The sequence below is a fragment of the Neovison vison genome, chromosome 11, assembly GCF_020171115.1.
Source record: "Neovison vison isolate M4711 chromosome 11, ASM_NN_V1, whole genome shotgun sequence".
Lineage (NCBI taxonomy): Eukaryota > Metazoa > Chordata > Mammalia > Carnivora > Mustelidae > Neogale > Neogale vison.
In genome coordinates, this window is record NC_058101.1 from 91,243,889 (window position 1) to 91,356,531 (window position 112,643).

The 112,643-nt window shown below is 38.2% G+C and overlaps 1 protein-coding gene across 3 annotated transcripts; it reads left to right on the forward strand.

Annotated features, from left to right (window-relative positions):
* Nucleotides 1-4,249: 4,249 nt before the first annotated feature.
* SEC24D (SEC24 homolog D, COPII coat complex component) lies at nucleotides 4,250-106,481 on the forward strand. Of its 3 annotated transcripts, none has more exons than XM_044224117.1 (23): nucleotides 4,250-4,468; nucleotides 6,653-6,811; nucleotides 15,193-15,322; nucleotides 21,146-21,294; nucleotides 22,727-23,002; nucleotides 23,441-23,571; nucleotides 32,226-32,337; nucleotides 37,857-37,984; nucleotides 61,403-61,541; nucleotides 64,832-64,947; nucleotides 72,145-72,269; nucleotides 77,018-77,209; nucleotides 77,992-78,085; nucleotides 85,528-85,644; nucleotides 86,438-86,608; nucleotides 87,617-87,713; nucleotides 87,818-87,963; nucleotides 89,436-89,574; nucleotides 90,389-90,507; nucleotides 95,399-95,578; nucleotides 97,871-98,062; nucleotides 100,378-100,467; nucleotides 105,651-106,481. In XM_044224117.1, the coding sequence occupies exons 2-23, from the start codon at nucleotides 6,694-6,696 to the stop codon at nucleotides 105,789-105,791; spliced, it is 3,102 nt and encodes a 1,033-aa protein (XP_044080052.1). In that variant the 5' UTR covers nucleotides 4,250-4,468; nucleotides 6,653-6,693; the 3' UTR covers nucleotides 105,792-106,481. The 3 variants fall into 3 exon arrangements, with proteins under 3 accessions (XP_044080052.1, XP_044080053.1, XP_044080054.1); XM_044224118.1 differs by having other exon boundaries at nucleotides 23,444-23,571; XM_044224119.1 differs by having other exon boundaries at nucleotides 21,146-21,288.
* Nucleotides 106,482-112,643: the final 6,162 nt, after the last annotated feature.

Genomic DNA, 112,643 nt, shown 5'->3' on the forward strand with positions numbered 1-112,643 from the left:
CACTGTCACCAGAGATTTCAGTTTTAGTTAGTTTGTTGTCATCTTTTGGGGGGGTAACATTGCCCATTTTATTTTAAAAATAAAATCTCATACAGAGTGGCAACATTGCCTAATTGCTAAGAGCACAGTCTTTGTAACCACACTGTTGTTTTTTTTTTTTTTTGACATCACATTGCTTATTTGAAATTCCCAAGAAAAATAAAAACATATATCTAAACAAGAATTTGAACATGAATGTTCATGGCAACATTGTTCATAACAGCCCAAAAGGGGAAGCAACCTAACTGCCCATCAAATGATGAATGGATAATGAAATGTGCTATATCCCCCCAAAATAATTCTTATTTGGCAATAAGAAGTACTGATACATACTGCATCATGGGTGAACCTTGAAAATATTATGTTACGTGAAAGGATAATCACAAAGGATTACATATTGTAGGATTCCATTTAAATGAAGTATCCAGAATAGGAAACCTGTACAGATAAAGAGTAGACCTAGGTCTACTAGGTTGCCTAGGGCTGTAGAATGGGAGAGTAGGGGAGAAAGGGGAGTGACTACTAATGGGCAGGATCTATCCCGGGAGGGATGAAAATATTCTAAAATTGATTGTGGTGATGGCTATACAGCTCTGCAAACATACTAAAAATCAGTGGATCATATACTTTAAATGTATGAATTTATCAATCATGTCTCAATAAAGATGTTATTTTAAAAAAAGAGAGAGAAAAAAGTAATTCCAGAAACACCTTGTGTAAGGCCTTGTACACCTTGGTGTAGAGGCTTGTTGAACACTTGAACTGTATTATTACTGTTATTGTTTTTTTCTCAACTTAGTCTACCACATACCCTTTTCCCCACCAACATTTAACTTGGCCTTATTTGCTGTGCTTTCAGATATTTAACATAGTCCAAGTCTTGGTTATTTCTATTTTTTGAAAAGATTTTATTCATTTATTTGACAGACAGAGATCACAGGTAGGCAGAGAGGCAGGCAGAGAAAGGAAGGGAAGCAGGCTCCCCGCTGAGCAGAGATTCCCGACGTGGGGCTTGATCTCAGGACCCTGGGATCATGACCTGAGCCGAAGGCAGAAGCTTTAACCCACTGAGCCACCCAGGCGCCCTGGTTATTTCAATTTTTTAAAATATAAACCCTCTTGGGGCACCTGAGTGGCTCAGTGGGTTAAAGCCTCTGCTTTCAGTTCAGATCATGATCTCATGGTCCTGGGATCAAGCCCTGCGTTGGGCTCTCTGCTCAGTGAGGAGCCTGCTTCCCTCTCTCTCTCTGCCTGCCTCTCTGCCTACCTGTGATCTCTGTCTGTCAAATAAATAAATAAAATCTTTAAAAAAAAATAAACCCTCTTCAAAATGTAGCTTTTGAACCAAACATAAATTACATAAATAATCAGAGAGAAGAATGCCGGGTGGCTCAGTTTGTTGGGTGTCCAACTCCTGGTTTTGGCTCAGGTCTTGATCTCAGGGTTGATGGAACTAGCCCAGCATTGGGATCCACACTCATTGGGAGTCTATGAGATTCTTTCTCTCCCCCTTCCTCTGTCACCCCCACCACTCTGCTCTCTCTCTCTCTCAAATATACAAATTATTTTAAAAATTGAAAAATAAATGCTTAGAGCATCATAGTTCTTTTCTTCCAAAACATACATATCAGAAAGAGCCCTGAGTATTGTCTGGAAATTCATTTTCTTTATATATAGTCTTGTGCAGTTGTTCTCTTCTTTCATTTCCTTTCAAAGTTAGAACAGAGCGGGGCCTGGCTGGCTCAGTCAGTGGAGTATGTGACACTTAATCTCAGGGCTGTGAGTTCAAGCTCCACATTGGCCACAGAGATTACTTAAAACATAAAATAAATATAAAGTTGGAACAGAAAGACCATAAAGAGCACAGAACCCCAGCACATAGACATTCCCTGTGACTTCACCTTTCAATTAGTATATGGTTACCAAGGTGACCACATAGTGTTAATTATACATGGAACATCAGAGGCTGGCATCATGTGGCAGTGGGATAGGTCGGACCAAGGAAGGTTGGGAATCCAGGCTAACCTTCCTGTCTGCTAATACTCAGCAACCCTACCGCAAGAATAAAGTCAGAAATTAGTCACTAAAGGGTTTGTTACTTAAGGTCACAAGAAGGGAAGCAGGACTGAAACTAGAAGTCTATTTTATAAGACAAAGAAATTTGTGATTACTAACTCTAATTACTGGTGGAGCTGTATGGTCTATTAATATTGTATTTATTTGAAAGCTTAAATATAAGGCAGATATAGGAGAGAAAGGCAAAATAATTTACTAGAGTTAATCAGAGTCATATTAAGAGGAAGAAAAATGAGGTAAAAATGCTTCGAAATTAAAATCAGAAGGCATTACTTCCAACTAAAAGACTAGTAAGTTATTTTCATTATTTTGAAATTCATCTTTTTAATCTATAAAGTTGAATTCCATCCTCACTGAATATTGAGTTATCTATAGATCTAATCCCTTCCAACTTTAAATATTTAGGAATTCAACACTGTCTTAGAACTGAGATTACAAATTATTTGTCCTGGTGACCCTGAACAAGAGGTAAGAAAGAATTTACAAACTCAAACTCTGTGGCTTTATAGAGACAACAAGCTAACTAGCTAATTGCATAGTGTTCCTATCTCCAAGTGACTACTCTCTCCTAAATTGTGACATAACTGTGCTATAACAACTTTTTTTTTTTTGCTCTTACAAGCTGTGCTGCTTTAACACAGACCAGAGCTTCTTAAACTCCATCAAACATTTTCATTATACTGAGAAAGAAGAAACAAATTTAAAACAATTTTTTCACTGTGGATTCTCAAATCTCACCAGTGTTGAAGCTGGATGTAGGCCAGGCACCACACCTTAAAACTGTAAAAAAGGAGAAGGGGGAAAGGTGACCATTAGGTCTTCACCATGCTGGAATAACTTAAAATACCTGCAAAACTACTGTAGCATTTCAGCCATAGTATCATCCCAATGCAATTTTTGCCCAGGGATTTTGTCAGTAAAGGGATTTGTCAAGTATTTTTTTAATCTTCTTGTGTCCCAGAAGAAAGTATATGTGTATGTGTGTGTATATATATATATATTTTTTTTTAAATATTTTATTTGACACAGAGAGAGAGAGAGGGAGCGAGCACAAACGGGGAGAAGCAGGCCGAGGGAGAGGGGAAAGCAGACTCTGCGCTGAGTAAGGAGACTGACTGATGTGAAACTTGATCCCAGCACCCTAGGATCATGACTGAGCCGAAGGCAGACACTTAACTGACTGAGCCACCCAGGAGTTCCAGAAGAAAGTGCATTTTGGAAACAAAACACTGACCTGGTTTTGCTTTTGTAAGTTGGAGCAAAGTGGTAGCTATGCCAAACCTAGAGTTGGTTGAAGGTCTATCTATCCAGGAGTGGGGCATTGTGAGAAACCAGCCAGATGGTCCTAGTTTTTAAGGCTAGATAGAGAAAAGTAGTAAAGTTCCAGCTGTCATACATGCTGCCTTTCTCAGTGGTTCCTCACAATACAGTGAGCTAAACACTGGGTCTCTATACACATATTGACCCCTGTTTGGGATGGGTTCAGTCATCCTCCTTCACAATCAATCTGTAGGCATTCCTATAAGGAATATACAGACGTCTAGCAATTTCAGATTCAGTGAAGACATTCCTTCCCATACTTTTCAGTTGGGACATCTTTTCCTTCCTATTTTACACGTTGCTAGGCTGCCTTGGGCGTTCCTTCCTCTGTAGAGCATTGTACAAATACGTCATCAAATTGTTCGTGTACACGTGCCAGATTCGCCTTTAAGTTCCAGATTCGCCTTTAAATGCTAATCCCCTCGGGGTCTTGAATCATGTACCTTCCCGTATCCTCAAGCAACACCTGGAATATCACAGTTATGTAATATGTAATGAATGAATAGCTGAAGCCGCAACCTGTTGAATGAAAGAATGAATGAACCCTCATGAAGCACTCCCGCCTTCCTGCGGGGATCCACTGTGAAAACTGCTCTGATTTAACAACAGCGTTAAAAATTTTTGACCTGTTGTAGGAAAACAAACAGAACAGACGGGAAGAAGCGAATAGAGGCGGGGGAAAGGGAAGGATGGGCCGCCAATACGCTCGCCGCGCTCCGGGCCCGGCCCCGCCCCCGGTCCGGCCCCGCCCCGCCCCGCCCCTCCCGGTCGGGTCTGTGCGCGTGCGCCGGCGGGAGCGCGGCAGCTGGTCTGAGCCCCGGCGCTGGGGGCGCGCAGCCGGGAGAGTGTTTGACGTGGCAGTTCCCAGCCCGGCTGCAACTCTGTGAGCGAGACCAGACTGTGGGGACACCGGGCCGGGGGAAAGGAGCGGTGGGACGAGCGGCCGCAGCGGGAGCTGGGTCAGCGGGGGCACCCGGCGCTAGGAGCTGAGCGCAGGCTTTCGGAAGTCCAGCGGCGTGCGGGAGCCGACCAGGTAATGCCTCACCCTGCCGGGCTCTGGCGGGACAGCCCCTCCCCAGCCACAGCTAGAGTGGGGTGCAGTGCCCGGCCTAGGATGGGCGTTGGCGAGAGGCTGGATGCTCACCTGTGGCAGGTCGGCGGAGGAGACCTCATACTTTGCTCATTTAGCCTTTTCGTGGAGTTTAATAATGGGGGTGGGGTGGGTGGGCGTGGGCATTCTTTTACCCGCCCCCGCCCCCATCTTTTTGTCTTGGGATGCTGGAACTGCGTGGTTAGGGTCCTCAGCAGCCACAATATTCCAGTGGCACGGCCAGCGGTTTTCTTGTCTCTGTATCAACTTAATTTCCTCTTCGGAGGTAGGCAATATTGGAAATAGAGTAGAAATGGCAACTGTATCTTCAAGCTTCGGGACATCCTATCGGATAGCGAAACCAATTTGTCCGGATCCGAACTTGGTCCAGGGTGAGAAGCACACCTTGGCTCTCCTTGTCCAGTGACAGTGGCCTGGGGCTTGTTCTGTGATGGAAGCTCCCCAGATTTTGATCCTAGGCCTGCTCTTGCCAAGTGGCTTTGTGCCATGTCGCCGCTTGAAGCTGAGTCAGGTTTCTGTAACTTGGTGCTGTGTGAGGAAGTTTGACGTGGCAAACTGGGTTGCATGAGGAAGCAAATTCCTGTCAGGACCAGTTAAGAGGGACCCGACTGCTTGCTTCCTGCTGCTTGGAGTGAACATCCCTGCCTTTCCTCTCCGTCACTCAGCAACAGGCGGCTACGTAGGTGTGTGCTCCTGCTGACTTCCTAAATGTGCCTGCCTGGTTGGATGAGCTTGACCAAAGCTCGGGCTGCCACGTCTCTCTCTGCTGAAGTGGGAGGAGGGTAAAATTGTTGTCAGGAACAAAGTGGACCGGCAGGCTTTTGCCTATCTCTCCTCTCTTTAGTTCTCTCCTTCCAAGAAGAAGATAACCTTATAACATTTCCTTTTAATTTTGGAAACTTCAGCGTTTAATAGGAAAATGAAACCAAATGAAGAATGAGATTTCCTGAATATAGATCTGTTTCAGGTCTTAGCAGGTATCCCCCAACTTTTACCTTAAAAGGTAGCATCCTAAAACAACAAAAGGAAGATATTCCTATGCCGGATGAAGCAACTGGAGAGAAACTGTAGGATCAGTGTTTTATGTCTGCAAAGCCTTTAGAAGCTTCATTTTGTAAGAGGGAACTGAGGCCCAAAGAGGTTCTTCACCTTATTCCATGTCATGCAGCTAGGTGTTGGTAGATTTGTAGTGAAAAACCACTTCCTTTACCAGGATTCAGAGCTTTTTTTTTTTTTTGTCTTCATTATAAAAATTCTTTGAGCATAGTTTTATGAAATGTGTCTTATTTTGTGAAACCTGGAGAAATGGTAAATTTAAAACAAATCAATGTCTAGCTTCTGAGTAGAATCAAGATGGGTATGTTGTACTGTGAGGTGTGTGCGCATGCCTGAACATATATGAAATTGCTTTTTTCCCCTTCTTTCCTTAAATATACGTGTATATGTTCTTAGAGGTGTGATATTTAAATTAGAAAGAGAGTCTGTCATCTTTGAATGAGAAACCACTGATAATTCTCAAATGTTTGCAGGCTGCAACCTGGCTTAGACATTTTGTGACTCATAAAATAAGTCCATTACCAACCTCTTTATCTTCTGCTGTATTTTTTGGACTTTTGATTTTCTCTTTATCCTAGCTGCCTGACTAAAATTACTAATTAGGATAGCACTGAATGACCCAAGTCCTGAAACATCTGATTGCAGACTACTGGCAGCTTTGCTGGTCAGTCAGTTGAATGACTTGTGATTATTGCTATTGGCATGCTTGTTCTGAAACGGGGCCATGGAAACCAAAGGCACAAAAATAGTGGATACATTATGAGAGACTATCTGGGAAATAGTTCATTCTTTCAGTGGAAAAGTGATTGGCAGTTGTTATTTAGATTTTGTGCCTGAGAACTTGCCTATAGAAGTGAGTTACTGAGTTCCATAGAGTTATGTTTAGAGCCTTTTTAGAAGATAATATGGTATGTTGTATGATAGGAAGATGTCTCTCACACCTGATATTTTTCTCAAACCATTATAAATGTTTATTAGCAGTGTTCATATTTTGAATAGCATTAAGTAACTCAAACTCTCTTGTTGACTTTTTTTTTCCTTCTGTTGCAGAGTTCTTTTGTAAAGCTATCCCTTGGAATGATATTTTCATAATGAGTCAACAAGGATATGTGGCTACACCCCCCTATTCTCAGTCCCAGCCTGGAATAGGCCTTTCTCCACCCCATTACGGACACTATGGGGACCCATCTCATGCAGGTTCTCCACCAGGTAAAGTGCATTATTTTGACTTGCATGTGATTATTGATTCTCAGGCTCAGAGACATATTCTGAAAGAGCAGCTTTAGAAGTGTTGAATGGTCATTATGTGATGCTGTGGTTTGAGTGTATAGGCTTATTGGAGAAGTCTCTTATGGAAGAAGCCTACATCATCAGTTTGGCTATTGCTTGGAATATGACTAGTTTGGTTTTTAAATATAGATTAAAAAAAAGAAGCTTCCTGAGTATTTTGTTTTCACCATTAGACTTGTTCTTGCTACTAGACAGTGGTGCAAGGTTATTTGAAAATGTAATAAAAAACCAAATTAAATGTATATAAATATATAAACTATACATTATATGTATATACATATATATGTGTGTATTTTATATGTTTTGGCAATAAGATTAAAAAATCATGTTTGAAATTGGAAAAATACGATTCGATTCATGTACCAAAGATTCCTCCATGATAATAACAAGAAAAACATGGTCTTACCTTGAAATCATTATTGAACGATATTGTAGGACTACCACTCCATTGCTGTTGGCACCATAAGACCACATTTATCAAGGGGCTGCTCGGAGGGACCGCATTTCAAGGTTGGAGGGAAGCAAATAAGAGCTTGTTTCAGGTCTAATGGTCCCAAATTTCCTAAAAATATTTGTGTAAGATAGTTCTTGGGAATTCTGAGAGAATGCTGAGGAATTCAACTCAAATCATTGGTGGAAATTGGCTGTATATAAATTAGTATTTTGGGGGGCTTATGAAGACTGACTCAGATATGTAGGATCTGGGCTCTGCCGGATAGCATGTATGGAGTGCGGAGCCACTGAGGGGCAAGGAAAGCCCTGTGGTGAGGCTGGTTGTAGCAACCACACACACAGTTTGTTGCAGAAGATGCTCTAAGACTGGGACTAATTTCCTTTAGTCCTAAGACTAAATCAGCCTTGTGATTTAGTAGGCTGCTAATTTAAAAAACCTTCAGATGAAGCATCCTTCTTTTGTCCAAAACCAGTCTTCCCCACAATACTTAAAGATCTGGATCCTGTAAGAACAATGTTTTTCCAGTTTCTATCTGGTGGCACATTCCTCCTCTGCATTTGTATATGGTGAAAATTATAAATTTTTCTTTTTGAGTGCTTCTCATGTATCAAAAACTGGTCCTGAAATCTGTACATGCATTATCTTCTTTAATCTTCACATAATGCTGTGCAATAGATTATTAGCTCTATTTTGCAGCTAAGAAAACTGACTAGTGTACTGTGACTTATTCGCGGTCCCAGGGTTCATACCAAAGTCCCTCAAGAAAGTAAACAACAAACTCTAATACACACCTAAGTAGAATATTCAGTATTCTTTGCTCTTCCTTCCTCTCTTCACAGCTGTCTTCTTAAGCAAGTACTCACTTCCTTCAGTGACCCTCCATCCTTGCCTCTCAGTCCCTCCATGGCTTAGTATAGTCTCTGCTCCATAGCTTGGTCCCCTTCCACCCTTCTCACACCAAGGTCACCAGTGGCCCTATTACCAGATGCAGTAGACATTGTCCTGTTCTCTTTTGAATTTGACACTGTTTACGGCTCTTGTTTGTACAAAATTCTCCTCTCCTTTGATTCCACACTATCTTGTTTTATTTTTCTTAAGGGCTTTCTGGACATTTTTTTCTAAGGAGCCCCCTACCCATTCTCAATGATCCTAGGCATTGCTATTTCTTCTTCATTGTTCTATCATCGCCCCTCTTTTCCTCTCTATAGATTTTTTCCCCTAGGCTGTAACATTCCGTATGACATCTAGTCTCTCAGATCTATTTCTCTAGCCCATATGTCTCTCCTAAGCTCCAGACCCATATTTTCAATTGCCCACCTGTTTACATGGGCACATTAAACTCATCATGTCCAAAATAATTCAGAATTTTTTTCATGAAACCTATTTTTTTGGCATTCCATATCTCACCCAATGTTATTATCATTCACTCAGCTATTCAAATTAGAAACTTACACTATTAAAAACAATCTCTTCCTTTTACCTTCTTCAATGCAGTTGTCCTCCCAAATTCTTTCGGGGTGATTGTAAACCTCTTTCCTACCTGCTTCCTCCCCTCTATCCTCTTGTCACTCTTCTTGTTCAAGCCATTAATCTTTCACTTGGATTACTAAAGTGATCTCTTACCCATTCTCTCTCTCTCTCCAGTACTGCCATTCTCCAAACATCCAGTTCTGTGCTGGAGGGATTTTTGTGGCATGCAAATCTAATTTTTTTACTTCTTTTGCTTAAAATCCTTTATGGCTTCCCACAGCCATCGATTATATTTTAAGCTCATTAGACCTTCATTGAGTCACTCATTTTCTTTTTTCAGCTTGTCTGCCATGTTAACATGCCTGTTCCAACAGTGGCACTAAGCCATTAGTCACTGGGAGGCTGGTTTGTGCTCTGATTTGTGCCCCGCACTTCTAGAAGGCCTATCCATGCCTTCACATTGTCATCCTGGTAGAGTTTACATCCACATTTTTTCAGATTTAGTTCAACTGTTGTGCCTGCAGGCCTTTCTGACCACTGTTCTCTCTCAAGCCTATCTATAAATACTTTCTTCTTTTTGTGTTCTCCTAACACCTGTGAAGGCCTCTCTACTATTTACTACACTGTATTTTAATGGATGGGCCTAAAGCAGAGAAATTACTCCATAAATTAGTGTGTGAATGACAAGCTGCTTCATTCATCAGCAACACTCTGGTATTTACTGATATTAAAACAACAACAAGGAAAATGTTGTACTAAATCCTTCACACTTTAATTTAAACCTCTTTCTCCTTATTTAATTCTTAGATGGATACCAGGCTATTAGACTCTGCAAATATACCTTTCTGTAAAATATGGTGTTTTGTTTAATTATTTAAGGCTGTCACTACATTACCCTAGCCTTTATTTTTCTGTGCTGAGTGAACCTAGGTTTCCTAATCTTCTCTGCCTTCTTTTCTAGTCTTTTGACGATCCTTTTGTTGTTTTTGTGATGGGCACAGGCAGTCTGGCTGTGATTCCTTGAAGTATCTATTCTTACATAGATCTACATAGGCAGTGCTAACTCTTGTTTTGCGTTTCTCACATACCATACCTCCATTTGTGCCTATCATGTGGTACTAGTGCTATGTAGTAACAAATTTTACAGATTTATTGAGTGAGCAAAGTACTTGTGCCAATTAACAATGAATGAAATAAATCTAATCTCAGCCCTTCTGTATTGTCACTGTCAAGTTATTGTCACTGTCAAGTTAATTGACACAGAATGAATTTGTCAAGTTAATTGACAGTGACAATACGGGGGTAGTACCAAGATAAAGGAGGTAGAGGGTGCCATGGTAGCACATGGCAGGGCACATAACGAAGACTTATGGATCAAGGGAATCTTCCTGGAAGAGATGACCTGGAAGATGAGTAAAAGTTGGCCACATAGAGAGGCAGCTTGCTGGGGTGGGGAATGGGGTGTCACTTTGGAGCCACCTGCAAGAGGTTCACCTGGCTAACACAGAGTGCCAACACTGAGAGGTATGCCTGGAATGGAAAGTGGAATCATCTTAAGACTTTATTTAGGCTTCAAGGGCAGTAGGGTACCACTGAAGCATTTTAAACTGGGAAGGGTCATGATCCCATGTATATTTTAGAAAGAGTTACACTCCACATTAGAAAGTATAGAAAAGGCATCAGACCTGGACACACTGGTTTCTGGAATAGGGTTTCTCATCCTCAGCACTGGTGACATTTGGGGCCAGTTAATCCTTTTTGTGGGAGGCTGTGCTGTGTGGTATAGGGTGTTTAATAGCATTCTTTGCCCCTACACAGTAGAGTACAAACCATACTATACCTACCTGGCCCATGCCCACCATCCCCAGGCTGTGGCAACTAGAAACCTTAGACATTGCCAAATGTCCCTTCAGGGGCAAGATAAACCCTGATTGAGGACCACTGGTATGGGAAGCTAAGAGGCAAGAACTGTTGATGTTCTTGAACTAGGGTAGGGCTGTGGGAGAGGTGAGGCTCATAATAAATAGCAGCTTATATAGGTACACCACCAGGCACAGTGCCTTAGGAACAGTGGTCATTATGATTGTGTCCATATGATAGGGAACTTGTCTTTATTTTATTTTATTTATGGAGTCATGATAAGTGCATTTATTATCTCCATCACATATTTCACCCGTCCTCCTACCCACCCCCCCCTCTGGTAATCATCGGTTTGTTTTCCATAGTTAAGAGTGTGTTTCTTGGTTTGCCTCTCTCTCCCCACCTCCCTTTGCTCATTTGTTTTCTTTCTTAAATTCGATATGAAAAGATCATATGGCATTTGTCTTTCCCTGACTGAGTTGTTTTGCTAGACTTAATGCCTTCTTAAACTATACCAAAAAAATATAAGAGGAAGGAAAACTTCCAAATTCATTCTGTGAGGCCAGCATCACACTGATACCAAAGCCAAAAAAGATAGCACAAAAAGAACTGTAGGCCAATATTTCTCATGAATATAGATGCAAAATCCTTAGCAACATATTAGGAAACTGAATTCAACAGTACATTAAAAAAAAATCATACATCCACGATCAAGTAGGATTTATTCTTGGGACAAAAATGTGGTGCAGTGTTCTCAGAACAATCAGTATAATACATCTCATCAACAGGAGAAAGGATAAAAACCGTACGATCATTTCAATAGATGCAGAGAAACATTTGACAAAGTATAACATCCACTCATAATAAAAAACAAAAAAAAACTCTCTGCAAAGGAGGTCTAGAGAGAATATACCTCAACCTAATGAAGGCCTTATATGAAAAACCCGCAGCTAATATCATACTCAATGGTGAAAAACTGAGAGCTTTTCCCCTAAGGTGAGGAATAAGACAAAGATGTCCATTCTCACCACTTTTATTCAATGTAGTATGGGAAGTCCTAGCCACAATAATTAGACAAGTTAAAGCAGTAAAAGGCAACTTTATTCATTTTAGATAAACTTCATTTTTCCACAAATGATTTTTAATTCTAGTTTTAGTTTGTCAGATCCAGGGCCAAATCCAAGATAATGCTTTTCTGTGATGTTGTTTTCAGCAGGGTGTTTTTGTAGATCACAGAAACCACTGTATCAGAAAGCGATTTGTTAGAGGGTATCAAGTAGCCAAGAGAGTGCTAGAGAAAGCTAGAACCAAGCTTGGGACTCCATGGTCCATGGAAATGCAGACCCCACACAGGACTATTCCTTCAGTAGCCAGTGCCTTTCTACCCCAGAACTACCATCTCTGCCCCCTATGAATTTAGAGAACGTGGCAATTTGTAAGAGAATTTAGGCAGTGGAGATCCATCTTTCCAGCTCAGAACCACAGAAAGGTAAGTCAGAAGGGAAGTGGAATTAGTATTGAATAAGCTAGTCTATAATATCTGCCACTGTGTTGAAGACCAGTTTGTGATTTTAGAGATTGTTGTTGTTGTTGTTATAAGTATAGTTAGTTCTTTCTCATGCTATGGTTTTCCTTTCCTATTAAAATCTCATACTATAAAGAACCCAATTTCTTTTTATCTCTGATCACTTTTGAAAATACGTGTAATGAGGAGAAGACTATGACTTTGTAGATAACAGTGATATCGATTTCTCTTTGCCCTGAGGATAGAGTCCAAATGGCACACAGGACTTTGCAGCCTGACCTGACCAACCATGATAACTTCTGTTCCAGCCCCTTTTCCCCATAACCTCTCTGCCCTGCACCTTCTACCAGTCTCTCATCATGTTATGCCCTCTTCTTATATCTTTGTATAGGTTTTCCCTTCTGCCTGAAGTCCTCTATCCTGTTTCTACACTAAGAATCCTGCTTGTCTGGCACGATTCAGCTCAAGCAGTCCTTCCTCTTTGAACGTTTTCTTGATTCCTCAAGGGAGAGAGAGCTTGTCCCTCTGCATATTGCAGTACTGATCACAGGCACTGTCATTGTTTGTTTACATGGTTGTGACTTCTGTAAGAGCTCTCAGTGTCGCAAAGGCACAGTGAATGTACCTTGAACAAGAATGAGATTGAAATGTTGCCATAGAGTTGATTTTCAAAAATAAAAGGTAAAGAACATTTTAGTGAAATTGGTGTATAACAGTTCTGCTTGAGTATATATAAACTGGGTTTTTTTTTTCATTTTGTTTTTGAAAATAGGGACACTTATAAACTTGCATCCCATGGATACACATGGGAATACCCAGACAAGAGTAATTCTAGAAACTGTTTTTTGATTTGAGGGTTATAGATGAAATTGGCATTTACTTATCTAAGAAATTAAAACATCTTTGGTTTCTTATAGTATGTGTAATTATTATTTTAGCACTCATATTGTGGATTTTCTATTCTTGTCCAAAATAATGTTTCAAAAATGAAAATACAAGTTTGCATATAATTATCATGTATACGTACTGTTAGAATATAAATCCTTGAAAAAAGGAGGGCAGGAGATATGGTCGAGAGGAAACCAAGATTTGTTGATTGATTGCTTTATATATCATACATTTCGGTATGCTCTCATATCTATTGCCTTAATTCTCAGAACTGTTCTCAGAGATAGGGAACATTACTTCTATGACACAGTGTTAAAAGTCAAGTTTTCAGAAGATAGAAGTATCCTTGTCAGAGTCATAGTTGTCAAATGGTGGAGAAAGAATTCAAACCCAAGTCTGTGTGACTACAAGTCTCAGGTTTTTCTAACTTGCTGGCTTTGGAGTTTAGAACATCATATAAAAATGTAGTGTTGTAAGAAAAATATTTGTTTTTTTTTTCTTATTATATGAGAAATTGCTAAATAAGACTGTGACTGTAAAGTTAATATAAAATTTTTCTTAAGTTTGAGGCATCCCATTTTAAGAAAAAAAAAAAAACCTTTGTGATTAGTTTCAGTATTATTCATGAATACAGCCATTTCCCTGGTTTTATTACATTCTATATTACCCAGGCATCTGAAAGCATGCTCTTGGCCGTATGATGATGATGATAATATAAGAAACTTTTGTTTGGCAACTGCAAGGTCATCCAGTCAATCTCTTGTTACCTGAGAGAATAAACTCTCTAGAGGAAGACATAAGAAGAAAACAGATGTTGGGTGTGAAATATCACTATGAGGTCAAGTGGAGGAGTGCACACAAGGCACTAGGAGGTCATTGATGATGGTGCCAGAGAGGAGGGTGGGGTCAAAAGTAAGTTGAATGAGCTGGAACAAAATAAGCAGATTGGAAGTGGAGAGAGAGCAAATACAAGACCTTTTTTTTTTTTCTTTTAAAAGACTAGAAGGGGTGTCACAAGTGATCTAGTCCAAGTTTTTCCTTTTGCAACAAGGTGAAGGAAACTGAGGTATTTGAATATAAACTTCTCACCTAACGCCATACCTCTCTCTGCTAGTAAATGGCCAGGTGGGGCCTTGAACTCCTTTGACCCATGTTCAGTGACTTTTCTTCTATACCACAGTTTCCCCAGAAGAGAAAGATGTCTGCAAACAGTTCTAAAGAGAGACCTTGAAATATCTTTTGAGAAGGAACTCTTGTAAAGGAAAACAGTTATTGCCAGGAGCATCTCCTAATCACATGATTCCACATTTTTTAAAAAAGATTTTATTTATTTGACAGACAGAGATCACAAGTAGGCAAAGAGCCAGGCAGAGAGAGAGGGGGGAAGCAGGCTCCCCATTGAGCAGAGAGCTGGATGCGGGGCTCGATCCTAGGACCCTGAGATCATGGCCTGAGCCAAAAGCAGAGGCTTAACCCACTGAGCCACCCAGGCACCCCATGATTCCACATTTTATATGAGTGAATATGATGAGTATAGGAGTCCCTCGATTGTTTATCACTCAATTATTTGGAATCCTGGAAGAATTATTAACTCTGAAACTTGCTTTGCATTTGTTGGAAAAACAGATGCTACTTTCCACTTGTTTCCTTATGCTGTAATCAAAGACATTTTCAGAGGGTTTTTTTTTTTTTCCTCTCCATAGTTACAGTTAGGATCTTGATGATGGTTCCTACTGTTTTTTCCCAGTTATTTTCTGATATCCAGAATGGCATTTTCCACTGTGTATTCTAGCTTTCTTTGTGTGATAGTATGTTCTATCAGGTGCTTTTACCAAACACAAGGTTGTTTCTTCTGTTTTTATTCTGTTTGATATTGAAATGGTTCTTTCCTTTCCTGTTCTCCTATCAATATGATGGTCAAATAACTGTGCTGGAGCCTGGCATTGATAGGTCTGTGGTGGTTAATGCAAGTTTAAAGGAGAATTTGTCTTAACCCTTTTTTTACCCTCCCACTCCTGCTAGTTTTCATTTTCAATCTAATGGCATCGCATCCTCTCTCTTTGCACATTCATACTCTTCTAAATTCATGCCCTTCTGTTGCAGGTATGATGAAGCCAGCAGGGCCTTTGGGGGCTGCTGCCCCTGGGGGCATGTTGCCTCACGGTCCTTCACCTCCTGGACCCCAACAGTTTGGCCAGAATGGAGCTCATGCCCAAGGGCATCCTCCCCAAAGGTGAGCTAGGTAGATTCCAAACCGCATTTGTATATTCTACTAAAATTGTCTCACAAGTGCCTTCTAAACTAGCATGTTTATTGATTTGACCTCTTGATACTGCCCATACCCTTGTAAAAGGACTTGCTAGATTGTCCTAGGAAACAAACATTTAGAAAAGTTAGGAGGGAAAAAAAACAAGACCAGTACATATTTAAAAATATATAAAAAACTACTTGTGTCAATACCATACATTTTAATTTTAGATTATATACATCTCATTTTAGAGTTCCGTTATGAATCTCTGATTTCTTCAGATGTCTATGCTCTGTATGCCCTAGTACAATTTAAATCATCTATCACGTTGAATCCTTCGCAGGACTGAGCTCAGTGCCAGTAGGTGCTCAATAAGTATTTTAAAAATTAAATCAGGTTGTGGCTAATGGTAAAAACTGGATTTGATGTGAAAGGTACACAGATGCCACTGAGGGATTTTTGAAAGGTTGGTCGATAGTAAAAACAACACAGGAAATAAATCCTCTGTTTGTGTTTATAACAAATTAAGAAAGGGAAAAGTTGGAGGCAGGCCTGCAGAAGCCAGTGTATGAGCTGTATGAGATGTGTAGAGCTCTGTGTCCCACTGGGGACTATCCCCTGGGAAGGGAGTCAACATCACACCTGCCCTGCTGGAAGTCCCATTATTGTTTTTCCGGTGAGCTACTGCCATTGAGAATCCCAGTGCCAAAACTGTTTATAGTGTTTACTTTGGAATTTCTCCAAGGAATACCTGGAGGCTTCATTTCCTAGGTTCCTTTTCCAGGCTGTTAGGCTGTAGGGTTGGTGAGGGGAGGATTTACCCCTTAGTGTGAAATCTGGACCTGCTGTTGCTGAAGCCATTCAGCTATCCTTTCAAGGGACCTGTGAGTAGTCCCTGTTAGTGGGAAAACTCTCTGAACTTTTAAATGTCATCGAGTTAATGCTCCTATAGGACATTTGTGAAGTTGACACTTCCTGGCTCTTGTTTGTCAGGGTAACATTTACCATTGACATGGTTGCTGTGAGAGACAGAGTGAAGGAAACAGAGGATGAGTGAGTCTAAGTAATCTGGTTTGCATGTGGTTGTGGTTTGAACAAGGGGCACAAAGTCAAAGAAAGGGCCTGACTGGGGACCTGACCTGATGACCCCTCCCTAGTGTCATTAGCCTGGCGGTGGGGTACAAGGATTAGAGTAGAAAGACTGAAAACCAAGATGCCTCTTCTGGCTCAAAAATTAACTATGTGGTGCTGGTGGAGTTCCTGGGCCTCTAGGCCTCCTCATTTTGCTCACTTGTAAAATGAGGAAATAGAACTTTCTGTCCAGAGCACAGGGGAGAAAATCTGGAAAAGTTCATTGTTGTGAACTGCCAAGCATTTTAGATTTTTTTTTTTTTTAAGAAGAAATGCTAAAATTAAACAGGGTTTGAAGTTAAGGAAGCTTTTGGTCACTGGTGTTAGTCTAGATTGTATTGATTTTTGCTTCTTTCCACTTCTTTCCCTTCACTTAGGTTCCTTAGAAATAAGTAAACCATGGACTTTATCATCAGATAGACTCTGGCTGTGTGGTTGTGAGTGAGCTCAGCACAAAGTCTGAAGATTGTAGACCGTAGAGTCATGTTTACTACTCTTGGCTCAGGCAGCTGTTACTTCACTTCTGTGTTCCTTAGTTCCCTCATCACAATTTTAACCATAGTGATGTAGTTGTGAGGATTTTGATGGCTACTGCATGCCGAGAATTTTGCATACTGCATAATGCCCATGAAAGAAAGAATGCCCATGAAATATGTGTTAGCAGATGTCGGTACCATTTTGAGGGCGTGTAGAGTCTACTGTCTGTAGCTTGTCTTCCCTAATGATTCAGTCTAGCTACTCACAACAGGTCAACCTAGAAATCTGCTTTCATTCTAATTCCTGGGGAAACCCTGACAGATTCTGCCCCTACTATTGACTTTCTTCAACTTGAACTGTGAATTAAAGGTTGGAAATGGATTTAAAAATTAAAACATCAAGGAGAAATCTAGTATTCATGCTAAGTGTCCATGGTTACCACACTACTTTGCTGTCATGGGACATATTTCTGTGTATATAGTTCAGTGCCAGGGCAAAGGGCACAGTGATTGTGCAGGTGAATCACACAGTCTGATGACAGATTGTCAGAGAGCATAGGTGGCTCATGAAATTTCTTTGATGATTATAGCACTTCATTGGTGCTGTTTATACTTAGAGAACCCATCAAAAAATCTCTTAACTTTTACAATATATCTAAACTGTTGAATGAAAACAAGATATAATTCAGAGTCATTATGTTGATTGAAATTTTAAAATTTATCATTTTTATTTTTAAAATATTGCTCCTTCCCAGGCACCGTTTCATAAAATTTAAAAATCATACCTAGCTATTAGTCTCTTTGATCTTGGCTGCAGTGGAATGTCTTAAACTTGTAGATGGTTCTGAAGTTACCTACAAAGTGTTATTGCTGGATGGGATTAATTTAGTAAATAAAAGCTGTAACTTAGAGTTATATAAATTATCTGTTTTAATCAAGAAATGATGAATTGGAGGGAAAGAGAGTGGAAAGAGGAGATTCATCTTTCCAAATTGAAGTTGATGGGGTGAAATCTGCTAAGAACTTAGTAACAAAGAAAAAGAGGAAATAAAAAAAAATAAGAGGTATTTTTAAAAAGAAAGAAAGAAAAGAAAAGAAAAGAAAAATAAGAGAAATAGTTGGAATAGTTGTTTTCTCTTAATTTTTTTGTTTTCATTATTTATTTATTTATTTATTTTTGTGGAGAGCAATGATATTGGGTAGAGGTTTTGTTTTCTCTACTCCATGGACTGAGTATTTAAATCCAGATTTTACTTCAGTCCGATCTTGACTAATTTGGTACCATATTTCCACATTCCAGCAAACTTCAGCATACAGCTCACTACTTGACCAATTTGTTATAAACTTAGAAATAAGAAATATTTGAGGTTGAGCAGGCCATAGACGATTGAGTCAACTCTCCAGAGGTTTAGGACTAAACTGAAGCTAAATTTTCATGTTTTATTAATCATCTGGTATTAATTCTTTATTGACTGTTGTGTTTTATAGCAGATCTGCCCTTTTCTGACATTCAGTGAAACAATAAATTAAAATATAAAATTGAATCTTTTCTCTGCCCAGAAACTTGTTAAGTGAAGGAATCAACAGGGAAATATTTAAATCATTTGATTCTTTATTTTAACCACTGTATAAATAGCACAGAAAGGGATCATTCCAATTCTGTCTGCTCACTTTTTCATTTGAAAGCTGAGAACTATGGAGATTAAGTGGTTTGCCCATAGTCACACACCAGGGTATCCAGGCTGGGAGCCTTTAGACCCGGATTCATATCTAAACTCTGATACCTGCATGCTGTGTAACCTCGGATTAACTAATTTAGTAGCGTAATGAAGCTGAAAAATTTTAAGTCACTTTCCAAGTTTAGAATGTTCTGTTAATCTCTTTTATCTAAATGAAAGTTTTTGTTAGCTCTTTACTACTACTTTATTCTTAATAAAATTGCTTTTAAAATTCAAATCTGTTTAAGATCTGCAACATTTACGTTGGTTAGGGAAAAAAATTGTGACTTTCTAAAGCCTAATTTCTAGGACATATATTAAGCAATGAAGGATAAGTTAGCATTTATGGGTCAAAAAGTAATGGCCTAATGGTTGTATATTTTCATATTCTGTATTTTAAATAATTAACCTTTTGTTAAGTTTAAAAAAATACTGGAGGCATCTTATGTCATAACTTCCATTTGAAATGTATTTTATCCTATTTGTGGTATGTAATAAATTATTCATACAATTTTATATTTTAAAAATATTATTAACATTTGTGAAATATCTGTATGTTTTAGAGAATTTTTTTCTTAAACAATTGAATAATCTCTCCTTCCCCCAATTTAACTGCTGGTTCCCAGTTCCTGCTTATTAGATCCAAACCCTATAACAATACCATATGCTACACCCACTAATGTATTCTTATAGAGCATGTACCTTCTGCCTGTGTGCAATTATTACATGTATCTATCTCTCGTGACTTTTTAAAAAGGCAAAAGCAGGGCGCCTGGGTGGCTCAGTTGGTTGGGGGACTGCTTTCAGCTCAGGTCATGGTCCTGGAGTCCTGGGATTGAGTCCCGCATCGGGCTTCCTGCTCAGTGGGGAGTCTGCTTTCTGGAAACCACTGACCTCTCCCCTCTCATGCTCATTCTTTCTTTCTCTCTCTCTCTCTCAAATAAATAAATAAAATCTTTTTTTAAGAAAAGGCAAAAGCATCATTTCTTGAAAAAAGAAATGATGTTTTTATGAAACAATGAATTGACAAAACATATCATTTACATAATTCTTGAACTCATTTCTAAGTGAGCAACAATATTTTAAACTTGTCAATTAAGGCTAGAGTTATATTTTGCCTTGCCTTTCTTTTTCCTAGTATCATTAATAAATTAGAGATATAAACAAAACTTCTGTGAAAGTTAACTTTTATATTTTCTCTTTTTATTCAGTTTTGTTCCAAAAATTATTCCAAAAATTATTTAAATCGAAAGATGTTTAGTGTAATTGTGTTGGTCTTGTTTCAGTTTTTGACAGGAGAGGAAATCAACAGCTTTGCTAAGCAGTATTCTTTGGGTTAAAATGTTATTCATTCTAACTTTATAACCCTTTATAACCAAATATCTACTATAGGATAGCTTGTTATTTTACAAAGAAAAAGCATTTGATCATTCATCCATTTAACTTAAAGTGTGGGATATCATCATTCTGAAATATGCTTAAATACCATACTATAGCATAACAGTCTGAAGGTTAATTTTAAGGTTTTTTTTTTGTTTTGCAGTAATCATTCAATTTAAGATACATGGAGAAAAATGACAAGAGAAAATGTTTTAGAAAGTGTGCTCAGTTAAGACTTGGGAAGAGGATAGTCCTGGTTTTGTCACACATAAGTTGTGGGACTTCAAGCCAGCCACTGGCCTTTCTCAGGCTCTGCTCCTAATCTCTCAAGTGGCAGTGAAAGATGGAAGGCAAGAGTGTGCGCCACTAGGGACAGTTTCCAGTTCATGGAGAAATTGAATTCAGAGTATACCATCTTGGAAAATTTCATTTTTTATTAGTAAGAAGTCATAATGTAACTAGAAGGCAAAGCTTTAACTTCATTCTGCAGATTAATTACAATAGGAACACTGTTTCTATTCTGTTCTATGGTGGCCACTGTTTCATTCAAAATAAAGAAAAAGAAATATACAATAAGTTCAAGATAAATTAAAGGTAAAGCATGATGAAATTTTTAGATTAAAATGAATGAACGATTTCAAAACTTTTTGCTGAATTGTTTACTTTCAAATACCATTTGCAGGGCTCTGAAATTATAGTGCAGGCGATGTTTTATTTTAAAAGCTGGGTAAGAAAAGAGAGAATGATCATAAAGATAGAGCCACAAAGCATTTTATTTTTCTTGGTTCTGTTCTATTAATCATTCATCCTGGTATAGATAAGGCTGTGGTGGACTCTGCTTTTCAAACTTGATTTCCAAAGCTGGTTCTGTGCTTACATTAGGAATTTTTTACTAAGTATCTTGACATGTTGAGCTTGTGAGCATAGTTATGTGATGATGCTACATGGTTCATTTTGAGCTCACATTAATAATAAAGACAAGATAAAATATCATTTTCCTGGTGCCCACTAGATGGGATTAATTTAGCAGGTTATTAACATTTGTTGTTTATCATTTGTACATGAAACTATGATACTGTTTAACATCCCTTTTTCCCTTTTAGATTTCCAGGTCCTCCACCTGTCAACAGTGCAGCACCCTCCTACGCACCATATTCACCATCTACACAATCATCTTATCTGAGTCCTGCATCCACTGCATCCGTCACCCAACTGGCCAGTCAGCTCAATGCTATGCACATTAACAGTTATGGTAACAGTTTCATTATTAGTGTTCACTGACCACGTGTTTCAGGAGTATTTTTAATAAAGGTGGTTTTTTTCCATTTTTAAAATAGACATAGGGGTGCTTGGGTGGCTTAGTGGGTTAAAGCCTCTGCCTTCGGCTCAGGTCATGATCCCAGGTTCCTGGGATCAAGCCCCGCATCAGGCTCTCTGCTCGGCAGGGAGCCTGCTTCCCTCTCTCTCTGCCTGCCTCTCTGTCTATCTCTGTCTGTGAAATAAATAAAATAAAATAGATATAACTCAAAAAAATAGGCATAATTCTGGCACACCATATTGAACCATATTGATTTTTAGACATTTTTATATAAATCATCTGTATTATGTATGGCTATAATTAATTTTTTTCCTGGTTATACTGCCATTTATTTCAGAATAATTGAAAGACCCTCAGTGTAGCTAACATTTAATATTAGAATGATAAAAAAAACAAAAACAAAAACAAAAAAATGCTGACTTCACAAATAAGCATTAGAACAGTGAGATTATTTTGAGATATGTGGAGGGTAGTTTTAACTTTGTGTTGTTTAAAATGGAACCCTAAAATAAAAAATATAGTACTCATTGTTTCACAGTGTGCTTTGATTCTGTATTTACATCATGAAAAGAATGGAAGCTTAGATGTTTGAGGCAGAAAAGAGAATAATAGGAGAGAAAACAGTTACAGTACTGAGATTTGTATCAATGCTGTATATTCTAAGGGTCAAAGGAACCTTCACTGTAATAACAGCATAGTCAGTCATTTATCTTGATGAAGAATGTTTCCATTACTTTAAGTGGTTTTTTTTAGATACATCTCTAAAAAAAACCAACCCTCTATTTTCTGTCTTTTACTGATTTCAAGATGGGTAAGTCTCCAGGAAACAAATAAATTTCACATAATCAGAGTTAGAATAATCTGGCTTTATAACTATTTTCCATATGATTAGAAAGCACGTTAGTGACCCTTGTTATTTCTACCCAACTCTGAGATCTAGTTGGTCAAGTCAAGCACAGGACACAAAATACTTATTTATTGAATGTGTAAGTTATGTGAATAATGCTTGTTACAGAACATTTTCCTCTATATGATTTTCTAGATTTTGTATCACATACAATTTCTTAACTAGTGACATGTATCATGTAAAGTTAATGCAACTGAGTTAAAATTTATCCTATTAATTTTCTCACCAAAATTATAAATTTTGCTTTTACCCTTTAAAAATTCTCTAGTTTTATAAAATGCCCCAAATAGCATTTGGGTAACTTTCTGAATGAAGATTCATCTTGTGGGAAAAAAAATTGATTTGCAGGGACGCCTTCTTGTTTTATGTCAGGAGAAAAAGTGTCCCTGTGTGTACTTCATAGAATTTAGAGAGTTGAGAAGTGCAACATTTATTGGTCTGGTCTTCTTTCTTGCACAGGTTCAGGCATGGCTCCCCCTGGCCAGGGGCCCCCTGGCCCTCCATCAGCGCCTTTGTTCCAGGGTCTTCCCCGACCTCCGCAGCCATCCATTATGCAGCCTGGATCTCAGGTTCTCCCACCACCACCCACTGCACTAAATGGCCCTGGTGCCTCGCCCTTGCCTCCATCAACACACAGGCAGGACGGGCTCCCTGGGCCTGCTCCTCTGAATGCCCAGTACCAGCCCCCACCTGTTCCAGGACAGACGCTGGGCACGGGATATTCGCCACAGCAGGGTAAGGCAGGCCGGGCTCGGGGAAGGTCTTGGGTTACCTAGGAAATCAGCTTTGTTCTATGTTACAAGGCATCTATCACTTACTCTTAAGGAAAGCTAGTTTTAGAATAGCATCCAAGTGCAAAGAAAAGGGGAATCATAGATATTCACACTTAACTCTCTGCCTTACATAAATAAGAAGAAATATTGTCAGTGAGCTCTAAATCTAAGACCTTGGGTCCTAGTCATTTCTTTTTTTTTTTTTAATTAAATTAAAATTTTTTCAATGTTCCAGGATTCATTGTTTATGCACCACACCCAGTGCTCCACGCAATACGTGCCCTCCTTAATACCCACCACCAGACTCATCCAATCCCCCATCCCCCTCCCCTCCAAAACCCTGTTTGTTTCTCAGAGTCCATAGTCTCTCATAGTTTTCTTTTTAAATTTTTTTCCCAAGCAGCCAGCTATGGTCCCCAGATGGCAGGTGGGCAGCTCTCCTACCCGGGAGGCTTCCCTGGAGGTCCTGCACAGTTGGCTGGTCCACCACAACTCCAGAAGAAGCTGGATCCTGACTCGATCCCCAGCCCAGTAAGTGTTCTTTCTCACTCCCATCGTCCCCCTCACAAAGGACCATTCTTCATTCACTGTCTCAGAAACTTCAGTTTGTAAGCGTTTTCCTGTCCTTTATTGTTGGAGCACTATACCCATCACATAGAGGCTTTCTTCTTTCTGTATCTGGGGAAGGAAGGCTACGTTATGACCCCCTACATGGGGGTCTCCATGACAGAAAGCCTATGGAGATTTTTTTTAGTACATAAACTTGACAATACTATTGATATTTATATTAGCCTATATTAGCAGTATTTATTGATTGTTCAATGAGTAAGTAGTAGTCAGAGCATACAAACATACTAGTTTAGATAAATAAAGGACGCTTTTCAATAAGAATAAGATACCCACTGAAAGTGAAAACAAGTATTTTACATTTTGCCAATAAAAGAAACTGTTTCATATAAATTAGAGCTATAACTTAATTCTCCATTCAAGTTATTTTCTTTGGAAGATTACTCTTTAGTAACTCTGTCAGTCAGCTTTCTATTAGGTTATTCTGCATAATGCACAATCCCCGATTTGCTTACAACCATGAAGATTTATCAATCCCTTAGATTACAGGAAGGCTATAGCAGCTGCCACTTGTCTTTAGGTGCTACTGTGTGTGCCCTTATCATTCCAGAAGCCAGCATGAAGGGGCAGCCTGTACTTGGGACATGTTGTTATCATGAGAAAGGGAGAAAAGAGAGCTGACCAAAAGGTGCGATAGCTCTTATGGTTTTCACTCAGATGTGATACATCTGAGTGGTTGTGGTCACAACAACTCACATGCCCTCCGCCAAAGCAAGTCATGATAAAGCCCTGGGTCATTTGGGCAGGAATATATAGCCCTGCTTCAGGAGAAGCTGCAAGTCTTTAGCAATGAGCAGAGATCTATAGTCCTTTTGGAATAATAATGAAATCGATAACCTAGGTCTTTGAAGTGGTTCTATGAACATGAGTACAAAGAGTTAGAGAGAGCCTAAAGAGCTACTGTTTTTGCTAACTTTGCTGTGTAACAAACCACCACCAAACTTAGTAATTTATAGCTGCTATTAATTAATCCTCATTAGTCAGCAGGTTCTCTGCGCAGTTCTGCTAATCTGCGCCAGGCTCGATGGATTTGGTTTGGGTTTGCTTGTACATCTGGGGTCAGCTGGAGGTTTGCCTGGAGCCTGAATGGTCTAGGATGTTATATTAATTCTCTGTGGCTACTGTGCCTAATCTACCACAAACTGGATGACTTATAACAATAGGAGTTTATTCTCTTATGGTTCTGGGAGCCAAAAGTCTGAAGCTGTGCTCCCTTGAAAGGCTCTCTAGTGGAATCCATTCCTTGTCTCTTCCAGCTTCTGGTGGCTACAGGCACTCTCTGGCTTGTGGCTGTATGACTAATCTCTGCCTGTGTCATCACATTGCCTCTTCCGCTTCTCTGTATCTTCTTCTCTGGGCATCCATCTCAAAACTCCTTCTGTCTTTATATTATGAAATTATACATGATTCCATTCAGGGCCCACTCAGATAATCCAGGCTGAGGGCCTTCTTTCAAGACATTTAATTTAATTAGTTTTCTTACTACGTAAGGTAATAGTCACAGATTGCAAGGATTAGAACGTGGATATACCTTTGGTTGGGTAGGGGTGGGGTACCAAGCTGAGTACAGATGGTATAATTCATGACTGCTATTTGGTTACCCATCTGTTAGCTGGGACTGATTGGGCCATGTCACTGAGCAGGCTAGCCTGGGTTCGTTCACTCGGCTGTGGCAGAGATCTAAGACAGAAAGTAGGAATCTGCAAGGCCTCTTGAGCCATGGCTTGGAACTAAAACGTTGCCGATTCTGTGACATTCTCTGAGCCAAGGCAAGTTATAAGATCTCCCCAGAGTCCAGGAGTAGAAAGATAAGACTCTTGCTCTGGATGGGAGGAGCTGTAAAGTCCTTGAAAAAAGCACAGAGAGCATAGAGGATTTTAGTTATTTTTGTGATCTACCCACTTATTCTATATTTATTTGAATATAAACTTGAAGGTTTCTCATAGAGCTTCCTATAACATGTTAGAAAAAAGTTTGATTAACTCTTAGTGCCTTTATTGATAATTATATTACCAGCCTTTAGTTTATAGCTTAATATTATGTCATTATTCTAGTTAAAGGAATATAATATTTTTACATTGAATCCATCATTTTCATTTGTTTCTTTCCTCTCTGTAACATCTACAGACCCTCTGGGTCATTCCACTTCATTCTCTGAAATTTTTAACTCTAGGTTCACCATTAATTTCTCCAGTACTATTTTTGTACTATTTTAGAAGCTTTCATTTCCCTGCTTTTTCAGTTCTTGATCTTTTTGTCCTCAGTGTTCTTTTTATCCAACCCACCTCAGTTATCTGTAGTCTTACCATAGATCCTGAGATTACCAATTATTGAACACTTCAGAATCTCAGTTGAAAGCATCTCATTTTCCAACCACTGCCTCCTATCTTTTTAGCTCATTCCTTTTAGGACTCAAAGATGAATATGATTCACCCACCAGGACTTATAACTTAACTACTTTATCTCTTATATTGCCTTCATCTCTCACTTCTCTTATGCAGCTTTGATTATTTGATCCATGATAATAAATCTATCCCTTACAACCTCTATTCTCAATTCCTTTGCCCCACTCTCTTCACTGAATTCACTTAGAAAAATCCCATTTGGGGGGTGCCTGGGTGGCTCAGTGGGTTAAGCCTCTGCCTTCAACTCAGATCATGATTTCAGGAGCCTGGGATGGAACTCCACATCAGGCACTCTGCTCAGCCGGGAGCCTGTTTCCCCCGCCCCCTCTGCCTGCCTCTCTGCCTACTTGTGATCTCTCTCTCTCTCAGTCAAATAAATAAAAAAAATCTTTAAAAAAAAAAAGAAAAGAAAAATCCCATTTGTTGTTAAACCAGTTCTCTAGCTGCTCCATGTCTATACCCCAGATGCCACCTGTGACTTGAGAACAATCACACCATGCGTACTGTCTCACTTTTAATTCATGACACTAAACTAAGGTGAACCTATAGTTGTGTGATTCTAAAACCCGTCTGCACAAAAGAATCACCGCTGAAGCTATACAGATATTGGTGCCTGCTCCCACCAGCCATTTTGATTTAATTAGGCTGGGATATGGACTGGACATTGGGATTTTTCAAAACTTCCCTGCTAAGTCTAATGTGTAGCAAGTGTGAAGGCCATCACCCAGCTCCAGTCTCTCCCATTTTCCTGGTGACTATTATTTCTTCTCTCTTCAAACTCCTCACACTGCCTTCCCCTTTCTGACTCTCTAATGATAATTATGCTTCTTATTTCATGGAGAGAATAGAAGCAATCCAAAGAGAACCTCTGCATGCTGTACCATCACATCTCCCTGCATTTATGCCCATTCATCCCCCTTCCCTTCTGTTAACTCTGGATGAACTGCTCCATACTCCCAACCAAGGCCATCACCTCGTAGATCCCTTATGGCCTCTCAAGGGCAACCCTTCAGCAAATATCCCCTGTATTAAAGTATTCAAGTTTTGCAAAAAACAAAAACAGAACCAACAGGATATATGTGTATATATCTCTATCATCTATCTTTCTTTTTTAAAAAAATATTTTTATTAACATATAATGTATCATTTGCCCCAGGGGTACAGGTCTGTGAATCATCAGGCTTCCACATTTCACAGCACTCAACATAGCACATACCCTCCCCAATGTCCATTACCCAACAACCCTATCCCGACCCCCCCTTCCCCCAAGAAACCCTGTTTGTTTGGTGAGATTAAGAGTCTCTTATGGTTTGTCTCCCTCCCAATCCCATCTTGTTTCATTTTTTCCTTCCCTACCCTCAATCTGTCTTTCTATCAAAAGAGTTATCTTACGGTGCCCAGATGGCTCAGTGAGTTAAGCCTCTGCCTTCGGCTCAGGTCAGATCTCAGGGTCCTGGGATCAAGCCCTCCATGGGGCTCCCTGCTCAGCAGGGTGCCTGCTTCCCTCTCCCTCTGCTGCTCCCCCTGCTAGTGCGCTCTCACGCTCTCTGTCAAAAAAATAAAATCTTAAAAAAAAAATTTAAAAAAAGAATTCACTCACTCTGTTGTGATGGTTGGCAAATCTGAAATCTGCAGGGCAGGCCAGCAAGCTGGAGACATAGAGAAGAGTTGATTTTGCAGCCCAAGTCTGAAGGCATCCGGACACAAATTTCCCTCTTCCTCGGGATCCCTCAGTCTTTTTCTCTGAAGGACTTCAAACAATTGGATGAGTTCCATTCACATTATGGAGGGTCTACTTTACTCAGAGTCTACTGATTAAATGTCAGACAGTTAAGAGAATACTTTCCCAGCAACATCGAGACTGGTGTTTGACCAACAACCGAGGACCACAGCCTAGCCACGTTGACATATTTTAATTGGCCATCATATCGCCTCTCTCCTGCATCATCTATACTTGCTTGAAGATAACCTTCACTTTTTCACTGTCTAGATCATTTTTAGCAGACTAGAAACATCCTGTAATAACTTTCCTCATGAATTTAAAAGAGGTCTCCTCTGGCCCTTCCCAAATCCTCTGTCCAGTTTCCTCTGATTTATTCGCTCTTTTATAGCAAAAAAAAAAAAAAAAAAAAAATCTCCAGCAGCGTTCCTTGTACTCGATGTCTTCAGTTTATCCCCCCCACTCCCCTGCTTTAAGTATCCCAGTTTAGATCTCATCAGCACAATCCCACCAACACTATGTTTGTCGAGGTGACCAGTGACCTGTCTTTACCAAATCTAATGGTCAGTTCTTATATCTCATGTAGCTCAACAGATCAGCAGCAATTTGATACATCTGCTCCTTCCATCCTCCTTGAAACACTTTTTCATTTGGCTTCTGGGATGCCACCACTTATTTACATCTCTGCTTATCTCTTATTAACTTTGGTGGTTTCACCTCGTCTCTCTGACCTCCAGGTGTTAGAAGCATCCCAAAGTGTAAGTCTTTGGATCTGTCCCTTTCTCTGTTGACATTTACTCTGTAGATCAACACTCCACAAAGTGCGCTGCTCCCAGGATGATACCATCAGCATCAGTTGGGAGCTCCCTAGCAATTCAAAAGTGTTTGCAGGCTCCACCCAGACGTACAGACTCAGAATCTTTAGGGGAGGGGCCGTGGAATCTGTGTTTTAACAAGCTCTCCAGATGATTCATAGGCACACTAAGAGACGCTACTATAGGTGATCCCATCCATTCTCATGGCTTTAAATGAAGATGCAGATATTCCTATTTAAGATGTTTCCCTGAAATCTAGATTCCAACCCCATCCTTCCAGTTCCTCAGGCCCCAAATCCTGGAGTCATCCTTATTTCTTTCTTGCACAGTGTCCTTTAGCTAATTCTTTTGGTTCTGGTCCTGCCTTCTGTGCTCATCCTGGTCCAAGCCACAGCCATCTGTCCACCTTGATTATTGTAAGAGTCTCCTGTCTCCCTCATCTTCCAGCCTGCACCCAGCAGCCATTCAAATTAGAAGTTAGCTCATGCTACAACTCAGAACAAAACCCTCCAGTATTCCTCTAGTTAAACACCAGTTCTTACAGTGGCCTGTTAGAGCCTACATTATTTGTCACCCCGGCTCTGCCATGCCTCTCATCATTCACACACACACACACACACACACACACACAAGCTGTCTGACTTGTTCTTCATCACTTTGCTTCAGCCACACCAGCCTCCTTATTATTCCTTAAACATGATAAGTGTACTCTTGCCTCAAGACCTTTCCACTTGATATTTCCTCTGCCTAATATATGCAGGGCATGGCTCATGTCCTCATTTCCTTCCTGTCCTCATTCATCCCAGTCTCCCTGGTACCCTTATACATATCACTCTGTATCCACAGTACTTAGTATTACTTGACAGAGATGTATCTTATTTATACATTTATTGATTGCCTGTCTTTCATACTATAATGTCAGCTTCTTGAGGTCAAGAATTTGGTTTTGTTCACTACTGTGTCTCCAAAAGCTACAACACAGCCTGGTACATAGTATACATTCATATATTTGTTGAATGAATGAATGAGTGAGGGTTAACAACAAAACCAACAAGCAGTATTGCTGTGATTCATCCAAGACCCTTAAAATGCATATATACAGATTCAGTCCAGTGTTATTTTTATAATAAAAGTAATTAAATAACCATGCCAGATGGAGCCTGTTTATGTTCTATCAAAGTGACATGCTTTAACTGACTAAATAATTTCTTCCTTCTGGAAAGAAAGCTGTAAAATCATGTTTATTGAATTCCTGTTACATGACAGTCCTGAGTTAAGTGCTCACTCCAACCCTTTCAGGTGGTGGTATTATCCATATTGTAAGAATGATAAAACTGGTATCACCATTGAAACTCTTCCTCACTTTCTTTTTTCTTTTTTCTTTTTTGAAGATTTTATTTATGTGACAGACAGAAATCACAAGTAGGCAGAGAGAGAGAGGAGGAAGCAGGCTTCCTGCTGAGCAGAGAGCCCAATGTGGGGCTCGATCCCAGGACCCTGGGATCATGACCTGAGCTGAAGACAGAGGCTTTAACCCACTGAGCCACCCAGGTGCCTCCGTCATTGTCTTTCTGTATCTGCAGGAGGACCATTCAGAAAGGGAGCTCTTCCTGTCCCCCCAGTCTCACCACCCTGAAGCTCAGATAATTCTGCTTTAAGCAACCTGTCTTAAAGCAGATGTGTGCACCCTTCTCCTGACCTTGCTCCTCCCTTACTTTTCTTGTCCTTTATCTCAAGAGAATCTTTTTTTCTTTCCTGATTTTATTTTATGATTCCATAATACTCTTCATAGCAGACAAGTACAAAAGTAACTCTAGTTGCATGTCTTCTGAAGGAAAAATAATCTATATGTTCTGAGATAGCTTTGGCATTATCAAGAGTCACTGCCATCAAATCGAAATCCCGTATGTACTGAGTCATTGTAAAAATCTCTCTTGAAATTTCTGTGTAATGTTAAATCTCCAAGCCTGTTTTTGAGAACATCCATTTGAGATAAATTTTAAAAACTTAATAACCTATATTTTAAAAAAATTACTGGAAGTGTTTTAATATTTCTTACTCCCTTTATAGTATTACAGCCAAGATGTGAATTAGTTTAGAAATATAATTACCACATACAACATTGTTTCTTTGGAGGCTGTGCTTTTAAGTTGGAAACAACTAATTTAAAAATAAATTTTTAGGAAATATAGTATATTTGAAGTCTGGAAACTATGTTCAATATGCAGATTATTATGGCTTTTAATTTGGTTTCATATTTGACACTTCATTGGTTGAGATGATTACCCTAAATGTTGATTTTATAAAAAGTTCTCCAATTTTGAAGGAACCAGATAAAGCTTAGGATAAAAATATAGGATATAATAGTAGTGTTTTGATTTTTCTGTTTGTCTCTTGTCTGTGTCCATGGTAGCTTTTGGTCTCATCTGCATCTTATAGTTACGGTTGGAGCATATTCTGTATATTTTAATTTAATAAATTCAAATCCTATGAAATTAGAAATAACAGAAATGTGTGAATATAAAGGCATGTTAAATCTACCTCTGATATGCCAAAAAACCAATGATATCAGTGCCAGTTAGGCCTGGATTGGATGAGATGGGAGGGCAAAATGAAGAAGGTAACATTTCAGAGTTTGGGGGAAGACAATTTTCATATTACTAGTTTCTTTAGTCATATAGAAAAACGACATATCCTCCAAAGCTGGGTAGTGTATTATGGGCACTTGCTCATTTATCTCTCTTTCTTTTTTCTCTTTTTACTTTCTTCTTCTTCTTTTTTTTTTTAACCCCCTTGCCTCTGATCTTTTCTTTTTGGTGACAGAGAAGTGAGAGCAAGGAGGAGATAAAGGGAAAGAGGAAGATAATTATTAGGATGCCTTCTTATTTTCTTCTTAACTCCATGCTACTAGATTTTATTATTTTCATCCCTAGGCAACTACAACAAAAGACAAATTTTTATCTTTTTTTTAAGACAAATTGTTATCTTTACATTATTTACCAATACATATTTTAGTAGAGACATATGAAGTGTTTCCAAATTAGATGACAAAACCCTTAGGGACTTTTTTCTTCTGATATCTATACAATAGGCAACTTCCCTGTGGGAACACTGCATTGTTTGTTTTTTTACTGTCTCATGGAGCAGGGGTGAGGTGGAAGAACTTGAAAGGCAAATTGAGGGTCAAGAGGAATTTAAAGAAAAAAGTTAAGGTATTTTAGGCTGTATAGTAAATCATTTCTTCTGAATTTAATGATTTTTAGCTTTGTATATTTTCCTTTAACTATAAAAGGTATTTTCTTTAAAAGCTATTTTTAATTTCTTTTTCTACCAGAATCTTTTTTTTAAATGCTTATCTATGGTTCCAATAAAAAAAATGAATAAAAATGAAGTTCTCTGAAGGGTCAGAACTCAGAGTATTACAGAAGAGAATTTAGCAGCTGCTGCTCTAAAATTGTATGTTTCAGAAGTATTCTCAGTGAGAATTTGGTCTGAAATGAACTAAAAGGATTTAGAAAATGCCTATTTGTGTGTATGTGAATAATGAAAGAGAGGGAGAGAGGGGATGTTTGGAAGAGTCTTAACTTATTTTAACTTGTTCTTGATATCTTGTATCAGATACAGGTGATTGAGAATGACAGAGCCACCAGAGGAGGACAAGTCTATGCCACCAATTCCAGAGGCCAGGTCCCTCCCCTGGTCACTACAGATTGTGTGATACAAGACCAAGGTATTTATTGTCAATAGTATTTTTCATTGAGGTTTTGAAAGTCTTCACCATTTTTTAAAAGTAAATACACTGACACCCTTCCGTAATGCTATCCTTGATGGGGAACCTCTCTAAAAGTGATAATGGGAATCAATTTGCCATCTATCACTCAAGAACTGAGAATGTATTCTATTTTCTGCTTGCAGCAGTCTAGAGAGTTTCTGGTGAGGTAGAGCTCAATATACCAGTTTAAGAAAATTATTTTAGTTTATGGGGTTAAATTAGTACATACCCTACTTTGGTTTACCTTATTTACTACATTCGAAACCTAGCCAAGATAGCATGAGTAGAGCAGTAGTGGATTGAACACTTGAGAAATTGGCATACCTGGTTCTAACCCCAGTGATTTTTTTTTTCAGCAGATTCTTTAACATGTGGGTTCTGTTTTTCCAGTTTTGAACTGGGATGAGGAAAGACTGAGCTTTATTTCTACTAGCTATCCTCTGTGTGCTGCCGGTTTAATATATCTGTTCTTGTGCAGGTTTGTTCTTTCCAGGAATATATAATTATTCCATTCTTTATGGCAAGCTAAATCATACATGATGAAATCATTATTACTTATTTCCTGAACTTTTTATCATCCTATACTGAAACTCTGTGCCCACTAAACAATAACTCCCTCTTCCTTCACTCCCCACAGCCCCTGTATCCTCTATTCTATTTTCTGTCTCTGAAGTTGCCTATTCTAGGTCATGTAAGTGGAATCATACAATATTCATCTTTTTGTGTTGGCTTATTTCACCTGCCATAATATTTTCAAGGTTCATCTATAGTATAGAATGTATCAGAATTTCATTCTTCTTTTAGGCTGAATAGTATTCACTTTTACGTATATAGACATTGTGTTTATCCATTCATCTGTTGAAGGATATTTTGCTACTTTGAGTAGCCATAGCAGCCATGTGGCTGCTGTGAACACTGGTGTACATGCATCTGTTTGAGTCCCTGCTTTCAGTTCTTTTGGGTATATCCCTAGAAGTGGAATTACTGGATCATTGGGCAGATGTAAAGAAAGAGCATGGAAGGCTCAGGAAGAGAAAGGAAGGATCAGTGAAGTGGCGAGGTCCAGATCATCATCATTTCTCCCGCAGTTCAACCCTTGGCAAGGAGAGAGAGCTGCCTGCCATGGAGCCCTGAAATTGGCCCTGTGCTGTGAAGCCCCTTTGTCTGGCCTGGCTAATCAGTTGATACTTACTAGTGAAATTTCCGGATGTAGCCCAAATCTCATACATGTGCAGATATTCACAGACATAAGTAGAACACAGAGGCAGAAGGTACCTTGGCCTTCATTGGTTTATCTCTCCCACTTTAAAGATGTGAGGGCCCTAAGGCCCAAGGAGCTTAAGTGACTTGCCCAAAACTACACAGCTAGTTAGGAGTGACTTCAATAAAGAAAAACACCTACTTAAAAAATAATTTTTTTGTTGCCTACAAAAATTATATATATATATTATTTCTTTGGCTATAGGATCTAATTTGAGACTCAGTTCGTCCCTTGATTCTGTACTTCTACCTATCCTGCAAGACCCTGTTCAAGTACCATATATTTTGTGTAGTCACCTCTGATTCACGTGGCTGACTCATTGCCTCCCTGGGCTACTTAGTGAATTTGCTCCTCTGTGATACTTACCATGCCATTTTCTAGTTATCTGCTTTTATTATCACTTTCTCCTACCAGATTTTGAAGCCTGAGGCTTCACTTGCCTCTGTCCCTAAGCCTCTAGCAGGGGCTTAGCTTCCTAGATATTTGCTGGATGATTAATTCATTGAATGTTTTCCAGTCAGATTTCCCATAAAGCTCTTTATTAAAACTCTTTATTGCAATGAGTTTTGATTCTTAATTACTGAGATTGCTAAGTTATCTACTGTAGCCATATCTTTCATGTCCCGCTTTTGCATTCCTGTTTATAAAAACAAATTCTCAGTGCCTTTTTTAAAAAAAGATTTTATGTATGTATGCATTTATTTATTTGAGACAGAGGGAGAGAGAGAGCATGAGTGGGGGAAGGAAGAGGGACAAGTAGACTCCACACTGAGTGTGGAACCCAACTCGGGGCTTGATCCCAGGACCCTGAGATCATGATCTGAGCTGAAATCAAAAGTCAGACACTTAACTGATTGAGCCAGTCGGGTGTCCCAAACAAATTCTCAATGGCTTTTAAAATACTTATCTTTGTGTGTATTATCTTCTTGAAACCGAAGTTTGTTTTGTCCCTTATGAGCTCATCCATATGCATATTTCACTGTCAAGAGCTAAAAACCCTTTAAAGAACAAACACTCAGTTTCAATATATTGTCAGTAATTTTGGCTAGTAAAAATTGAGTACAAAGAAAAATTAAAATACACTTTAAAATATTCAAAAATTCTTATTTCACAGTCTGTGTAAAATTCTTATTTTATAGTCTTGTGTGATTTAATGAGGAAGATCTTGTCTAAGTTTTTTTTTCCTCTAAGTTATGTGAAATGTTTAACAATAACAGGGGTTCAAGCATATTTACATTTATTGCCTAATATTTGTTTTTCTTTTATTTCTGCTGCCAAGACTCTTGTTTTACCCCATGTTAATATTTACCTGGACTCTAACTGTAAGGACCAGTCTACCTATCTCTAATGTTTTCCTGCCCCCAGATGCTGTCAGTGTCTGGTAGTTAAGTTTTTTCAAGTGTTTATGTGATTATATTGCCCTTGCTTAAAAAAAAAAAAAAGTCCCTTCATTACCCATGGGCAGAAGGATTGATCTTAATTCCTCATCCTTCAGAACCTGGACCCAACTTATCTGGGATATAGCAAAGAATTATAATAGGTTCTAATACCACTTTTGTCATTTACTCTAAACCCCTTAAGCTTTGGCATGTCACTTAACCTCCTGATGTCTCAGTTTTCTCCTCTGTAAAATGTAGTCTTAAGGGTATCAGTCTCATAGGGCAATTGTGAGACTAAAGTGAGTTCACGTGTAACCTCTTAAAATGATGCCTAATATGCTGGCAATTAGTGTCATAATTATGAATCCAGTTTTGGGCTCTGCTGCAGAGGCTCCGAGAGACAACGGCAGAAACATGGTACCAACAACAACTGGATTCAGCCTGTATTCATGTCAATTTGTCGTGCACAGTATTTTGTTTTGTTTCTATTTGAAGTAGTTGCCATTATATAAAATTGGAATATCTTATGTAAAAATGCAGATTTCTAGCTGGTCTTAAAAAGTAGAATCTGGCAGTAATAGGTTAAAGCTGAACAGAAGAAACTGAGCTTTTTGAGGTACAGCTTTCCTCTCATTCTAGGCCCACCCATGCGGCAAAACCTGGCCAGAGGAAGGCTCCTAGCCCGGCCTGCTGCCCACCCCATAAACTCAGGACCACGTGCTTCCCAGCACACTGTACTTCCCCGAGTCCTTTCACTTTTCCTCTCTCCTTAGTAACTGTTTCACATTCCTTCCTGAAACCTGCAACCTCTCCCAACCTTTCTTTTAACTGCTCTTATATCCTCCTTTCTAAGAAAATTGTGCAGTCAGAAGAGAGCTTCCACAGATTCTCACCATTCTATCAGCCCCTGCCCTAATGTGCACCTGTGCTCTGTCTTTCTGCTTTTGGCCATAAAGGAATGATCTGTGCTCCAGTCAGAAGCCAGCCTCTCCTGCTGTGCCCTGCTCTAGTATGTTGCTACAATAAGCCTTCCCTCTTTCTCTTATGTCATCATTATCTCTCTTTTTATACTCTCCTATCTTATATAATTAAAAAAAACTTTTGACCTGTTTTCCTTACAGCTAGCCTTCTTTTCTTTGCTCCCCAATGCAACACAACTTGAAAGGCTTATTGCCAATTCTTTTTCTCTCAAACTCACTGTAGGCAGGCTTCCCACCCCAGGCCCTATTCCACCAAAACTCTGTCTTCTGGGTCTCTAGCAACCTCCATATTGTTAAATCCAATGGTGGCTTTTTTTTTTTTTACATTTTTATTTAAAGCCCAGTTAGTTAACATACAGTTTAATATTAGTTTCAGGTGTACAATATCGTGATTCAACACTTCCATTCAACACCCGGTGCTCATCATGACAAGGGCCCTCCTTAATCGCCATCACCTATTTCACCCGCTGTGCCCCCAACCTCTCCTCTGCCAACCATCAGGTCATTCTCTATAGTTAAAAGTCTGTCTTGGTTTGCCCCTCTCTCTTTTTTCCCTTTGCTCATTAATTTTGTTTCTTAACTCCCACATTTGACTGAAATCATTGTTTGTCTTTGGTTGATTTATTTTGCTTAGCGTAATGCTCTCTAGCTCCATCTTTGTCAGTGTAAATGGCACGTACATCCTGTGGTCTTGCTGATCTAGCAGTACAGCACAGAGGACATGCTTTTCCTTGTGTACCTTCTTCACCTCCCGGACACCAGATGCTCCTTGTTTTAACCTTCTCAGTCCTTTAACTGGTTTCTTCTTTTCCTCTGACTTCTTTATGTTAGAGGACCCAGGGCTTAGTTCTTGGCCATCCTCTCTGGTCACAGTTACTTCATTGGTGGTTTCAAGGTAGTTTCATGGCTTTAGTTTGCTCTTTATAGAAAATTCCCAAATGTGTATCTTCAGCCCAGTGCCTAGACTCACGTATCTAGTTGTTTACAGAGTTCCCAAGGTGGACATGTCCAAAGCCAGATTCCTGATCTCTGTCCACAATCCCATTAACACACCCCTTCCCTTCTTGCAGCTTTTCTCTTGTCAATTAGTGGCAACGTCATGCTTCTGGTATCTCGGGCCAAAAACTTTGGAGCCATTCTTGATCTTCTCTTTCTTTCCCACCTCCCATGTTCACACCCCATACATCACCCCCATCAACAATCAGTGTACTTCCGAAATATGTCCAGGATATGGCCACTTGTCAGTAACTCTGGTTATTGGTCCCTGGTCCCTGCCACCACCATTTCTCCTCTGGTTACTGCATAATGTTTGTTACTTCTCTGAACTCTTCACTGGCTGCTTTACCCAGCATGTGCTCCATTCTAGCCACACAGGCCTCTCGTGACTCCTCCACCAGGTTGGACATGCCCGGCCCCCAGCCACCTGCCTGAGTAAATATGCCTTGCTTCCTGGGAGTCTACTCAAATGTTACCTTTTAAATAAGGCCCACTCTCTGTTTAAAGTTGCAGTCAGCCTCCTCCTACCCCTTAACCAGTTATGTTTTTTTCATAGCACTTTCATCTTGTAATGACCTGTGCAATTTACTCATTTATTGGGTTTAATAGTTATTGTCTGTATCTTCTGTAAGAACATAAGCTCTACAAGGAAGCAATTAGGACAGTGTCTAAAACTTAGTAGACATTTAATTAATATAAATATAAACATAGATTGTAGCATTGCATAATACTATTTTTAGAAATCATGAAGAAAGTTATACAAATAAGGCAATGTGTTATCTAGAATTATAAATATTTAAATACTATAGGGCAGATTTTCTTTCTCAGCAAATTTTAAGTGTGTTCCTTTACACATTTCAGGCAATGCTAGTCCTCGATACATTCGTTGCACAACATACTGTTTCCCATGCACGTCAGATATGGCCAAACAAGCTCAGATTCCTTTAGCTGCTGTCATCAAACCGTTTGCCACAATTCCTTCAAATGAGGTAAGAATGATAAAAACAGCAATTCAAGGGGCACCTGGCTGGCTCAGTTGGTGGAACATGTGACATGATCTCGGGGTTATGAGTTTGAGTCCCACGTTGGGTGTAAAGATTACTGAAAATCTTAAAGGAAATAGCAACTCAGTAATTTAGCGGTTCTAAAATTCTTCTTTCATTATTGTTTTCTCTTATACATTATTATTATAAACAGAAAACTGGAGACTATTTATATAATGCAGAAACATCTAATCATTCAATTTACTAGGAAAACCCAAATCTGACAAGCTGTATTTTTTGACAACCCATATAACACACACTGAAGAAAAGGGTCACTTTGGGGTCTGTTGTAACAATCTGTAGATTCAGGAAATATGGAATGTCACATAGTGACAAATACTAAGACTTATCATGTGACCTTTATACCTAGTTTCAGGCTTCAACATTCAGCATCCAGATGTTCTGGTGAAGGAAGCTAATAGAGCCTGAGGTCTGTGGTCTTACTAAGCTGCTTTAATAGGGACAAAGGGTTAGGGTTAACCCTAACCTTAAGTCTGTTTGATTAGAAAGCATTTGTTTTGACTTAGAAGGAGGTACTCAATATATGATTCATTGGGAAAAAAGATAAGAAGTGATGTTTATTTAAAATTTGTGATATTAGGATGGTGTTAATGGATGTTGTAATTGAGACATCCCCCCAACACAGCTGTCCTTCCTTCACTTCATGTCCTGAATGGTGGATACCCACATACACGCAGAGACAGAAGGTACTAGTCAAATAGGTGAAGAAAAGCTTGAATTCTAGCTGGAACTTTGAGCATAATCCCATTGCAGTATTCCAGTAAACTGTACTGAACCCTGGATTCCTTTTGCTCCACCCAGATTCTCCTCCCAACTTCCCAACTTCTTAAGAACATCAGCTTGACTGTAATGACCCTTTGAGGTTGACTGACCTAATGAATACCTAACAGCACCTGAACTGAAGGCAGAGCATCTGCACCAGAGAGCAGATTTGTCCCCTTTCATGGGCTGGCCATCAGCCAATACGAGCGGTACAATGGCCTGGGGGAGGGGACAAAGGGGTCTGCTTTACATCACCTCAGGGAAGGAGGAAACATAAGAGAGACAGTGTGCATATGGGCAATCGTTTTCATACCCTTTGAGATGTCCACTCATTCTCCTTATAGTGTGGCAGAATGCTGCCTTCTCTTTGGGGGTAGAGTGGGGCAGAGAAGAGGCTGTTCCTAGAAGCCAGTCTTATATGCAGTATAGTGTCATATTTGTAAGTCAAGAAGTGTGCTCAGTATTGACTTATTTTAAGTATGGTCTCTTATAGGATGGTCCCAGAAATTTAATATTAATGTCCATAAAATCCTCTTTAAAATCTCTGGGCTTAATAAAGATAGGGTAAACTGATGTGTAATGACAGAGATCCATGCTAAATATAATGTGTATGTGTGTTTTCAATAATAGCTAGAAGTAATTTTTAACTATTTTTCAACAATTTTATTATGAAAATTTTCAAGCATACAGAAAATTTAAAAGAATTTTATAGTGAACACCTAGATTCTATCATTAACATTTAACTATACTTGTTTTTATCACCTTTTATTTCATCTGTTCATCAATCCATCTTTTTCTTTATGCATTTCAAAGTAAATTGTGGGCAGTAATTAGTAATACTGCCCACTAAATATTCCAGCGTGCATATCATTAATGAGAGTTCACTATTTTCTTACAGATTATTTTTCCTTTTGAGGCAAAATTGATTTACAATAAAGTGCATATATCTTAAGCAGCCACTCACTGAATTTTGACAAATGGATACACCTGGGCAACCCTAATCTCTCTCAAGATGAAAAACATTACTGTCAGCCTTAGAAGTATTTCATCCCTTTCTATCAGCCTCCCACCTCTTCTAACATCCTTCTTTCCCTGGCAACCATTGTTCTGGTTTTTTTTTCCACCCTAGATTTGTTTTGCTTGTTGTAGGTCCTCATAAAATTGATTTCCAGAGTATGCACTCTTCTGTGTAAGGTTTCTATCATCAACATCATGTTTTAGAGTGCCATCAACATGGAATTGCATGTATTAGTAGTTTCCTCCCTACTATTTATTGCTCCTACTATTTCTCCCTATTATTGCTAAATGGTATTTGATTATATGGACTTACTAGTTTGTTTATCTGTTCTTTTACTGATGGACATCTGGGCTCTTTCCAGTTTTTGGCTCTTATGAATAAAGCTTCCATAAATATTCTTGTACAGGTCTTTCTGTGGACATATATTCATTTCTCTTAGGTTAATAACTGTGATTAATTTTCTGACTCATGAAATACATGTTTCTTTTTAGTTTTATAAGAAACTGCCAGACCATTTTCTTAAATGGTTATACAGCTTCATAGTCCTTCTAACATTGTATTTAGAGAGCCAGTCGCTCGTTATCTCCTCTGTTTGGTATTGTTGTTTTTTATAATTTTAGGAGTTTTTTTTTTAAGATTTTATTTATTTATTTGAGATAGAGTGCATGCATTAGTGGGGAGCCTAGGACTCCTGGGACTCTGGGATCATCACCTGAGCTGAAGGATAATGCTAGCTAAGTAAACCACCCAGGCACCCCTAATTTTAGTAGTTCTGATGGCTCTGGAGTAGTATCCATGAGATGTGTTTTTATTTCAATTTTTATACTTTGAACAAAATTGAAAGAAGTACCAGTGAATAATATCACACTCACATACCTACCACCCATCACTAACAAATGTTAACATACTGTCATATTTGCTTAAAAATTTTTATGAGAATTAAAACTTCAGAGCTACATATGATATCTCCTTTATCAGGCCATTCCTCTCCCTCCCTCCCTCTTAGGGGCAGACACTGTAACGAATTTGGTATGCATCCTCCCTATATGTGACTTTATATATTGACTTCATGCTCATGAAAAAAAAAAATGCTCATGAATGCATAGTAATAAGTAGTATCATTTTGCTTTTTGATGACTCAATTAATTTTAAACAAGTGAAATACAAACTTAGATGAAAGCGGTATACAATGAAAAGAAAGATCCCTTCCTACCCTTCTACCCTCTCCCTTATAGACAAATTTTACCTATTCTTTGTGATTCTTTCTAGAAATGGAAAATGCATATACTAGCATATAAGTGTACATCTTTTAAAAATGAATATATAAATGGTAGTATAGCATATGCTCTCTCCTTTCCATTAACTTGTCTGGCACTCCTACCATGTCACTACCTACAGGGCTGCCTTATTCTTTCCAACAGCTGTGTGGCATGATGTATTAGTAAGACAAACACTATTGTAACTGTGTGTATCCCCTTTAAGATGTGTAAGATTCCAGAGATGTGAAAATTTAAAATATGAATCCTAAAATTGAAGGAAATATAATAACATGAGTGTGCCTGAGAGAAGGTTATAGCAAACCCTTGACACATCTCGGAGGGGATGGGATTGCTGCAGATGTACACTCTCTACCTTACTCATTCCTATGCTATCTGAATCATTTTACAGTAATCTGTTACTTTTATAAGCAGAAAGTAACACTTCTACCTTGAAAGAAAGCCAGGTAGCAACTTTACTCTGTATCAATATGGGATACATGGGATTTCTGCCCCTAGGCAGTGTTAGCTTGAGTGTACCTTGTTCACCTCAATGAATTTGCACAGTTTTCAACTGCACACTAGCAGAAACCTCTCCTCCCTGCTCCTCCCCATGAGACAGCTGCCTGGGGGACCAACCACCAATGAACAGAACAAAATTCAGCAGTTATTCACACCCCAAACAAGAATCTATAAAGGCAGCATTCTGCCACACTATAAGGAGAATGAGTGGACATCTCAAAGGCTATGAAAACCAACTTCTTGTTATCACCATTTACTATTAACAGTGAAATTTTTCGGTAACGTGTTCCTGAAAATAAAAATATTGAGAAAAGCTTTCAGATGTTAGTTCAAGCCCACCCCCACCCCCCTCTATGCATATATACATTTCATACACAGACTAAATGTGTATGTTTTCTATTTAACAAAGTTGTTTAATCTAACCAAACACCATCTCCCAACCAGCATGAAGTTTTTCCCCCTTTGGTGAAAACTTAGGCTGCATTTTAGTCTTTGTGCTTCCCAAAGTAATAAATGTGTGAGTTCAGAGTGGTGGCTTATTTTTGGAATCTGACTTAGGGAGAAGCTCTACTTGAGAAAATAACATTCTTTATTCTTTTTTTTTTTTTAAATTTTTTATTTCTTTTCAGCGTAACAGTATTCATTGTTTTTTCACCACACCCAGTGCTCCATGCAATCCGTGCCCTCTCTAATACCCACCACCTGGTTTCCCCAACCTCCCACACCCCGACTCTTCAAAACCCTCAGATTGTTTTTCAGAGTCCATAGTCTTTCATGGTTCACCTCCCCTTCCAATTTCCCTCAACTCCCTTCTCCACTCCATCTCCCTTTGTCCTTTATTCTTATCATATTGCAAGAGACTCTGCACGCTTACCAGGTAAATGTATTTTGACAGTACTGTTTTTTCCTATTGCAGCTCTCTCTACAGAAGAAGCTCTTCCTTTTTCCTTACAACTTTAAGAACAGGATTACCTGGAATATTATATACACATATATTTTATTCTCTTATATATAGAGAGAGAATAATGTGTGTGTGTATATATATATATATAGAGAGAGAGAGAGAGAGAGAGAGAGAAAGGTATAATTGACAAATGAAATTGTATGATATTTAATGAATATATTATATTTAAGAAGGGTGAGAGTCTCTTATGTAGCAGTGTCTTCTGAGTTGGATGGAGATATTCTCTGGTTAAAGATAAGCATTTACTTTTGGGGTGCCTGGGTGGCTCAGTAGGGTAAAGCCTGTGCCTTCGGCTCAGGTCATGATTCCAGGGTCCTGGGATCAAGCCCCTCATCAAGCTCTCTGCTCAGCCAGGAGCCTCCTTCCCTTTCTCTCTGCCTGCCTCTCTGCCTACTTGTGATCTCTATCAAATAAATAAATAAAAATCTTAAAAAAAAAAAGAAAGAAATACATTTACTTTTATTTGTTGAAATAGGCTTACAGGTAAAAAATAATAAGAAATATGAAAGGGATGATAAAGCATCAGGAAGAAGTTCCTAAAGGTTGTGCTCTCAGAAGACTTGTCTCCTCTTTGGGGATTAACTGGGCCTCAGTGAGGTGAGCCGCTGGCCCTGGGGACTATCACTGCTACCCTGTGGTGGTGAGCTGGATGAGGCAGGATTTTTTAAAAGGATTTACTACAGTTGGTGTTTTTTTTAGTTGGTTCTCTTTGACAGAACCTTTTAAAGCATGCCATTGTGTTAGCAACGGCCTATAAAAAATAAACCTAATCCAAGCAGTTATGATTAGAGAATGTTCCCTGCGAGCATTTATTTGCTTTGGAGTTGTAGGCTATTTCCAAGGGCATATGTATGTCATCATTGTTTAAGATTTGATGTTCCTTACTGTAAATTTTAATTTTGTGTGTGTGTTTCAAGTGAAACCCATTGCTACATTCAGTGAAGTTAACTATGAGGAATTTATTCAGGAGAAGTAATTGGTTATCTTGTAAGCTCTTCTGTTGAGTAATTTGTGATTTTTTTTTTGATGCTTTATTTTAAGAACGAAGGTAGACATGAAATAGACTTCCAATGCAAAAGGATTAAAGATTATATTTAATTTTGCATTTTCTTCAAAATAGGAAATCTTTATATTTTTGACAAGTGCATACATCTGATTATACTTGACATTAAGTTATTTCACCTATAAACCAGATGGCAGAAGCTTTTCCTGCATCTGTGACTAGATTCAGAAATATCTGTTTATATTTTTTTAGATTATAAATGGATATAATAGTCAAAGTAATTTCCTTTCTTGTTGAATTAATGTAGTGCAGATAAAATTTTATTCAACCCTTTACAATTCACTTGATTTATAATCCCCTAATTACTCTGTGCTAGGAACTAAGGTGAACTTTAGGGATATGGGGGAAAAAAACAAGACCAGTTTGTTTGTACCCAGTTAATTTTGGGGGCAGTGTGGAAAAAACTCTGATGGGGACATCTTCGTTCTATGGAGTTTAGGTTCAGGTAAGTTTTATCTTACTTATGACTTGAAGAAGTTTGTCCTATTATTAAACACTGTTTAAATTATTTTTTCTTATTGAGGAGTCATATTCTGATAGATTGAGTAGATAGGAAGAAGCCATTGGAGAGAAAAAGGAATGGATGTCAAAAAACTGAGAAAGGGAGTTAAGAAAAAAGGAAAAGACTGTCAGAGGTCAAACCCAATATGAACACATTATGTCATGGGTGGATTTTATATGTATCAACTGCAGGAGTGATTGCTTGGTCGTCATGCATCTGACTTTTTAACCAGTCTTGCTGGTGTGAATTGACAGTCTCAGCAGAGTTTACACTGTGGCTTAATGCATCAGGGGGAAAAATGGTCTTACTCTAGTATTATGTCTGTATGTTATCTTTCAGGAAGATAGCAGCTTGTGAAGTAGGTTTTATCCCAGTTTTGTAGATGTAGAAGCTATACAGGTTCTGAGGCTATTAAGTTGTAGAGCTGGGAGAAATGCTGCTAGAACTTGAAATTTCAAATTCTAGCTTCTTTGGCTACATCTGCCTTTAATGATCTTGTTTGAGGTTTTATTTCATTAAATACATACAATAGCTTTTTCTTGCTGGCAATGGTTTTAGCAATGGGCTTCTTGCTCCTTTAAGCTCGAGAGTTATCTTGAAGTGTCTGTCTGAACATCTTTTCTTGAAGTCTTGTGACTTTAAGCTACAGCTTACTATTCCTTAAAGGCAAAGACCATCCAAAATCCGGCCTTGGGCTGGGCATGCCTTCAAGGTCCCAGTTGAAGAAATGCACTCTCAGGGTTGGATAGAGGTTTAGAAGACAGATAAACCAAACTACAGAACAGTGATTGATTTTAGATATTTAGGCTTCTAAATTATTATTTTTCTAGCACATTAAGTCTTTTTTTTTTTTAAAGAGTTTGTTTATTTGAGAGAGTAGGCAAGCGTGAGCGGTGGGGGGTGGTGTTGGTCAGAGGGAGAGGGAACCTAGGATCATGACCTGAGCCCAAGGCAGATGCTTAACCACCTGAGCCATCCAGTATGTCTTAATTATTAAGCTCCTTGTTGGCTTAATGAAGTAAAGTTTTTAATCTTACTTTGGCTATCCTATTTTATTTTGTACTTTTGAGTGACTACGGATTTCCCTTCTAAATCCATTCACCCCTCTAGCAAATTCTGTAACGAAAAAAATCGTTTGAGAGATTGTAGATGTATTCTAGCACATACTAATGAATACACATTTCAGTGTATTCAATCATATATTAATGAGGTTATATTTCATCATAAAGAGCAGAACAGTGAAACAAGTAGGAAGAAATTTTGATCATAATAACAATATTTCAGGAACCAATAAAAATTGGCTATTTTCTCCAAAGTACAATAGGTAGTAACCAAACGGTGGATTTGAAGCCAGGAAATGACTTAGGTCTCTGCTGTGGCTTGTATTGTGACCTTGGGCCTTTATGCCCAAGAAGGAGCAGTCTGGCTCTGATGTCCTGTAGGTCTAGAAAGCTGCTAGTGTCTATTCTTCTTGTCCACTCTATTGTGTGTTCAGCATGGATTACCATGAATTTATCACACATCCTATATGTTATTAGAAATTCTTGTGAACAAATTGCACAACCCATCCCAAAGTGGTTTTGTCTATATCATATTTTTAATAAATCTGGAGTATATTATTCATTTAAAAAGCACATGGAGATTGTAAGACTATGCATTTTTTACATAGATAAATTGTAAAAATTTATAAATTATATTTTATATATATATGATATGTATATATATATACTTTTATATATATAAATTGTATTTTACATAGGTAAAGTTGACCCAATTATAGCCAGCTTTAGTGAAAAACATGTCCTGAAATGGAATCGATTATGACAATATTGTGTCCTTTAAAAAACTTTAAGAATATTTATAACTTAAGTTATTCTGAAATGAAAGCTTCAAGAGCCTGATCTATTTTTAATATGTGCATTATAATCTGAGGTTGTCTGCTTTAATGCAATAGTTTAGAGGGTATTAACATAAAAACTTGGAAAAATAAAATACATGTACTCAAATAGAAATAGAACTATGAATATAACATTTAAAATACTTTGATTTATAAAGTTACTTTAGAAATTGAATCTTACCCCTTAACAATTTTGGTCACTGTTTATATAGTGCTATGAAAAAGTTTGGCAGCTGAAGAACAGAATGTTGTCCCTTTTTAGAATGGGGTTACAGCAGACATACAGGGGGAGTCACATTTGTCAGGGCAAAGGTTATTAGAATTCTATTTTAACTTACAGTGTAGACGATAAATGCGCCAAGCTTATTTTCTCAATCACCGAATTATTCACGGAAATCTTCATTTTACTGAATGGAGAATACCTTCCAGAGAAATAAGAATAAAGAAGAAAACATTCTGCTTTGATTTAATTTTCAGGGACTGTGAGTTTTATGACTTTCCATGCCTGGTGACTGTGTGTGTGGCATCCATAACTTAGGACCCAGGACCAGTCTCACTGGACATACAATACCCACCCTAGAGAGGAAATATTTTAGAGCGTCTTGCTACCATTTTCATCAATTCTAAGGCCCACATTTTCTTACATTTTGGACGTTTCTGAAATAGGAATATCTCTTATTAACAGTGACTTCTTAGCATTGTGTCCTGTTCAGTTGGAAGTTCTTATATCTCTTAAAATTGATGAGATTTTAGAATCAGTGAAAATACACTATGCTTTGGTTCATGGTTCTAACTTTACTCCAGATTTATGGATATTTAGATAATACAAGGGCTTATAATTTATGCAGTTGATATCCTCTTAGTGATCAAGTATGAGAGAACAAAAAATTTAAAATTTTATATTTAAAAGTTTACTAGGCATCCCACTGATAAAAAGCCAAAAAAATTTTTTTAAACAAAATCCTATTTTGAGAAGAAAGGAAGGAGAGCAGGAGGGAAGGAGAGTAGGAAGGAAGGAGAGGGAAAAGAAAACATTATGCAAACCTTTCATGTCCGAATATGACACCCAAGTTTCTCTGAAGCACAAGTGATTTCTGAAGTGATTCTTTGTCAGGAGTTGGGCATAATTATGAGTAAAGTAAGCAAATATTTTGGAGTCAGATGCAGTTGGGTGTACAGATTAACTGCACCACTTCTAGTAGTGGGACCTTGAAAGTACTTAACTTTTAGGGCCTCATTTCTTAAATAAAATTATGATAACTCTAGTTACCTGATATCTGCTTAAAAATAGTAAGCTGGTATAAGGAATGAATTACAAAGTAAATAAAAGAGGAACTGACCATCTAGACCCCAAGCTAAAGCTGGACGGGCATTTTGGTGTCCTCTCTATCCAGGCATCTGACATTTACTTGCATCTCCATGTTCTATATCAAAGAAAATATTTTCTTTCTTACACATATGTTCTCATGAAAAATCACCATTTGGATACTTACTGGAAATTATCCTTGCTTTTAGTATTGCTGGCAAACAAAAACACCTGTGCTGACTAGGATAACAGTTGCCTAAAGGATTTCCAGGACAATTAAATTCTTCCTAAGTTTAGCTTAGGTTTCAGTTTTATCCACACCCCCCACCCCAAATGTTTGTTTCTTTCAAAATTATCTCACTGTAAATATGAAGATATATACTGTGTTGGTGTGTGTATATATTTATGAGAGAGTGGAAAGAGGGGGGATATAGGAGACAGGTAAAGAGAAGATTAAAATCTTTAAAATGTTATTCATTGTTTGGGAAAATAAGAGCATCATTGACTTTCAGAAAAAATATTTCTGCAAAATGCAGGTAAAACAGAAGAGCCAAAATTGTAAAATCTGGTGTGTATAGCTATCATGGAGCTCATCCACCAGAAGTCACTTTTCTTAATCCGAAACTGAACTACTGAGGTAAATTGAAGTATTTGAACATGGGAATGAGATCTAAGTTTCTTTGGTTTACTATGTTCCATATTCCCTTTCTGGTATAGTTTTAAAAATTTTGAAAAAGTCTTATCTAAATACTCTAAACATAATTTTGTCTACATTTCTCCTTTTTTTTTTTTTTTTTTACATTTCTCCTTTCTTAAAGTGATAGAAAATGCATATTAGATCATATTCATCAATTTTTTTTGTTTATATGATAAATCAAGCCATGTTTCCTCTCCCTCCAGTTTATTAATGATGTATAATAAGTATATAGATGTATTTTTTCCTCCAGATGCTTTTGAATTGGTCACATGCATTTTTAAGTGAAAATCTTTTTCTCAACTTTTTTTTAACCCCATTTTCTTTTTTTTTTCAATTTATTTATTTTCAGAAAAACAGTATTCATTATTTTTTCACCACACCCAGTGCTCCATGCAATCCGTGCCCTCTATAATACCCACCACCTGGTACCCTGACCTCCCCCCCCCTCCGCCCGCCACTTCAAACCCATTTTCAAGTCTTTCCGCCAAATGGCTTTTGGCTATTTACCAAAATCAAGTTAACTCACAAATGGTGATTTGCCGTATCCCATGGAAGTGGTTTAGGAAGTGGTACAGGATTTCAGTTTTGCAAAATGAAAGGAGTTCTTTAGATAGATGGTGGTGATGTTTGCACAACAATGTGAAGATGCTTAATGTTGTGCTTAATGAAGGTGCTTAGTGTCACTGAACTGTACATTTTAAATGTGAATTTTGTCATATATATTTTATCACAATTAAAAGATAAATATATATTTTAAAAGCCACATACACACACAGAGCCTTGGCTTCCTGAAGGGTGTTAGATGTCCAAGGAGACCAGTTTCCTAGAGCGGCAGTGGGTACTGGTGGGCGAGCTGTCTAGACACTCTTTATGAGTTAAAGAGGGGGCTGGTTATTGTCACATGGGAGAAACATTCCATTTATAGCATTGTTTCATTGCTTCATTTTCCAGTCACTGATTAGGTCCTCTGTGTTCCTTGGAGACTTCAGTGCCACTGTCTTAAAAATGATAAATTCTCCAAGGAGAAAGGTCCTACAAGGAGCAGGACAGTCTCCAGGAACACTTATATGTGGGGTACCTAACCAATATTTACATTGACAGCAGATTGGACTGCACGAATGGATACTTATTTATTTATTTATTCATTCATTCATTCTAACTTATTCCAATAAGGATTTAATTCATCAGATATTTATTGTTCACCCAAAATGTGCCACTTACTGTTCTTGGTACCTCAGATATGTCAGTGAACAAAACAGATAAAGATCTCTGCCTGCCCTCATAGAGCTTACATTTTAATGGTGAGAGACAAGACAATAGACCTCAGACTGAGCAAATGATGTAATATGTGGAAGAAGGAGAAAACAGAGCAGTGTTAGGGAGATGAAGGCTGCCTGGGAAGAGGGGTAGATGGCAGGTTTCAGATTAAGTAGGATAGTCCAATAAGCCTGATGGAAGGTGTCATTTAAATGAAGGCTTGACTTTTTTTTTTTTTTTAACTTTTTGAGAAACCTCCATTCTGTTTTCCAGAGTGGCTATACCAGTTTGCATTCCCACTGACAGTGCAAAAGGGTTCCCTTTTCTCCACATCCTCACCAGCATCTCTTGTTTCTCGTGTTGCTGATTTTAGCCATTCGGACAGGTGTGAGGTGGTTATCTTATTGTGGTTTTGACTTATGTTTCCCTAATGATGAGTGATGTTGAGCATCTTTTCACATGTCTGTTGGCCATCTGTCTGTCTGTCTTCCTTGGAAATGAAAAACTTTTTGAGGAACCTCCATACTGTTTTTCAGAATGACTACTCCAGTTTGCATTCCCATCAGTGGTGTAAGGGAGTTCCCCTTTCTCCATGCCTCGCCACCACCTCTTTTTTCCTGTGATGTTAATTTTAGCCATTCTGATAGGTATGAGATGGTATCTCACTGTAGTTTTGATTTGTATTTCCCTGATGCTGAGTGATGCTGAACCTCTTTTCATGTGTCTGTTATTCATCTGGATGTCTTTGGAAAAGTGTCTGTTCATATATTCTACCCATTTCTTCATTGGATTATTTGTTTTTTGGGGTGTTGAGTTTGATCAGTTCTTTATAGATTTTGGATGCCAACCCTTTATCTGATACATCATTTACAAATATCTTCTTCCACTCCATCAGCTGCCTTTTGGTTTTGTTGGTTGTTTCCTTCTCTTTGCAGAAGCTTTTTCCCTTGATGAGGTCCCAATAGTTCATTTTTGCTTTTGTTTCCCTTGCCTCAGAAGACATATCTAACAAGAAGTTGCTGTGGCCAAGGTCAAAGAGGTTGCTGCCTGTGCTCTTCACTAGGATTTTGATGGTGTCCTGTCTTATATTTAGGTCTTTTATCCATTTTGAATGTACTTTTGTGTATGGTGTAAAAAAGTGACCTAGTTTCATTCTTCTGCATGTCACCATCCAGTTTTCCCAACACCATTTCTTGAGACATTTTTCCCATTGGATATTCTTTCCTGCTTTGTCAAAGAAAAGTTAAAAATACAACTACCCTAGGACTCAGCAATTGCACTACTAGGTATTTGATTTGAAGGGGCATATGTGGTATCAATAATATCCAGATTATGGAAAGAGCCCAAATGTTGATTGATGAATGGATAAAGAAGATGAGGTATATAGGTACAATGAGATATGAAATGAAATTTCGTATAATGAAACTTGGGCGATCAAAAAGAATGAAATCTTGCCATTTGCAACAACATGAGAATGTATTATGCTAAGTGAAATATGTCAGTCAGAGAAAGATAAATACATGATTTCACTCATATGTGGAATTTAAGAAACAAAACAGATGAACATAGGGGAAGGGAAGGAAAAATAAAATGAGATAAAAACAGAGAGGGAGGCAAATTGTAAGAGACTCTTAACTATGGAGAACAAACTGAGGGTTACTGGAGGGAGATTGGTGGGTGGATGGGTTAAATGGGTGGTGGGTATTAAGGAGAGCACTCATTGGGATGAGCACTGGATATTGAATGTACATGATCAATCATTAAATTCTACTCCTGAAACCAATACCACACTATATGTTAAATAACTTGAATTAAAGAAAAATAAAGAAAGGAAGAATTGACTCATGCATAGAGGAAAATGTTTTGAGGGTGTTTTCATGGCCATATAAAGAAGTGAGATAAATAGAAGGAATACTCTGGTTAACTTACAATTCTGTCAGAGAGACAAAGGGAGTGTGCCTCTAGGCTTCTTATTTTTAACACTTTTTTCTTTAAAGTGTAGTATTTTACAACTTTCCTTTGAGGAACAGAAAACTGCCAATTATTTTGTTAAGGAAGAAAAAAACAATTCATAGGGTTTTTAAGTCTAAAATATATTTTCATTCTCTGTGCGTTCTTAGAGCAAATGTGTCTTCTGCAAGTGGCCTATAATTAGACAACAAAATATAATTCTCCCTTAGGGATAAAAGATAAACTATAATAGGTCAAGGTTTAAAAGAAATGTGGGAAAATATCTCTCAACTCTAGAATTTCTCCCCTCAGAAGAAGTGTCTTACTCAAAAGTTTCCAGTATCTGTTCCAGCAAGTAAAGTGATGCTCATCTTTGCAAGTGTATCTGTACCTTGAAAGACTGCATCAGCATCCCAGTCTAAACTGACCTTTTTTGGTCTAGAACCATTACCTGCCATTTATAATCTAGTCATGAACTAGGACTGCCGTTCAGGAAAACTGATATTATGACGGGCTCTTCTCTGATATTTATTTTCTCTTTTGAAACTGTGGATGCCCTCTAACCAGAGGGAGCCCTTCCTTAGACTTTAGCATGTGGTCTAACTTGACCTTTCCACTAAAAAGCCCTTTTGGCTTTAGAGGCCATGGGTAGAAGGGTTACAGCTGTGTTTGCTTTAAGACACTTTTGGCCATTGCAGGAAAAGAGTCTCCTATTTGTGCATATTTTGGGATGAACTTAGCATATTAGGGTTTATCACAACCAGACGTAATCTTTTGTGATAGAAGTACTGGCACATATCCTCAAGTTTAAACATGACTCCCTTCATTTTTTATTTTGTTGTTGTTCAGACTTCTTTCAAACCAGTTTTTCTCTTCTGTCTCTCCCTCCTTGTCAGTCATGAAACAACTATTTTTTGAGAATTTACTCTGTAATTAAGGCCTTGGGGATCAGTGGTGAACCTAAAGCTTACATATGGTAATAAGGAGTGAATTTTTTTTAAAGATTTATTTATTTGAGAGAGAGCACGAGTGTGTGTGCTTGAGAGAGAGAGAGAGAGAACATGCAGGGGGAGGGGCAGAGGGAGAAGCAGGCTCCCTGCTGAGTGAGGAGCCTGACACGGGACTCAGTCTCAGGATCCCAGTGATCATGACCTGAGCCAAAGACAGATGCTTAACTGACTGAGCCACCCAGGCATCCCGTGAGTTTTTTTTTGTTTTTAAGCTAGAAATTTACTTTGGGACGCCTGGGTGGCTCATTTAAGTGTCCAACTCTTGATTTTGGTTCAAGTCATGATCTCAGGGTCTTAAGACTGAGCTCCACATTGGGCTGTGTGCTGGGCGTGGAGCCTGCTTGGTATTCTCTGTCTCGCCCTCTCACTCTTTCCCCCACCCTAAAAAATTTACTTTAAAAATTAGAACTAAAATATTCAAACATCTTTTGAGTTTATTTTTTAGAGTTTTATGAACTGGATAAAATATAGGAGATGAAACAAATTCTAGAAATCTCTCATATTAATTGTAAAACATGTTAGAATTCACTAATTTAGAAGTAGGTTTCAAAACCTATGCCAAATGTACTGTTTTTCTAAAGACATCATTTATTTACTGAATGGCGAAATCTCTTAGCTATCTTCTGTCAGAATTGTTACCATGTAGTATAACAACTGATTTGAGGTGTGTGTGGTTGTGTGTTTGTGTGTGTGTTAAACGTGGCCATTTGGGACGTACCTGGCTTTGAAGGCTCACCACCAGTCCAGTTTTCTTCTTTATCTCCCTTCATATCAGCTGATTTAGGCTGCTTGCCTACTAGCTACCAACATACCTAAGCTTTTCCTCCTGTGTTACACTATTCTTACTGATTAGAATTGTCTTTTTCTGTCAGTCCGTGAAAATATAACTCCTCATAATTGCTCATCTCTTCCTTGAAAATAGCTTTTATTGACCACCCCACCCTGTTGACCATAAGTGATTTCCTCTTTTATTAGTGCCTTTTGCTTCAGCACCCATCATGAGTGGCCATGGATTACGGTAGTGTATTTGTGAGTACCTGATAGATATTTCGTTCATTCATTCAAAAACTGTTGACTGCCCACTCTCTCAGACATGGTGCTCTAGGAAATACAACAATAAACATGTTAGACTTGTGAGTCATGGATATGAGAATCTACTAGTGATACTGAAAAGTAAAGCAGAATGGTGAGTGCTGTCAGGCACAAGATAATAAGGGAACATACAGCTGACATGTCAAAGCCAGTCCTCAGGGGCCAGTTTGAGACTTGGTTCCAGTTTAGACAAGGTCTCTGCCAAATCAGTGGTGAAAGAGACACCCCTTCCCTTGTGATAGGAGAGGGAGAGAAAGGAAAATATTAAGTAGATGCTGGCAAATTAGTGGAAAAAAATCAAAGAGTTCCTCTCTGAGGTCATCTAGTTTTGAACAGGAAGACAAAATGATCTGCTAAGGAAATGGAAAGAGAGCTTATTTGGAAGTTGGAAGTTATGAAGTAGCTCCTATAGAGAGAGGAAGAGAGATGACAGGAGACATTTAATAGTTACCAGGGAGCAGTGAGGGCTTGGTTCAAATCATAGGCCATGAATAATGACATCTTCCATTGAAATCATAGGCTTTTCTATAGGAGCAATCTGCAAAGGAGTTTTGGTACCTATAGTGCAGAGGAGGCCAATAGGTGGAGTAAATGAAGGAGAATTCAAGATGCAACCTGCAGTTTACTGGAAAAGTCACTTTTCATCACTGACCTTCCATTCTTTCTGAACCCACGGATGATAATTCCCACTCCCAAGGTTGTTAGTATCTCAACATCAAAATGGTATTTTCATGTATTTAAAAGCATTTTAAACTACAAATAATACTAGGTAATAGTTATGATCTTACCTATACGTTTGAATCAGTAACATTTTTCAGAATTTTCTGGGCTGAATGTATAAAATGATACAAAAACACCCCCCATGGAAAAAAAAAAAACCCACACCCAAATCAAAAAGATCTTCAAATCCAATGTAAGCTCTAAGCCAGCTGTAAGAATAAATAGGCTACCAATGATGTTGAAGAGAAAAAAGCTGAAAATAATCTTGAAGTGCACTCTAACAAGAGGATGCTTTTCTGGGAATATGAAAACACAAAGGTTTAGATGTACAAAGACCAACTAAAAACATCCTTAGAAAGTATAAGTATATGCTTAGAATTATTACAATGCATTAAATGTTTTTATTAACAGATTCTGTTTCTTTTCAAAAGATGCATAAAACATTTTTTAAAGGCATTCAAAAATATTCTTTCATGCTATTTTTGTTATTTTAAAAAGTCAAACACAACATTACTGCTGTTTAGAAAATCTGTGTACAATAAGTAGCCTATTGCCCTGTTCCCTTTCTTTCCATGGAGGCTGACTGAATGTCATATATGGCAAGGCTAAAGATAGAAAACACATACAGGCTGCTTCTTATTTCTCTTTCCTATGGAAATGTCTTTAATAAGTGCCCTTGATACTCTCTTTTTCATTCTAGCTTCTGGGCATAATCCTCTGGAATCTAGCTCTTCTTGCTTTCCAGCATGCCTAATAGTCTGAATGTTTAACATTTTTAAAGGGTAGTTGTTCATCACAGGTTCTGGATTATCTTTTCACATACCATTTCTGTGCTTCTACTTACATCCCCCCAATTAATCCAAGTTATCAACTGACCTCTTCTTGATATAGAACCAAAAAAAAATGAGCAGTACTCCAATCCCAAGAAGTAGCTGCATGACAAAATGCATTTGACAGTATGAAACTATTGCTGCTAGAGATACCTATTTATTAGTGATTTATAAGAGAATATAATTGATGTTGAATATGACCCTTTATCAAGCTGGAGGACCGTGTTTGTTACATTTGCACAGATCATCTTACACTGAAACTTTTGATCTGATTTAGGACCCACATAAGCAAAAATTTCCTCTCCCCTTTCCTGTAACTATTTAGCTCAGGTATTTCCTTCAGGCACTAAGTGAAGTAGACTGTTGGTCATGTTGGGACAACTGTCTAGTCCAGGAGACTGATTACTTAATTTGACCTTTCTATTGAAGGACATAAAGGGAGAAAAAAGGGAGGAGAATTCTATTTTTAAAAGGAAAATACGTTTTTTTTTTTTTCAAAATTAGTAAACAGATATTGAAAGACAGGGGAAAGTAGGTAGTTACAGAATTTGTGTGCGTGTATTAGAGCTTCTAGAAATCTTACATAGAATTCCGATGCTGAAAAATAAGGAAGCAGGTATGGGGCAATGTGAGACAGTTTTCACCCAGCAATATCCTGGATATGGGCCAGTGTAACCTTCCTAAGTCAAGGTGTTCCTGAAGTCTTGGATTTGACCTCTCTGTCCTGTTCCTCCCTTCATCCACACCACAGTTCATGATTTGATGTTCTAACAGGAAGGTGGATGTTTGCTTTGGAAAATAATTTCTTGGGGAGCTTGGGTAGTGCAGTTGATTAAGTGTCCAACACTTGGTTTCGGCTCCGGTCGTGATCTCATGGTCAGGAGATTGAGCCCCAAGTTGGCCACGTTGGCCATGCTTAGTGAGGAATCTGCTTAGGAATCTCTCTCTCCTTCTCCCTTCCACTGCTACACTCAGATGTGTGCACTCTCCCTCTCTCTCTCTCTCTCAAATAAATAAAAGTTTAAATTAAAAAAAAAAAAAAAAGAATTTCTCCATCACAGTGTACTGCTGAGCACCATGAGGCAAGCTTCACTGACTTTGCTTTGTTATTTTGGCCTTTGATGGCCTAAAGATGACTTTGCTTTGTTATTTTGGCCTTTGATGCGAATGTGGCAAGTAGGAAGTGCACTCTGGCCCCTCTTACCAGGTCATCTTTAGGTTGCCAGCTGCACTTTGGGGTTACATATTTTCCCACGTCAAGGGAAAATTGGTAGGGATTAGAAACTTAGAGTAAGTTTTTCTTGGTTATCATATTCAGTAGTTTTGACAAATTCTGTAATTTCTTTCTTTTTTTTTAAAGATTTTATTTATTTATTTGGCAGATAGAGATCACAAGTAGGCAAAGAGGCAGGCGGGGGTGGGGGGTGGGTAAGCAGGCTCCCTGCTGAGCAAAGAGCCCTATGTGGGGCTCAGTCCCAGGACCCTGGGATCATGACCCGAGCTGAAGGCAGAGACTTTGACCCACTGAACCACGCAGACACCCCAAATTCTGTAATTTCTAAATTTATGCTTAAAGTAGCCTGTATTTCATGTTGTTTAATTTTTGTTTCATCCAGGATATTTTTTTTAAAGATTTTATTTATTTATTTGACAGAGAGAGATCACAAGTAGGCAGAGAGGCAGGCAGAGAGAGAGAGAGAGAGAGAGAGGAGGAAGCAGGCTCACTGCTGAGCAGAGAGCCCGATGCGGGACTCGATCCCAGGACCCTGAGATCATGACCTGGGCCCAAGGCAGCGGCTTAACCCACTGAGCCACCCAGGCACCCTCCCACCCTTTTTTTTTAAAGATTTTATTTATTTATTTGACAGAGATCACAAGTAGGCAGAGAGGCAGGCAGAGAGAGAGAGAGAGAGAGAGAGAGGAGGAAGCACATCCAGGATATTTTTAACCATTATTTTCAAGCAAAGTATAGGTTTCTTAATTTCGTGACAGTAATAGCTGGCATAAGTTTAGTTAAATGTTAGTAGAGTTACAGAAAATGAATGCGACATAATTATATTATTACCTGCTGAGGAAATTATATAGTTTTAATTTTTAGTTGCACAGTGCCATCTACTGGATCTGTGTACAAAAACACCGTCATATTTTCTTCAGTTGTCGTGGTTTAGTTATAATCAACTTTTAATATTGAGGTGCTTTCTGATCTCATCTTTAATTTAAAAGAGAGACTATCTAGCAAGACTTGTGTATTCAAACTTTTCTTAGTTATACAGATGCCAAAACAAAGCACACACGCTACAAATCATAACAGTGCTTCACTAGGGATCTTTGTACATTGTACTTCATTTTCTTTGAGTATCTATTTTTGCTTTGGGTATACAATCCAAATAGTTTAACACTGCCTTTTATGCTAAAGAGAACTTTTATTAATGATTATCATATATCTTTTCCTTCTGTTCCTTCCTTACTCTTTTAATTGCATATTTGCATGCCTGTTTATTTAATGTCTTTTCTATCCTGACAGACTGAATGCCCCACCAAGGCGCATAATATACTCAGCACCTACTGTACAGATGTTACAGTTACCCGAGAGAATGGCAGGAATACTTGGAAAACTGATAATATATTGATATAAGAAAATTTTAAAAATTGTAGTAGTAGTATGAAGGAGTTATTGATTGATACACCTTGTTGTCTGCTCCTTTTACTTGGAAAAATAACCCAGAAGTTTTTTGTTTTGTTTTTAAATCACTGATATCATTTTAACACTGCACCTCATTTCTCAGTGAGTTATATTCTTTCCTGTGGACCTGTGTGGAGCATGGTATTATACATGCACAAAAAAGAGAGATATTTCATTCAGTTAAAGCATCTTAATTAAAATTAGTACCAATAAAGGACAAGTATACCCCCCGGTAATTCAAAACTACAAGTAAAAGATTCAAATATTACCCTTCCTCTTCCTTGCTTAGCTTCCCCATCACTTCCGTGTTGTATAAACTCATGCCACACAGGACCAGAACCAAGAATAGCCAGATGAGGCTTTTATAGCCAGTCTCTCCACCCTTCACTTTTTCCGTTTAAGAGAAAAACAGAAAAGAAAGAGCAGGCAGGAATATACTAGAGGCAAAAAGATTAAAGCACATTTATAAAAAAAAATTATAAAATCTGAAAATGTTAGTGAAGTAAATATGATATAATATACTTGGTGAGGAAAAAAAAACTTGGAGTTTTGGGGGAAGTAATTTGATTTTTTAAAAAAAGCTGTATACACTAAAGTTGAACTCAGAAGGAAAGTGAGATTAGCTATTTATGAGCTCATGCAGACTACTGTAGAGCAGATAAGCAGACATCTGGAGAAAGCAAAGAAATTCTCGGATAGTTTTCAGCATGGCCTGAGAGAGATGAAATAAGGCAGTGTAATTTAGAAACCCTTGTCGTGTTGCCCCAAAAGAAATGTAAACAGTTAAAAAGCTTTTAACATTCTTTACTGTCACCTCAATTGTCTGAAGACCTTACTTACCTATCCATCATCCAGTTTCGAAAAGACTGAAAATAGAAAAAAATGTATTTAACAGCCTAGATCCAGTCACTATTGGAGTCCAGTTTATTACTACACATCCATTTTTGGTTCTGCAAGTTTGAATCTGCCAGGACTGGAATGCTCAGGTGTTAGTTGCCGACAGTTTCATGGTAATTTTAGGCTGGGTCTGCCTTTGGGTAAGTCATATCAGTAAAAATAAGGTTAATTTTCCTCCTCTTACCCCTGTTTTGTCTGGAAAATAATGGCATCACATTTCTAAAGTCTCCCAGGGAATTGATTCTAGTCTTTGAACTCTCAAAAGGATGAGAATAGTAAAGTTGACTGGAGTGCAGGCAAATTGAAGACTTTATTCCTGGTTTAATTCTTGAAAGCATCTTCTGATCTCAGAGGTAAAGCTGTAGAACAGAACAACAAAAGCATGATAGATAATTGGAGTTTTGATCTAGAAAAAGCCAATAAATTACATTATTACATTTTTGTTATCTTTCACTTCTTACTCTAATTCTCCATTCTCTGTCCTGAGAATTTCTGATTGGGACATGCATCTTTTTGTTTGCTTTCCTTTTGTCCCTTCGGATTAATTATTATTATTACCAGCTAAAGAGGACAATCAGTCACTTGTCATTTTTTGCCTCTCAAACACACAGTTCATATTAAGAAGTATTGTATGTGTCCATATTTCAGTATGTGTACATTTAAGTCAAACTCGTGGGGAGGGTTTTTAAAATCTTCTGTGGCTCTCAGCTTTAACCATTAGATTATATCCATTAGATTATATCAGAATTTCCTGGAAGGTAGATTTCCTTCCTTCTAGATCATTTTAACAGTGGTAGTTTATGGAAATGAGTCAGCTAATCAAAATGTTTATATAAACAAATGCCTTTAGAAACTCAAGCCTATAACTATAACCTCAAACTATAACTGTCATTAAATACACTGTCTCCTGAGCTCAGTGATTTTGAGAGAGGAAAGGTGGTTCTGTATAGGTATGACAGCAACAATTACCTTTTATTCAATAATTTTGTGCCAGGCACAGTGCTCGGTACCACACATGAATCTCTCATCTAATCCCTGTAGCAATCCTACCAGTGGGACACCAGAGCTTGCCTATGTTAGGAATCAGAAGAGACCCTGTTCTGGCTTCCTTGAGGCAAGAGGACGGGGAGAGGACAGTGCGGGGGAGAGGGCAGTGCAGAAATGGTAGGGAGTAGTCCTGAATTTTTTTTTTTTTTTTTAGTGTTTCCCGATTCTTTTATACATTATACTAGACCTGGTTTCTGTTTTTAAGATCTTATTTATTTGACAGAGAGAGAGAGAACACAAGCAGGAGGAGCACCAGGCTGAGGGAGAGGGAGAAGCAGGCTCCCGGAGGAGCAGGGAGCCTGACGGGGCTAGATCCCAGGGTCCAAGGATCATGACCTGATCCAAAGGCAGACGCTTCACCAACTGAGCCACCCAGGTGCCCCTATACCAAACCTGTTGTTGTTCTTATTTTTTCTGCTGTGAGACCTCACAACTCATTTCTGAAACTTCAGTGTGCATTAGTTTTCACACTGAACATCTGGACAGGGACAAACAGTAAATCTCAGTTTTCTAAGTTGAGTAGAAAATGGCCTTCTGACCCTGGCTCATCCGCCGCCTTCCTCCTCTGCAGGTCTCCATTAAAAAGCAGTCTGGTTCCTTTACATCCTTTTTTTTTTTTTTTTTTTAAAGAAAAACTTTGTTAATGTGCCAAACCCTGTAATTCTCAAGCTTTTCTAGAAATGTTATCTTTAAGGGAGATTTATATAAGCAAGAAGAATCTTTGTGGTTTTATTCTGAAAGCCAAAAGAGTTGAGAAACAAGGCAGACTAATGCTGAGCTTTTTCACTTTCAAGCTATAAAATGGTTTCTGTATATGTTTATGAGGAAGAAGCAATTGAAACATTTATTTTTTCAGTTCTGGCAAAGCATGACCAGTGACTTTGAGAGTACATCTTGTCATGGGATAAAGAACGAGAAAAGGCACAAAAGTGAACATTATTGTATATTTCTTCACAGAGTTGCATTTTTGAAGAAACATTTTGTATTTTTGATGGGACTATTTAAACAAACTAGAGCTCTATCCAGACTAGACCTTTATTTTTTTTTTTTAAGATTTTATTTATTTATTTGACAGAGAGAAATCACAAGTAGACAGAGAGACAGGCAGAGAGAGAGAGAGGGAAGCAGGCTCCCTGCTGAGCAGAGAGCCCGATGCGGGACTCGATCCCAGGACTCTGAGATCATGACCTGAGCTGAAGGCAACGGCCTAACCCACTGAGCCACCCAGGCACCCCAGACTAGACCTTTTAAAATGAGACTCAATTCACTCTTTTTTTTTTTTTTAAGATTTTATTTATTTATTTGAGAGAGAATGAGGGAGAGAGAGAGAGAGCATGAGAAGGGGAGGGTCAGAGGGAGAAGCAGACTAACTGCTGAGCAGGGAGCCCCATGCAAAACTCGATTCCAGGACTCCATGATCATGACCTGAGCCGAAGGCAGTCACTTAACCAACTGAGCCACCCAGGCGCCCCACACTTTCTTTATTTTTTACCAATAATATTACAAACTTAGCAAAATATGTGATTTAAGGTGTCCAGGACATTTTTAACATGTGCTTTATTAAATATTATTGGCATTGTTATATTTTCCTCTCTGTCTTCACATACAAATAAATCTATATATGGACATATAAAAAATACATATATACTTATGTCCTTATTAATGAGATAAAAACTCTTTGTTTGGGTATTTCTTTGAATTCAGAAGGTAGCAAGAGAGTCATTTTTTACACTCCTGACAAACACCAAGAGTTGAGTTCCTTAATGAATGCCATTAGAAAACTTTTCAAATTACAATTATTGCACAGTATTTCTGAAGTACCTTGAAATCTTATACCCACCTATCTCTTCATTTTACTTGCTTCTCATAGACTCCCCTTTATTTGGTAAATCATGGAGAGAATGGACCAGTCAGATGCAACAGGTGCAAAGCCTACATGTGCCCATTTATGCAGTTCATTGAAGGAGGAAGGAGGTATCAGTGTGGATTTTGCAACTGTGTGAACGACGGTAAGTGGTGCCAATAAATGCTCTTAGTAAAGCTCTTTATTAGTTGAAATATATTGTATTTCTTAGCTTAGGGGAAAAATATATATGTTAAAGCTCTTAGTTATACCTTAACTTTTCCTAAATACTGATGAGCTCACATTCAAGAATAACTCAGAGGAATAGCACAAAGAAACAAAACAAAAACTCAGTTTTATCATCTGTAAACATGGGAGATAAAACTTTGTTTTGCCTCCAAATAAGCCTTTGTGGAAGGGGATTGAGAAATAAAACTACTTACCTACTTTGGAATTTTATAAGAAACACGGCATCTTCTGTGTAGGAAGTGGTGTGCATGACTTTATGCATTTATATGAGGCTGAGAGAGGCGTGGAGGTCCCAAACGGAGAATGTTCTGGTTGGTTTCCTTCCACAGATTTTATAAAGAAGAACTTTTATTTTATCTGTGTTTACAGATGATGAGTTTTTTTTTCTCTATCTTTATTTCTCTGAGTTATTACTGAATGTGAGTTCAGCAGTATTTAGGAAAAGCTCTAGTGTAACTAAGGGCTTTAACATATGTATATATCATTTTGCCCCTCAGGTATGAATGTTGGAATGTTTAAGAAGGAAAAAAATATTCTGAAGGACTTTTCCAGATTCTTTATATTTTCACTTTGATTCCAGTGTGAATTGACTGATGTTGAAAAATACTGCAAACTTGCTCAAAGCAACTTACATTCATTATATTCGTAACACGTTTGTGTTTTTCCTTTTTGGTGCTCAATAAAGCACATACTCAGCCTAAAACATTCCCACATTCATTTACATTTCTAGAGTTTTTCTAGAACCATGTGATGATTATGAGAGCATGAACTTTCTACATGTTTTCCTCTGTTCCTTATCTTCATAGACATGCTTCTCTGCAGGTCGTTAAATCTGAAGAATATATAGCACTCTGTCTGCCCAGGAGCCATGTTTCCTATGGCTGCTGGCTACTCCCTACTGACAAGGGAGCTAAGGCACAGTTTTCTGCCTCTGTCATTGCATTCATGGCAACTCTGTGAGTGTTCTCTGGTGGGAGAGCTCCTTGTTTCCCTACCCCCTTATTATATAGTTCATGGTGTTGTCCAACGTAGAGTGCCAGACACTAGTATTGTGAGTCTTTCTCACCAAAACTTTGGTCAGTTTTTAAAAATGCCTTGCTGTGGAATGGGATCATTGGTTTGTAGCCTCATCTCAAAAACTGTGGTTATCTTGGAATGTCTCTCTCCTTTTTACAGCTGTGGCATCAACTCAGTGCAAATTGGGTATCCCTGTGAGACCAGATTCTGTTGGTGCTCCACCCATACATGTCTTTCTAAGGAAGATCTTATTCCTTCCCGCACCCTGGATGAAATCTGCAACCAGGTCATTAGCCAGCACTCAGTCTTGGCACCTGGATTTTAGCAGCCCTGTGACAACTCATTTCCCTATACTTTAGTTTTGTGAGGCAGAGACCACCATGGTCACCAGCTCCTCAGTGTCTTTAGCCAAGCTCTCACCTTTCTTAGGAAGATGATCAGAAATTTATGTAGCTTTTAGATCCAGGACCCTCAGGTTGGTGTGACATCCTGGCATCACGCTTGAAGTGTCAGCTCAGAGCCCAGTTACTTCCTGGTAGAAAAAAACCATTCAGAATTCTTACATCTCCACACAATAAATTCCCTTCCCTTGGGTATTCATTCCTAGGAGGCTTCCATGTTCACTTTCCAATAGGGTTATTCATACTAGGCTCAAATACTTGTTCCTAAAAGGAGCCAGATTCCTATAGATTTACACTGATACCTGCATTCTTCATTTAATTTTAAAGAAGACAGAGGTTTATTGAAGTCGGAACCCAGCAAGCTTGGTCACATGGTTTCACTCTATTTCCCTTCACAGTGTCCAGAGATTGCACAGTGGGAAGCATGTGAGATCAAAAGGCATGCAAGAAGACAAGTGTCATTTGGCAGTGCATTATTTACCATGTGCCTTGAATTTTGTTTTATAAACATGACAGATATTAAATGCTAATGGATGTGAAATTAATTTTAAAGGGAAAAATTTCACGTTACATGTAGATATGTGAATGAAAATGAATTATAGTTGATACTATGTGGAAATTACCACACCATTATCCTAAATAGCCAATATAACATCACCTGCCTCAACTAAAAGTAACAAAATTGCAGGTTTAGGCCCTCATAGTTCACTTATCTTTGCTGAGACTGTCAGTTTCCCACTCCCATAATCTTTAAAGACATTGAATTTTCCGAATTCAGATATCCATACGTACATATGAATGTTATAAAATATGTTGTAAAAGACATGGCCATGTTATAGTAAGAAAACAGAAAAATCAATTCTTGGTGATTGTTTTTAAGTCCCACCTACAAAAAAAAAAAAGGTCTTGTAATTCATGTTGGTTCCCAACTAAAAAGAAAGAATACTGAGTTGTTGGTTTTAAAAGAGAATGCATTACTTCTGTGGTTTTACAAATGAAGATGTTGCTCTTTATAAAATGCTGAAAACCAGAGCATTGCTGGTTATTCTAAGTGCTTCTATTGTCAGTGGTTTAATAGCCAGCCCTATTAATCTCAAGGCAACAGAAGTTTGTTTTCACAGAGATACCAGGCCATATTTGTCCAAGTGTTCAGTGTGTGACTCATAAGTGTTCCTGTGCTGTTGGATGACTTCCAGGTTGTTGCCAGAACTAACCTCCTTAGACATTTGAATCAAATTAAGAGTTCTCAGCTGAGATCTTAGTGGTATAGTCTTTCCCTAATACAGTAATCCTCTCCACTCTGAAGTCCAAACATTAAAAGATTACCATGCAAACTTTCCATGGCTGAAGACATCTAAAGGATAATAAATACTGTAGTTAATAATAGAGTCCAAATAACCAATGATTATTTCTGTTAGGTATATTGAAAATTTAGGTAGTTAGTAAAGTCAGAATTCCTTTTAAAGGAGGTAATTAAATAGACTTGCATTTTCTTTGTGATAATTTAAAAACACGAGCACTTTTATCTCGTTTCTTCACAATGGTCTAAACCATAAATGTTATATGTCATCGGTAACTTGCAGGAGAGTCAAGAGGATTTTTAGAAAACCTTTGTACTTTCCACACATGCTTTTTAAATAGTGGATATTTAGAATATACTGCCTTCTAGCTTTAAAATACTTTTTCCCCCTCAACTACTTCTTTTCTTCCCATAATAAATTTTAAGAACTTATTAAGTTGTCTGTGTTACGAAAACAAAAGGTTTCCTTTCTTATTTTGTTTTTATTAGTTCCACCATTCTATTTCCAACATCTGGACCACATCGGGAGAAGGCTGGACCACTATGAGAAGCCGGAGCTATCTCTAGGATCTTATGAATATGTTGCTACTTTGGATTACTGCAGAGTAAGTGTTCCCAGGACTTCCAAGTGTTTATATGTTGATGTCAAATTCAAGTGAATAACTTTCATATGAAGAACTGAATCTTGATTACAAACAAAGCATTTTGGTGGTGTCATGGGGATATAGAAATGCCTCAGACACAGATCAGGGCTTCTAGGCTGTTAACATGATTAAATTGCCAAGCTATTCAGAGCAGTGATTATTTTTAAAAACTAAAAAGTGGTGCCAGAAATAGAAAACAAGAATTTAATTTTTATTTTATAATAATATAATATATTATAATATAAATTAATTTTTATTTCCCTATCAGATAAAATATTCAGAGTTCTTAAAGCAACAGTTCCATATAGTGCCTCAACCTTGTTTGTTTTGTCAGCAATCTCGGGAAATTTTCTCTTCCAAGGCAGATGCTCAGCCAGTATGGTCAATAGGACTAGGACAGGTTTCTCTGCCTCCTTTCTGCACATCAGTTGTCACCATAATGATTTAAAGCTCTTAGAATTCTCCTTGGACTATGTGGGAGCCTGGGGTTCAGGCTTCTGGTTTCCTTGCTTTAAAATATAAGCATGAGACTCCTCCCCATATCCTTAATCTAAAAAATTAAATTAAGAAGTGTAGCTTTCCTTATAAGACCATTAACTGTTGGCCTCTATCCTATCACCTCAGCCATCTTTTCCATTGTACAAAACACTCACCACATACTCTGAACTCAACACTCCTTCTTAGAACTCCATGCTTTTAGGTAAGTTGGTTTGACCAGACTATCTTTGCATTCTCCTGCTACATCTCTGTGTAATGTATGTTCTGTAACACCTGGCTGAAATTTTATTTTATGTGAGTGTATGTGCAAGTGTGCACATGAACAACTTTCTTTGGCTTCATCATAGTGAATATTTACTAAATCTCCTGTTTGTTTTTTTCACATAGAATTTGGTCTGTATATTTGTTTTAGCAATTATCCCCATGAAACTTACATCTTGTTATGTGTTTTCCCTCTTCATAGATTTTTTTTTCCAATTTATTTATTTTCAGAAAAACAGTATTCATTATTTTTTTCTTCATAGATTTTTATATCTTTGGTGATAAGAATCTTGTCCTGGCTTTCCTTATGGCATCCACCACAGTGTCTAGTACAGGGAAGACAGTTAATCAGTAAATGAATGAATGAATGAATGAATTGGCAGGTCTGTTACTATTCCCGGACTGGCTATGTCCCTTTTCCAATGTCACAGTGAGAGTGACATCATTATGGGCAACTCACAGGGCTTTAAAATTCTTTGGTGATTTGGAAATGTTTTCTTGGGTATCAGTTCAGATTTCAGCTTATATATCTGAAGTACCACAGGTAGACCTGAAGGAACAGAGTCATTCTGACTGCTTTTCTTACTTCCTCTTCCAAATACAAATGCTTACTGATGCCCAGTTCTCAGAAAGCAGCTTCCGACCCACAGAAGTCTATAACAGATGTTTGCAAGGGGACCAGTCCACATTATTGAGTATAAATTACAAAGAACATGTTTCCTAAATTGATTGGATTTAATTTTTTTTTTAGTTAATGTAACTTTTACATTTATTTTAGTGTTTTGTATGATTGTTCTACCACATTACATAGAGTTAGTTATTAAAGAAAAGTTAATACTTTATTAATTTAAAATGTTACATTTAAACATATTTTGAGAAACATAAGAACATTTTTGGTGTAAATGCTTTATATCAAATGAAAAATTCCTGAAGTACCAACTACTTTTAGGCAGTTAATTTGTTCTTTATTGCTCTTGGCTGAAGGTGAATTTGGAAATGAGGGTCTAAGTAGACCATAAATATTCAAGTTCTAATTAAATATAATAAAGCCATTATAACTAGTGATGGAAAATTTATTGATTGATCTTTACAACCATAGTATAAATATAACTATGCTCTCAGTTTCTAGTTCTCTGCCAAAAAGGCCATATTATCTTGATCTCGTGTTTTTTTAGTAGAAACTCAGGCAGAGAGTCAAGTCTATTTCTGGGAACAAAAGTTTCAGTATCTTCAAACTCTGTTATCTGGAAATGTTCCAGATGTCTAATTGATGGGAAATTTCACACGACAGGCAACGGACCAAATAGACAAAGAAAAAAAAGTACATTTTAAAGATTTTTTTGTAAGCTTAATCTGCCTTTTATTATTCCAAGTAAGATTTAAAATAAAAGATGGTTTAAGTATCTTCACTTTTAATTATAATTCAAAATGTAAATAAAGTATAATAATGAGTTGCCTTAGGGATTTGGACAATGAAAATGAGCTTATTTAATTTGTACATGTGTTTTTAACACCATGCAAATTTAGAAATACAAAATTACATTTTCTCCTATTCATTTTAGTTTGTCTCGATACCAATTTTATATAATAAAATTAACATTGATATTTACTATTTGTGATGCTCTATGCTAAGAGCTTTTTATGTGTTGTATCATTTAGTTCTCAAGTGAACCCATGTGGTCAACACCACCATTACATGGGGAAACTGAGGCCCAGAGAGCTTAAGTGCCACCCTCAAATCACACACCTAGGAAGTGCTGGAGCCAGACTGTGTTGGCGTGACCATAGAACCCCTATTCTTTATCAATATACTGTGGATATGTAGGCAATTATTTAGAAAATCACCATGGGGAAAAAAATACCCCAACTCTGTCATATAACTGGGAGTTTTTCACTTAGAAGTTTACAGACTATATCTACACACAAAGTGTACCTGAAATGTAAAACCCCATTCCAAGCCAGCCTTTTTTTTTTTAAATAAAAATATCATCTCTCCACTTAATTTTAATTCACTGTGACATTTAATGGATACCTAAAATGCCCAAGACACTTGGTTATATGCTGTGAGGGATATCAAAACTAGCAAGATAATGATCTTGATTTCAAGGTAATTCCTATGTCCAGACCCAATAAGTATATAATTATGATATAAACCCAAATATGATAAATGCCATATAAGTCCAATAATCCTAGTGCCATAAGGAAATCGACAAATGATGATGTATGGTTTGGAGGATCAGGAAAGGCTTCAAAGAGTAAGTGACTTTTGAGCTGGTCATACTATGAACAGAGTTTGGACATGTGGAAAGGGAAGGGAAAACAAAACAGTGAGTAGAAGCAGAGGATTTGCAACTTTGCTTTCTTTAGGGACTAGGCGGGTATAGTAGATGAGTGACATATATGGAGTAAGTATAGGAACTAGGATAATTGGAGAGGATGTTCCCTTTCCCCCAAAGCACATTCATATTCAAATATTTTTTAAAAAACACTGTGCCAAACAAAATACTTTTCTGGCCAAATTCTTGGCCCAGGCCCACTAAACTGTGACTTCTGGGTAGGAAATGTTTTGAAAATGGCAAACATTTAAATTAGTTGAAGGAATGTGTATTGGGGAATAATGGGAAGTAAAGCTGGGAAATTGTCTTGAGATATAGACTAGCCACTGGATTTGACATCATACCTTTGATCCCCTGGTTTTTATACATGTTTGTTAAATGAGTATTATGGGGAGTTGTAAATGCCAGGCCATTGAGGAATTTGTTAATTCAGTAGGTGATGAGGACCATTAAAGGTAAAGAGGGAGTTGTTTCCTTAATCTAGTCATCCATCCAACCACACATTTATTCACTCAGTCAGCAGAACTGAGCACTCTTTTGTGTCAGCAGAACTGAGCACTCTGTGCTTGACTCTGAGGACTCTCAGTAAACATTCTGTCTTCAGCTGCATTAGCATTGTGATCTGTATTGTGTCTTTGGACCGTTTATTCTGACAGCAGTCTGTGTAATGAGAAGAAAGAGGTTGGAGGCAGGGGGATATTAGAAGTTAATGCACTAGTCCAACAAGAGAAACTGAAGGGAGTATAGCAGTTCCTCAAAAATTTAGAAATAGAATGACCCAAAATAAATATACCCAAAATAATTGAAAGCAGAGTCTCAGAGAGGTATTTGCACACTCATGTTCATAGCAGCGTTATTCAAAATAGCCAAAAGGTGGAAATAACACAAGAGTCCACACATGGATAAATGGATAAACAAAATGTGGTATATTCATACGTGGAATATTATTCACCCTTAAGAGGAAAGAAATTTAGACAATGTTAAACATGGATGAACTTATGTTAAGTGAAATAAGCCAGTCGCATAAAAGACAAATACAATGATTTTACTTTTCTGAAGTACCTAGAGTTGTCGAATTCATGGAGATAAGAATGTAGAAATGGGGAATGGTGGTTGCCAGACTCAGGAGAGAGAGGGGAATGGCAAGTCATTGTTTAATGGTCACAAAGTTTCAGTCTTTTCTTTCTTTCTTTCTCTCTTTTTTTTAAGATTTTATTTATTTATTTGTCACAGAGAGATCACAAGTAGGCAGAGAGGCAGGCAGAGAGAGAGGGGGAAGCAGGCTCCCTGCTGAGCAGAGAGCCTGATGCGGGGCTTGATCCCAGGACCCTGAGACCATGACCTGAGCCAAAAGCAGAGGCTTAACCCACTGAGTCACCCAGGCGCCCCCAAAGTTTCAGTCTTAAAAGAGAAAGTGTTCTGGAGATGGATACTGGTGATGGTTGCCCAACAGTGTGAATGTACTTAATACCACTGAACTATGCACTTAAAAATGGTTAAGGTGTTAAGTTTTATGTCTATTTTACCACAATTAGAAATGATTTTGGAAATGAGTTTCTAAATTTGGGTGCTGGAACCATAAGGGCTTCACAGTTAACTGCTGGTAGATGGTTAAGAAAGGTGGACAATTCTGTGGAGAAAATGAGATTTGAAACTCAGATTATTTTTGAGAATCATGCTTTCTCTAAGTTCCTTATAGAGAAGGCCAGTACAGTGGGATAAATCTTGTCTTATCTGCTAAAATTTGGAGTGAAGATCCTGGCAGGCCCTTTATGTGGAGGTGTGCTATAGTTAAATAGAATGCTGGTCGGGAGCTCAGAAAAGACACCAGGATGAGAAAGAATGTGAGGAGTCACCTATAAAGAGGCACTGGTTAAAAATGTGTAAATGAGATTTCTGTGATGGACCATGTGCTAAGAGAAGAGAAGAGGATGTCCTTTGGAGAAAGATAAGAAAATGAAAAACAGAAGCAGCAGTCAGAAAAGTGGGAGAGGAAATGACACCACAGTGCCTTGACAACTAAAAAAGTGAAGGTGGTCTTCCATGCCTAAAACTGGAGAGATAAAAAAGATTTAGGATGAGGGCTGGATTTTACTTAAAGTCCCTCATTTGCAGTCAGGAGGTCTGTGACCCTTAGCAGAGTGGTTTTGGTAAGGTGTCATGGAAAACCAGGTTTTCGTAAAATTCATACCTGTTAGGCTTGGCTGGACAAAGCAAGTTGGGTTGAAAGAGTGGAGTAATTAATTCAAGCAGCCAGTAATGAAGTCCTTAGATTCTTTTAGGCATGAGATGACAAACTTCTGGATGGTTAAGAATAGGAACCAGATAAAACATGTGAAAGAATCATTTCAAAAGGATAATCAATGGGACTCAGTGATGGAAAGAAAAGGAATAGTCAGATCTAATTCCATGTTTTTAAGCCTTTGAGTTGGTGTCTAGTGATGTTATTGATAGGGATGTTGGAAGAGAATGTCATTTAGAGGAATGAGGAATTGGTTTCTATGCATAGGAAACTAGTTACAGTGAAGGAAGCATTCCATGGAGATGTGCGTGTTGGATTTATGGAAACTGTTCACTGGGGGAACTGGTAATGCTGAACTTGAGAGAGAACACAAGAATAATAAGGCACATTTGGGTTGGTCAAAAAGAGGCTTTGGCTTAACTAATGAAAATGATAGTTATTTTTATTTGCTATAAATCAGTGCAAGTCTATGTTATAAATTAGGTGGGAATCAGGAATGATTTGCAAAAAAAAAAAAAAGAAGAAGAAGAAGCAGCAGCAGCTAGATGGACGGCAGTAGAGTTCCTTCTTTTCTCTGTTAGTCTGATTTTGAATGTAGCAAAGCAATGAAGCATTTACGTTGAAGATTTTTAAGTCCTGCAGTTTTTTTTATTTCAAATGACAGACTTTTTTAGAACAGTATTATATCTAGCCTTATAGTGGATATAGAATGAATTAGTAAGATAATTTGGAGACATTATCATCTAATTTTGTAAGTAAAATACAATTTTATTCTAGAATATTTTTGTGATTAATCGTGAAGTTAAAAATTGAATTAACCTGAACTCTTGTTTTAGTTTGAGTCACTGAGTTTGCCTGAGGTTATTTTTTCTAAATATTTTATAAGACCCAACTGAAGATTCACTTCCTAAGAGCTCTTTGAATCCCAGCCAGTGAAGGGCCAACAGATACAAAACATTTTTATAACAGCTGCCTTATGTTATGGTGATTTTTTTAAACAGATAGAGAAAAGACACAATATTCCATTTTTAACCATAAATATGTAAGGTATAGGTAAGTATTTGACAATATAGTATAATTTTAAGGTATACAATTATATTTTATTATTTTTTAAAATATTTTATTTATTTGAGAGAGAGTGAGAGAGCGCATGAACAGTGGGAGGGGCAGAGAGACAAGCAGATTCCCTCCTGAGCGGGGAGCCTGACTGGGGCTTGATCCTAGGTCCCTGTGAAAAATGACCTGAGCCAGAGTCGGGTGTTTAACCGACTGAGCCACCCAGGGAACACTACAATTATATTTTAGTATATAATTTCATATCTTTAAAACTGAAAGAACTTATAAAAGAAAAGATCTGAAAATAGTGTTATCAAGTTAATGCAGCTTTACTAGTTTCCAGACAAATGCTAATTATTGTATGTACTCCTCGGGGGCACAATTTGTCAAGGGTACCAGACACATTTCTTCCAAGAAGACAGAAGGTTATAAGCAAGGCTGGCCACCAGACCATACTCACACTTGGATAATTGTAGTGATAAGGTCTTTGGAGTGCTACAAAAGTGCAGCTTCTCCGATAGCTATCATAATCCTGTCTAACTCATTAGTGTGCCATAGGTCATACCCTGGAAAGCAAACAGCTTTTATCTTCTTTATAGCATTAGAGACTGTGTTCTAGAAAATGATTTAATTCCACAGATGTTATATCCTAAAATATTAAATGAAAAGTTTGATGATCTTCAGGAGTTTCTGAATGTTTTGACTTGATTATGTAGTGCTTATACTTTATAATTACATTTGTGTGATCTGTTTGCTTCCCTGTAGAAGAATAAGCCTCCCAACCCACCAGCTTTTATCTTCATGATTGATGTTTCATATAGTAACATCAAGAACGGACTCGTGAAGCTCATATGTGAAGAACTGAAGACTGTGCTGGAAAAACTTCCAAAGTAAGGGAACTCCCATTATTTCCAGAATTTGTACAGTATTACTGACTTAGTTTACTGGCCAGAAAACAAGTGCTGAATGACCTATGGGTATCTTTTGCTAATGAGGACATCGAACAATTATTTATAAATCAAACAGCACTATTTTTTTCTTGCGTCCTTAAAAAGTCCACAGTTATCTTTTGTACAAAGCAAAAGAAACAAACATAAAAATTAACGCTATGGTGAAAATATTCAAAATGCATTATAAGTTATAAGGAGAATCCCAACACTGCTATGGGAAAGACCTTTGGAAATCTGGTATTCACTTTCAAAGAGATTGATTTTCCAGCAGAAACTGGTCATTGTGGGTTGTGGTAGAGTTCTAAGGGATGACAGGAGATGGAACTATTGTCTAGGGCAGAGATGGTGCTTTTTAGCCACAGTCCCTTTGCCCTTCTACACTATCAGACCCCCCTTTGCCGCTTTACTGCCTCCAGGTACTAGCACAAGGCAAATCACTTTCCTTGTCACTGCAGGGGGCAATGCACAAAAGGAAAGGTGGAAAGGTATTTTAGCAAACATGGCTACTTTGTATAGTGTGCAAACTAGTTGTTTTAGGGTGGGAAGTAACATCTAGTAAGAAGGTCCTTTATGAGAGGAAATGTGGTTAAGAAAAAGGCTAAGGAATAGTGTCTGAAACCTAGTGTCTGCACCAGGCTCAACATCTCCCACCCCTCCCTGTCTCCCGAACACAAGCAATCTCTGTTCTGGAAAGCGATGCTTTGAGGGATGGGTTGTCTGTAGCCCTTAGGGCTTCCTGAGTCCTCGGGTGCCCATTCCTCTATATTCATTCTGCATGTGGCTGCTGCATTGGTGCATGTGAGCCTCAAAGAATGAACTCTGGACCTCCCAGGAGTCGCTTTGTTTGTATCTACGAAGCCCAAGTCATAATATTCTCAAGGATGGTTTGGAAAAGCCATGGGGATGTTTAAAAAACATTGAGGTGATTTCAAACTGAATTCTAAAATGAAGAATGAAATGGGAGCAATTCAAGGATGGGGCATAAGAAAGGCATGTGATGCCTGCTAACTGTGACTATAGCTTCTGTTATCTCATTCTTAGCAATACTTGAGAAGTGTGGACTTTCTGATGAATATCGTGTATCTATTTTTTCTTTTTTAAAGGAGTCCTCTTTTTTTTTTTAAGATTTTCTTTATTTATTAGAGAGAGAGTGTGTGTGTGTGAGCATGGGTGGGGGATGGGGCAGAGGGAGAAGCAGGCTCCACGCTGAGCAAAGAGCCTGATGTGGGGCTCCATCCCAGGATCCTGGGATCATGGCCAAAGGCAGGCACTTAACCGATGAGCCACCCATGTGTCCCTGGGTATCATATATCTTGTAGACTTCTCTCACAGGGCTGTTTTAATTCTAAATCTGAACTTGGAGCTTGAATAATATATATAATATATATAATAATATATATAATATATATAATAATAATATCACTTCCAATTTCTGGAAGTGATGTCTCTCTCTTTTACCTTCTCTCAAACTGGTTAGATTAGGCTCTCCTCTTCTCATAGTTACTTCACCAACCCCTTGTTCCTTTCCAGCACAGTGGTGATATGAAGTGTATAGCCTGTTGATGTAAGTCATGAAACCACACTCCTTCCTTAGATGTCATCATGACTTTTATAGCCCATTGGAGCAGATTGTGACTTTAGCAAAAGATAGGAGAAAAAAAAGGATGCTGCTAGTTATTCCCTGCTACTATTTAAGTATCTCTCTCAAAAGTTTTAATTGAAGCCAAAATGCCTTTTCTTCTTTTATCTTTTAAAACAAATCCAGTTGCTCTTTTTCTTCTTCCCTGAAGTTTGTTTTGGGCTCTGTATGTGTGTAACTTTATATTTTTATTAAGATTGCCAACAGTCTGATTTACTTCTTTGAACCAGGTAATATGCCAAATAGCCCTTTTTAAGCACAGTATATGTTGTCTTGATTAATGTCTAAGGTATGTTCATCTCTTAGCTAATCTTTTGAAAAGTAAAGGCCCCGTTCTTTACCATTTAACTTTGAATTTACATCTTTGATTTTGCTAGATGACATTTCTGTCTGGTTTCTCTGGAACAGGAAAGAAAAGATTTGAAATATTTTATCTGTTGTTCAGATCAAACAGTTGAGTTTTTTCTGGTTGTTTTTAATGCTGCTGTAGCTAAAATGTTCAAAATGCTTTATTGTGGAATACTCTGATTCATCTAGTTACTAATATCTTTAGTTTTGCTCTGTCAGATTCATTCCATTAAAATAATAGGGACATGTGTTGAGGGAAGTGGTAATTGAAAAGCAGAAGAAGAAACACATATTGTTCTGTGTGATATCCCTTATGTAACTTTATTAAATTTATATGGAATTAATATGAAGGAAAGGTTGAGATTGCATTTCCTTCTGGCTATGATTTAACAAAGCAGTTATACTGTTGAACAAGAAAATGTGAAGATATTTCTTTGTTTCTCAAACAAATTTTCAAATAACATATGTTCCTATGAAAACATATACTAATATTTTGCAATAATGTGAGATGTTCTGATTAGATGTTTTTTAAAATGTTAATTTAGATTTTAAGTGAACCCTGTGAATCCCAGGATATGCCTTTCCCATCACTTGAAAATGTCCAAATCCAATGGGGAATAGCAATCTAGATTCTTCTCTGCAATTTTTCTTTTGTGTCTTTTTCCTTAATTGACTCTAAATTAACTCTTTAAAAGAGAATAAATGCTCTCAGGGTTTGCCAGACATTTATCACCTTATGTAATAAAAGGTTTACTCGGAAATGGGAGCTTAGCTAGTGGTGTGTGGGTAAACTGCATCTCAAATAAATAAAGCCTTAATTGTAATGTTTTCTCATTCCTGTGGTGTAAAATACTTTCAACGAGGCCGATTTTAAACTAGGAAGACAACATCGCTAAACAGGACTTTAGAAGAGATGGATACAATCTGTTTCTCAATTTGGGCTCTAGCTTGCCATCCATCCTAAATACAGCCTTTCACCATCATGATAATCCTCCTGAACATACCTCTACCGCCCTATGTTAGACTGGACCCTGTCAAGAGCAGAGGGCATAAACTTTGGGTCTTTATTGGTTTATAGTCAAGGATTCATGATACATTAACTATAAGGCACTATAAAGTAAGAGCCTAATGAGAATGATTTATAGGAATTTAGAAAAAGAAATGATGTCTCGTTGGTAGCATCCAGGGGCTTTGAGAGAGGAAGAGTGCTTGGTCTTAAAGAGTAAAATTCTAATAAATAGTGGGTTGGGGGTGAGGGGAAGGAGAACATGGGTACAGTATAGTATAATGGTTAGTTGCATGAAATCATACAGTTTAGGATATTGAGGGGGGATGTGGTGGTGGTGGGGGTTAAGTGTATGTGCAGTAGAAAGACTAAGGATACCATTTCTAAGAATTTTTGCAAGAGTCCAGAATATAAACATTTACCAAGTGCTTTTGGAAGGGATTGTGAGGACCTATTTAAACTTGCCCACCCATTTGTGAAGGCCACAGTGAAGAATAAATATCCTCAATTAGCAAAGGAAATAAAGAAGAAATAGAGTTTAAAGTCAGTAGTTTGTCAGCCTGTACTCTGCTGAAACATCAAAGAAATTGGGAAGTCTGCAGTGGGATCAACAATTTGAACTTAAGATACGTTCATCTATATATTTTATTTTCCTTTCTTTTGTACTCAAGTAACTTGTTATGCTATGTGCAAAGTTTAGAAACTGAGCATAATAGGTTCCTTTTTTAAAAAGTTGTCCCTAAGCAAAATAAGTTTTACTTCTATCTAAGGATCAAAGAAAATGGCAAAAATCTTTTGTGGCTGTCATGCAACCATTGCGCGTTGTTATATCCACTAATGAAAATTAGTAAGAGGTTCAGTAGTATTTTAGGAGGGAGAGGGGAGGGAAAGGGAGACCGAGAGAGAAACTTGGGTAAATATTAACTGGGATTTAGACCATTCAGCTCTGAGTATACTTCATATACATATACTTGAATAAGAACATTTATGCCTTTACTCCTTTCAGGAAGATTAAGGCCTTATCTTGGATTTCTCAAAAAAAATTTATTTTTTGTCATGGTTTTAGAGCTTTTGTTACTTTTATTGTCTTGCCATGACCTCACAAATGACTATTTAATAAGAATTACATCATCAATTCGTATATATGGTTTATTTTATGTATTTATATAGTGTATGGCTTTCAAAAATCTCTCAATTTCCATTGAGATCCTCTAGACTCTGTAAGAAAAGGATCACACAGAAGGAGCAAGTCCTTTCTAGATAAAAATAGCTACCTGTAATCTGAGTGTGCCTTTGTCTTGGTTCAGATGTTCCATTTGTTCTTCTGACCTTCTGGTGACTTCTGAGAGAGCTTTGTTTATAAAGAATATAATATGTCTACCTTTTTTGGGAAAAGAATAACCATACCTTGTAATTGCTGTGGATTGAGAATACATATATTAAAGAAATATATTTTTACATCTGTTTGACTTTTTTAACCTAGAATTTTGATAAATTTTTATCAACTTACTTATTTTTATAATATTCCCTATCACTTACTGCGACTCAGTATTTTTTATACCAGTAAACAATAATTAAGAGCAAAACTTTTAACATGTCTTTCATATATTTAATAGAAGGTATACTTACTGAATTTCTGATAGAAACCTCTCATAAATATGTGAAAGAACTTCAAACACGGTGTTTTCCTCATAGGGAAGAGCAAGAAGAAACTTCTGCAATCCGAGTTGGTTTTATCACATATAACAAAGTGCTGCATTTCTTTAATGTAAAGAGTAACTTGGCCCAGCCTCAGATGATGGTGGTAACTGACGTTGGAGAAGTCTTTGTTCCTCTGTTGGATGGTTTCCTTGTCAACTATCAAGAATCCCAATCTGTGATTCACAAGTAAATATCAAGTGTTTTATAATTTAGATACGAATGAGGTATCGTTTTTAATTGTTTTGACTCAAGCATTGTTTTGTTTTGTCATTGACAACGGGCTTTTAACACATGGGTTATAAAACTCCATTGTTTATGTTCTATTTTAAATGTATACCAATATCTAAAAGTAGGTATTTTGTTCTGTTTTGTTTTGTTTTTTAGAGAGAGAGAGAGAGATAGCAATGGGGAGGGGCAGAGTGGGAGAGAGAGAGTCTTAAGCAGGCTCCATGCCCAGCATGGAGCCCAGTGTGGGACTTGATCTCATGACCCTGAGATCATGACTTGAGCCAAAATCAAAAGTCAGATACTTAACCAACTAAGCCCCCCAGGTACCCCAAGGAGGACTTTTTTTTTTAATACTCATACTCAACCAGACTGGCCCCTTCTCTTTGCTGGAGAGAGATATTTCCTGCATATAAATGAGTGTATTCAATGATGATGGTAATAACTGAAGATATAGCCACTGTTCCAAGAATTTATAGTTGAAGAAATCAAAAATGTAAATGGTGAAAAAATATTTACAAAAGGTACGCTTTTGTAAATGTTCCAAACAAATCATAAATTTTGGTTCCAAAACATGCCAGGATATCATTCCCTACAGAATAGCCTATGAAAGTCACCCATAGGTGTTTAGTGTGAAATAAATACCAGATGTGTTTAGGCTTGAAATGCTAGTGATTTATTTCTTGAAGTTTATTACAAATATGCCAAACATTTAAAAACTTTTACTCATTCATGTCTTATAGTTTATTGGACCAGATTCCAGAGATGTTTGCAGACTCTAATGAAAATGAGACTGTCTTTGCTCCTGTCATCCAGGCTGGCATGGAAGCACTAAAGGTGAGAAGTCTTTTTTTAATTGCTAGTAAATAAATTTTAAAACACACACATACACACACACACACACGCATACGCACGCACAGGAAGTTTCATCTATGAAAGAAAATACAGCTTTCTTTAAAACATGTAGTTTGCTAGAGGCTGTTCCAAACTTCCCTACAAATCTTAGAAGGAAATGGCCTAAATCACGGATTGCTCCCAGCGTTTACATTCCAGAACTATTAGCATCTGAGCAACTGATTTTGTCAGGGTTTCCAGTTTAACTCCTCCCCTTGGCTTTTATATGAACTTTATATGATCTATTTTTAAATTACTTCAACAATATCCAAACCAGATAGGGAGGGAACAATACCCATATCACCCTCTTCTTCCTTGGGGTTTTCAAACATTCAAGGGCAAGGCCTGTGACAGGCAGTGACAGATGTGCATGCCACACAGGGCCTTGCTGAGTGCCCAGAGCAGATGCAAGGTTGGCCATGGCTTCAGTTGGGAAGCTGAGCCCTAATGACTCTGGTCATTTTCATAGTAATAAAGACAGAACTCTGAAAAAGACAAAATGATTGAAAAGTTCTGACTGTTGATCATTGTTACCTTAGCACCAAGAGTCAAACCACTTTGACCTGCACCGCTTAGTGCCTAAAAAATTGATTTTCAAGTTTGATTATTAAAATTTTAAAATAAAATGACTGGTAATAATAACAATAACAGTAGTGATAATAACAAACAGCAAGAATATTGCTAAAGAACCAAATTTATGAAATATTCTACAGAAATTTTGTCTAAACATTGTAGTTTTGTTTTGTTTCAGGATTTCATTTATTTATTTTACAGAGGGAGGGGCAGAGGGAGAATCAGACTCCCCTGCTGAGGAGGGAGCCCAATGTGGGGCCTGATCCCAGGAACCTGGGATCATGACCTAAGCCAAAGGCAGATGCTTAACCAACTGAGCCACCCAGGTGCCCCTGTAGTTTGGTTTTAGTACAGTGAGTCTTGCTTGGGTTTTCTGATCTTCAGAGTACTCATTGAATAAAAAATTACAGATGTCCCTTAAAAATCTTCAGAATACTGTCAATTTAACATAAAATTAAAAATAAATTTTACATCATAAAGTGATATGGACAAGTTAGGGTCCATCTAGTGGAAACCAATACTAATCATTGGTTGGGCTACAGAACGACATGGAAATTCCTATTTTATTCCACATTGAAGAAAACAAATATTTTCCATTTCTATTTGGAAGAGTTATATTATTGTTCTCTCTTCCAGTAAGGTGTCTAGAAATGCTAGGTAAATTTTCTGATATATGGTCATCAATATAGAATCTATGAGTCTTTCTACTCTAAGAAATTAGTATTGGGTATAGAACTGTATTCATGTGCTCTGCCTGAGAAGAAAGGTGAGTGGATATTCGTAAGCCAGCACATCATCAGTTAAGACAGTAGAGTGGTAAGAGGAGCGCAGGCGTGGTTTCTACAGCATCCCAGCCCAGCCCTAATTTCATTTCTGAAAGGGAGCAATGATGGGTTCCTACTGCCAGTTCACGAGACATCTAGAGGCTTTTTAGCAGCTTTGAAAGACAAAATCTTTCAAATGAGATTTGTCCACATGCATTCCATGTGTCCGAAATGTGGTGTTACCTAGGATACATTACTGGGAAACCACTGTGTTTGGTAATAACTGTAATGCTCTTCATAGTTACTCATGCAGTAATAGCTGGAGCAGTCAGCATTCTCTGTGCTCATTTACCAGAGGCCAGTTCATTTCATCCAGTGTATTTTTGTATCTTTTGCATATTATTTTTTGTTATATTTGCAATTTTATTTTTAGAGTAATTAATGTACTCTTTTATACTGAAGTTTAAAAACGAGAGCCAATATCTAAATATAACAACTCAGAATAACTTCACAAATATCAAAGTTAGTAAATTGTGGAATTCTTACAAAGTGTTAAGAACTATCGAGTTGCCTGGCTGGCTTGGTTGGTGAAACCTGTGACCCTTGATCTCAGGATTTTGAGTTTGAGCACCAAGTTGAGTGTGGAGATTCCTTAAAAATAAAATCTTTTAAAAGTAAAAGAACTACCTTTACAGAAGGGGAAGAATTGTCTTTTAACAAAGATAGGGAACTGCCTTTTATCAAGTGACACTGCTGGACATAAGTTGGTGGCAGTTACTGTCCTGTGCCTGCTGGCCCCTGTCTTCATGCAGAGGTGGAATGGTGCTCCACCACGCTGTGGAAGAAGAAACAAGACAGTCACCCCTTGATTAAGGAGTCATGGGGTCATGTGTGAAAAGGTGCCTACTTTTTAAAAATGCAGATTTCTGGCCCCTCTCCCAGAGATGCTGATTCATCAGCTCCCCATTTGATCACCCATATTTGGGAACCACCAGCAAAAGGAATTATTATTCATTGTGCACTCCCTGAGAACAGCCTTACATTATGGTATCTCACCAGGAAATTCAGTACCTGACCTGTACGACTTCGCATGTTACTTTTGCACTAGGAATGCTTTCACTTAACCATGATTAAAATCTTGCCCTAAGCTTTTCATTAGCGATTAGATTAAGAGAAAACACGTGAGGAAAGTTTCTTTCTTGTGTGCAACATTAAATGAAGATATTATTGCATATTAATCAATTTCTTATGTGTAGAAAGATTCACTAGCTAGTTCCCTAGAGTCAGTTTTTACAAGCATTATAACTCCCAATATTCCTTCTAGCCTTAGCTACCAAGAAAGATACCAATAATACTTGGGGTAGATTTTCCATTTTAATTACTTCCTTTCCATGACCTTCTTGCTATTTTCTAGTTCTTTACATTTACCTTGGTGATTCTTTTGTATGTATATCTTTAGCTGTCAATTTCTTCCAAACTTATTTATAAGTAGGCAGTTGATACAAAAAAAAAACCCAACTTAATGAGAAGCTTCTCCTTCATTTGCCAGAAAGATTCTGGGTGGTTGTAATTCACTGTATGAGAGCAGAGACCACTGTAGTATAGTTGGAACTCATGTGCAGTTTACGCTTTCTGCCTTAGAGAAACCTGATTAGGTTTCAATGAAGAAAACAGTTTTTCCAAATAGGATAAAAATGTGTGTGTGTGTGTGTGGTGGTTCTCTGCCTCTCACAGTGAGAGTATCTCATCATCTCTTCAGGCCCCCTGTGGCTAAAAAGCAGTCAGGCTTATGTGTGGGTAACTTGCATACACGGGCCCTACGATGCTTGCCTGAAGTCATTATTAGGCAAAGAGCTAACATTTTTGAGAATTTGCAGGATAGTATCTAAATACCGAGACCACATCATTCATTCTCTTGTTCTTTCGATCAAGAAAGATCTATTAAATGTTTTGTTAGGCAATGTGAAGACTACTGTTTCTAGTTCTAAGTTGCTTACAGTGTGGTAGAAAAAAACGTTAACTCTGTAATACAAGGCATATTTATTGCTTGTATTGCCCAAAAGAAGGGGAGTGGGGGAGAGCAAAGAGTAACTTTGGAAAGACCAGGACTGTGGCTGGCAGCTGGAGTGCTCAGGGGATTACGACAAGAGGCCAGAGATGAGAGTCTCTTCTTCTGTGGACAGGGCATAAAAACTGAAAGAACATCGAAGTGCACTGTTTTTTGTGTATCCACGTGAAGACATTTGAAAACTGGACTCCTCCATTTGAATTATAGCTTGATAGCTAGACGCCAAGGAAAATCTGTGTATAATTAGTTGTAATAAACCTCTTGAAGCACAGAGAGACAACAAAAACTAACAACACGTGCTAATTTGTCACAAAGATAAAGAAGGGAAAGTTTGGAAAGTTCTTATACATATTTTCTCAAAAGTCTCTGAACTATTCAGCTGCAGGCTTCAATACACTTTTCTTGTTCTCTTAGTGCCTTTTTTTCCATGTAGTCTTTCAAAGTCTGCATCTCTTCTCAAAATCTGACACTCATAACCCAAATGCATGTGAATTTCTGGTGTTGTCTATTAACGTGGCTGAACAATAGTCTTCTGAGTTAGCTATTAACTTCCACCAGAAAACATTAGATAAGGAGAATTAGGCAACAAATTAGAAAGAAGTGGTCTTTAATGGTTATGCTTCAAACATATCACAAGTTGGGGAAATTTATCTTTAAGTTATCTTAATGTATTTCTACATTTGATTTCAAGGTGTGATACATCACAACATTCCTTCTAAAATTTATGGAGCACCTATAGAGTGAAAGCACTATCTAGACCCAGTAGGGCTTAGAGAAACACACTGTAGAGAAATCAGGGACCTTCTTTCTTCATAAGCCTGCGACCTGTAGAAGACCATAGGATATATAAAGTTGTGATTCGTTATTATTAAATTTTATCTGCAAAGTAGAATGGAGATAGAGGGAGGTGGAAGGCAACCAGTGCTGTCAAGGGTGATATTAACGTGTATCAGAGGAATGGGCATTGGAATTAAATTTTGGGTAATGGGTTCTCTAGGCCAGCCTTTCTCAACCTGTTTTCCATCATAATAAAAATGACATATGTCATTGTCATTTATCAATTCTATATGGTACATTAATGTGGACACAGTCAGGTTTTGGTAAAAACATCAGAGATTTATCAGGATTTAGAGCATAGAATGCCCTAGGAGCTTTTTCTTTTATTGCTTCTTACAAAAGGTTTTATAAGTATATGCCTAATGAAATTATAAATCTAAAATTGTGCCATTTTAATTGGCTAATGAATTAGAAAGAAATATGACTATTTTGTTTTTCTCAATAGTGAACTTTATTTTTCCAATAGGTCCTGATTTTTTCCTTTAGAGCTTTGCTCCATGGGTAATAGTAACAAGGCAATCGTGTATGTTTGTTTATGATTAACACCATATACTGGTTCATTGAATTCTCTCAACAATATTTTCATGTAGCTGCTGTTTTTCCTGTGTCACGTATTAGGTAACTAAAGCTTAGAGAAGTTAAATAATTTGCCCAGTATCACTCAGCTAAGAAATAGCTTGGACTCTTATCCATGCAGATAGGAATTAGGAACCATGCTCTTATTGTATACTGTGGTATACAATAACCGTACTTGAATTAGCAGAGAATCTAGGTGGATGGAGGTGAATGAATATCTAGATGGGTTGACAGTGAATTATTTAGGGGAACTGGGTAAGCCAGGCAAGAAAAGTTGGGGAGAAGATGGACTTTTAAAAAAAGGTTCCATACCTTTTCTGCTACTCGAATTAAAATAAACAGAAAGTACTTTTATAATGATGAAAGTGACAGAAATAAAAAGTCAGTCATAGAATTTCAAAATTATTAACATGTCATTATCAGCATTATTATAAATTTTACTCAGATTTAATCATAGGAACTCGTGTGTCTTAATTGGTCCAAGTGTTGACAGTGTCTTTTTCCTGTGCAGTGTTTGTGTACCTGTGCTTCTTCACTCACCCTTGCCTTCTTTCTTACTTAGGCTATATCAATAATTTTGGGTGGGAGGCTAGTGCAGCAGTAAGATCACTGCTCACTGCTGACCACAACAAAGATGAGACAGGACACAGGTATGCGCCCCTCCCCAGTGTCACTTAGGGAGACACATTAGGACAAGGCTAACAGGAATTTTCTCCATTTGTGTTTGGTTTTTTCTTTTTTAGATTTTATTTATTTATTTATCTATTTGACAGAGAGATAATGAGAGAGGGAACACAAGCAGGGAGAGTGGGAGAGGTAGAAGCAGGGTTTCCGCTGAGCAGGGAGCCTGACACAGGGCTCAATCCCAGGACCTGAGCCAAGGGATCATGACCTGAGCCAAGGGAGACGCTTAAGGATTGAGCCACCCAGGCACGCCTCTCCATTTGCTCTTTAATGTTATTCACAAACCCACATGCCTTAATAGTCGTAGCAGATAATTTTAAACGCCTCTTACCAGCTGACCCGGGCACACTAAAGTGTTCTCTAGTTCTTTGCGAACGACAGCTCCAGACCAAGAAGAGGGAGAAACGGATTCCAGGGTAAAGGAACAAAATGTGTAAAGATATGGAGGTGTGTAAAATACGTGGTGTATTCTAGGAAAGCAAAGCTTGTAGGGTGGAAACTTCCAATGCAAAGGATGGCAGGGGTTAGGAAGTGGTGGAGATTCGACTGGAAAGATAGTCTTCGAACTCCAGAGGGCCTTGAAGGGCCAGAGGGTCACTGACTCTATGACTTGAGGCAAACTGGATGAGCCTCAGTTTTCCGAACCTTAAAATGCAGACAACATTATCTTCTCCACGAGGTTGTATTAAATAAGTCATGTGCGTGAAGGACCCGGCATGGAGCTGCACACAGCGACTGTTGGCAGCAACTCGTCGCATTGTTACCCTCACTGCTCCCACAAAGTAAAGGAATACGGACTTCATCATGTAGTAGAAAGTCTCCAGGATCCTTCAGGAGAAATGCCCCATGCAGGATCCAAGCAGTTACCTTTAGTGAAGGGAGTGCTCTGGCAGCAGTGTGCCGGGATCGTTTGGAGAAAGACGGGATTGCGGGGCTCAATATACTGAATTATTTAATTTCAGTAAATGTTGCTTAGTAGATTACTTCTTAGGTCCTTAAATACGATTTTAAATATTTTTAATGCTGAGTAGACTTTTGTGGAGCCTAACTCATCTTTTTATTGCTTCCCAGGGACTACAGATATATAATCTTGACCATGTATTTTTCCTTTTGTCATCTTGCCTGATAACTGGCGTCGTGTGTCTATTGTCTCCACAACACTGCTACATTCTTTTCTTTTATTTTTTTTTAAGATTCTGTTTATTTATTTGACAGACAGAGATCACAAGTAGTCAGGGAGACGGGCAGAGAGGGGGGAAGCAGGCTCCCCGCTGAGAAAGGAGCCCAATGCAGGGCTTGATCCCAGGACCCTGAGATCATGACCTGAGCTGAAGGCAGAGGCTTAACCCACTGAGCCACCCAAGCGCCCTAGCACTGCTACATTCTTGTGCATTCTTCCTTGAAATACCATGTTTGGTATAATCTATGTTTACTAAAGTTTTCAAAGAGGATTTACCACGATTCTCAGACTTCTATTTACTTCTGCATCATGGGATTCACTTGGTCCTGAAAGAGTGTTCTGTAGGCTAAACAAGAAAGTATTTTCCCTGTAATACATCCTCTTACTAGTTTTTCAAAGCATCGTGGTATAGGGACCTACGTTCAAATATTGACTATTTCATTTACAACTTGTATGACTTTGGGCAAATCTAAGCCTCAGTTTCCCAGTCTATAAAATGGAGAGAATAGTACTTGCCCAAGGACACAAAAGTTACTAAGAGGATTAAATTATACTGCTCATAGAAAATACCTATATTTTAATTTCTTAAATATTAATATTTATTAAATATTAATATTAATAAAATTAATTTGATTTCTTTTCTGATTCCCTTAAGGTAAAACTTCCCCACCCAAGATATTTTCTATCATTTTTTTTCTTTCAGGCAGCAGACTGTCCCGGGAAGCTGTTCATCTTCCATTCCTCCTTGCCGACTGCAGAAGCACCAGGGAAGCTCAAAAACAGAGATGACAAAAAGCTGATTAATACAGACAAAGAGAAGGTATTTGTAAACAATGGCCCTTTGAAGTGCTCTGTGTCAGTTTTTAAAGGGGAGTAAAGAAAGAGTGAAGGTTTCCTTTGTGTAAGAAAGGGAGAGTAGCTAAATGTAATGCATAAATCCAGGACATTGTATATTATAGGAATATTTTGAATCATACATAATTAAAGAAAATTTATATTCTTAGAAAGGCTGATTTCTGAAATATTCCTAAAATAAAATAAGGCCTCAGACTTTTTTCATGTGTAATCCCTGTAAGAGACTATGTGATAAGACCATTATAGAAATGGGAGAAATGGGAGGAGATGCAGGAAGAAGATAAAGGTAGAAGGAAAATGTAGACTGCACCATATAACAACATCGCTGAGACAGGAAGTAGAGGTACCCAGTGCTCAGAGTGTGCTTTGCTCAAATCCTCTGAAGTATAGCCGTTGCTGGGGCATTCAGGTCAGTGGAAGGTTAAGACCATGATGTAGGCATACTAACCACATGACACCAGACAAGTTGCCCCATGTAGGTCTCTAAAGGTAAGACAGGAGTGTCCATCTCATTAGCATTGTTGGAGGATCAGATAACATTGCCTGCACACACGTTTCATACAGCAGGAGCCCAGCACACTGTGAGTGCTCAGTGAACGGCTGCTGCTCTAATGATGACCAGAATTCATTCCTTCAGGCCAATTCACTTAACTGGAAACAATTTCTCTTTCATTTTAAAAGAATTCAACAGAAATTAAAAATTGAAACCAAAAACATTTTGTGGTTTTCTTTTTCCCTTTGTGCATCTTTTTCTTCAGACACTTTTCCAGCCCCAAACCAATGTCTACGACTCTCTGGCCAAAGACTGTGTGGCTCACGGGTGCTGTGTGACCCTCTTCCTCTTTCCTAGCCAGTATGTGGATGTGGCCTCTTTGGGTCTCGTGCCTCAGCTCACCGGAGGAACCCTTTACAAATACAACAATTTCCAGGTAAAAACCAGCAACTTGTTCATCTCAGGTTTTCTACTGCTGTTTGACTTTAGGCGCTTCAATCATTGCTTAAGAAACCTATGCCCCCTTGTGGGCAACTGACAAATGTAAATGCTAGAACCAATGGAGATGATGTATATGTGATAAAGCAATTGCTTTCCCACTCCCTTAGTGTTTGATAACAGATTGAGCTCATTTATCCTCAGAGGTGAGTTTCAAAGTAAGCTTCCTTGATGGGGAAAAGTATATTCTTTATAAAATATTTAAGATACTGTTTTTAAAAGTGACTATGTATTTGTTTTAAATTGTTGGGATTTGGGGGATCAATTCATGATACCCCTCTCTTCCAAGCCTCAATTAAGAGACAGAGTCACGAGATAGTAAAAATGTGAGGAGCACACAGACTCAGGTCTGTGGGCAAGTGGGCTTGCTAATGCTTTACCTTTCGGTGTAACTTAATTAAAGCAAGGCCCAGGGTAGGCACAGTTACAAGCTTCCTTGTGGACAACTGTACCTTTAAACTTAACATATTGAGGGGCAAGAAATGTGTGCCTCCTACAGGCAGGCTGCCTCCCCAGAAAGAAAGTCCAAAATAGAGTAAGCTAGGCCTGCACAATTCCTTTACTCAGACTTACTAACCAGATAAGTCACCTGCTCTCACCTGAGAGGAAGGCGTTAGGGGAGTGCCTCTGACTTACATATCTGTACATGGCAACATGGAGTGCGAATGAGTGTTTCCCCACATAAATGACAAATGTTAATCATCTATTTTTATTTAGTATCAGTAAAATTATTTTTAATCACCTAGCTATATATTTATATTGTAAACTACTTAAGGGATTTGGTAAAACCAAAGATAGCAAATGAAGTAAAATTGAAAAAGCTTTAAGAATCCTTTCTAAGATGTCTGGATAAAGTGGGTTTTAATCAAGATTTTAAAAAATAAGAATTATTATTTTAAGTATTTTACTGCCATCTGGTGGACACTGATCCTACTTTATTTTTTAGATGCACATGGATAGCCAACAATTTTTGAATGATCTCAGAAATGATATTGAAAAGAAAATAGGATTCGATGCTATTATGAGGATTCGTACCAGCACAGGTAATTTTCAGTTATACTGTTTTTCAGGTCTATGCTGTGTGATTGTTTTCTCTTCAAAGTAATAACGGACCAGGAACAAAATTTCCCTTTTTCCTCATCATTAGGTTTCAGAGCCACTGATTTCTTTGGTGGAATTTTTATGAACAACACAACTGATGTAGAAATGGCGGCCATTGATTGTGACAAGGCAGTGACTGTGGAGTTCAAGCATGATGACAAACTTGCTGAAGACAGTGGAGCCTTAATCCAGGTGATTCAAAACATATTTCCTTTTTGGTGTTTTAGTTTATTACTGACAACAGTCAGTGGGGAGACTAAAATACCATCAACTGAGTCATCTCTCTGTAAAGAAATTCAGCTCTGTTTTTCCCAAAGCAAAAATCATTAGATTACAGCACTCAGTCGTGTAGTCTCTGCACCCTCATTTACGCATGCTATTTGTATGAAGTCACAATCATATGTCATGACATGAGAACCCAGCAAACTGTGACCAGTGTGGTAGGCATTAGCAACCTGGCTGCCAGCCATATTCAATTCTTTTAGGCTTTAGCACCCATTCATTCATTTGTTGCATTTCTACAATATGGTAGATACCATGTTAAGTGCATTATTATGTTACATGCAAATATAAATAGGATTTGGTTTTGTAGTAAATAAATTTACATAGACACCATGGAGGTCTTGAATTAAAATAAGAACAATTATATCTAATGGGCATAGTTTTCAGATACTAGCATCACCCTTAAAGAGTGGAGAGGGGTGGGGATGCCTGGGTGGCTCAGTCCATTAAGCAGCTGCCTTCTGCTCAGGTCTTGATCTCAGGGTCCTGGGATCGAGTCCCACATCGGGTTCCTTGCTCTGCAGGGAGCCTGCTTCTCCCTCTGCCTCTACCTGCCACTCTGCCTGCCTGTACACTCTCTATCTCTCTGACAAATAAATAAATAAAATCTTAAAAAAAAAAAAAAAAAGAATGGAGAGGGGTTGGCAGTAAGTTGAGGAAGAACTCTAATGTTTATTTTTTGATCACAGATATTTGAAAAAGTGTATACTTGTTTGCATTCTTGAAATGCGTGTATCATCAGTGTGAAACTTAAGTATATCATCAAAGTTAGCTGCATGTTTTTAAGGGAAGTGAAGCTTGAATAGGGCTATAATCATCAACATGAAAGTCTTGTTTCTGGACCTGAATCCCTGATACTGAAATCTGAGATATGTGAAAGTAGAATAGCAGTAGATGCAAATAGGTACTTATGTGTGAAAGCCCGGATAAAATTTAAAGATTTTTTATTTATTTATTTGAGAGAGAGAGACAGTGAGAGAGAGCATGAGCGAGGAGAAGGTCAGAGAGCGAAGCAGACTCCCCATGGAGCTGGGAGCCTGATGTGGGACTCGATCCCGGGACTCCAGGATCATGCCCTGAGCCGAAGGCAGTCGTCCAACCAACTGAGCCACCCAGGCGTCCCAAAGCCCGGATAAAATTTAAATTTAACCCAGTGGAGAGTTACATAGAAACCCAATGTATGAATTGTCATTATACCTCCCTTATTTGTTACTGTTCAGCCATTAACAATAATAAAAAAAGATCCATGGAAGAATTTAGAGGTCCCTGAGCTGTACACACTGTTCTTTAAGTGTAAATAAGATTAGGCTAGATTAGTGTAAATAAGATTAGGCTGGACATGTTGATCAGAAAAACATGTGTCCTTGATATTGCCTCTGCAGTGTGCTGTGCTTTACACGACCACTGGAGGTCAGAGAAGACTTCGGATTCATAATCTGAGCTTGAACTGCAGCTCCCAGTTGGCTGATCTCTATAAGAGCTGTGAGACAGATGCTCTTATCAACTTCTTCGCCAAATCAGGTAACACTCTGCTAATCCTGTAGCGCTGTGTGTCTTGCCTAGTAAGTCAGTCAAGACTTGTTGGTTAATTGAATTAGTAACTGACAACTACTGTGGTAGCACAGCCTTTTGGTGGGCAGATTCAGAATTTATAAAAGCAGAGTGCCAGGGACAATAGTCAGCATCTCTAATTCCAGATTAAGAATGAGATAACTCAATTCAGGCCTACTCTATACAGTTTTATTCAAAGTTTCTTTCGTGGGGTGGGGGTGGGCTCTGAGTTGAAATTTAGGAAGGTAATACTTAGATTGTCATTATGGTATGCGAGGATGTCCTCTAGCACCTGGGGATAATGGAAAGGGTCTCTCCCTAATGTTGGGCTGAACTTGCCTATCCATACCATGATAATTATGAAATGGGAGGGGCCAGAGTTGGAATTTTCTTTGGTTCCTTCTCCCCTCCACAACCTCCATTTGAGATTCTACACGGAGGTTTAGAGGAAAGAGTAATCCAGCCCATAGGAATTCAGAACACCAGAAGATGGCAAATTGGTCTTTCCTTTCTCTGTGTGTAGAGTCTGTTTATAATATTCTGTGGAAAAATCTGGACCAATTACCTGTCTTTTGTTAGAGGTAGGCCATTGTTTCTGTTGGGTATGTTGGCATACTTAGTAAAATGGAAAACGTTTAAAAATGACTGTAACATTTTAACACTCTTACTCCTTGCTGGGTGGTCTGAAGATAATAGCAGTTTGTTGTTTATTACTATTATCATTTGAAGGGATTGATTTTTGAGCTAAGGCTTTGATGCAATTTTCATTGTTTTGTGCAACTAGCATTTAAAGCAGTTCTTCACCAGCCCTTGAAGGTCATCCGGGAAATCCTGGTTAATCAGACTGCCCATATGTTGGCATGTTACCGAAAGAATTGCGCAAGTCCATCTGCAGCAAGCCAGGTGAGCCACCTACTCTAGTTAGATCCTAAAGCGTTACAAGTGATACTAAATGTGCATTCTTTCAGCATTTGGCTATGGAAGGCTCATGATGTTCCAATCACTTAGATGCTGTGCATAATAAGCTATACAACCAAGACTGAGAATGCCATTTGGGGAGGCTATGGTCTTTTTACAGCCGACATTAAAAAACTTAGTGGCGTTAAAAGATGCTTGAACCAAAAAAATGTGTGTGCACATTGGGTTGGCAGTCACTACATTATGTATAAATAACAGAATGTTATATGTAAGAAATGTCATAATATAAATGGGATTCTCTTTTGCTTATAAAGATGAGTATGTGGTTGAAAATTGTGTGTGCTTAAATATCTTTTCAGGCACATCAATAATCACAGTTGATAAGAGCACCAATGGCAAGAATGATTTCTTTATATTTTATAAACATAAATATAATTTCTAAATATTGGAATTCTTTATATTTAGAAGTTAATAGGTAAAAGGGATTTTGAAGGAAATGTTTCTGTGTATCATCTACTACGTTGAAAATTTTAGATCCTTTAAATAAATCTCATTTAGACTCTCTCGGGTAAAAGAAAAAGTAGAACCTCATGTTCACATTTATTTTTATATCTGTTCTCTTATTCACATTTTTCCCTATGTCAGTCAAAGCTAGATGCAACTTTTTGTAGTTTTGTGCTGAATATCTGAATATAGAATTTGGATTGAAAGGGAAAACAGCAACAGATGGGAAATTTTTCTAGTTAATTCATTGTCAAAAGTTAGTGGGTGCTGTGAGGATGTCTGAAACCTCACTCAGAAATAAGCCTTGGGTACCTGGGTGGTTCACTTGGTTGAACCTTTGCGCCTACCTTTGGCTCAAGTCATGACCTCAGGGTCCTAGGATCAAGCCCTGCATTGGACTCCCTGCTCAGCAGGGAGTTGGCTTCTCCCTCTCCCTCTGCCTCCCCACCCTGCACATACAATTGCTTGAGATTTCTGTCTCTCAAATAAATAAAATCTTTTTTTAAAAGCCTTTAGCAGCAGAGATAATGCGGATAAAATCAGGAGACCAAATTTCATAATCTGGGTAAAGGAAAATGAAATACAGTTATTAGCTTGGACTTTTCACAAAAATTCCTTTCTCTGCTGTTCTGATTAAATTAGCCACCAATTCTTCTGTCTCCTGTGTTGACAATCAGATAAGCAGCTCTTGAATCTCTGTGTAAGTGTATGTCCTCTTTATTAGCCAGAAGATGTGACACTTCAGTAACTGAATTCCAATATAAGTATGATTTCACAGTGTATTTGTTTAATTTCTACAAAGCCCATCAGGTGCACCTGGATCAAGTCCAACCACGAGCATTTTATACCCCAGTTTTACTGTTTGTTTTAAAGCTCTGGAAACATTATTCGGTCTCTGGAGTATCTCATATTTCAGAAGGAGGTTGAAGGAGAGCAGGTACAGTTAGTGTCCTCTCAGAAAGTTTATTTGCTAACGTTAAAGCAATTGGATTCAAAGACCTTAAGTTAAAAACAAATCTGTTGCCTATTTAAGGAAAGAAATCAAATCTGTTCATTCCTTCTGGTTTAAAAGTTAAAAGCTTTGGGACGCCTGGGTGGCTCAGTTGGTTGGGCAGCTGCCTTCGGCTCAGGTCATGATCCCGGCGTCCTGGGATCGAGTCCCGCATCGGGCTCCTTGCTCGGCGGGGAGCCTGCTTCTCCCTCTGCCTCTGCCTGCCTCTCTCTCTGCCTGTGCTCGCTCTCTCTCCCTCTCTCTCTGACAAATAAATAAATAAAATCTTTAAAAAAAAAAAGTTAAAAGCTTTGTCTCTACTACTAGATCATCTGGTTATGCAGTTTAATTATTTCTGGAGGAAAAACATGATGATGCCACATTTTCTCTGAAAAAGTTGATAGAGATTATTCCTGTTCTTATGATGAGATTTTACTTTCTCCATGAACACATTTCAAGTGTGCATTTCAACCATTGATGTGCTTTAAGAAATGACATAATTTAGATACCTTGTGATTATCCAGCATGGAGTGGGGAAAATGTAGGGTTCATAAGACTTAGTGACAGTAGTATATTAAAATACACCATTACTTAGACACATGAAATGGCTGAACCTGGGGTTGTCTTCAGAGAATATAACTTCAGATGTACTGCCCTCTCATCGTTCACTTTTTTTTTTTTAAGATTTTATTTATTTATTTGACAGAGATCACAAGTAGGCAGAGAGGCAGACAGAGACAGGGGGAAGCAGGCTCCCCACCAAGCAGAGAGCCTGATGCAGGGCTTGATCCCAGGACCCTGGGATCATGACCTGAGCTGAAGGCAGAGGCTTTAACCTACTAAGCAACCCAGGCACCCCTCATCGTTCACTTTTAAGAAACAATACCTATAATTCCTAAAGGAATTTCCTCTTTTACTGTAGAGCCCAAAGTTTCCTTGATCTAAGTAGGACTTAAGTTGCTGTATACTTGGACTATATGACACTGGACCTCAGAAGATCTGCTTTTACTGACTCCCAGGGCCAGGACTAGCTTGAAGCAAGCGAGGCATTTAGGATGCAAAATTTAAGGAGGCATCTATTGTGGAGGTCATATTTTGATGCTGGGTTAAGACCTAAAACTGCAAACAACATGAAAACAATTTGTTAAGGTTACATGAGCAAGGTAGATTTTTTTTTTATTGAATCTAGTAACTCACTCTTCCGAACTTAAATGCATTACATCGTATGGGAGTACAATGACTTCAAAAGGCAAGTCAAATGCCCTTAACTGCAAAGTAATTGTTTTTTTAAGTCATTGTCATTCTGTCATTTCAAAACTCAGAGAAAAATTCTCTAAATTCAATCAAACTGGACTCATGTGAATTTATACACCTTCCTCACCTGTACCTTTTATCCCCAAGAATGATTGTTACTCATGGAGGAGATCCAAGGATGTGGGGAAAGGTTTATAGGGTCCATCTGTTGCCACATTTTCTTCCCTACCACAAAAACATGGGCAAAGAATGTCTCCTTGGTTTTTTTCACCCTAACTCCATTTTTCTTCTTCATCGTCAGTTTTCTTCCTTATTTACCTCCTCTGTTTTCTTCTGTCTGCTGCCTCTCATCCAGTCTCCTCTGATTGGACTTTTAGTCTTGGAGGGTCATTAGAGGTCAGGAGGCTCACCCCTTGGTGGCTTTTAGGACAACATATTTCTAAACTGTCTTAATGTAACCTGATTAATGAGAAGCAACCAGTGAAATTACAAGATAATATTTGAAAAACTGGGTGTACATGCTTCAGTATGAGAATCTAAGAATATTCTTCATTCATAATTTGTAAGACTCCTAACTGGTAACTGGCCCAGAAACAGCATTAAGACCACATGGCTCTGGAATCGGATTATGATATGGTTCCTACCTCTTTTGATCATATTTTTCCTTGGTTGAAAAAGTAATGCAGTAGCATATGTTGTCAAATAAAAAGGTTTTATGCTAGAGGAAAAAAAGAAGAGTATTCTACTCTGATGAGGATACATGCATTTGACAGTCGTTGATTCTCTGAAAGGGGATTATAGAAGGAGAGAGGAAATAAAGCACAAAATAGAATTGTCCTGAAATATGTTTGCCTGAACCAGTTAGAAAACTGTCTTACACATTCTTTACTTAGTAGACCATGAGAAGAAACTTGCAATATGTAAGGATTTAAATGGAGGAATAAATCCTAAAGATCCTTGAGGGAAAGTTTCTTTTCAGTGTGGATTCTAATAAGCATATATTCTTTTTCCTCATTAAGTGGGAACACTAAGAAAGCAATCGTGAATTTGTAGACCAGATATCCAGAAGTGCTGCATTCTGTTGTTATTTGCAGCATGATAATACAATATGTTTTTGGAACTGTAGGAGTTTGATTTTGCCTGTTACCATTCGGTAGTGACTACCATTAGGTAGTGACACACCTAAATCCAGGAAGTATTTCCTTTTTTAGTTTATAGTGTCACAACCTCCTTATTATGTTTTATTGATTCATGTGTCTGCCATCTCTGATGGACTTTGGCATCTTGGGACATCGACCATCCCTTATTCCCCTGACCTATCATTGACACTTTGCACGGAACCCATGACACGGTGGCATTTAATACATGTTTGATGAGTTTTTGGCTAACTGTGTGAGTTTGAGGTACATGAAGCACGTAAAGGAAGAGATACCTCATGGGCAGTTGAAAAAGACACTCTTCTTGAACTCAAGAGGTAGAGATTGGTGACACAGATTAGGATCTTTTTAAAGATTAAAAATCTTGTGAAATATTTTATTTATTGATTTGACAAGTTAGTGAAAGAGGGAACACAAACAGGGGGAGTGCGAGAGAGAGAAGCCAGCCTCCCGCTGAGCAGGGAGGCTGATGTGGGGCTTGATCCCAGGATGCTGGGATCATGACCCGAACGAACCAAAGGCAGATGCTTAACAACTGAGCATCCCAGGTGCCCCAGGAAATCATTTATTAATAAACATTTGTAATACTGTGTGCTAGGTACCCTTATAAGTGCTTCACAGATTAATAATCATTTAATCCTCCTAACAATTTCATGATCATGCAGGAGATGGGCTGTTCCAGTTTTAAATGAGAAAATGTAGGACAAGAGAGAATGGTTTTCCCAGGGTCACACACCTGTTAAGAGGCAGAGACAGAATTGGGTTCTGCCGAAGCACCTAGAGAAACCTAACTGCCGTTGTTTGAATACCTCATGGGTGTCAATTTCTGTGCTCTGTGTGCTTGTGTGTGTTATCATTTAATCTTCACAATTACCTCAAAAACAAATGATGTTTTTGTCTTAGAGATAAAGCTTAGGGGTTCTTTCTCATAAAGGTCAAGCATATGAAACAAATGTCTTTCTCCTTTCAGCTTATTTTACCAGATTCCATGAAAGTATTACCAGTGTACATGAATTGTTTGTTAAAAAACTGTGTGCTGCTTAGCAGACCAGAGATCTCAACAGATGAGCGGGCGTACCAGAGACAGCTGGTCATGACCATGGGTGTGGCCGACTCTCAGCTTTTCTTCTACCCACAGCTTCTGCCAATAGTGAGTACAAGGCAGTGGTGGATTTTCTAGACGAGTCTGGAAGGGAATCTATTTTGTCCTTTTCCATATGTTCTATCTGGAACATTTCGTTCTTAAGAAATTTAAAGGCACCAATGACTTTAGAATGTGTCATGTGGGACCAAGAGCAGAGGCTCTTTAAGCAAGTATTTTGCATCAACAAGTGTTCAGTGTGGTGATGTTGATGGTGGGAGTTTGGGGTGTTCCTGTTCCAGGGAATTGCTCAGATAATTGCTTTTCTTTCCTCATGCCCAAATTGGCAGATTGAAGAGTCAGTAATCCAGTTGGAGCCAGCCAAACTTCAGTTGCTCAAGAAATCTACCTTATAGCATCAAAGGCAACTGATACATATGTGTATGGGATCTTATGTGCACACATGTATTTGTTTCTGTACAATGTATGAATGTCTAAAAGTCACCGCATTTAACTAGAATGGCTATGATTCGCCTTGACTAAATACAATCAAGGATTTACAAATCAGATATATTTGAGGCCGTCTACACTGTACAAGAGGCCAACTTCACTTGCCCTTGCCTTGGAGAATTTACTTTGCATGTATTTCATTTATTTGAAGTCAGTCCTTAATGTCTTGTATGCCCCCTGTGCTCTGCAACTAAGCTCTTTTCCCCTGAGACCTAACAAGTTCAAGTTACAATTGAGGGATAAAAGAGGGGAGGCTGGTGACTTATTTCTAGTCCCTATCTTGAAAGTCATACTCCGGCTCTCAGGAACAGTTCAGTCAGTATGAGAGTTAAATTAGGTTGGAAATTAAAAGCTATTAATACTTTCGATCACTATGAACACTAGAATTCTTATGAAATGATTGGTTTTCAGATAAAAATGAATTAGCAAGAATCTATATGCCAGACAAATTAGAACTCTAATGGATAAGAGCATCACCACTCCACTAAAATCCTCTTGCCAAGGTCAGCAGTGGCCAGCATGCTGCTGAATCCAAAGGGCAGTTCTTGGTCCTCCTCTTACCATCACCAGCATCTGACACAGTTTATTTCTCCCTCTGGAGCGCCTTCTTCACTTGACTCCTAGTTTCTCTGCTTCCCTGGCCACTTCTCCTACTGCCTTTGCTAGCTTATCCTCTTCTTCCTGTCAGAGTACCCCTGGGGCTCAGTCCTTGGGAAGCTTCTCTTGTCTATCTGCGCTCAACCCTGTCAAGGGCTTATCTCTCTTTTCAGATCCATTTATATACTGATTACCATGTTTGTATCTCCAGCCGGACCACTGTCCAGAGCTCTAGATGTGTCTATCCTGTAGCCTACTGAGCATCTCTCTGTGGATGTGTACTGGGCACCTTAAACCAAGCCCTGAGCTCCTCTCCACACCTGCTCTCCTACAATCTTCTCTATCCCCACTTACCTCTACTCTCCCTTGCCAGTTCTTTAGGCCAAGGCTTGTTCTCTTAACCATCACATCTCATCCACCAGTAAACATCCCAGCTCTCCTTTCCAAGAATATCTGGGTTCTGACCACTTTCTCTCCTCATCTGTCACAGCTCAGATTTGAGCATAATCATCTCTCCCGTGGACTATGGCAGAGCCCTCTTAACAACCCTTGAAGCTTGCACATTCGCCTCTCTGGTCTGTGTTCGGCATAAAAGTTAGAGTGGTCCTGTTAAAATTATGAGCTCCTGTCCCTACACTACTCAGAACACTCTAGGATTTCCCATTTTCGGAAACACCAAATTTTCTACTGCCTTGGCCCAGTGCCATCTATACTAACCTCTCTCCTTTTCTGTCTGACCTCGTCAACTTCCTCACTCTACTTCAGGCACCCTGGCCTCCTTGCTGATCCTGAAACATCTGAGACAGACTCTTGCCTTAGGATCTTTGCACCAACTATTCCCTCCATCCTGAATGCTCTTCCACAGATATCCCCATGGCCCTGTCTCTCATCTCTTTGGGCAAAATTACCTTCCCAACTAGCCTTCTTAGACTAGGCTATTTGAAGTTGTACTACCAGCACTGACATGCCCTATCCCACTTTCCTGCTGCTTTTCTTCATAGCACTGACACCATTTAAAATTCAATGTATTTTACTTATTTTATTTGTTGCCTCTTATTCCTTCCAAAAAATGATTAGTGTGCTTGAATAGTTACTGTCTAATGACTAGAAGAATGCCTGGCACATAGTAGCCATTCATTAAATATTCATTAGAAGGAAAAAACGGAGGAGGGAGGTGATAGGAAAAGGAGGAGAGAGGAAGAAGGGACAGGAAGGATGGCAAACTTACTAACTCTCCTGCCTTTGCCTGCACAGCACACATTAGATGTCAAAAGTACAACCCTACCCACCGCTATTCGTTGCTCTGAGTCCCGTCTTTCAGAAGAAGGAATATTCTTATTGGCTAATGGTCTCAACATGTTCTTATGGTTAGGAGTTAGTAGCCCACCAGAACTGATCCAAGGAATATTTAATGTGCCATCTTTTGCGCATATCAACACAGATATGGTGAGTATTTTTTTTCATTGTTTTTGTGGTAATGTACAAATTCGTAAATGTTTTGTGTTCATGTGCAACCACATATTACAAAGTAGAAAAAACGATAAAGGATATAGTTCTTTATAAGAAAGAGAATTTTATGTGTTAATGAATAACAATTAGCTGATATAAAGTTATTTGTATAAAGTATTATGAAACAACCAAAACATAGACTTTAAAAAGAGATTGCCCAGCACTTCCAAAGCATTTACTGTGTGTTAATCACTGTGCTCTAAATACTTTAAACACATCATCCCATTTAACTGTCACAACAAATCAATGAGACGGATATTATTGTCAACATTGTATAGATGAATCAATTGAGGTTTGGAGACAAGTTCTTTTGGGTAGTCAGTAGCAGAGATGGAAAGTGAATCCAGTTCTCATACTCTGTACTGCTCTTCCTGGTGTGGAACTGCATATTCAAAGGAATGCAGAAATCTTCCCTACATGTTCAGCTGTAGTCCAAGACTGTGTCAGATTAATGGGTTGCAAAGTAATAATCTTACGAAAACAGGTTATATACCCCTTTGTTATAAATAAGTTATATATTCTCCTCATTACAAAAGAGGTTGTGGATTTTATATAAAATGAATACAAATGACTTTATTTTTAAAGTACTTTAGGAAAAACCAGCAATTATCATTTGTTTAAAAATCAACATTAATTGCAAATTAATTATAGACCATTTTTGCATGAGCACCGTTACTATGATGGTTATTGTCTTACTCTGCTTGGTCGTGGATTTTGTATGAATGCACATGTAGAACTCAGCAGATAGTTTGTTCCCCAAGACCTCACTTGTATGATGGTAAGATGAATTCCCCAATTTCTGTTATGAAGGTAGAGACATAATATCTTGGAAGAAGGGATAGGGTCAAAATTCCAGCCTAGGTAGGTGGTCAGTTTAGAGAGATGCATATCCATTATGAATGTTAAGAAAATATTTTTAAAAGAATTAAAGGTGTCCATATCCCATTAAGAAAATAGTTTTAAGATGAAGATTCAGAAATAGCAAGATGTTTGCACAGGTTAAAATTACGGAATGATTAGAAAATTACAATTAAAAATAAAAAAATAGAAATAAAATTTAAAAATTAGAATTAATTTTTTAAAAATAAAAAATGAAAATTCAGTAGGGAAAGAGCTATGAATCTCAAGAATGTTTATATAAAATTTAAGGAAGCCTCCTCATCTGTCACAGTGTATTGTTGGAGTAAATGTTAAATGCATATTTGCTGAATCGAATGTTACATATGAAATCACCACAAAGGAGCAGATTGGTAGGTTTGTGCTTATATCATGTGCTTCCTCTAAGCCTTCTTCAAAAAAGATAAAGAAAAAACCAAATGTCACTTTCATTTTAGAGACAGTTGGCACTTCAAAACATGTATGTGAAGTGTATATGTTATTTGTTACAGAAAAAGATCTGTCTTAGTGTCAAAAAATACCCACCAAAAATGTGAATATAAATAATGAATTTTCTGCCTTTTTTTTTCCCCAAAACTTCTGTGAAAAATATTGGCCCTAATCTTTTCCTGAGACTTGTGACTGTGTAGTAAAATACTCTACCTCGCCTTTTCAGTAGCAAAGTCACAGATGATGTATTAGCTCTTGATACTTTTTTTTTTTTTTGAGAAGTAATCATAAGCATTTTACTCTTGTCTTATTGGAAGAAGTGAAGTCCAGATCCTTCATGTCCCCCAGAGGCCAGGGGCAGTGGGATGGTTATCTCTTATAAACCATTAGCTGAATTTCAAGGGTATCTCAGGGGACATATTCCTCTTGAGAAATCAGCATTTGATGGTTTGTCTTAATTTTGAAACAGTGGTATTTGGATGGCATTTTCTATATATGGTAACGATTCATGGTCCTGCAGTGGATCCACTGAAGGAATAAAGTTCATCTTTTCTCCCATGACAAAGCCCTGAAGTAGCCATCTTACAAAGGGATTAAACATCATGGTGGATGATCCAAAGATCCAAAGATATCCTTTGCATATACCTGTTGTGTCATTTCCGTGGTGTACATGTATCAAATTCTAGAGAAGGAAGTTTATTTTCAATAGAGAGTTAGTTGGTGGAAATGTATCCCAATAAGAATGAATAATTTTTAGTGCATTTTTTTCATGTTTTTTGTTTTTAGGTAAACGAACTAAGCCAATAATCAAATATATGGTGTAGAAGGGTGTTTTCTAACTTCAACATGCTAATAATTTCATTGCTGCTTCTGTCTAAATGCTGTCAATTACATTGAAACTTTAACTTTGGTTTTCTTAAATTTAGACAACACTGCCTGAAATTGGAAACCCATACTCTCAAACACTCAGAATGATAATCAGTATTATCCAACAAAAGAGGCCATATTCAATGAAGGTAAGAATGAGATTTTTTTTCCCCTTTCTTAAAGTGTTTATTTGTATTTCATTACAGACTTTGTAAATGCATGTCCTATATTTTTATAACATGATCTTTGGTAGAAAACTCACACTAATCTCTAATATATCTACCTATTCAACAGATGCAAACATTTTAAAAATAATAATAATAAGTAAATAGGTATCACCACAGGTTGCCCATGGGTTATTTTATTATTAACTTAGTAATCCAGAACTTCTTTATGGCTTAGTAACAGTTGATATCATTAACAGTCTATGAAATGACTGCCTTCGGGGCTTAAAATTACTTAGTTATATAGAACTATCATTCAGAACACCTTTAAAATTTTATTTTTACGACTTTAGATTTGTGATCTCTGAGAAGTTTGTTATCCTAGCCCTTCTAAGCCCTTCAAGCCTTTAAGTTTAATAAAAGAATATAAACTGTCTGTAACTCGGGAAGATTATGCTTTGTTACTGAGTCCCAGCTACTCACCTATCTTCCTTCTCAAGCTCAAGGTGAGAGTCTCCTAGAGTTTGAGATGTACAAATGGTGATGATTTATTACTGTACTACTCCCTGCAGTGGTATAGGACACTCACCTGGAGGCAGGCCTCTGCAATAGCAGGGACTTAGGGGTCATTTTTCCCTGAAATATACACGATATTAATGGAAATCAACATCCTTAGCCATGAAAGATATTCATGCCTGCACACATCAACTTTAGGCAGTACTGAGGTAAACAGAATTAATGCAGAGCTTTGTAATCTCGAGGATGACTGGGTGAACACAGAACATTTCTACAACTGTTCTCATACCATATGGCATCTACTTGGCTTCAATTTTAGGGTAGGACCTAGAGATGGCAGAGAAGGCTCACAGTAAAAACATTTTTCATAGGACACTCTCTAAAGGCCTTGGAGGCATGTAATTAAATCTATGGTTTCATGAAACAAAAAATGAGAACCAGTGGTATTGAGTGCAGAGCAGTGATGATCCATCGACCTTCATCCCGGCTGCGGGAGCGGCATCCCCACCACCTGCCCCGTTGCAGAGAACAGGCTAAACGTGGAGACCATCCTTGTGCTCAGGAGCCTCTCCTTCCAGGGAAAATAAAACCTATCTCTCTGCTTTCTCCCACCTGCTCTAATAGTGCATGTTAGCTTTAATAAGTCATGTTGGCTTTAATTATAAAAATATCTGGGATAAGCTCTGGACACATGTAAATAAGATACAAGCAGTTCCATGTTAAATAATTTTGGCTTGACTACTTAAATCAAATTTTCTTATGTGCCACTTGCAAATGTATCTGTTGTTAATAAGACTTCTTTGGCCTTTTCAGGGTACTATCTGTATTACAAATTTGAAAATTTAAAATCTGTAGTGGTTAGAGTTGAAAGGAGTCTAGAAGACACCTGGTCGAACTGCTGCCTTTCAGCATGCTCCAGCACCAACTAACAGATGTGGAAGTTTCTGGGTTTCTGTCTCACAGCTGGATCAGGACAGATGAAGTCTAGCCCCCGGTGCTTAGTCCAATGCACGTAGCTTTATACCTTTGGTCCTCACTTTTGGAAAATAGACCACACAAAGGAAATAAAAACACATTTATAGAGTCTTTAGATCTTTTTTAAAGAGTCAAGATTGAAGAGGAGAATTAAAAAACTGGAATGAAAGGGTCAAGAACAGCAAAATCAAATCCAGAAGGCCCTGCTGCCTTCTGGGGTATGCTCATTAGCTTTTTAAACAATCCTCTTATCATGCCTGCATGGTCTTGCATTTGTGGGGGACAAAAAGAAAGATTGGTATCACAGGATATCTGGGAAGACTACCGAAATCAGACGTCTCACTGATAAATTCTAGTCCTGCCCTGCTCCAAGTTCTCTGTGTTCCCAGTGTTTGCCATTCTCTTCTTCCCTGTGTGTTTTCTAGATTAGTCCCTTCCCATTGGCTCCTTTCAGGTTATAAGCCGTTCGAATCTACCTTTATTGAAGCTCCTGATTCTCCAAGATTCTGCTTCCCTTTTCTTTGATTTCATTCTACAAACTTGGATTAAGTACTAGCAAGGTACCGGGCATTTTATCACCATGCTTCTTGAAAAAGCTATCTGTTAACTGCATATATTCCCTTATTCCCATGTCTCCAGCTATCTGAAATGGCCAAACAGCTAAAGAAATTGATTCTCAATCCCTTTACAACAATTGCAAAATTGAATATTACCTTTTCCTCAAATTTTCTCTTCTGTCAGTTTTCAAAATGTCATATTCTCATGATGCTTCTTTCTCAACTGACCTTTTTCTTTAGATTCTTTTCGTTTATCTGCCCCTTAAGAAGAGTTGGCGTTCCCCTGAGTTGTGTCTGCTGCTCTCTTCTCATTCAGGTCGTTCTTTGGGGTGGTCCTAATCACTCTCATTATTTAATACTGTTTCATATGAGGCAGGCCATGAGAAATGAGAATGGCTCTTGAAGTGCTATGATTCTTTAAGGTGCCTGGTACCGTGACCTAATCAATATAAACTGGGACTACCCGAGATAGTTGGTTCTTTCATGAAGAGGGTACACATGAGGCTGGGAGGGACACCAGCAATGATCATTTTAATATTCCCTTCCCACTCTACAAGGCTATTTCCCTCCCTATAGCATGGTAAAGGAAGGGGGCTGATAAAATATGGATTCCCCAGTGTATCCCAGTATTTTTTCCTCTTAGTTGTATGGTTACTCCTTAAGAAGATCACCAGCATGTCAAGACAACTAAGATGGCTTGCCACCACTTCCATGAATCCACTTCCTGAGACCTTCCACCATACTTTCTGTGTCATTCTGGAACTAGTAGTGGGAGGTTCAACTTTGTCTATAGAAACTCAAATGGTAGAGCCAGAATTTTTTTTTTTTTAAGAATTTATTGATTTATTTGAGAGACAGAAACAGCATGAGCAGAGGGAAGGGTAGAAGGGGAGGCAGAAGCAGACTCCCTGCTGAGGAGGGGAGCCTAATGTGGGGCTCCATCCCAGGACCCCAAGATCATGACTTGAGTTGAAGTCAGATGTTTAAGCAACAGAACCACCCAGGTGTCCTGAATCAGGGTATTTGTTTTTTTACCTTAAAGCTAAGTTTCTCCCTAAGGTGAAATTCATTTCCTATTCTATTTCCACCTCAGATCATAGCCAGACACCCTTCATCGAAGGAGGTTTTACAGTGATCACCGTTGGAAAATAAATAACCCAAGTGAATGGCAGCAACAGCATATGTATAATATAGACTTCCTCCCATTAATTCCCATAGACAAATTAAATTCTAAAGAAATTAGAGTCTCAAATCCTTCCCTTTACAATGTCTCATTCTGCCCAGTGTCAGCCTGGGCTCTTTCACTGAGGCCAGACCCACATTGCTCTTGCCTGTCAGGGACAGTCATAACCAGTAAAAAGAAAATGGCCTTGGCTTCAGGCTCACCAGGATGCAAGTTTTAATCTCCTTTGGAGAAGTTTCTGTTGAAGGTTAGTTGTGCTTCCCTGTGTTGGGATGGAGGTGCGCCCATCCACGCTGCTGTTCCAGTGCGGCGTCCCCATGCCTGGCAATGACACCTGAAAGCCAAGACACCACACCTGTCTGTACCCACATAAGTTCGCTGAGCTGTAGTGGGCAGCAGCTGTTGTATTTTTATCAGGCCAGGGGTGGTTTAAAGCTTATCAGCCTAGGGGCCAGGCCAAAATAGCATAAAGGAAAGAAAGCAAATTGTGTTGACAGTATCATTCTACTTGATAACTAAAGCAAAACTAGGGAGGGCCAGTCCCTCCTGGACGAAATGCAATGTACCTTCCTCCCTGCAGCCGGTAACTGCAGACCTTTCTGGTGGTTTCACTAGGTGAGAGGAAGTGAGGGGAATGCCATGAAGCAGGCAGGGAGAACTTGTTTTGTGCATATGTAATTCTGCATTTCTTAGTAGTCATGTTAGAAATGTAGAAGAGTCATTTTAGTAATCTATTATTAACCCAGTGTAACCAAAATAGCATTTCCATATGGATATGCAGTTAGTGAGTTTTACGTTTTCTTTTTCTCAAAATCTTAGAAATCCATTGTGTTAATTTTACATTTACAACACAACCCAATTAAGACTAGCCATGTTTCAAGTGATTGATAATCACGTGTTGCTGGTGGCTACAGTACTGGCCTGCACACCCCAGATCATTGTTATGTGCAGGGAACAAGGGTCCCTTGTGCAGTCCACCTCTGTAGTGCCTCTCAATTGTTTCTTCCTTTTTCTTCCTTTTTTTTTTCAGTAGGTTCCATGCCTAATGTGGGGCTTGAACTCAGGACACTATCAAGGGTCACATTCTCTACCCATGTAGCACCTCTCAAATCTCTTCCCTTTCCATCTTCACTGCCCTGTAGTTCAAATCCCGATTGCCTCCCACCTCAATGCCTCCAACTGCTCCTGATGAGTTTCCCTCATCTCATAGTGCTACCAGTTAACTCATTCTGTCCTGAAGCACTTTCACTAGATCACAATTCCTACAAAAGCCCAGACTCATTTAGGTAGTTTTCCCTAACCTTGAGGTGGTTTGTCCCTAACTTTTCGCTGACTTTAAGACTATTAATTCATGGGGCACCTGGGTGGCTCAGTGGGTTAAGGCCTCTGCCTTCAGCTCAGGTCATGATCTCAGGTTCCTGGGATGGAGCCCCGCATCAGGCTCTCTGCTCAGCAGAGAGCCTGCTTCCTCTCTCTGCCTGCCTCTCTGACTAGGTGTGACCCCCCCACCCCGGCCAATAAATAAAAATCTTTAAAAAAAAAAAAAAACTATTAATTCATTTTGCTAGCCATGTCTGTCTTTGGTACATGGTGCATGGCACCCCATTATGGAATGCCCTCTAAGCCCATCCCACCCCCATCCTTAAAGAAATCCTACATTATCCTTTAAGGCTCAAGTGATCATTATTACCACTGTGAAGCCTTTCCCATGGTGCTTTGCTTATGTTTCATCGTTGCCACTTAATGTTGTATGTCTTGGGTTTTTATGGTTTTGGGGTCAGTGCCTCCCTCCACTCTGGATAATGGGCACTTCCCCATCATCCTCCAAGGCCTCACACACAATGTACATTAAATAATTTTGGTGAAATATAGGCATATAAAATTAAGCCACATTCAGAGAATGTTTATAACCACCGGCCTTATTATTTTTTTCCTAGCTGACAATAGTAAAGCAGCGGGAGCAGCCAGAAATGGTTTTCCGACAGTTCCTGGTAGAAGACAAAGGACTTTATGGAGGATCATCTTACGTGGATTTCCTTTGTTGTGTTCACAAAGAGATCTGCCAGCTGCTTAATTAATTGAATCTTCTCTATTGTTGATGTTGCATTTCTAAGGAGATAATCTCCTTCTTGGTGCCTAATTCTCCAGATGATAACAGGCTAGTTTTGATTTCTTGCTCATTTTCAAAATAGCTTTCCAGGACGACATTTAGGACTTAAGCTTTGGTGCTCAGGTATAAAGTCAATGAAGGTACAATTGTACCTTTATAAAGGGAACAGTCTATTTCTGATTGCACAATTTCTAAATGTTAAAAGTGATACAGTTTGCATTTCATGAAAGGCTTAGTTTACAGAACTGTAAACATTCTCAATTTTCTTTCTTTGTGCTACACATATAAATTATTTTTCAAAATGTATAGATTTGAGGTAAAAAGTTGTCTTGGCTCTCCCATTTGCAGTGAGGGAAAAAATACAATTTTTACATTATACTTAATTTTTTTAAACCATGTAACACCCATTGAACATGTTTTTCAACTTAAGGTTTGCATAGCAGACTTTTAATAACCTTGGAATCTATTTGGTAGAACAATTTGTGTTCTACTTTTTTTTTCATAATTATATGTTGTGTATGTTAAAACTGTTTTCCAGTTGTTGTCTATAAAACTGTCTTTATCTATATTCTTAATGGTTCTCTGTACAATTTTGAGGGTTTCTACCTGTATATAATGGATATTAACCGGTACCAATAAATCACTTCATATGCTCTTACTCAACAGGTAGAAATTTTTTTAGGTATTTTGAGATTTTAAAAAGAAATAAGGGTGGTATTCATGTCTTGGAAAAAAGTTGTTTAAATGGCTTACTAAGAAAAAATTTGGAAAACTAAAATTTTTTTTTTTGAGGGTTGGGAAGTGTTAGGTGAATAAATCAACCTAAGAAATATCAGAGACAGTGTACTTGAGAAATGCATTTTTAAAAATTCTCTGATATGTCCTTGTGGGCAGATTAATAGAAATGGCCTATATGAGACCATTATTAATGAATATATATAAACCTAGGAGAGTGGTTTTGAGTGGTCCGACACAGGCGTCTGAACTGTATCTGCCCTGTTCAACTTTGGTATCAGTGATATGAATAAATAAGAGAAGTTAAGTATATTGAGTACCTACAATGTCCTAAGAACCGCACTGGGTGTTTTGCAAACATTTATTCCTCATGGTAACTCCAATTTTATTACCAGCCCCATTCACAGGTGAAGAAATAGACTTGAAGTGATTAAATCAGGACCTGTCTACGATTACGCAGCTAATAAGGTTTATTCATAAATTAATAGATGTCATGAAATTGAGTAGAACAACAAATACACTAACAAGATTAAACTCTATTCCCATGTTAGACAACTGGCATGATGTTTCAGATTGACTTGGATGAGTTTAAGAAGAAATGTATAATCCTGAACCAGTGTCCAAAAAAAATGCACATGCAGATGCTCCTTGGAAACAACAGTACTTAAAAAAGAACTGAGGGAGTTTGTCAGCATGAATCTACAGTGGGAGAAAAGCAGATGTAATCAAGTTACTCTCTTACAGGGATAGGCTGTCAGATGAGTATAGCAATGGCCCTCCTCTGAGATGAGACCAGACCACACCTACGTAAGTGTTCAGTTCAAGGTACCATGCTCTGTGTAAACTAGAAGGCCAGAGCAGCACATTCCTTTATTCACTTGAAGTTAGTCTAAGGATTGTTCTGTATTTGCCTACAGTAGAAAAACAGAACCAATACAAAGAAGTGACAAGGTACAGCTCAGTTGAAAGAAGAACCTTCTAAGTAATTAGGTGCTCAAAGAATGTGCCGTTCTATAAAGTAGTATGTTCTAACTTAAATATCACACTTCTTCTATATGCCAAGCACTCTGCCCTTTACTGGAGAGACAAACAGTGAGCAGCACAAACAAAACCCCTGCCATCTTGACAATTAAAGCGGTTTTCATAAATCGTGTAACATGCCATTACATTTTATTTTTGTATATATAAATTTTATATGTATACATTTATATATATTTATGTATTATATATACATTTATATATTTTTATATATATATAATTTATATAACATTATATTATATATATATGATATATAGATCCCTGATATATCTATATGTCAGGGATATGTGATCTAGTCTAGCTAGGGGACAAGGTCTAGTCCATAAAGATTTCCAATTAATTATACTGAAGCTGAGACCTGAAAGAATTAGTAGACATGAGCCAGGTAATTGAGAGAATTCGCAAGGTAGCTTTAAACTATGCAAGTGAGATATACTACAGCACCTAAAAATATGGGCCTGAGGCTCAGGAGAGAGCTCTGGGCTGGAAATTTGCAAGTCATCTACATACAGAGAAAAAGAAATAGTACAAAATAGATGAAAAAACCCAGGGCAATTGTGTAGTGAGAGGACAGCAAATCCCTGAGACAGATAATGAAGTGGAAACCTGAGGAGACTGGGAGAAGGGCCAGAGAGGTTAAGAAGGAAAACCTGGCAATAGGACATCATAAAACCAAGGTAAGAGGGGGGCATGGAAAGAGTGGGCAGCCAAGTTACAGCCTTTCCCTTTGGGAAAAGGAAGTTAAAGACTAAAAGGTATGTTGGAATTAGTAAAAAGGTCATGGGTGAGTTTAATGACAACACTTTTACAGGCTCAATGAACTTGAATGCTAGATTGGAATAAGTTGAGCAACAGGAGTCAGAGGGGAGGCAGCTCAAGAAGGGGATCAGAGAGTCACAGAGGAAGGACAGGATTTATTTTAAGACTGTCAGGGATTTGACATTTAAACGCTGATGGAAAGAAGCCAGTATTATATTGGAAAAATAAATAGTAGCAGTACTGTTACATCAACTCCAAAAAAAAAAAAATGTTGAAGACTGGACAGAGAAAAAATATTTGGAAGAGTAAGATTCTTGGAAGACAGAAGGTAATATAATGCGGAGTACAAATGGAGATTAGCTTTCAATGGGAAAAGAAATCCAATACATAATGGAAATGCTCCAATGAATCCTGAAGGACCACTTTCCACCAAAAATGGTGAGTGCTATTCCATGGTGTTTGGAAATAGTACATTCCCTTTCCTAAACCATGAGAACAGTAGATCCTCACGGGCTATGGAACCACTGAGATGGATTTCTGTACCAGCTCCATGTGAAATGGAACTTCGGGGCAAGTTAGAAACCTTTCTGTGCCTTGGTTTCCTACTCATTTGTTTGAAATATTAGGTTAATAAGTGTAAAGGGCTTAGACTAGTCCCTGACACATAGTGCTATTTAAGTGTTCATTCCTGTTATTTTATTGTTTTTTTTTTATTAAACATGCTAAAGATCATGAAAACTAGGACTAATCTGGCTCCTAGTTGTATTTGCTTTTATGCCATGAGTATCTTAACCAATAGCCTCAAAACCAAGCTATCTTTCAATGCTATAGAAATGTCCAATTAAAAGATGGTTTCAGATATTCAAATAAATATATCAATATGAGGAAACTATAGCCTAAACTACTTTAAAGTGTTAAAAAACAAAACTCCAGTAAAATATAAGCCAAAGACAAGAATTTATATTTTGCATTTGGAGGAGCCATTATGAAGAAGTAAGTATTTACTCAAAAGAATACACATCTTTGAGGAAGTTACTAAATGGCTCTACCTTCACTTCTACAAATCTAACCTAATGACAGGAGACTGAGAATAATTAGGAATGGTATGTTACTTTTTTTTTTTTTTAATGTTCAGTCAGATGGGAACATGCTTCTTAATAAAACAGTAAGAGTAAGGACCAAATTTTCAGATCATGTTTTGGAATATGGAAAGATACATGAAATTGAACCTCGGCTCCACTAGGAGGCATTATACTCTAAAGTGTCTGAAACCTTTCAGAATGGTTGGTCAATCTTTCAGAAAAGGCAATTCTCTGGGGAGAACTGACTTTGTAAATTTTAACTGCTGAAAACACAGGTGTAATCCTGACTAAACTGGGTAAAAAGAAAAACAATCTCAGTGGGAAAAAGCAATAAAAATCCCTTAGTCGTCATCATCTCTTACGGCTATTTCTTGGCCTCTTCTTGATACACGGATAAGAAGCTTGTTCCTTCCCTAGGCAGCCACTTAAGAACAGTTCTGTCTGAGAGAAAATTGTATTTAGCACATTGTTTTCCTGAAATGTTTCCCTTTTGGTGCCGGCTGACTCTCTCTCTCTTGAGGCCATAGGTGAAGTCTTTGTTCACTGGATAGCAGTTTTCAGAGTTTAAAGCTACCACATACTGCTATTGTGTCCCTTCCAGACCAAACCCTTCCAATTCCCAAAGCATGTCCTTGTAAACATGATTTCCAAAGCCACTGTTATCCAGACTTAATACATCAATATCCAGGGGGTTTTGTACGATTTTGTTTATTTGAGACAGAGAGAGAGCACAAGCAGGGGGAAGGGGCAGACGGAGAGGGAGAAGCAGACTCTCTTCTGAGTAGGGAGCCCAACAGGGGAATAAATCCCAGGACCCTGAGATCACAACATGAGCCGAAGGCAGACTCAATAGACGGAGCCACCTAAGTGCCCCTGAAAATCCAGTTTTAACTCACATAAAGAACAAAATAAATTTAGGGAAGCAAAATGACTAGTGTCTAGTTAAGGAAATAATCATTACAACAATAGTGACTATAGGTTTCAAGAGTACATGAGTTTTGCAAAATCTTTCAGGGTGTACTTTTTTAAATAAAATTAAAAGATTGTTACCTGTCCTACATCTAAAACTCTTTTGCAATAAGGATTTTCAATTTTAAGATATTTTATAGAAGACTAGTTTCCTAAGTCCCTATTTTTCGAACAGGTTATTTCTTGAGTCATGAAAAACTCTTTAAATATATATTATTCTTGTTTGAAAAATAGTTTTTGGATATACCATGGGGTTTAGATTAATGTTACTCAATTAATGTTTTAAGGGCCCAATATGCTATTTGGGGAAAAGGTTATTACATTATGAATTAGGGCAAAGCAGATTTAGCAGATATGAATGTACAACCTCTAGTGAGAAAGGAAAAAAAAAAAGGTCACATTTTAAAAATCAGACTAATTGAATGTGAATGTCTATTTCACAGGACTGGCAAGGAAGCTCTACTCTCTTTGGCTCACATTGATGACTAGCGTCAAGGCCCACGTGCAGTCTCCTGAATTCCAGTGCTTCTCTGCTTCCACAGTGCGCTTGTGGGAGATGAATGTCTAGGGACATTCCTAGCCTAGATGAATGTCTGGGGACACTTTCCTAGCCATGCAGCTATTTCTGAATGAGGCTACCTCTCCCTGACGGTGTTACTACTCAGCAGCAGTGTCCCAGAACTCCTGAGTGCCCCCCTAAGCCAATCCTCAGCTACCCTGTCCTCTCAAGCAACCTGTTACTAGGTCCACTATTCCTTATAGGAGGGATGTAGTCTTTATACTTAACCTGTTACTAACAAGGTGACACAGATGTAGTTAAACTGTTTTCCTTACTTTACAGGTTACATTTGGTAGAAAGAAAATTTATAACCTGAGGAAAGAATCAGGTCTGTCTTTGAGATCATCTGAGTAGATGAAAGAAAATTCATTCTATAAATCTGCTGATGGGTGGTAAGTCAGTGGAAATTACTTTGTTGCCTCAGCCTCAAAAATAATGTTCTCTTGAGGGAAAAAAAACCCTTATTAGAAAAACAGTCCTCTTACGTAGCCAAGAAAATAGAAGGGAAAAGAAATGGACAGAGAAGGATATTAAAAATCCTCTGGCATTTTTTCCAATTACTAAGCAAGCAAAGGAGTATGGGACTATTTATTAGCCCCTTACTATGTGCTGTACATGAAAAGCTGAGAAAGCACATCGCTGCCTTTTTATAAATGACAAAGACTCATTTCTGAGAGCTCAAGCAGCAGGGCTATAAGTCAGGACGAAATGAGTAGACAAAGACAGGTACCTCTGGCAGTCTTACACTTGCCTTGGGACACGTTAAAGCAATCAGAAACAGGAATGTTCCCCAAATTAGGTTCTAATGCCATCTTGATCCAGTATCTTGTTAGCCTCATCTCATGGAGGAGATGGGATTTAAGATTCAGGAACTTAGTTGGCTGATAAACTTACATTTGTGATTATATTTGCTTAAATTTTGCTTTGGAATTTTTATAGATAGGATACTCTTAATTATGATGATCCTGCAGTCCCCCTTTATCTGTGGTTTTGCCTTCCATGGTTTCAGTTACTTGAGGTCAGTCATGGTCCAGAAGCAGATGATCCTCCTCTGACATTCTGTCAGGTCAGGAGTAGCCTAACTTACATCACGACGCCTGTATCCCTCACCCCACTTCATCTCATCACATAAGCACTTTAACATTCACATCATCATGAGAAGGAGCAGTATGGTTCAATAAGACATTTTGAGAAAGATCACATTCACATAACTTTTATTAGAGTATATTATAATTGTTCTATTATTATTGTCATTCATCTCTTAGTAGAACGAATTTATAAACTGAACTTTATCGTAGATATGTATGTACAGGAAAAGACTGAATGTGTGTGTGTGTGTATATATATATATATACACACACACATATATATGTATATATATATAGGGTTTGGTACTATCCCTGGTTTCCAGCATCCAGCGAGGTCTTGGGACATATCCCCCATGGATAAGGGAGTACTACTATATGCTTAAAAAATTTTTTTTCAACAAGATATAACAGTAGAGGGGCGCCTGGGTGGCTCAGTGGTTTAAGCCTCTGCCTTCAGCTCAGGTCATGATCTCAGGGTCCTGGGATCGAGCCCCACATCGGGCTCTGCTCAGCGGGGAGCCTGCTTCCCCCTCTCTCTCTGCCTGCCTCTCTGCCTACTTGTGATCTCTCTCTGTCTATTAAAAAAAAAA

Coding starts and splice junctions, on each gene's coding strand:
- SEC24D (XM_044224117.1), top strand. CDS start 6,694: ATGAGTCAACAAGGATATGTGGCTACACCCCCCTATTCTCAGTCCCAG. Junction 32,338..37,856: donor TTGTGTGATACAAGACCAAG/GTATTTATTGTC, acceptor TACACATTTCAG/GCAATGCTAGTCCTCGATAC. Junction 61,542..64,831: donor TTGCAACTGTGTGAACGACG/GTAAGTGGTGCC, acceptor TGTTTTTATTAG/TTCCACCATTCTATTTCCAA.